Here is a 144,179-nt window from a genome sequence, read left to right on the forward strand (position 1 = left end):
AAAAAGGAGAGGAATTGGGACAGAGGTTTACCTTAGGAGAGAGATGGGAGAATAGAACAAAAGAGGGGGTAGAGAGAGAAAGATAACTAACAAGATATTTGAAAGAAGTCATATACAAACCTACTATTTCATGAGCTACTATGTACGTGTATGTGTGCATAGTGTGTGTACACATATGTATTTGTAGTTCTATCCATATAAAATTGTTCAAGTTATCCTACACAAGGGATAATGCTCTTTCTAGAAGTTAGATGTAGACAAAAATAAATATCAGTGCCAGGTATGGTACGCCTCCTCTCAACATGTTTGTCAGAGGTGTCCCAGTGATTACCAAAAAAAAAACAAAAAAAAAAAAACAAAAAAAACAGGTTTTTGCCAATATTCTTTGTTGCCCAGCAAAATATTATCTTAATAGTAAAACACTATTTCTGAAAACACCACACAGTTTTTGCCATAGGGCATAAATGTAACAGGAAGAGCAGGCTGCTTGTCATGCTGGCCGCCCAGCTATCTTACATCCCAAAATAATCACACGGAAACTGTATTCAATTAAACAATGCCTGGCCTATTAACTCTAACTTCTTATTGGCTAATTCTTAGATTTTAATTTAGTTCATTTCTGTTAATCTGTGTATTGCCACATGACTGTGGCTTACAGGCAGGATTCTAACCACTGTCCATCTCAGGCAGGAGATTCATGGCATCTGACACTCTGCCCTTCTTTGCAGCATTTAGTTCTGTCTACTCCACCTACCTAAGTTTTGTCCTATCAACTAGGCCAAGGCAGTTTCTTTATTCATTATCTAATGAAAGCAACACACAAACAGAAGGAACTACTACACCACATAGAGAAATCAAGTTGGTACCAACCTGAAATTTTTTCCCTAGTGGCTAATTTTTATACTACCAAAATGTGTTATGCAGGTTGTTGAAAGAAAAAGTCAGCAGCGGTTTTACCCAACTGTAAACTCTGTGAGCCACAATAGTGACAGATATGGCATGATATGCCTATGGATGCCATAGTTGCATGAATGTTAGGAGGGTAACCAAGCACCTTCTGATTATATTTAAGATCTACTCCACAAGTGGAAACTCAAGCATGGTTCTATAAATCTGACCAAGAATCTGTATCTGGGAAGCTCGTAGGCCTAAGTTGTGAACCTACTACTATTATTTTGTTAAATAAACTACCAATCAAGCTATTAACTAAACTCATATTCCTCTCTACCCATAGATTAGTGCAGTTCTCAGACCTCATCAGATAATTTGGGGGGAGGACAGTTAGGGGATGGTAGCTAATGCAGAAACTCACAACAGGTCAAAGCGCAGAGAATAAGTCTTTGTGGAGTGTTGAGCCACAAATGGGACATCTATATCACACCCTTCCCCCAGGTCTCAACAACCCTCCCAGAAAGAGATGAAAGTATCATAAGAGCTACAAGTTGCAAGGAACCAGTGTTTTTCTCTAAATGCCCAGGCACACATGAGCTCACAACAGATTTGGTTACAACACAAGAACAAGGCATTCAACATTCCAAAATGAAGTAGGGAGGTGCTCATGAACCCTGACCACTAACTGAGTAGCTATTGACAATTGATTTGTTCTCTGTGGCTGAAGAGTTAGTTTTATTTGAAGATGTGGTCCGCTATTTCTTGAACACACCCAAGTGGATGGTTTTAAACCCATTAGTATATGAATAGCATAAACTGGAATCAGTAGGTATTAAAAATAAATGAAGACAGGAAGTTGGGATGCTGTGGGAGGATAGGGGTAGCTCTAGAAGGAGTTAGGGGAGGAAGGAGTGGGAGATGGGTACGACCAAAATACACTGTATGCATGTGTGAAATTTTCAACAAATTAACAAAAATAGCGTATTAAAAATAAATAATAGAGTAAAATTAATTATAACAACAAAGCTGTGAATTTACAATTCTTATTCCGAAAGCACAAGCATAGAAATGCTGTCACTGAGAGCTGTTTTTCCAGGAATGCCCCACCATTTTCTCTCTGGCCTATAGTTAGATGTGGAAGATTCCTAACCACTAGCCACTGACACTGAACTTGAACAGGTAAGACAACCTGAGGGAGTGCTCAAAAGATTCTAGGAACTGTAAGGTCTCAATAATAGTTTCCTTTGTTTGTTTGTTTGTTTGTTTGTTTCTCATTTAATCTATGGACTTGGTGTAGGAAAAAAAAAAACACTTGAGACTGCAGCCGTAAAAATCCTTTGTGGAGAATTAAAAAAATATTATTTATGTTCTCCTAGAGCATCTCAGTCTTCCTTTTTTTCCTCATTATATATTTTGAATATGGACTTTCTCCTCTTTCTTAGATTAAAAGTCCTCTTCCCCATGCTCTACTTTTTACTTTCTCTTGCTCCACATTGTACCTCTGTCTAGGAGTTCTTGTTATCGGACAAGTGTTTGTCATCCTTGGTCCATTGGGTGGAGCTCATCAACAAAAATCTCCAGTGCAGAGAAAGGGTCAGGTCTGCCTCTTCCCTTCCCCATCAGAGAAGAATGAGATATGAGAGGAATCTGGTCTGGAGACTCAGACTTTACCAGAGTGAGCTATGCTTAGTTATAGTTACGGGAAAATTGGAAGTAACAAGACCATTTGCAATCTTTCTCTAAGAAATTTTTCCTATCAATGACAAGTCTGCTAATTTGCTTTCTTGTATCCCATTTGCTTCAAAACTGTAACAGGGAAGAAGTGAGCTAACTATGGACCCAAGTACACACATGGATTTCTTGACACAATGCCCGCCACTCAGTAAGCAGTCATTGGGGAGTCATGCCATTATCTACCATTTGATGAAGGACTGTCGTGTGATAATCTCTTCTCTCAGCATGTCACAGGCTTTGTTTTCTTGGTTTCTGTTTCATCTCATAAAAACTCTTGGGTACTGACATCAATATTATTATTCTCTCCCATACAGAGGAGGAAAGGAAAGTGCAGGGTTTCTATGGCATGCCTAAAGCCACACCTCAAGGAGAGACTTCTTTCTCACCAGCCTGGCTCCATTAAAGTCATCTCTCACTATTCTAAAGCATTTGGCTTAAGATGACACCCACGCATATCATTTCTTCCGGTTTTAGTGCTCAAAAATAAGTACGTTTATTTTTAAAGAATCACAAACTGGTTGACAGGGATTGAGGGTTAGGAAAAAGTGTTGGTTCATTTAGTATAAATTGTTTCATGTTTAGCGTTGTAAGAGACTTGATAATGGAAAAAATAATCTCTGTTTGAGATTCATTTATTTATAAAAAAGTGTTGGTTCATTTAGTATAAATTGTTTCATGTTTAGCGTTGTAAGAGACTTGATAATGGAAAAAATAATCTCTGTTTGAGATTCATTTATTTATAAGTCATAAGTAAAAATATCAGGAGGTGAGGAAATAACCACATTTCAGAATAAGAGAGATGATAAGACATGGATTGTCCAAGAGCACCATGGGTGATGCTCCTTTTAGGGGCTGCATGCTTGGGATCATACCCAAAGCCTGATCTGTGGATAGAAACATTAATTCTGGAAATAACCCTAAATACAGTCAGCTCATCTCAGACATGGAAACACCATGAGGATCAATCAGCAGTCATAGTTTCTTTCCCTGTTCTCCAGTATTTTTCTCTAAAACTCTCTCATCAAGGGGTTAGAGAGGTGGCTCAGTGGTTAAGAACACTGGTTATTCTTCCAGAGGACCGAGGTTCAATTCCTAGCATCCACATGGCAGCTCACAGTTGTCTGCACCTCTTGTTCCAGAGGATCCAATTCCCACATACATACATGCTTGCAGGCCACACACCAATACATATAAAATAAAAATAAATTAATTTAAAAAGCAACTCTCTCATCAATACCAAACTTTATTTAAATTAATCTTCTGGATAGATCCAAAAGAGTCTGTTTATCTGCTACATTGTAAGATTTTACAAGTTTCTTTAGCAGTAAAACTGAACCTTGACAGGGAAACCACTATGTGCCAGGTGTCTTGAATACATTAGTAATAATATAAATGCCAAGAATAATGGAATTTAGAATCAGAATTCTAATTGAGCAGATGAAGACAGTAAAGTCTTGTGACTATCTGTGTTTTTTCAACAAAGTCAAGAAGATGTGTATCTCTCTACCCTTTAAGAATTGCATGTTCCTTTTGCCGTAAGATTTGTGGTCCAAACAATCAAGGATCTGTGTTCTGATTCACTGATTTTAGTTCACCAAGGATAAACTTGCGGTTGCTAAAACAATAAATGGCTCAATCGTGATGCCTCAGGCAAACTTCATAACCCATAACATTATTTGCTGCCTAGAATCCAGCATATTGGCTAAAAGATCAGTCATAACGCTTCCTGATTAAACCCTCTCTCATGATTCCTGGGCTTCCTATAGGCCGATATCAAGGCTACAGTGAAATCCATTTGATGTTCCAACAGGGCTCTTGATCTTTTTTGACCTTTAAAACATTCTCAGCCAGTGAATATCAGCAAAACAGGAAAACACACTCTTGGCTCACATAGACGTCTGAATAATTAAGCAATATGTCACTGAGTATTGATTAGACTTGATAGACAGAAATCAGGAAGAAACTGCTCCTCTTAAACAGTGCTGGTTACACAGCCAGGGTAGTTCATAACATTTGTCAAAATTATAACTAGATAAGCATTTCAACTCATGGAGTGTGTCTGTGAACAGTTTGTCCTACAGACAACCTCGGCACAGTTGTGGAACTGTGTGTCCTTATAGTCAAGGCAGCATTGCTAGTAAACATAGTAAGATTATTGAACTTCATCGTTAAGTCTCATAATTGGGCCATCCGTGGATTGTTCTTCTGCCATGTTCCCACAAACACAGATAAGTTTTAGCTGGACTGAGATAATTGACCGTGGAGTATTGAAAGGAAAGTAACGTAGCTGTTGTATGCAAAACAGTTACAGCCTTCTGATTAAATACAACTTTTGAAAACCCTATCTATAGATGTTAAACACGTCAAGATTTTCTCTGCTTCTAAAAGACAGAGCAAAGTGGGGCTGTACCATCACATGGCTCCAAATTCCACATTGGTTTCCTATGTGAGGGAAAAGGCAGAGAGATGAACAGCAAACACTGTCTTGGGCAGCTACCGCAGGTAGGTACAAGCTCTGGGCTCTGCTGGGAGGCCAGAGCTGGTTGTGTGCTTTGCTGAGCTCGATTTTGTTTTATCTGCTGTTCCACTCACTCCTTGGTCTTTGCTCTTTTGGCACTCTATGGAATCTGAGAAAATTAGTCCTTTTGCAAAAGAGAATCAGAAAAAACACTCGGAAGGCGATTAAATGACCCCACACTAGCACAGTTCAGTTTTTTACAGAGTCAAGAGCTGACACAACTTGCTGCTGGCATGAGGCCTTGAATTCACTTTATTAAATCAAAAACACCCAACCTACTGTCAGATAAGTGGACAAACTTGACCTCTGGCTTCAGCACACTCCTCCATGAGAAAGGTAAAACCTAGCTCCACACACAATCTATGCTTATGATCCTTGGCAATCATTATCTGGGAAGGACATTCTCATCCAGGGACCTTACAACAAAGGCCATTTTCACCTCTGGAATATCTAGGCATTGGTATCAACAAAGGCACCCCGATATACTTTATTATATAAAAGACTCCTACATTCAATTAGTTGTTGTTATTTCATATAACCAAACAGTATGGATTATGAAAATAATCCCAAATTTATTTAACTATAAATTATAAACTTTCTTCATGTTTAACCTTTATTTCATAGACTTAATATATTTTGTATATGTTTATTTAGACATACAAATTCTGTATGTGTGTGTGTATGCATGTGTTCCAGTGGGCAGGCTAATACTGAAAAATTTTATGAACATTTAACTTACCTTTTGTTCCTTTTTGATTGTCATATTTCCCCGCTTAGGAGCTGCTAGTCTTTGAGATCTAGATTTAAGCCCATAAATTCAAACTCTGGATAGGCTCTCTGCTTATGATGCCCATGGAATGAAATGGTTGGAGCACAGTTACCCTACTTTGTATGTTTCACAGAGAGGTTTTGCTTAGAGTCTTTTGTATAGGCAGGGCTTCCAATGTCAGTGTCTGAAGAGTTAAACAGTCAAAACTTGGCTCCCCTACTTGGTATATTTTACAGACGTGTGTCTTGAAGTCCTCTGTAGAGACAAGACTCCAGTGTTGGTACCATGTGTCTGTGGACGTCGACACACCACCGAACCACCTTTGGTTTTCCCCAGATGGAATGCTATTAAACGGGATGAGTTTTGCCACTTACCTTCTTTCCTCCTTCACACACTGTCATCAGCCTGAACACCACATCATGGTGGTTCTTCTACACGGGGCTGGACTGTGTGGCTGGTGCAGAACTTCTAACTTGCGGAGTTATTTTCTGGGGCTCTCAGGCATGGAATTTTACTCCATGCTGATTTCAGCATGTTAAGTCTGAGCAGATAGGTGATTGTTTCAGGACTTACTTTACTTGAAAACCAGGAACATGTTTAAAACCACTGTTTTACACACGAAAGTATCGAAAGCATTTTCTCACGTGCATCTAGTTTAAACTTGAATTCAATGGAATAATCTAGAATGTTTGATCTAGTTTCCTCTCCCATCAGAAAGAAACCGACTTTGCCAAACAAAGTCTATCTTGCTTAAGCACTTTACTCAGCACTGTTCATACCCAGTCAACCTTCCTTAACCTTGTGATATGCTTCATAATATTGTAAAATTCTGAGAACAGTGGGTAACACAGCTTACATTTTATAGATAAGGAAACTGTACTCGCACAGGTCTTAAAATTTTGACTAGAGGGCTAGAAAGTTAAAAACACGCGTTTTTCTCACAGAGAATCAGGGTTTGATTGCCAGCACCCACATAGCAGAAAAAATTAACTGTAATTCTAGTCCTAGGGCATCCGATTTTCTCTTCTGATCTCTCTGGGTAATAAGCAAGCATGTGGTGCACAGACATACATGCAAGTAAAATACTCATACACATAAAATAAACAAACCTTTAAAACTTGACTAGGTTCAAGTATTAACAATCAGAATAGCTATTGACTACAACTGTATAGACGTTCACTGAGATTAATATAAAGTTTGGGGCTGGGCAACTTTCTGTTTGAGTGGCTATCTCAATCTCCCTGTGTGATACATAATGTTTATATTCATGAATTCATTACAAAAAAAGTAATTCTATGGCAAAATAAAAAAAGAAAGAAAGAAAAGAAGAAAAAAATTAGTGAGAGCCAAAACCACAAACTTCTGCTACCCTTTACTTATATAAAGCTACCCAAGAGCTTATCTAAAAATGCAAGAAAAAAAAAAGATATGTTCTCTGTGTTGCAGCTCCTAACTGGCACACTTCTGGGAGAACTTTCTAGTGCAGAAAACTATTCAAGTACACACTGTAAGACATTTGGAGAGTCAGGTTCTGGTCACTTCAGGGCTCCCACGCACTGAGCAAAAATTTGCTTCTTTGCTCATTTTTGTGGATCGGCTAGCCTCTGAATTTCCCCTCCCTTTTAGTCCCTCTTTGCTGTTGTATTTATAGACTCTCACAAAAGCTCTGTAGTGAGCCTCTCGATCCTAGTACTTTTGTTTTCTCCCTCCTATCTGTCTAGGATAAGAGTGTTGGCTGTCTCTCCTATAGATATTCCACAAAGGTCCCGTGATTTGAACACATGTACTAACCACATGACTCTCAGTGCCTGTGTCCTTGTCAAAGTCCAGGAGTGTGGAGGGCAGAAGTCCGCAGCTGTAGGCCCTTCCAGAGACTCTTCAGCTGCAAAGATACCCCAAGGACACCCAAGGTTTCACTCTTTTCTAGAAAGTCTATACCCAGTGTCTTCATTAGGGTTTCTGTTGCTGAAATGAAACACCATGACCAATCAAACAAGTAGGGGAGGAAAGGGTTTATTTGGCTTACACTTGAGCATTGCTGTTCATTGTTGAAGGAAGTCAGGACAAGAACTCAAATAGGAAAGGATCCCGGAGGCAGATGCTGATGTAAAGGCCATGGAGAAGTACTGTTTTTTTGCTTCTCATGGCCTTTTCTGCCCACCTTCTTATAGAACCCAGGACCACAAGCCCAAGGATGGCACCACCCACCATGGGTTGCCCTCCCATTGGTGACTAAATGAGAAAATGCCTTAAAGCTAGATCTCAAGGAGGCATTTCTTCAACTGAGGCTTTTTCTTCTGATGATTCTAGCTTGTGTCAAATTGATGCACAAAACCACCAGTATACCCACTGATGCAATATTAGATAAAAAATAATCTTAGCTTTCTTGGCCTAATTCAGAACAGCTCTGAAGGTATGGTGTAGCTCTTGAATCCGTATGGGATTGGATAAGACCATCGAGCCTGTATTATAGTCAGTTCCTAGTCAATTTCCCATTGCTAGATATCTCTAGCTCAAGGAAACATCGGTCCGTTAGAGCATTTTTCCAGAGTTGACTTGCTGCGTAATCAATTGTATCTTTAAGAGGAAGGAATGGAGAGAGGGACAGAGGAAGGGATGAGGGAGGAATATGGGGAGAAGGGGATGGAGGGGGAGGGAAGAAAACAGGAACTAGTGAGTGGGAAAAAGAAAAAAGAAGGAATTTGTGGGAAAGGAGGAGACAAGGGGAAAGACAGGATAAGATGGAGGAAGACAGTACTCATCCTAATTGATAGGTGGCTTTCTCCTTCTGTATAAAATAAATAAATACCAAAAAAGAATAAGTCTTTGTGGGTAGTGATGTGAGATTTCCCTCTGTATGCTGTGAATGCTATTGGTTAATAAAGAAACTGTCTTGAGCCCATGATAGAGTAGAATAGAGCTAGGCAGGGAGAACTAAACTGAATGCTGGGAAAAAGGAGGCAGAGTCAGGGAGAAGCCATGAAGCTACTAGCATAGACAGACATGCTGTAACCTTGCTGGTAGGCCATGAGCCTCATAGTGAAATATAAAATAATGGAAATGGGTTAAATTAAGATGTAAAAGCAAGCCAAAAAGAAGTTAGAGCTAGTAAGCCAAGCAGTGATTTAATTAATACAGTTTCTGTGTGATTATTTTGGGAGTCTGGGCAGCCAGGAAATGAACACATGGCCTCCTTACTACAGCATAGTATTTCCAGTGAAATGTGGGCATTTGTCTATGTACCTTTTCCAAGAAAAGGTCCTTAATTGGTTTATAATTATTTACAACAATTTAGTAATATCATATTTTAAAGTAACTCTGGGAAGAATATCCTTAAATATGGTCTGCATGGTTGACTTGACACATACTGCCTATTCTTATGTGGCCAAAGCTACATGGGATCTACCCTGTTCTAAACAAATGCTCTTGTAAGAATTATTCAATCTGTGTCTCAGGTTAGTAGAAATCATCTGAACTCACACTGTAGGATGAAATATTTATAAAAATTATTCCATTAAATGAGTGGCTTTAACAAAATTATATATTTCCAAAATATTAAGCAAGTAAATGTGGTCTACCATTTATTTCTCATTATCACTCATAAAAACATTAGCCGACTTTACAGAGAAGAGTGTGTATCCTGATACAGATTTTATTGTTCTGCCATTTTGGATTGACCAAGACCTACTGATACCTCCTGGCTTGTCTTTCCCTTGTTTTCCAGGCCTTTAAACAGCCTTTGCTATATAGATTCTCCTAGCAGAGCTTACAAAATGTCTTAGACAATCGGGTTAGACACACTAGTCTATTCACTGTGACACAAATCTCATCCACAGTTTATTTTCTCCTGTACTAGTTGGTCTGTCTGGTCTAGGGATTCACTGTATCTGTCTTGCCAATCTAGACATCCTGGCCCCTTATTGCTTTCTGCTTTATGCCATAATTTTGGGTCCTGTGCACATGAGATCTCCACTAATGTGAGTCACTTGGGAGTCACAGTTTGTAACAGCTCTGCTATAGATAGAAAGAACTGCTTATACACTTCCTGAGTGCCATAGTCTTGCTCATGTAGGGAACACCAGTTTATTGTGGCAGGGCCACCCCAGAAAATACTGGATTTTTGTCCCTTTCTTGGCATAATTTTTCTGTTCTTTAGATACTAATTCCTTTTTTCTTGTTTATACCCAACTAAAAGTGATCCTAGGGGGACCTATAAGAGAATGCTATATGTAGTCACCCAATGAAGTTCCAAATCCATAGGAAAAGAAAACAAAAAGTCAGGCACCTTACACAAAGTGTGACCATTGTTAGGGCAGATGTGAGAGAATCTGGCTCAGAGCTAGACACTGAGATCCACAAGCCAACAGAACTAACCACAGTCACAGCAGTTATGATCTGGGGAAAACTGGGTTCTTGGAACACAAATCTCTTCCTGATAGTGCCTATAAGGAAAGAGACCTTCCAGCCACCTTCAAACCATCCAGCAAGAACAAGCTTCTGCCTCAGTAAAGAAGAAGCCAGCAGGTGTTTATGTGGACTATGAGCAGCGACAGTGGCAACCACAAGTACCACGATGTGTTTCCCACACCTCCTGCTTGCCAGATGCTCTTTTAAGATCACTGTGTGTTTTAACCCATTTAGCCCTCATAGCAAACTGATAGAAAAGATACTATCTCTAACAACCATTTTAACAGAGGAGAAAACTAAGGCACAAGAAAGTTGACCAGCTAGCTTGGGATCATTCTGCAAGTGAGGGGTGAAGTCAGTCAAACTTAAGATGGCACCTAGAACCAAGGCCGTTATCCACCAAACTCTATGCTCAGGATCTAACACTGGTGGAGTGCTGTTCTTCTCTCATAGCCCCTTCCTCTTCCTCTGACTCTGCCTGCATTCAAGGCTGGGAAACCTCTGTTCTCAGCACTGTTGCTGTCTTCCTGCTTGTGCGTGAGGGTCGTCTTCTCCTTGTTGAGATAAAAGTATGTGACAAGAATAAATTAGGAGAGGAACGGTTTATTTGGGTTCATGATTTTGGAGATATTCATTTCAGTCCATCAAGATGGGGAAGCAAGACTGAAGGAATTCAGCCTGTGGTGGCAGGAGCACAAGGCAGAAGCTGGTTCAAATCTCAGCTACAGCCACAGAACAGGTAGGATCGTCTGAGGGCCAGAAACTCCACAAGTACCATAACCTGCCCCTAGTGTCCCACTTCACCAGCTAGGACACACATCCTTAAGGGTCCAGAACCACACCAAACAGCTCCAAAACCTGGTACCAAGCATTCAAATACTTGAACCTGGAGGGAACAAATCATACTAAAACCTTAATACCACCAGAGGAGCTTCATGGGTTTCTGTCTCCTGTGAGAGCTGTAAGGCTTCGGATTACATGAATAGCCTTTGGCTATAAACTTCTTTCTCTACACCTCGAACATTAAAGCCTTTATGACAGTGTGGACATAAACTAGGTCTATAGGGTTAAGCCACTGGGCTACTGGGAGCAGAGGTCTGATCATTACAGATCTGGTGTTAGATAACTTTTAGTGAGTGAAATGATGCGAGGGGGAAACGTAGCTAAAATTGCTACTGATTTGCATCTGCAGCCATCAATTACCTACCATCGTGTGGTGTTATTATGAGTGCTTGCTTTGTGTTAGGCACTGTTGGAAGCCGTAGAGACAGAGGGCTGAAAACAAAACAAACAAGCAAACAAACTCCCTTCCCTATTCTCAGTGACCACAGTGCACAGCCTGAAAGCCCAACTGTAGTTCTGTCACTGCACAGGGATGCTACCCCTTACCAGAGGAGATATTTAGAAGCAAACAGAAATGGCCTGTGAATGGAGGACAGAGGGAGCAGTCTTAGCTAGAGTTAAGAATGCCTGGCATGGGGAACCATTCGGTCACAAATCAAAATGATGGGTGGCTACTCACTGCTTAAGGTTTTTTTTTTTTTTTTTATTAAGAAAAGAAGAAAAAAAAAGTTTCCACCTCCTCCCAGCCTCCCATTTCCCTCCCCCTCCTCCCACCCTTCTCCCCCTCCCCCCACTCCTCTCCCCCTCCCTCTCCAGTCCACAGAGCAGTCCAGGTTCCCTGCCCTGTGGTAAGTCCTAGGTCCTCCCCCCTCCGTCCATATCTAGGAAGGTGAACATCCAAACTGGCTAGGCTTCCACAAAGCCAGCACATTAAGTAGGATCAAAACCCCGTGCCATTGTCCTTGGCGTCTCATCAGCCCTCATTGTTCGCCATGTTCAGAGAGTCCGGTTTTATCCCATGCTTTTTCGGTCACAGTCCAGCTGGCCTTGGTGAGCTCCCAGTAGATCAGCTCCACTGTCTCAGTGGGTGGGTGCACGCCTCGTGGTCCCGACTTCTTTGCTCATGTTCTCCCTCCTTCTGCTCCTCATTGGGACCTTGGGAGTTCAGTCCAGTGCTCATGTGTGGGTCTCTGTCTCTATCTCTATCCATCACCAGATGAAGGTTCTATGATGATATGCAAGATATTCATCAGTATTGCTCTAGGATAGGGTCATTTCAGGTTCCCAATCCTCAGCTGCCCAAGGAACTAACTAGGAACCACATCTTGGGCACTTGGGAGCCCCTCTAGGGTCAAATCTCTTGCCCACACTAAAGTGGCTCCCTTAACTAAGAATTGTGGTTCCGTGCTCCCCTATCCACCTTTCCTTTATCCCAATTCTCCTGATTCCCCAAGTCCCCCCTCCTTCCCTTCTACCTTTTCTCTCCCCATCTCACCTTACCCCCATCCCACCCCACCCCCAAGATCCTAATTTTCTCCCCGGCAATTTGGTCTACTTCACTTAGCCAAGAGGATAACTATATGTTTTTCCTTGGGTTCACCTTCTTACTTAGCTTCTTTAGGTTCACCTATTGTAGACTCCGTGGCCCTTATTTATGGCTAGAAACCAATTATGAGCGAGTACATCCCATGTTCATCTTTTTGGGTCTGGGACACCTCACTCAGGATAGTGTTTTCTATTTCCATCCATTTGCATGCAAAATTCGAGAAGTCATTGTTTTTTACCGCAGCGTAGTACTCTAGCGTGTATATATTCCATACTTTCTTCATCCATTCTTCCATTGAAGGGCATCTAGGTTGTTTCCAGGTTCTGGCTATTACCAATAATACTGCTATGAACATAGTTGAACAAATGCTTTTGTCATATGAAATAGCATCTCTTGGGTATATTCCCAGGAGTGGTATTGCTGGGTCCAGGGGTAAGTTGATCCCGAATTTCCTGAGAAACCGAAACACTGACTTCCACAGTGGTTGCACAAGATGGCATTCCCACCAGCAATGGATGAGGGTACGCGTTCCTCCACAGCCTCTCCAGCAAAGGTTATCCTTGGTGTTTTTGACTTTAGCCATTCTGACAGGTGTAAGATGATATCTGGCATAAAAACAGAGAAGTCGACCAATGGAATCGTATAGAAGACCCGGATTTTATCCCACAAACCTATGAACACCTCATTTTTGATAAAGGAGCTAAAAGTATACAATGGAAGAAAGAAAGCATCTTCAACAAATGGTGCTGGCACAACTGGATGTCATCCTGTAGAAGAATGAAAATAGACCCTTATCTATCACCGTGCACAAAACTCAAGTCCAAATGGATTAAAGACCTCAATATCAGCCCGAACACACTGAACCTGATAGAAGAGAAAGTGGGAAGTACCCTACAGGAGATGGGCACAGGAGATCGCTTCCTATGTATAACCCCAGAAGCACAGACATTAAGGACAACATTGAATAAATGGGACCTACTTAAACTGAGAAGCTTCTGTAAAGCAAAGGACATAGTCACTAAGACACAAAGGCAACCTACTGACTGGGAGAAGATCTTCACCAACCCCACAACAGACAAAGGTCTGATCTCCAAAATATATAGAGAACTCAAGAAACTAGACTTTAAAATGCTAATTAACCCAATTAAAAAATGGGGCACTGAACTGAACAGAGAATTCTCAGCAGAGGAAGTTCAAATGGCCAAAAGACACTTAAAGTCGTGCTCAACTTCCTTAGCAATCAGGGAACTGCTTAAGGTTTATCAGAATGGAAGACACGTTTCCGGTGGAGAGGAGAGAATGCACATCGTTTCTGTGCTAGGGAGCGGCTTGGAGTAGATCAACAACTCCTACGACTAGTAACAAGAAGAGATAGAATTAAAACAGCTGACGTAAAATTGGGCCATGTGAGGAGTTGGGATTTATCATAAGCAACGGGAAACTGTCTCAGGAACAATGCATTCACCAGCTCTTGCATGAAACACACATTTTTTCAAAGCCTGCAAGGAGCCAGGTTTCATGTCCCACAAACATAGTAAAGATGCATGGCAATTGGATTGTTTATTTCAACAAATACCTGAGAGAATTTATGAAGAGTACAAGTGATCTCAGGATGCAGCTTAGCAGTGGAGTGCTTAACCAGCATAGAAGGACCTGGGTGAAAAATCTCCAGACCCCCAAAGAAGTATGGATTTATTTTGGTTCATTGTTTGAGAGATTTTGTCCATGATCAATTAGTCCTGTTGCTTTGGGCCTGTGGCAAGGCTGCTGTCATCACAGAATGGCCAAACCGGTCATATTATGGCCAGACAACAAGAGACAGAAAGAGTACTGTTATCCCCTTCAAGGACATAAACCCAATAGCCTAATGTCTTTGCACTAGACCTCAGCTCTTAAAGGGTCTCCCACTTTTCGGGAGCATGAAGTAGAGACAAAACCCTTCACACATAGACCTCTGGAGGATGCTTAAGATCTGAAGAGCCACAGTGTTGCAAGAAGGAAGACGGAATCTCTCTGTCCCTCTTGACTTGCTGAGTGGAAGGCAGAAAGGATAAAGAAGTATTATATTTTATTGTGATGAAACTGGCTCCTGTCAAGTTCTAGTGAAACACAATATGAATATTTCGTCATAATCAGTAGGGATCATGAACTACGGAGGGAAAACACAAACAAATGCAGGCCATTTCTAGGAGAGGGGAGAGTGTGGGACTCACAAAACACAGTGGGTCAGGAATTGCAGCAGGTGCTCAAAACACTGGGGTGTAGAGACCTCGAAATTAAAGGGCTTTCAAAGCTTTATCTCATTGTGTTTGCTGACTTGGGTTAGCATACAAAAATACAACAGGTACCAACAAAAAAAAATATTTCTTCAAGTTCCCGGAGCCTAGAATTATGCAATCTTGGTCTGTCAGAGTTAGTTTCTGGGAAGGCTCTTTTCTTGTTTTATAGACATGAACCTTCTTAGACTAGTAGCTTCATGTAGCAGAAGAAAGGAACTTACTGGTGTCTCTGCCTACAGACCCATCATGTCAGGACCTTGCCCCAATAACCTCATTTAGCCTTAATATGTTCCTAAATACCCATCTCAGAATTCAGTCATTCTGAGATGATTCTGAGTCTCTTATCAGGACACAGTCCAGCCAATGTCTACTGCTCATGGTCAGCAAAAAAGGAACAGAAAGATTTGAAGCCAAAAAGCTACATTAAAATTTTAGAACCATCATGCAACCCCTTGGTAGAAACCATGTTAGAAGAGGGTTGTGAATAAGCAAACAAACAAATAAACAAAGAAATAAATAAAACACTATGGTACCCTCTATTCTCTTATTAATAGAAAGAAAACATAACAGGGATCTGAGCATGAAGTGCAGAGGTCAGTTAGAAAGATGCAAAGGAAATGATGGCCCCTTTGGAATTATTGACTTAAGGTCTCAAGCTTGGCAACTGGGCAAATGTGGATGGTTCGCTGAGACAAGAAGCCAGGAAGAGGTGGGGGTACTAATTATTCAGACCTTGGAATGTTGACCTTGATGCCAACGAGTACACATACAGCATCCACACCTCCACATCATTATCATTGATTCAGAACAGCTCCATAGTCAGCTGACAAGTAAACTCAAGAATAAGCAATAAATGTCTGGCTTACTGAACACTTCAGGCTCTTCTTGGGATTTTATGGATGAAGAAACTGAAAATCAGAATGGTAAAGCCCCCCCCCCCCCACCCCAGGAATCTCAGAATGGAATCTGGACTCAGGTTTGTAAAGCAGATCACTTTGGCCCATGGGCTCTTCTCAGCTTTCCACAGTGACTCCCCTGAGCAGTGGTTCACTTTGTCTTGTTTAAGAAACTATAGCTTGCCTCTGCTCCTGCTTTCGCTGTGTTTCTTCTTGCTTGCTTGCACAAGCCATGCCAGTTGTTTTCACACGATCCACACCCCAGCTCAAGCTCTCTGGATATTCCCACACCCCCACCTCCTTGGGAAATGCCAGCTCAATAGTTTCCTATCACTGACGTGCAAACTGTCACAAGCTTAGTGGCTTTAAACAGAGAGTATATTGTGGTATAGTGCTATGGGTTAGACGTACAACATGGATAAATCTGATAGGTTAAAACCGGGTTTGTCATTTCTGGGATGCTCTGATGGAAACCCTGTGCCCTGGGTGCTATCCTTTCTGCCACAGGGCTTCTACCTCCATCTCTAAGTTCGCAAATATCAGATCCAGATATGTGGTGCTGCTGTCCCTGCTTCTCTGACTTCTGCTAGCTCTTCCCAATACTTCTGCCATAGTATTGGTCCACAGGGACAGTACAAGTTTCTCTCTGTCTTAAAGCCAGTTGACTTGCAGCCAGAATTCTCTCAGAAACCTCACCTCAGAACCCCACTGCCATAGGGCTTCACAGACACATAGGTTCTGAGGATTCAGGTGTAAACATCTTTGAGGAATCTTCATTCTTCCTGGTATCCTAAGAATGTTCAGGGTTGGTTGTTATGATTTTGTTTAGAGGTTCTTTGTTTGTTTGTTTATTCCTCCCAGGAAGGCTAGAGGCCATGCTTGTAGATAGCAGCTATGAGATAACTAAGATTCATTTATTGGAGAGTCAATAAAAAGGAAGCTCCCTTTGATGGATAGAATCAGCAAGGAAAATGAACACTCTAAAAATCACTTCTATGTCCAAATAAAGGTATGGCTGTTCATTCAGGCCAGTTTTGAGTTCCTTCCTCAAATATCTGTGTGATCTCTGCATTTGATTGGGAAATAGCTTAGGAGCACAATTAATCGGATCGTAACAGCCTAACAATGCCCTACACACTCATCAGATGGAGAAAGTAAGACTCAAAGAGGCGAAATACCAAGGTTGCAGTGACAGGAAGGTGAGTGAGAAGTCCTAATCCAGGTGGACAGAACTACTAATGTCTGAGTTAATATTTTCCAAAAATTTACAATATTTTAATATGTGGTCCTCAAAGTCTATGTCAACGTGCAGTTTGCAGGAGTCAGTTCTTGCCTTTCACCATATAGGTCACAGAGAGCAAAGCCATGTTGTCACAAGCTTTGTGGCAGGCACCTTTACCCACTGAGCCATCTTGCCAAAATCTGAGTTCTTAGCTTTGGAAAAATCAGTCTTAAATTCACAACAATGAAATAAAACAAAAAAATTGGTTTACTGATAGATAATTGCAATGTCTTTCAGAGTGCTGAAGACACCTCAGGAGGACTGTAGGTGGATAGACAAACAGATTCCCAGGACTCATATAGAAGATGCAAAGATTCTCATCTATTGCCATAGCACCAACTGTACCCATTACAACTTCATAGAGGATGCTTACCGTGAAATACAGTGCAGGTGCAGCTGTCACCCAGTGACTATGAATGAAGATATGCATGCACACACACATGCAAGCACATGCCCTGAGCTGATCCTCTATGAACTCTTCCTCCTGTCATGGGCTATTTTTGTTCATTTTATCCCACCAGCATTCAGGTAAAGGCACTGTTGATGGCAGGAACACAACTCGATTTTAACTCCTTCCGTGTTCCATGGTGAAATCTTTGGAAAGCTGTCAACATCGCGGGGCACAGTTTCTTCATCTCTAACGCTTAGTGAGGTCCTGATTTTTAGCCCACTTCTGCTGCAAACACGAAGTGAGACGCCGCACGTGCCATTGATCACTAAGGTCTGGTGCAGTAGGTGCTGATGACCTTTAGTTTCTCCTCTTGTCACCTCCAAGGCTCAGATGACAAGAATTAGAGGAAAATCCAGAGATGTCAAACATGGAATAGACACTACCTGCCAGGTAGAATACTCAGCAATTTATAAGCAAAGTTTTATGCAATTGTATCCATTTTATAATAATCTAATGAGTCACGCCCCCTTTTAATAACCACTTAATAGGTGGAGAAACTAAAACTCTTGGAGGTTAAATGAGAAATAATGTGAAGACAAGTGGAAAGAGCCATGAAGTCTTAATTCTTAGGAAGAGTAATAACTGTAATAAAGAAGAGAAAATAAAATAAAAACAAAAGAAATCATGCTTCTGTCACCGTTAAATGGCATAACAGATACTACAAAACAAGATGAGATGAACGATGACAATTTCTTTCAGCTGCTTTTTGAATTCCAGAAGCTCAAGGTCGTTAGTATGACCCTTGTCCTTTATGGACTCTCTTAATACCCTCCCATTAAGAACAGAAAGAGAAGCAGGTTTTCTCATGTCTATTCAAGAGGGATCCGGTTCTCTTCAAAAGGGCTCTGTCTTCACGACCAAATCACCTCCCCAAAAGCTCACTTCCAAATCTCCCCACTGGGAACTAATTCAACTAATTTCAACATGTACAGTTTATGAGAATATAAACATTCAGGACACAGCAGTATTGAACCTAGAGATAAGGTGTACAGCGGACTTGAGACCAGAATAGCAGAACAGGTGCTCCACGGTGATTTTCAACATTAGTCTTTGATGTATATTTGTAATAGAATAATCTAGACAGCAGTTTGTATTAAATAAATAGAAAAACCCAACTCAGAACAACTGAATCAGGATGTCTGGACATCTCCCACACCTTAGCAGTTGTTAAAATCTCCTCAGATGATTCCAGTACATTCTACATTTAAAATCCACTAACGTGTTCTGCTGAAATATTCTTCACAGATGAAGAAGTTAAAGCCTGGAAGAGGAAGTTGTCTTTGTCTAGAAGTAATGATTGCCACTATTTTTAAACAAACCTCATCCCACTAGCTTCAGAGATCAATAAATGATGGTCGGGGGGAAAAAAGGCAAAAAAGAAAAGGAAAAATTGGAAACCAGGGAACCAAGAGAAAATGCATTTCACCAACTTAACAATGCCGAAGGTGGTTGTATTCCATTTTCATTATCTGCCTTTTTTTTTCTGAAATACCCATTGAATTCATGATTTGCTCCCCAATCATCTAATAATCCCTGCTTCTGATATAGTGACTGGCCTGGATTATGGGTTGAGTCATATATGGGTTGAGAATGAATATAAAAGGAATAATGCCACTACAGTCCAACAATAATGGCCACCACCAGAAGATAAAATGAAACCAGAAAAAAAATTTCTAACGAGCCTTCCAGTGAAGCCATAGGACCTACAGGCCCCAAATATTTGTTAGCTGACCCTTTGAAGAAGGGCTGACGACTTCCTCCTACAGAAGAAGCACATATTACTGGTTGCTCTCCCTTCTCTGACTCATTTCTCTGTTTCTTTGTACCACCCCACCCGCCCACCCAGCTAAGAGACTTGCAACCACACTCTGTGTCTGTTTGGCTCTTAGAGGAGCCTCAACTAAAGTCTTTCTAACATTTTCCTGACATTGACACCCAACACAACACCCAGAAAAGAACAGGTTCTCAAATAGTTTTTTTTTTTAATACGCACATAGAAACTTAAAAATAGATGCTAAGTCATCAGATAAAGAACCTTGTTAGACAGGAAAAATCTCAAGGAAGGGTGCTAAGAACAGGTCAATGAATGGACAGATCTGTGAAAGATTCCAGGAGCCTTTCCCGGCCCAATAACACCTCTGGTTTATGAAATCCCAGTATCATGGCATCATGAATAAGCTTCCCCTGCAGGCACTCTCTGTAACAGGGTACAGACTCTTTCCAAGGTTAGATATGTAGTACTAACACCTGAGTACTAACACCTGAATGCTAACCCTTAGGACAGGTGCTTCAGTAAACTCCTAATCTAAGCCAAGGTGACCATTGAAGACAAGAGGAGGAGGGCAGGCCTGGAACGAACGGTCCTCTGTGTCTGGAACTGCCATCTTCCTTTGTTACCAGTTCTGTTCAACAGGTCAAAACAGCTTGGGGTAATTGCTCCAAGATACATAACAGGATGGGTCCTAGGGACCTGGCATATTTTTTCTCTAATAATTGTGTCTTTTCTAATATTACTAGACATTCCCCATAATCCTCTCCTTGTACTTAGCAGCTCTCTTTTTCTATATCAGAATGAAGATCTCTGTGGGGTAACACCTCTGCCTTGAAAGTTTGGGTCGGATATGAACTGTCATTTCAGATTTATGTCATCCACTTATCACTGTGCATGAGGAACCATTTCATATGTGGAAGTGACCTCAAGAATGTCCCTTACAAACCAGAAACAGAGCTGATCTTTGGTGTTAGCTATTGTCCAGACCTGCTACCACATTTATGCCGCCACAGTCCCAGTCTTCCCTCCAACAATGACTTAGTGCAGTGGGACCCTAGGTCACCAGTACCCAGAGACCTAGAACCATAGCTCCTTTGCAGGCCAGCTGAGACTGGAGAGCTTCCCAGGGTCCTGCAACCCCTTCAGTAGACCAAACAGTGGCCTGGGGAGCTTTCACTACATTTCCTTTCCTGTACCTTCCCTGGGCTCAGGTTTTCATTGCCTTCTGATGCCTCCCTGCCCTTCCCAACCCCTGCTGGTTTCCTTTCTCACAGGCACATCCTTAAAAAGAACTTTACACCTCGAATTCCATTTTGCCATCTTCTTTGTCATAAATCTAAATGAGCCCAGGTTGGTTAATTAGAGTCTCACAATTTATACCTTTAGTATTTAAATAAAATCTCAAGGAATTAGCTAGCCTACAGCCAGTGGAAGATCACGAAAGATCTACTGCTTAAACTCGGTGATCTTTTACTCCAGAATGCAGAATGTGTGTTAGGGCTGGGTCTGTAGCTCAGAGGTAAAGCATTTGCCCAAGTATACACAAAAGCCTATGCTGAATCCTCAACAACAAAAAAACAAACCAAAACCAACAAAGTAAAGAAAAAAGGGACATACTTTCTCTGCACTTGCCCAGCTCCTACAATGCCTGTTTGAAGTTGGACAGAAGTTTTCAGGCGTGAAAGAAGATGAGGGGGCTATTTGGAAGGAAGAAATTAAAGTCTTCCTTGAATTTAATGAAAATAAAGGGACAACATACTCAAACCTATGGGACACAATGAAAGCAGTGCTAAGAGGAAAGTTCATAGCACTAAGTGCTCACTTAAAGAAAATGGAGAATGCATACATTGGGGACTTAAAAACACACCTGAAAGCTCTAGAAAAAAAAGAAGCAGACGCGCCCAGGAGAAGTAGAAGACTGGAAATAATAAAACTGAGGGCTGAAATCAACAAAATAGAAACACAGAAAACAGTCCAAAGAATCAAAGAAACAAAAAGCTGGTTCTTGGAGAAAATCAACAAGATCGACAAACCCCTATCCAAACTAATTAAACGACAGAGAGAGAACACGCAAATAAATAAGATCAGAAATGAAAAGGGGGACATAACCACAGACACAGAGGAAATTCAGAGAATCATTAGATCTTACTACAAAAGCCTGTATGCCACAAAACTGGAAAATACAAAAGAAATGGACATTTTTTTAAATAAGTATCATATACCAAAGCTAAAACAAAACCAGGTGAATGATCTAAATAGACCGGTTTCTCGCGAAGAATTAGAAATGGTTATCAAAAATCTCCCTTCGAAAAAAAGCCCAGGACCAGATGGTTTCAATGCAGAATTCTACCAGAACTTCCAAGAAGAATTAATACCTATACTCCTTAAGGTATTTCACAATATAGAATCAGAAGAGTCATTGCCAAATTCCTTTTATGAAGCTACAGTTACCCTGATACCAAAACCACAAAAAGACCCAACCAAGAAAGAGAATTACAGACCGATCTCACTCATGAACATCGACGCAAAAATCTTCAATAAAATACTGGCAAACCGAATCCAAGAACACATAAGAAAAATTATCCATTATGATCAAGTAGGCTTCATCCCAGAGATGCAGGGCTGGTTCAACATACGCAAATCTATCAATGTAATCCACCATATAAATAAACTGAAAGAAAAAAACCATATGATCATTTCACTAGATGCGGAAAAAGCATTCGACAAAATTCAACACCCCTTTATGATAAAGGTCTTGGAGAGAATAGGGATACAAGGGTCCTACCTAAATATAATAAAAGCTATTTACAGCAAGCCAACAGCTAACATTAAATTAAACGGAGAAAAACTCAAAGCCATCCCACTAAAATCAGGAACACGACAAGGATGTCCACTCTCGCCATACCTCTTCAATATAGTGCTTGAAATTCTAGCAATAGCAATAAGACAACATAAGGAGATCAAGGGGATTCGTATTGGAAAGGAAGAAGTTAAGCTTTCGTTATTTGCAGATGATATGATAGTGTACATAAGCGACCCCAAAAATTCTACCAAAGAACTCCTACAGCTGATAAACAGCTTTAGTAACGTGGCAGGATACAAGATCAACTCCAAAAATCAGTTGCCTTCCTATACACCAAGGATAAGGAAGCAGAGAGGGAAATCAGAGAAGCATCACCTTTCACGATAGCCACAAATAGCATAAAATACCTTGGGGTAACCCTGACCAAGGAAGTGAAAGATCTACTTGACAAGAACTATAAGTCTTTGAAGAAAGAAATTGAAGAAGACACCAGAAAATGGAAAGACCTCCCTTGCTCTTGGATTGGGAGGACCAACATAGTAAAAATGGCAATTCTACCAAAAGCAATCTATAGATTCAATGCAATCCCCATCAAAATCCCATCAAAATTCTTCACAGATCTGGAGAAGACAATAATCAACTTTATATGGAAAAACAAAAAACCCAGGATAGCCAAAACAATCTTATACAATAAAGGTTTGTCTGGAGGCATTACCATCCCTGACTTCAAACTCTATTACAGAGCTACAGTATTGAAAACAGCTTGGTATTGGCATAAAAACAGAGAAGTCGACCAATGGAATCGAATAGAAGACCCTGACATTAACCCACAAACCTATGAACACCTGATCTTCGATAAAGGAGCTAAAAGTATACAATGGAAAAAAGAGAGCATCTTCAACAAATGGTGCTGGCAAAACTGGATGTCAATCTGTAGAAGAATGAAAATTGATCCATATCTATCACCATGCACAAAACTCAAATCCAAATGGATTAAAGACCTCAATATCAGTCCGAACACACTGACCCTGATAGAAGAGAAAGTGGGAAGTACTCTACAGCACATGGGCACAGGAGACCACTTCCTATGTATAACCCCAGCAGCACAGACACTAAGGGCATCATTGAATAAATGGGACTTCCTGAGGCTGAGAAGCTTCTGTAAAGCAAAGGACACTGTCACTAAGACAAAAAGACAACCCACTGACTGGGAGAAGATCTTCACCAACCCTGCAACTGACAAAGGTTTGATCTCCAAAATATATAAAGAACTCAAGAAACTACACAGTTAATTTTTAAAAAATCCATATTATAAGGAAGTGTCACACACGTCCTCGATGACTCTTAGAAAATGCAGAACCATACATACATACACACACACACACAGACACACACACACACACAAACAGCATTTGGAGTTAATGTGAATTATAGGTAAAAAGACAAGCTGAGGAGTTCAAAAGAATACTGTGAATAGAGTCCAAGAAGAAAAAGAACGACCACATGCTCAGTGCTGTCATGACTGAGGAGCTTAAGGCCCTTGGTAGTGGACTCTCTTTAACAAAACACTGTCAAACAAAACGAAACAAAACAAACAAACAAGCCCTCAAGAATTCCTAACTCAGGCTGCACAGCTTTCTACCCTAAATTCCAAACAGGGTCTCTTGACTCAAGGCTATGTTTAGTCTTCTCTCTGAGAAGAAGGTAGCCAGGGAGGGCAGCCTACCACCTTCCAAGTTTCCAATGAGGATGCAGAAGTACGAGGATGTCCAGAGTATGCAGAAAGAGGATTCCAGGAATGACTTTCCAAACACAATGGGCCAAGGGCAAAGTGCCGGCAACCTGTTCATAGGAAGGAATGCCTCAGCATGTCACTTTCTAACATGGAAGCATGCATGAATTACAGACTAGAACCATGGCTCCCTGAAGACTAGAACCATGCTGTTTGAATTTTCTATCCTAAGCACCAAGCTCAGGAATTGTCTGCAGACTCACTGCATATCCAAGACAGAGTTTTGCAGCTTGAGGCTTTGAAAGAAAAAAACTGGTATAGGGAAAGTAAGAAAACCAGACCTGTGGGATCTTGAGTGGTCCACAGTGCATACAGTGAGATTTATGAAAGTGAAAAAACTATTAAAGAGCTAAGACATGAATCTTGATTGGCAGACAAAATAGGAAGAGTATGGTAGTCTACAATATCTAAAAGGGGAACACAAGAGCAAGAAGAAGCATTTCTTGGGTTTTAACAAGGTTTATAGCAGTAGTCACTGGGGATAAAAAAAAAAGTCATCTGGAATTAAGTATTCAGAGACAGGTAGATCTGGAGAGGAAGTCTGTGACAGAGAATGTGGAGTTCCCAGGCTCAAGACTCAGCTTTTAGTGACTTGGGGAAATCACTTCCTTCTTGTTCCTAACCCATCTCTGTGCCAGGAACCCCAAACATCCTAGGCAAGCTGTCTGCCCAGGGCAGCTCACTGTCTTCTAAGGAAGAGAGAGGCATAGACCGCACAGTAACAAGGTCATGAGCTTCACAGTGGATACCAGCGGGACTTTGGTGGTTGACATGGTCAACTGAAATACAAGAATGAGGAAATACTTGCCATTGCAAAGAAGCAGAGAAGCCTCCAGGAAGAGGGAGAAAGATGAGAGAGGGGAAGGCAGTAAGAACATCAGGAGTCTCCAGAAAACCAGGAAGAGTTTGGGGCGTAAGGGAGTCTGGCAATTCAGAACCACTCAGCCAAGAGCCAGACAGAACTGCCACACATTTAAAGACCACCTGCAGAGCAACAAGGAGCGACCCCCCACTTGAATAGGATCATGCTTGTCTCCTCCTGCATCTCTGAGAGCAAATTTGGTAGTAAGGAACTGAAATCATTATGCAGTCCCTGAAAATAATGAGTATAGCTTACTTAGGAGATTGGCACAGGAGCTGAGTGTATCCCAGCTCTGCCACAGCCTCACCTCACTGTTAGTTGATGACTCATGGCTTATTCTTAGAAATTAGAAATGACAGACAGCACTGTGTCATGGAGAAAATTGCTAAGTCTTCAGTGTGTTGTCAGAGAAGTACTTGGAGCCACATTATAAAATTTTCTTGAACATCACATGGAATTCTCTCATGGTTTTCTTCTTCAAAGGACTCTAGAGAGGTTAGTTAACCTTGCGCTTTCCAATGAGTGTGAAAAAATGATGCATTCAATGGCTTGTGTTATTTGAAAATCAAGTATTTTATTTTAAAACATAGTCAAGCAATATGGAGGTTCTACCAACCAACTAATTTTTCTGCTTTTCATCTCTCCTTGAACATAAACTGTCTCTTATTGACCACAGCCTTCTTCTTCATTCCCAAACACCACCCAGAGTGGCCAATTCATTTCACTGGCTGAATTATAGTAGCATGACTGTCATGAGGTAACCTTCACCCACTAGGTCCTACTATAGAAGAAACTCTCTTGCATGACCCTCTTATTGCCCCAGATACTCTACGGCTTCACGACCTAGAAGAGTTGTGCAATTTGGTATTGGCCTCCAGTGGGTCTGGGATGGGTCCCAGATGAACACTGTGTGCCTGCCTTCTGCACAGACACTCACCCAAGTTATCTGCCCAATGCTCTGTAGCCCATGGCTTGATCTGTTGACATCAATTGTCAACTAAGTTCATAGCCACAAGTCTAACTGGTAAATCAAGTTACCATGATCAAAGTTTGCATAACCTTGGCTAAGATCCCTGCTCTTCGTCCTGTTTCCTCAACTGTCTTATGGAGTAAGTAATGGCATCTGCTTTGTAGAGTGCTTGTAAGGGTCAAATGAAACAGTACGAGAAGTAGTTAATGAATATTTACTACTGCTACTACAGTAATGATGGGGATAGGTATAGGAGCTACTAACTTGAAGGATTACTTTTACTGCTTTGCAATAAAACTTAATGGTTTGCACCGTGGCCTTTACTTTCTAAAGCTGGGATACCAGTAAAGGCAAACCTATACAAGATCGTCATTTGTGGCAAGTCTTTTCTACCCTGTGGGAAACCTGGGATAGTAGAGCAGAAAGAGTGAATCTGGTCTCCTCTCCTAATGCTAAGGTAAGGATACCCTGGGGAAGCAGTTACCAGCATGAGGCCACAGAGCTAATAGGTGGAAGAGCTAGGTCTACACTCCAGGATTCTTGATAATTGGTTCTGTCCGTCCTGTGTAATGAGGCTACAATGAAGGGAGCCACAAAAAGATCATCAGCCTTTGCTGAGAGCCACCTTGTGCTAAGCCCAAGGAGAGGAACCTTGTATTCATGATGCCACATCACTTTCATCAGAATGGCAGGGAGTGGAGACATTATCCTTACTTTACAAGTGAGAATATGGTGACAACGTTTATAAAGCTCTTATCTTGATTCATTTTCAGCTGCAATAAATAAATACTCTAGACTGGAAAACATAAAGAATAGATTTCCATCTTTAGGTTCACTAGAGGTTTTACTGAATGGATTTCAAGATGGAGGGGTTCTATGAGGACATTGGAATCTGGTAAGCTCCATTGTTGTGTCATAACACGATGAAAGCACTGCATAGGAAGGTCATTCAGCAGGCCAGAGAGAGACGAATATTACAGCAAAGCCATTCCGATAAGAACATGAATCCATTCTACTCCGAATAGAGCACTCTTGGTCCAGTCACTTCCAAGTCTCCTCACTTCTCAAACAGCATTAAAAGATGTCATTGGGGATTTAATTGTCAACATATAAAATTTGCAGGACAGGGACTACATATGCAGGTGTGTGTGTGTGTGTGTGTGTGTGTGTGTGTGTGTGTGTGTGTATCTGTGAAAGCAGGTCAGAGATAATCTCTCATTTGCAGGCTGAGTAAGTCCTGTAGTTCAAGCACAGAGATGCAGGCTTCAAACCAAGCTCTCCTCCCATGCCAAGAACTCTGAAAGCCAAGTTTTTTTTTTTTTCCATCCACATTCATCTCTGGTCTTCCTGGGTGTCTGACTATGTTCCAGTACCCGGTGAAGTGACCAGTTTAGTCGCCTGGTCTTTCTAGGGGCTTTCCTCGGCTTTTGAAGTAGCATAGAGGACCACAATCCTGCCAGGCTACAGACTTCTAAGACCAGTTGTTGATACACTATATATTAAAAAAGAAAGCTTGATTTTTTTTTAATATCTTGCCCTTTGGCCAGGACATTGAGATCAGAAAAGTAATTACCAGGTGTGTCACTGCATCTCTGCCACTCAGCTACCAACATCTAAGAGCCCAGTCCCCATTCGAAATCCAGAGTGTCGCAGCAAATCTGATACAAGAGCAAGAACCCAGTAGGTCACTTCCATTTCTGAGTTGGCACACACATGTGGCCAGCACCATCTTCCTCCCTTATGACCCCCTTTCTTTCCGTGTTTTACAAGCTGAGCTCTGTGAAATGACTGACTGCCCAGGGTCTCAAACACTGGTTTCTGCCAGACAGGAAAAGATGATTCCACTTGCCATTAATGGAGACCACGATGCAGCTGGCATAATGAAATCTGTTTGGAGCTGCACACCAACCCTACAGCTGACAGCTACTTATATGACAGAGTTTGAGTTTTTACTAGTTGCAAAGTACAGCCTATTTTAGGTAGCAGCTGCTTCCCAGAAGCAAGCCCCCTTGGTCCTGTATCCCAGGACCTTCTTCTCTGAGGCATTTGGGCCTGGAAAATAAAGTGAGGTAGTTACAATTTCACTCCATCAACTGCTACGAGCTTATCTCCTGTATCCTCCTTACTCTGGGGGCAGGGGGAGATGTCAGTATAGACATTCATCTGCAAAAGAAGAAATGGGACAAAGGAGAGCTGACAGAAAGACAGACCATACAGAACAGACAGCCTCATTCATGTTTATCTACAGAGAAATAAAAAGGGCAAAACAAGCCATAACCTATCATTATGACCAAAGAGCCTAGTGGGGATGTAAGAAAAGCAAATCTAGTTAAGAACATACTTTTATAAATAAAGTTTTATTGGTGCCAGACATGGCGGTATACACCTGTAGTTGCCACACTCAGGAGACAGAAACAAGAGGGTCTTGTAGCTTGATCTACTTATTGAAACCTCAAAATATCAAAAATCAAAGTTTTTTTTGGAATAGTAAATACAAAAAATACCTTGCTGCTAGTGATTTGATTCTTTTCCATTTTATCCAATAATAGCAAAGCTATGAAAGCATATGCTACCAAAGCAGAAAGCATTTGCTGTCAATTGAGTTGCAGAAAAATGTTGGGAGTGACCCAGTTCCTGCCAAGGTCCTTTGAAGTGCATTACACTTGCGCAGCAACTTTTGTTCTATGGGTATTGATAATGGCTTGCATGTAGAGACTTGGAGAAATAAGGCAACTACTTGTCTGTCACATAGAAGTATTTAGTTGACCCAACAGCACTTCTCTTTCTTTGTTTCTAAATACTGAGACCTGGGTTCAACCCTTGAGTGAGAGACTTCAGCGCATGGTGGACTGCAGGAAGACTGCAGGAAGGAGGCACGGGCCAAATGAAGGAGGAGGGCAGGCGTGAGTGCAGCCAATAGCGTGGGAGAAGAAATGCAGAATTTCAGAGAGCAGAGACCAAGTTTATCGACTAGAACAGAGGGAGTATTGGGTGTACACACAGCTACAAAGACCTCACTGCCAGTCAACCCTGAGGCTTTGTTGAGTCCAGGTGCTTCAGGCCTTGGCAGCCAGCCTCATTCCCTGACCCCAGTGTTTTCTGAGGGCCGATGGTCACAGTCTCCAGGAGCAGTGACTAGAGCCAAGAGTCCCTTCACACTGGAGTCAAAATCAAACCAGCTACAGACCTGATGTTTGTTTTAATAACATACTCACATGTGACCATAGTTTCTGTTTAACCAGGTGCAAAGAAAGGACACAGCACTGGAAACCAGCCCAGTGGCATCCTGTTTGTCAGTGGTTCCACGTGTGACCTTGGATAAGTCACTTAAATGTTCTAACTCCAATCTCTATCACATGTGGGGCTTGGGACAAATGGATCTCTATCAGCACACGCTTATTAAATAGCAATAGATGAATCAACACAGAAACCATTAAGAACTCCAGAAACCACACGTCAGCTGATTAGCTACCTTTGGCTTTTAGTTAGATATGATCCCATAAAGTTAAGAGTGAGGTGGCATTGGTTGATTTTGTAAGAACTTCTGTATCTGTAACTGGCACCTGAGCTACCCTATCATAAAATGAATTAATTGATCTTAATGTTTACCAGCTTTTTACTTGATGCTAACATGTGGCTGTAAATAAAGCAGAAGTAACCAGGCATCACAACAACACAGACTGGCAAATACCAGACCAGGAAACAGCTGAGCACTTCCCAACCACATGGCTCCAGAGCCAATCAGTTTGGGTTCATAGCTGGACTGCAATTAAATATTCATGCACCTTAGCCAACTGTGTAGCTTTTCTGTGTCCGAGGTCTTCATCTGCAAAACTAGGATAAAAATAGTTTGTGTTTCAGGGCTGTGTTGCAGGATCAATTTATCCAACTCTTAGAATGCTATTAGAACTGTGGAGGCACACATGAAGTGTTCTGTGAATATCACTCACGGTGATAATTAAGAAATGTACAGGGTGATAAAGGCTCATGTGTTCTCTAGAGTCACAGTTCTTACAGAATGAATCTATAGATAGATAGATAGATAGATAGATAGATAGATAGATAGATAGATAGGAAGCGAGTTTAGGGAAACCACAGAAGTAGGTCCCCATGCCAGTGAAGGAATGAGATAAAGATGGCAGACAGTAGGACTAAGCTAGAAGCCCAAGTCTGACAATGCAAGCTGAATAAGCACCGTCTCACATTCCCCACCCCCAAAGGAGAGTTGCATAGCCCAGCACATAATTGATATGTAACACACTCTGAGTTAACCACACCCAGCTTAAAACACCACACACACCAGCACGGGACAATGGGACTCACTTGGCACATGGTCCAGAAGGAGTTATCCTAGGGACTCCCAGAACCTAAGGGCCAAGCATGGGTGATGGATTCACATAGTGACATTCACCCACTGAAGTCAAAGATAGCTATAGAAACTGAAAGAGAAAGAGCAGAGTAAAAGTATTCCTGAGTGTCAGAGGTGTGAAAGTAGAATAAAGAGAAATAAGAGAGAGATTAGTGTAGAAGAGAGGCGGCATGGGACCAGTTTGTCAAAACCTGATTACATTGGCCCAATCAGTGTCATTGGGGCCTAGAGTCCTGGGTAGAAATGGGGCACTATGGAACATTAGCAGCCTAGGGTGGAGGAATAGCAGAGAAAAGACCTCTACACGGTGTCATGACTGTGCTCAAGCATTGTCCTCCATGATGGGGTTGCCATGGTTGCTACTGAGTCATTCAGTGAGGCTAGGGGTATAACACAGACACTATTCCTAACATATTAAGTCTACAAGAACCGCTGAACCTCCTACTCATCCTTGTGTAAATGAAGGTCATAATAGTACTATCTCCAAGTGTTCTTAGGAGGACGACATGGCTTAATATACTCAAAGTGCTTTAAATACTACCTGAACTATAGCAAATGTTCTGTATTATTGCTTAATTGCATTTTAATTTACTCACACAAGGAATGCACTGATGCTTTTTCCTCGACTCCACGTTGGTTGCTTAAACTATAAAATGAGTAATGCAGGATTCTCACACTTAGAATGTTGAGTATCTAAGGAGAACATCAGAAAAGGAAAAGGAGGAACAACAGTGTTAAATGTCTGCTAGGGTGGGGAACCGTGATCCCTCATACTTTTTAAGATTTATTCAAGAATGAGGCAGGGACAAACATCAAGAATAGGCACCAAGGACGGTGGATTTAATCATTTAGTTGGTAGATTTGCTTGCCTTGCATACATGAGTCCCTGGGTTCAATTTCTAGAAAACAAAACAAAGTCAAAAGAACAAAAATCAAGCCAATAGAGTCATAAGCATGGCTCAAGCAGATATAGACTGGAGCCCCGCCAGGCCACTAACCACTGACAAGAGAAGACATGGCTTTCATCTGTACGACAGAACATGAGGACACACTCAGCACTTCTGTGCTTTGAAATAAATATGCATTTTAAAGATTTAACCAACAAATCATGACCACGTCTCTTTCCTTTCCTGATACTCAGACTTTTTATTGTCCCCAATCAATATACTGATGGAAAAGAAGAAAAATGACTAAGAGAAGTCATGGTTCTCCCCCGTGTGACAAAACAAAACAAAAAAGCATCAGTGAGTTTCAAATATACTTTCAGTTTCCATTTCAACTTGAAATCTGTCTTTTGGAAATGAGATATATTAAAGAGAGAACACTTGTGCTTCGGAGAGGCCCACACTGACACATTTAAAGAGAAACACGAAGGTCTCCAGCTAGAGTGTAAAGACTGGAGGCAGCTACAGAACAAGCCAAGACCCCTCATAACCATTTATTTTAATTGTTGTTTTCTGTTGTGTCTGAGGAAACTGACTGGTCTAAATTCACCTTTAAGAATCCTCTTTCCCGCTGTTCCCAAAGAGACATGAACACAAATACATGTGCTTATTCGAGGCAATGCCGAACCAAATTATTTTACAGCCATTTTAAAATTTGACATGCTCTTTATAGCAGTGGTTCTCAACCTTCCTAACGCTGTGACCCTTTAATACAGTTCCTCGTGTTGTGGTGAGCCCCAACCACAAAACTATTTTTGTTGCTACTTCATAACTGCAATTTTTCTACTGTTATGAATCATAATGTAAATATCTGTATTTTCCAACGGTCTAAGGCAACCCCTGTAAAAGGTCATTTGAAAGGTCCTTGAGAAAGGTCAAAAGGGGTTGCAACTCACAAGTTGAGAAGCACTGTTTTATAGGAAAACTAGGAAGAACATAAAAATGATGACCCAGAACTCCGATTCTTTGAGGAAAGCTTAGCTTTGGGGTGTTTCCTTGTTGACAGTTTTGTTTTTTTTGCTTCAGGTAGTAGAGTTGCTGCCTCTCCACATCCATAACCCACCCTGCTGCTTGATGGTCAGCTACAGGAGTAGCCGAGAGACAGTATGAAAGACCATGCCTGTGTGCCTACCGTACTACATTTTCTCAGGGCAATCCGGGCCAGAATTTGAGTCAAGGGTTGGGAACTGTACCAGGTGAGGGGCAACAACATGCTTTAAGCTTTACTCTGAAGGACTGGCTGTGGGGAGAAGACACCTTAGAACACCAAAGGCACTGACTCACGGCTGGCGGTGGATCAGGCAGAACCAGAAAAGGCAGTAGGACCAGCTCGAGGAGAGGCCGCAGAAGAGGAACTGAGGCTTATAAAACCTAGAGAAACCCTGAGGTAGGCTTGCATTACCTGGGTGGCAGTTGATGGCAGACACTCGGAGACCATTTCCCATCCAAGCACATCTTTGGCAAGTTCAGCAGGTTTTTCTTTTCTCCCTGACCACTGTGTAGGAATGCCAGGGACCACTCCCAGCCCACTGTGCTGATAATGAAGGAGGCGCGCCTTCTGAAGCCAGTAACTCACCTGGACAAGAGTCAGCAAGTGTTTGCTGTCGAAGACCAGAGAGTAAACGTGTTGGGTTTGTGGGTCACTTAGTGTCTATGTCATGTAGTCTTTATTTTTGTTAATAGACAGGAGATGTGGGGGTGGTGAGGGTGGATGAAACGCCTTCACTCAGGCACATGACAGAAAAGATACATCCCTGAGCAGAAACTTATTTCTCATCTTAATGAAAACTACAGATACCTCTCCTAAGGATTGTGTGAGATTTTCTGACAAATGAATGTGGAACGTAAGCTAGTTTATCTAATTACATGTAAAAGAAGAATGTATTAGCTCAGAAAGAATTAGGTTTCATTTTTTTTTCAAACAAATTTGTTTTTGTAGCTTCTTACTCATCCCCTGCTACTCCCACTTCTCCCCCCCCTGCACCTTTACTCCAGAAGCCTCCTCCCCTCCCCTGTCATCATCACCTGTGACCTTTTACCTACCGGCTCCCTTCTCAGCACCTCTTGTTTCTCTGATAGTCTCCTGTCTCATTCCATAGACCTAGATAAGAAAGAAGTCCAGTCTTAACTGAGGTCCTGGGCAGTCGTCATGGGCACCCCTCCATCTCCACGGGAGCACAGGGAATGCCTGACAGTGTCATTTATAGTCTCCAGGCTCAACGCTCTTCTAATGCTTAGGAAGACAGCCATCCAACCTCAGACAGGGTTAAATATGGTACTCGACAAGTGAGCAGTACTGATGACGTGTAAGAAAGAATCCTCAGGAGAATTCTAGTGTCATCTATTGTCATTTTGAAACTCAACAAAGATCCAGACACATTCCTTTCCCTTCAAGAACTTTAATTGCGTTGACTTAAGAATTTTACCTGACATCTAAGGAAGATAAGACATTGAACATACAAGCTGACAATGACCAGAACATATATGGAAGCAGAGCACAGGCATACAACTTGCAGCAGCCAGCCAAGGAACCCATCATTACCATAACTAGCCCAGGAAGCTTGCCTGCTTCTTATAATCAGATTTATAGAAAGTTGGGCTAGCAGTAATCCATATTCTTTTTTTTTTTTTTCGAGACAGGGTTTCTCTGTAGCTTTGGAGCCTGTCCTGGCACTAGCTCTTGTAGACCAGGCTGGCCTCGAACTCACAGAGATCCGCCTGCCTCTGCCTCCCGAGTGCTGGGATTAAAGGTGTGTGCCACCACCGCCCGGCGTAACCCATATTCTTGAGTAACTAATCCAGGAAGTCAAACAAGAACCACCGTAACAACTGACCCAGCATGGATAGGACTTATTAATTACCCCATCCCTCCTTCTAACAGAGGGAAAACCAAAACAAATATGCACTCTAGCTAATCAAATACAGTGTCCTGGTTAAAGGTAGATAGTCAAGCTTCAGTCTCCTGAAGCCAACACTTCCAACTGGGTAGCATTGACGTTCCTACCAGATCCCTGTCCCTCACTGCACAACATCTGCACTCCTCAGCTGGCCTCTCCATCACACAAATAACAGTAGCCAAGCACACTGCTGTGAAAGCTCATTCTTATCCTTCACTTATTTATACAAAGTCATTGATTATTCCTGTTCTGACTGTTCCCGTGTTATAACTCACCAATCCCAGTATTTCAGGGTTACATAGAAAACAACTGAGCATGCTTTCATTCATTATTAATGCTGTCTGTAAGGGAAGCAAATCCCAGAGCATCCTGAACCAGTGTTCCATTCACGACGCGAGCTGCCTGACTGGAGGCAAAGTTGCTTCATACTAGGCTTTCTGTGAGATGGAACAGAAGCCAGTGAACTGGTTGAACGACGCTGTGTGTACACTGCTGTGGAGGATATGAAGATACCAACGGAAGAGAAATAGGAACTTACAGATGATGCCGTTGCTAGAGTGCAGATTTCAAATATACACTAACTGCTATGTGAGAAGAAGAATGTCATAACAAACTCACTTAGCGGATGCTATGTGGAACCAGTTAAACAGGATTTTTTTTTTTTTTATTGGGCATTTAATTTGCAAAGAGGGAGAAATTTGAAGTGCATTTCCAAGGATAATTGATTCAGGGGCTCACTCTAGGCAAGGCATCTTTTGGCTCCAGGATAGAGAGAACCAATCTTGGAAAATGCAATTGTAGAAGACTAAGATGTTCAGGGAGATTTTAAAATTTTAATTGAACGGAAGTAAACCAAACTAATGCAAAAGAAAATGGTACTTCCTTAGTAGGGCCTAGTGGTTTATTAAAGGCTTAGCACACTTAACATTTATTATCTCATTTCATTCTATCAATATCTCTTGAAGTCCAGTGTTAATTATGATGACTATTTTACAGGTGTGGAAAGAGGCAAAGGAGGGTATAGAATCACTTCTCCAGGAGTCATCTACCCCAGAATGAACTCACCAACTACCCCGCCCCCACTAAACTGCCCATGCGGCTGCAGTTCCTGACCCTGCAGCCCAAGGAAGGACAGGGGTCTTTTTACCTCTGCAGGGCCATCTGAGAACTGACAGCTCCCCATCCCCTAAAGACTTTTCCAAAGCTGTGAGAACAAGCAGGCATCTGTGTTATGATAAACAACACAAACGGGGTCCTGGATTCCCAGTACTCTGGCTTATAAAACGGCTAAAAGCATTGTCTCTGATCCTGTAATGGACTAAATCTCGCTTCTGCTAAATTCATATATTGAAATGCTCACCCCCAACATGACGATTCTTTGAAACTGGAACTAATCAAGGTTGTGAGGCCATAAGGGCGGGGCTCTAATCTAGTATAACAGAAACCATATAGGAGAAAGATTTCTCTGTCTTTATCTGACTCTCTGCTTCTGTCTCTCCCCCACACACCTCACGTCATGTGAAAGACATTAAGAAATACCATCCCCAAGGCAGGAAAGAAGTCCCACTGGAAAGAGAATCAGCTGGAATGTCACTTTGCACTTTCAGCCTTTAGATATAAAAGAAAAGCAAAACAAAACAAAAAAATCTGTTGAATCGCATGGCCTAGGTAATTTTGTGACTATAGACAGATAGGAAAGTAAGACAACCCCGTCATCCTCATTACCTCAAAAATTGACTGTATTGGGAAGTAGAGCCTTTAGAAGGATAACTAAAATAAAGTTGTTAGGGTGGACCCTCGTCCAACCTGACTGGTGTCCTTGTGAGAAGAAGGTAGAACACACAAAAAGCTTGACCAAGGCTAGGCAGCCATAATGAAGAGGTGATAAAAAAAGATGGTCATTTGAAAGAGGCTCCAGATGAAGCAAAAGATACCAGTATATGTTCTACATCCATGATTGATTATCCTGATATCATTTATATACACCTTCCAAGTGACAGGGTGTCGATATCTATCCCTTCTACTGCTTGAGAGGGAACTCCTAGGACCTAGATTCTTCTACTAGAGTCCAGGGAGGGAGAATAAAGGCAAGTCCATCACCCATTATAATAGTCACCCTTTTTCTAGTTTTTGATAAGTACCCACCAGCCCAAGTTGGTGACACGGAGATATTTATCTTTAGAATATGTTTCCTCGGACCTCATAACTCTATGCAATAGCAAGCCTCTTTACTGGCACACTGACTGAGAGCTTGGTCCAAGATACATTTAATCTTCATACTAAAGAGATTCACTTACTGAAGCAGACCATCAAAGAACTGCAAGTTAGCATTTTGCAACATAATTGTGGTATATAGACAACTGTACTCATATCTGCCACAAGTTTCACATGGTAGCCTTTGCCCCAGAAGGAAAATGAGGAAGGTCACATGCCTGGCAGCATCTCTGTGACCTGTTCCAGTTATAACACTCTGTATCTAAGTCCTTTATCTCACATCAGGAAGAGAAGAGGACCTAGACAGATGTCATGTCTTAGTCATATCCAGAAAGTCATACCAGGTCCAGTTCAGAGGGCTGTCTATTTAGTGTCAGAAGGTCTAAACCATCTCATGATATAGAGGACCAGGGTCCTCATGGATATGGTCCAGGAACGTGTGCTCATCTGACTCTCTGCAGTGCCTTTCAAAGGGGGCAAGCATCTTGTTTTGTACAGAGGATTTCATGTATGTGGTAGTGGTGTGTCCCTGGGAGGCCAAAGCACTAATAAAATAATTTTCACCTCTTTCATGATGGCTAATGTTTCTTCATGCACTATATTTGCTAGAGAAGAGCAGCCATTTGTGCACTGAGTGTTTATTGAATATCAATTATTTGCTAAACAACAAAGCTGGCCACTCTGTTTTCATGATATTCACAGTCTAATCAGGAAGTGAGACAATAAATGAGATAAGTGACAAGGAAATTATCATAGCATAATAAAAGCCCAAAATGAATTCATCAATGAGGGGCATAAGGAGATCCAGGTGCAAGCTGGATAGAGGTGCAGTTTAGAAGTCCCGCCAGGATGTCTGTGCTGATGAACTGAGGTGAAACAGAAGGGTAACAGAGAATAAGAGGGCAGTGACTTACAGCTGCCAGGTCATCTGCACACTCCACAATTAGATGTGGTGTCAATATTTAACTCAAGAAGTTCATGGGGAAATGCTCGTGTGATTAGGGAGGCCATGTGTTTCCAGATCTACAGGGTTTGTAGAATGAGTCGGTAAACTGGAGGCCCAGGAGAGCGGATGGTAGTAACAGTTCCAAAGTTGGCTGCTGGCTCAACACCCAGGTAGAGCTTATGCTTCCATCTCATTCTACGGCAAGGATAAATGTCCCTTATCTTGGAAAAGATTAGTTCTTGATTTCGGAGGAGATATCCTCATTATTGCTTATCTTTGAAGAGCGAGGGGTGGAAGCCAGGGCTCTGGGTGTGCTTGTCAAGTGCCTACACCGGGCTCCCCACCAGCCTGCAAGTCAGCCACTGTAACGTGTTTATGCTGATAGCCTAAGGCTCAGCTGTGCTTGGGATAGCAGTTCCTTTAATTCATTCTACCATTTCAAATGTTAATCCCATCCAGAAATGTCTGAGATAGAGCTTGGCCAAAGTTGAACACTGTGTGGCGCAATCAAGTTGTTGAAATTAACCATCGTGATTGTAAACAAACATTGGACAGTGGCTAAAAGTTGAGATTAGGGGGTGTGCTGGCTTTGGTGTGTATGGTATGGAGCAGTACCTAGAGGGTGGGATGGAATGGCAGAGAGCGATGTGGTACAGGATAAAATGGAAGAAGGTGGTATCACTGGAGAAATCTCAATTAGCCACCTGACTCCATCCCTTTCTAGCTTCGTGCTTCACACTTTCTGACCCCCTGGTACCTGGTCTACACTGTAGGGCTAGCAGCGCATGACTCCCATAGCTACAGGGAAAATTAAAAGCTCTTGTGGATAAGAGGCCTAGACATCCAGATCAGAAAAAAAAAAAAAAAATCCAGGAAATTGTTGAGAGTTTCCTCACCAACCCTAAAGAAACTGCCAGGAGCTTCTCTGGCCCTGGGGGCTAGGGATCTTCATTACAAATGCAATTAGTCAGAAAAATTAGCCAAATTCCTAAGATTCCAGACTTCAGGAGTTTTAGTAGGATTACTTTTTACTCTTTGGGGGCCAGTCTGAAGAGCGAAAATGAAAATTCCCAGCCAGTGGGTGGTCTGCAGTAACGAATCAGGACCCCTTATTGAAGGCAAAGTCATCCAAGGCCTAGGCCTGAGACCAGGGCCCAGTCTCAGTCTACCGGTTAAACCAGCTAAGAGCTCTCCTGAGTTCCTCATGTAGACTGGCGGACCCACAGTTGGAGTCTCTCGGCTGTCTGTGGATAGCACATGTACCAATGTGTGTCTCTCTCTTTGTGTCTCCTGACAAACATCAGCAGCATGTACACCCCCCCACACACACACACCACCAGAAGACAGGGACCACCTGCTACCTGTGCTCCCCTTGGAATGGCTGTGGCTTGACTTCAGAGGAACACACAGGTATCATCATGGTCCTGCCGCTAGGCTCTCTGACCTATCTGGAAGTTGGACTTCCAGGTCCTTAGTTCTTCCAATTATAAAACAGCACGATAATATAAACACACCTCTGCAGGCTTTATTTATAAAGAGAATTGGTTGAATCCTCATCACGTGGAAGCACAGTGACCTTGGTGGCGCTAATGAACTGCACAGTAGTACGCTGTGAACTTGTAGCTTGTGCCAGGCAAAGGGCCCTGAGTTCTGGAAGAGCCCCTTGATAGTCTTATTACGTTTTCACCAGTCTCACTTAGCACTTGGTTCTAGAGACTTTGATCCGAAATCCCCTTTTCTTCCTTTCTTTGGAACATGGTAAAAGTGTGGCTCACTGGGGTTTAGTGACTTCTGTAACACTGGTCATCAATGAGTCATTCAACTAGGAAGTGAGCGTCTTTCTGCTCCGTCATTTAAGACAGTTCTGGATCGTGCGTTCTATGAAGTACTGTTTATGAGTGCTTAGTAATCTAAGTGGCCACCATCCTTCATCATCCTTACTTTCTGTCGCCCAGTGGTCTCTGCCCTTGGACCAGTAACCTTCAGCCTAGTGGCTATTCCGAAATGATCCCTAAATGCTGATGCACGTAACTGGGTGAACAGCAGGGCCTTCTTAGACAGGCCTAATAGTCACTGCTCTGTGAACTGGCCAGAGGCAGTGTTTCGTTTGAAGATGACAGGGGTGGGTCAGATACCTGTTATTAGTCAACTGTGAAAGTGGGTGGAGCCTGGGATAGTCTCCCATCCTGGAGAGCCACCCCTCCGCTTCAGGGGGTGGCGATGGACATGAAGAATTTGTGAGTCATTCTCCAGGAAATAGCAAGGCTGGGAGGCCAGGACAGGGAAGCAGCCTGCTGGCCTTGTGTGGGCCACCACACCAGCCCTGGGGAAACGGGGCAAGTGTCCCAAGACAGAATTGGAAGCAAACTTCCGTTTGTGAGTCAAGAGTTCTGCAGCGGTGCAGCACAAGAGGGGCCCTGAACCATGTCTCCGAATTCTCTTCACGTCTGTCTTTCCTTTCCACCTCCCTTTTAGTTCATTTTGTTGTTATAATTTTATTTATTTTTTAGCCAGTGCATTGAACTGCATGTAAAGGAGCCAATGAAATAGAGTCATCACCTTGCTCGGGGCAGGCTTTGAAAAGACACAGAGCTGTATCTATCTGGGTAATTCTGCAGTGCAGAGTGGTGGTAACTGACATAGACCTGAGAGAGACCAAGGAAAACGTAACAGTGAAGAGAAAGAAACTTATCCTTCGGATTACATGTGTGCTCCGGGCACTGTGTATGCTTACATATTTTCAGGAACCTTCGAGACACACAATTGCCAAACTTTCTACTAAGAAGCAGATCTTAACCAGGAGTGGTGCTGGGTGACTTTGCTTCCAGCATCCAGGAGGCTGAGACTGGAGGATTACAAGCTTGCTTGTGGCCAGAGGACGAAGCATGAAAAGGAGAGGAGGAGGCTACTCCCTCCAATCTGGTAAAAAACTAACCAAGGGACACCGTCAGGAATACAAACCACCTTCCTCCAATTAAACAATACATCATAGCATTAATCAGCAAGTCCTTCCTGTGTCCTATATTCTGTTAGGAATTTCCCACAACAAAGGGAGCTGCAGTTTCAGCTCACATGGTAGCTTCGAAATCAGAGTAAAGAGGGTGCAATCCTTGAGATGCTTTCAGAGGCAGTTACAAGAGGACCACATCCTCCTGGGATGAAGGCTGTTTTACTGTGTATTAAGAAAGACTTTTGAAAGCAGATACAAAACTGGGATGGAGGCTTTGTAGTTCCCCCAAAGCTTTCATTGGAGCGCCTGCAAAGATTTTATTGGCCCATAGCTTTAATCTGCATAGGCTCCCGAGGGTGAATGGCAAGCTTCCCTGTCCCCATTTACCAGGTGGAGAAAACAAGGACGGATATGTACTAGATGCATCGATTTTATTTTACAACATAAAACAAGTGGCAAGACTAATTTTTATAAAGATAAAATTAGTGAGATTTTAAGATGAATGAATATGTGCATATATTTAAAGGATACACATACACACACAGAGACATGTAACTATAAAATAGGTAAGTTAGAGTTCCCTTCAAAGGCTCTCGGATGGTTTCCAGAGGAAGCTCTTTCCGCATTTCCCCCACTGTATCACTCCACTTATTTTAAAGTGTGGAGAGAATGTCTGGGCACAGCCATTTGACTCTCAGACCAACTTGATGAGCATTTCTTAGAACTGCTGTGAAGTCACTGCCCACAGCAAGTGAGGAACAGGGAAACAGGTCAGGCCAGTGCAAAGTTGCATGTGCATCCTATGGGATGCAGTGAGGCCCTTTCAGGAAAGTTGTGAACTTCATGGAATACATAAGGAGACTCTAGACACCAGACAGGGAAGAAAGGTCCCCTTGAGCCCAGCCAGTGACACTCTGATTCCCTTCTGTCTAGGACAACAAAGGGAGATGTGAGAATTCTCCAGCCGCCAGGCTATTCCATATGTCTGCATCCATGCTCAGTGGACATAAATACTTTCTGATGAAGCCAGCCCGTCATTTCCTGGAGTCGCATCCTGCTGGAGGTGTTCAGAGGCAGTTCCGATCATGTCCCCCAGAAACAGTTATGCCTTCGAACCAAAGGCCTCTTCTGCCTCAATCTTTTTACCTGCTTGGAAGAGACAAGGTCATAGTAACTAACTGAGTGGATTGTGAGTGCTGAGGCATACAGCACTGTAAGGATCTTCAAGTAATCCAGGTAGGCAGAAAGCACTGCTTGACCGTAGTCACCAGCAACAGCCTCATTGCCCTTCTCCTTGTCCTGGAGCACTGTGGATTAACACCAAGTACTTCCTGAACATTACTGCAAAGGATCCTAACACAGAGTGGATAGCTTTATTCCCCTGTGATCAATAAATGAAGCACTAAGAATATCAGCCATGTGAGAGTTGATCTTTATTGTCAACCTGGCTGCATTTGGAATTACCAAAGACACACAGCTTTGGGTATCTCGATGGGGAGTTTCCAGAAGGGTTCAACTGAGTAGGGGAGACTCACCTTGACTGTATCCCAATGTCTGTTGGACCAGCCATGGACTAGGGTGCCAGAGCAAATAAAAAGAAACAAAGGAGAAGCCCACTGAGGATCAGCAGTCATGCTCTCTGCTCCCTGACTATGGAGACAATGTGATCATTTGCCTCGTGTTTCTGCTGCTGTGAATTTCCCGCAGGATACACTCTGTCTCAATCCATGAGCTAAAGGGAACCCTTGCTTGAGCAGCTTTACTCCAGTGTTTTGTCACAGCATTGAGAAAAATACCTAATGCAAGGAATTGACTACGGTTTGCCAACTAGTGACTGGTATTGCACAGGGATGTTACATAGTGTATTCAGGTCTTGGAATGCCATATTGTAGCTTAAAACTATGTACAATCACTATGAGGATTCAAATATGTCTTCATTAAAAAGGAAATGGAAGGAAACCTCCCTGGTTGGGAGGAAATATCATTTAAGATAAAACCCACGTAATCCCTTGCTTAACTTTGAGTTCCTTTTGCCTGAGTGTGGTGCATAGTGTGTGAAAAATAGCACATGTGTTGAAGGAGCTGCGGGCTGTGTTCCTGCCGCCCGGCTCCTGGCTGCCTGGCTAGCTTATGCCCCGAAATAATTACACGGAAACTGTATTCTTTTAAATACTGCTTGTCCCATTAGTTCTAGCCTCTTAATGGCTAATTCGCACATCTCGCCTAAGTCATATTTAGTAATCTGTGTAGCACCAGTCTTACCAGGAAAGATTCAGCATGTCTGACCTGGCGGCTTGCTTCATCACATCTGCTCTGGAGATGAGCGGCTTGGTGTCTGAGCTCACTTCCCCTTCCTCCCAGCATTCTGTTCTGTTTACTCCACCCACCTATATTCTAACCTATCAGGCCAAGCAGTTTCTGTATTAATTAACCAATGAAAGCAACGGATATATGACACTCCCACATCACACATGCATTGAAGTCAGAACACTCAGCATGGAGACACATGGGAAAAGCTCCAGGCGATGTCCATGGTATCAATCTCTGTCAGGATTATTGTACTGTCTTCAATTTGGTTAGCTCTCTTTTTCTCTCTCTTCTCCTCTTTACTTTAGGGAACCATAGTTAGCTTTTAAATATCAATCTTCCCTAAGTCATACTTCTAACTTTATTTTATGACTACTTATAATTGCATACAATATATACAAGCTGTGTGTGCCTGTGGTTTAACTGAAGCTGTGTCAATAACTTTGGGGGTGACAATGTTCCCATGAAACAAAACTGAAGAGTAGCAACAAGCAAAAACCCCACTCAAAGCAAAGGAGCCCTGTTTTTCAGGAGGGCTAAAAAGATTCCCAAAACATTATAGACTACTTCCATTGCCCCTGGTGCCTTCTAGAAAAGGAGGCAAGACACCACACACTTTGCACACAGGATTTGGAAGAATTGATCTGGCTCTGATAAGGAGGCCTCCTCACTGAAGACTAGCTCACATTGTTTTGCAAGGAGCCATTCAAGTTTCCTGTGGAGAAAATCAATCAAAGCTCCTACCCAGGTATAATAACAACTCATTCCAATGACCAGCATAGCAGGATATTCCACTAGCAGCAATAGTGGAACTTACATCTTTGGGGTAACTGACAGCCATATAATTGGACTTATGGCCCACTCAGTAAGAGGGATTTGTGCCTGAAACTATAAATTTACCCAACTACCTGTGGCTGGTAATACTATGGAGCCTAGAGGAGAACCTACTGTTGTGATTACCATGCGAGGTTGGACCTTTAGTGGGTCCCATGGTGGGTGAAAGATAAATAATTTTTGCAGACAGAGTGGGAGTGCGGAGCTCAATGAGAGAAGGATAAAGGGGAGGGAAGAGAAAAGCAGAGAAGGACAGAGAGAGAGGAAAGAAGGGGGAGAGAGATCTGCTTGTCTCTTAAGAACAGTAGGAAAAGAGCAGGAATAGACAGGGTTGTCTCTTAAAGGGACCTTTGCACCTCATACAATCAGGGTACTTCTTGCCGCATACAGAGGGGTGACTGTACTATGCCAGGTACTCAGGGGGCAGGGCCAAGGTGTGCCTAGATTCTAACATTCCTCCCTTTTTTATTTTTTTTAATTAAAAAAGTGAGGAATTGGCATGACAGGTTAAAGGAATGAGGGCATTGAATTATTGAGATGGCTTCCTGCTGACCTTGGGGCATTGACCATCTTTGGGGGAACCTAACAAAGCTGGGGTGCTGCCACATCCTGGGGTTTCACTTCACTGCCCAGTAGAGCTCTCTGGCACCTCTTGGACCTGACAAGATGTTGGCAGAGCCAAGGACAAGGTTAAGTTTAAAATTTTTTCCTTAGGTCCTGGTGATTGGAAGGGGAGGGTGTCAGGACCAGGGAACAGTAGGGGAAACTTTGGCTATTGATTGACAGTACTTATCTGGAGTGTGTCTGATCTTTTCGAAGTGAATCGAAGTCCACTTCCTACAACTTAAGACTGTAACAGATATTTTTAGCACAGTGAAAAGCACCTTTTAAGTCTGTAGTTAGAAAATGACCAGAGAGATTTGAAATCTTGAGCTTGTGGCTATGAAGATAGTGGTAGTTCTCTGCCAGAGTAAAATAGCTTATTTCCACCCCTTAAGTCGCTTCCTTATACCCTGGAACATTCTATTTATTTATTTATTTATTTTTAGTTTTCTCAGACAAGGTTTCTCTATAGCTTTGGAGCCTGTCCTGACATTCACTCTGTAGACCAGGCTGGCCTTGAACTCACAGAGATCGGCCCGTTTCTGCCTCTTGAATGCTGGGATTAAAGGCTTGAGCCACTGCCTAGTTACCCTGGAACATTCTTATCCTCAGACCTTTATAACTTGTTTAATTGGCATTTGCATACCTCCAAACACATTCTTGACCCTAAAGCATTCTCAGATCCTCACATCTTAAACTTTGTATCTTAAACCTCCTTTTATTTAAAGAAAGGAATAGTAAGAAGTTGTCCTGAAATCTGTTATGTGAGTTTGCCCCTTTTCAACTGGCAAACCTACAAGCCATCAAACTGCATCACAGTTCTAGAGAATGATAAATTTTACCTGAGTAATGGATTAAAAAATAACAGAGACTTATATTGGCTCCCTAGATAGCTACCCCAGGGTCCTCCATGGTCATTGAGGGAAGGTCTTAGGGCAATATCCGTTTTTTGGCTGCCAGCCTGGGGCCTGTTAGGCTTCAAGAGATCCTGCGGATTAGGAGTTTGTAGGAAGACAAGTCCCCCATTGGCCCATATGTCTCAAGAAAGTCCATTCCTCAGTGTTTTTTTGTCCATGTCTGAAGAGGTCTTTGCAGCAGTTGTGAAGAAAGATAGGTTTGGTCAGTGGCTAGTGCTTTCACTTGTGAAATGAGTTACAGGTGGAAATTCTTTTGTACCAATCCATCTTCTTTGGAGAAAGTAGGGGTTGCCCAGGAGTGAACCTGTCCCTCTGGTACAAAAGGCCTTTTTAATTACACATTTTATGCTGTATTCCCCAGATCTCTAGCATTTGAGGGCTATCTATTGGGTATGTGTGAGTTATGACTGCAATATAGGATCTGGCTGGAGAGATGGATCCAAACTCAGAGGTTGTGGAGGAATGTTTTACCCAGAGTCCTCCAGCTTAACTGTAACTTGTTTTAACGTAACAAGACAGATTTATGTTGGAGAATGTTAGCTTTTGTTAATCTGAAATTGATCTTTATAACCTTAAAATTATAGCATTATGTAGAACATATGTTAAAGCAGGGTTGAATCACATAGATAATATGTTGTTACAAATCTAATCATACATTTTTATCATCATTTAAAAGTACATACCAATTTAAAGTATTTGAGACTTGTTTTCTTTGTCAAGAAGGAGGCACAATAAACAGAGCTCATTAAGTCTGTTTAAAACGTTTTTCTTTAACAAGTCCATATTTGCATACATGCAGTTGAATTTAAATTGCATACACACATTCACATACAGAGTTAAAGCTAGCTGATATTCACATACATAGGGTTAAATCAAAAGTCGCATGCATACATACACACACACATATTAAACAGAAGTTGAGTGAAATAAGAAGAAAGGGAAAACCCATGTGTGTTGAGTGAGAGGAAGTTGTCTTTTCCATCTCTAACTCGTATGTTGTAGCAAACAGACAGGGCATTTAAAGAGAGAGAGAGGGACAAAGAAAGTGGAGAGTCAAAGTCACCAGTGAATGGGAAAGGAGATTCCTTACAGGTGGAAGAGAACAGAGCCACTGCAGGTGGAGTGGGCGGGTGGGGGCAAGTTGTTGCCGGCGCTGTTTGGCTAGGGCATAGGTTGTTGAAGGTGCCACGGCTTGGTTAGGGGCAGAGCTGCACAAGTCTGCAGCTTCTCCCTGTCCCAGTCACCATCAGGGGTAGCTGGTCACGTAGCCACCTGTAGAATAGCTGGTGGAGAAATATCCTTTTTAACCTCAAACAAAATGGCTGTGATCACGTAGTCACACCCCTGCTAAAGTTGGTGGTTAGGTCATGTGACCTGCCCTTAACCAAGATGGCACTTTCCCACTTGTTGTAACTCCTCCCGTTTACCCATCAGCTGGCAGAAGTTAGAAAGGTTCCATAAAAGTTTGGGATTTGGTTCTGTCAACCTGTTTTCCACAGATGAGACAGAAAGATAATTGACAGGTTCAGGTCACTCTCCTGCTTGTCAGTCAAAAGAATGAGGACCGGAGCAAAAAGTCCAAAGGTCGCAGAAGGCACAAAGACAAAAGGGCAGGACCCTGAAAGGACCCATAGGTCCAAAAAGTGAAGGTACCACTCAGTGATGGCTTTGCTAGGGCACCAGGTCCAAAAAGACCTGTAGGTCCCAGAAGCGAAGGCACCCCTGTGCTAGGGCACTAAACCCAAAAGTCTCGCTTGTGGGGTGTTTGTTGGAGATGACAGTAGGTGAAAGGAACCAACTGTAGCCCTGAAGGTGGTGGCTGGTGGACCAGGAGTTGGAAAGTAGGCAGTCAGTCTGGTCCAGGATCCCTGCGTGTCTCAGGAACATGGGAGAGACTGGCCGAATCAGGTGCCAAATGTTCATGATTATAGCCCGAGGTGGACAAATATGCCATGCAGTCAGAGCCGGAAGGAGGAATTTATTGAGAGAAGGATAAAGGGGAGGGAAGAGAGAGAGAAATAGAGAGAGAGGCAGAGATCTGCTTGCCTCTTCAGGCGAACAGTGGAAAGAGAGTAGGTGGGGCTTGTCTCTTAGAGGGACCTTTGCACCTGCGTACAGTCAGGGTACAGCTTGTGTGTAGAGCCCTCCCAGCTGCTCCACAAACCCTACACTTAAGACTCAAGGGCCATCGAGAAAGAGGAAACATGAAGATTGTAAGAGCCAGAGGACTAAGACAAATGCCCTGAGATAATTTGTTCTTAAAAAGAAAGATAAAAAGCCTCAAAGGGCAAGGGAGGCTCTTCAGCTGCTCCATTAGGGAGACCCCCTCAGCTACTCCAGTGGGGAGGTCTCTCAGCTGCTTTACTAGGGTGGCCCCTCAGCTGCTCCACTGGGGAGACCCTTCAGCTGCTCCACTGGGGAAACCCTTCAGCTGCTCCACTGGGGAGACCCTTCAGCTGCTCCACTGGGGAGGGTTCTCAGCTGCTTCATTGGGTGGGTGGGTACAGAGAACGGGGAATGCTCACCTATACCACTGGGAAGGGCCATTGGCTGCTTCACTGGAAAAGGCCTTTAGCTACATCAGTGGGGAGACTCCTCAGCTGCAATATGTCATGGCAATAGTGTGTGTGCGTGCGTGTGTGTATGTGTGTGTGTGTATCAATCCTATTTGTTTATGTCTTGTTGATCCAGCTTTAGTTACAGTGGTTTGCCCCCAGAAAGAGCAATAAAGATGGAGGGCAGTTATTTTTGCCCTACAGCTGCGTTTCCTATTCCCTCTTGCTGCTGGCTGTAGCAGAGAGGCTGAGATGATCGTGTTCTGAACAGTTAATGCGGATGAAGTGGTTTGCCCATCCCCTGACCTCATCCTTACACAATGTTCACGTAACTGTTCTCAGTTTCCTTGCCTGGTCTTGATCTTAGTGGCCAGAGGACTCTTACAGCCTCATCTTGCCACTCTCTAACCCAGTCGTCATTGATATCAGGTCTCAAACCTAGGACAAATGCCTGAGGTGCCTGTTTAACATCAAAGCAGCCCTGGTTGCCAGGTTCTCCCAGCATCCCTCTGCCCCTACCTGTTAAAGAGTATGGCTGGCATACACTGCCCCCCTACTCTAAACTTCGTCAGGCCAGGAACTGGGCTGTCCTTCCCCCAGAAGGCCTTCCCTATATAATCCAACCATTTTGGTTACCCGACCCTTTTGTCTACCCTCTACTCTCTTGGCCAGGCTTTTGACCCAAGCCAGCACTCTTGGTCAGTGGCACCTCTCCCCTCATCTCTCTCCCCTCTTCCTCTTCCATCTCCCTTCCCTGCATGGCCTAGCTCAGGGTCAAGTTCACTCTGGGTTCAGAGGTCTCTGCCTCTGGTTATGTTCTGCCTTTATCTACAGTGAACTTTCTCTACTATACCTAGGAGCAGTCATGTCCTTCCTTTTGTATTTTGGTTTTTTTTTCACTCAATTGGCATAAAAATGCCCACTCTCCCTCTGTACCAGTTCAGGCACAGAACTCTGCTGGGCCTTCTAAAACTTGTGTGCTCGACAGTCTGGCATGGCAGGATCCATGAAGCTCCCTCCCTCTGGGAACCCACTTTTCAACTGAAGCGACTCATTGAACATTCCCATAGACATGCCTAAACCCATCCCAGAAGATTCTACCAACTCACTGTGTGAGCTTCTGTCCCCTTTAAGCCTAAAAGAAGCTTGTCTGTTCAGTAGGGCATGATTCGGTAGGTCTGTGCCTTCATGTAATAAACAACAGTATGGGGCTAAGAAGTGCCCAGTTCACTTCCTTTTCCAGCCTTGAAACCCAAAAGGCTATTAGATGCTTTCATTAATAGGAAAAAAAATTCAAATTTCAACATACCAACTACGTAACCTTGCTAGAAGGAGAAATAACTTTCCTCTGCTTCTAATGAATCCACAAGGGAATAAAATGAGACCCAGATAGATTTCTGAATGACTGAACTATGCCGATCATTGTTTTGACCCCCTGCGTATCCCTAGCGCTAATAATCCTGAGGAGATTGCGGCATGGCTGGGACAGGAGATAGGGAAGTACAGAAGTGGAACAGACTAAAGTTCAGGGAAGGTCGGTGTGTCGCAGGTGTCCAGAGCGAGTGGCTACCCCAGCCAATGAGAGGAGCCCAGCAGAGCCCAGCTGCGAGCACCAGGAACAGCTGGAGACAAAAAGGGGGCAGTCGGAGCTGGGGAGAAGAGGTGTGTGCTTCTTGTACTTTTTATTTAATCTATAAACATGTTCTTCCTCTTGTTAAATGGAGGTTAAGGGGAAGTCATTAAAGATCTTAGAGCTCATAGTGACAGGAAGATGACGCAAGCTGGAAGAAAGCCAAGTCAGAGGCCTAGGGACCAGTTCTGAGGTGTGTTCTCCGCCTTCCTCCAGGATGAGCCGAATTCTAATTATAACCTGACCCTGAAACCACAGAGATGACACAGCACAAGGGGTCCCTGTGTCGGCTGGGAAGTCTAAAGCCCTGACCAGACAAGGGAACTGGTGCGCCCTCATTCTGCACTCAAGTGTTTTGCTACTGAGCTCTATCTTCATTGACTCCCTCATTCTATTTCCTACATCCTGACGAATTCACAAGGGAATGAAATGAGATGCATAGTAGCCTTACTGTGTTACCCATTGTTTGGACCCCTACCCAGAATTCACCAGACGTCTCAATCCTAGCATGTTTGTAGGTTGACCTCTTTGGGGTGTGTCAGGATTCAGAGTGAGCCTTAACTCTCTAGGCCTGGAGGGAAGGTTGGTGGGGTGTGAGTCACAGGAGAGAGCAAGGCTCATTAGTATAAGAGATTTCATGAGTGGGCTGAGGGCAGGTGGGGATGGGAACATGAGTGATGACATGGGGGTGTGGACAGGAGGGGGAGAGTCCTGAAAGAGACTACTGGAAATGGGGGAGCATTTGAGGGTCAGGTTAAAAACCTGACACAAGGGAATCTCCCAGGAATCTACAAGGATAACCCCAGCTAAAACTCCTAGCAATGTTTTATGTGTAACCTGAACCGGCCATCTCCTGTGTAGCCCAACTGTCGTCAGAGAGGCTTCATTCAGCAACTTGTGGAAACAGATGCAGACCTACTGCCAAATATTATGTGGAGTCCAGGGAATCCTGCAGAAGGAGGTGAGAAAGGATTGAAGGAGCCAGAAGGGTCAAGGACAAAACAAGAAAACTCATAGAATCAACTAACCAAGGCTTATAGGGGCTCTCAGACACTAAACCAACAACCAGGGATCCTACCTCCGACAGACCTAGGCCCTCTACATATATGTTACTGTTGTGTAACTTGGTCCTCTGTGGGATTCCTAGCAGCCCCACAACAGCTGGAGCTGGAGTGGAGCTGTCTACAACTCTTTTACTGGCTTTTACGACCCTACCCCCCTATACTAGATCACCTTGCCAAGCCTTAAAAATGAGGAGGTGCTTAGTCTTACTGCAACGTGATGTACCATGTTTTGTTGATACTGGGAGACCTGCCCTTTTCTAAACAGAAATAAACAGGGGAGGAGTGGATTAGGGTGACGGGACAGAAGGGGGTTTGGAGGAGAGGAGGGAGGGAAACTGCCACTAGGATATAAAATAATTAATTAATTAATTTAAAAAGATTGATTAGTATAGAGCTTGAGAAAGACCTGAGTCTATGACAATCACTCCTGGCTTCTCACATGCTAATTTAAAACTTGTCAGTTAAGGTGGGGCTTAAACAATGACTATATGGTATGGTGCTCTCCTACTAATGACGTTAGTTGCTTAGACATAAAACAACAGGAAAGGGGGCAGGGAAGCAGAGCTGGTCATGGGGAAATAGAAAGCCAGAATTTTAGAAAAATTAATAAAAAGCTTTATTTTGTCTTTTCTTCTCCAAAAATTCAGAGTTGATAGCAAGAAAGCATCTCAGTGGTGGTAGGGCCAGCTGGATCCCTTCTCTGCCGATCTTTAGCTCTGTAACCACCGGCAAGTCGCTGAATCCTTCGCATGGCTTCCTTATCTGCCAAACCAATGCTAAACAATAATGACTGCCCACACTCCCTTTCTTTGGCTTTTTTTTTCTTTCACATGTATGAATGCATCATTTTCTGCATTAGGGGCACACATATATGAGGATGCATGTCAAGGGGAGCAAGGTTGACAATGGTAACCATCTTCAATCACTCTTGCACCTTATTCATTGAGCCAGAGTCTCGGGATCAGACCCAGAGCTTGCCTGCATGGTTCGTCCTATGAGCTACCTTGATGTTGAACTCCTGATTTTGCTTTTTTAAGGCTGCAGTTATAGGCACACTGCCATACCTACCTGGCATTTACTTGGGTTCTAGGTATCCCAGATCCAGTCCACATACCTGCATAACAAGCACTTTAACCACTTAGCCATCTCTCCAGCTCCTGGCCACTACTCTTGAACAATTGCTCTATGCTAGGCACTGGACTTACAGTGTCTTGTTTATATCATCTCAAAATGATAAATGTAAAGCTCTGTAGTAGTGTGAATGTGTTTTGTTCTAAAAAAAAAAACAAAACCAAAAAAAAAAACTATATGTACTGGAAGCCTGGCCCAAACTGTGGTGACACCAAGGTAGTGGAACATCTTATAGTTGAGGCCTGGTAGGAGATTATTAAGGCATTGTTGCTGAGCCCTTGTGATAGGAGTGACACTAGTCATGGGGAATCAATCAGTGACAAGGGTTTGTAAAGTAAGGTCACCCTTGGTCTTTTCTGCTTATGGCTTTTCCTAGTCTTCTTCTTTAGTCGAGAAGGTTATGATGCAGCCAAACAGCACACTGTTTGCATCTTTCATCTATGAAAATCATGAGGGCCCAGCCATCATAAAGTATGCAGCCTCGGGAATGGAAGACAGCAACACAAAATGGTTAGATGTGATAGGCGAGAACTAACCGTCTCGGCTCAACACCAGTTCTCAGTCTCCTTTCTTCATCTGTGGAATTAGGACTATAATATCTCTGTCCTGGACAGAGTCAGATATTCTCTCTCTCCCCCCTCTCATCTCTCCCCTCTCCTCTCTCTATTCTATTATCTCTTTCCCCCTTGCTTTCTCTTCTATTCATCCTTTCTCTCCCATCCTCCCCTCCTCTGTAAATCTTCACCTCCCTCTTTCTTTCAGAACATTAATAAATGATTGGTATGTTGCTAGGTAGGTAGCTAGATAACTAGATATATTCATCTAAGTATACCCGAACTGATTGGTATGTTGATAGGTAGGTAGCTAGATAACTAGATATATTCATCTAAGTATACCCGAACTGATTGGTATGTTGATAGGTAGGTAGCTAGATAAATAGATATATTCATCTAAGTATACCCGAACTGATTGGTATGTTGATAGGTAGGTAGCTAGATAACTAGATATATTCATCTAAGTAAACCCGAACTGATTGGTATGTTGCTAGAGAAATGGATATATTTGTGTAAGTATACCCAGATTTGTACTTAGTATATCCTAAGTATTCAGTTATTTCTTTGATGGGAAAACTGCCACTCTTCATTTTCTCAGCATCTAACTTTTGTTGTTCTCTGATACCAAGAGCTTCTACTTTATGAGTAATAGGGAAAGAAACTCAAAAAGAAAAAAGGTAAAATGTTATGAGAAGTTTCAGGCTTGCTAATCAAAGAATTTTGTTGTTCTTGTACCTCCTCTTTCTTCTGGGTCCTTTCCCTATTCTGCCCTCACTCTCCCCCTCTTCTTTCACTTTCTCTTTTTCCTTCTCCACCTTCCTCCTCTTCCTTATTATCTCCTCTCCCCTTCTCCTCTTCTTTCTCCATGTATTTATTCGGCAGCTAAGCCTACTTGTAGATATAAGTTGACATAGTGGACAACTCAGTGAGGCAAGATAATGCAGCAGGAAAAACTGGACTCTGGAATGTGGACATGACTTTTGACTCTGCAACATGTTTTGTGACTTCTGGTATATTATTAAGTTCCCCATTCTTGCTTTCATTATCTTGTAAACACATGCTAATAGTATTCAGTAATAGTATTTACTCCCTCACCTTGGTAACAACTGGCACAAGGGAAGCACTTAGCAGAGTATCTGGGAAATAGTAACTGCACCTCGTTGTTATCCCGTATCCTTAGTGTTGACCTCATTTAGTAGATGAATATACAATGTCAGGAGGTTGTGTCTTCCTCAAGATCATATATCAAGGAGCCCTCCACTAGTCTTCAATGGGGAGGGGAAGGCTGTGAAGTCAACCAGCAAAGATAGCCTTGGGAGTCAATGTGAACTCTATGTAGCTCCTAAAATGCTTTGTCTTGAGTCAATCAATCATCTGATAGTCCAGTGCCAACAGTGTGTGGGTCAGAGAGAAAATTCCAAGGGGGTGTTGGAGACTTAAGAGATTCAGAAACTGATAAGAGAATTAGGATCAGGAATCATATGGAATCAGGGCTTTTGTGTGCTAAAGAGTGAATCAGAGCCAGCTCAGTGGGATCAATGGTGGAGGATGAGGGGAAGGACTCACTGACCTCAGGAAAGGCAGCAAAGATGCAGCCTAACAGAAAATGGGACTTGCTGACCCTGAACACAGGTTCCCTGTAGGATGTGTCCTGGGAAGGAGGGGTAGAGAAGGCATAGCTCTGGCAAGGCCTCAGCCTGTCCAATCCACAGTCCACCATCACTCTTCATTTCTCACTGAGAAGAAACAGAAAAAGTCAAGTGACTGTTTAGGAGGAGCAGTTGCCGGGGTTGTCGTGATGGGAAGCAGAGGCTTGTCCTGAGAACAGCCTCAGTTGTCTGTCAGAGGGAGTGTGATGGTCACAGTGTCTGTGGTTCACAAATAGTCTTCCCTGAGATCTCATGGGAGTACTTCCAGACTGCACCAAGGTGAAGAAGGCAGAGTCTCTCATTCCTTTTTCATATATGAAAAATGAGGGCCATGGAGCCAGAGAAACTTGCCCAAAGCCAACCAGGCAGCTAGCATCAGGAGCAGGCCCTGACACAAGAACCAAATCCATGTTCATCCATGCTCTAGATATACGGCAAGCCAGAATACAGCTTCCCGGTAGCTCATATAATTCTTCCCTCTTGCCTCATACCTCCACCCCAAACACACTAGTCAAGCAGGAGGACTAAAACAAGACTCTGGGACTTGGCCAACCACAACTGGGGGTGTCTTTTGAGCCCAACGTAAAAGCTTTCTGTGCTGTTAATCAGTCATAACAGTGATTTGAAGGATACATGGTAACAACCGGTTGGATTCAGATCTAGAGTGAATCCCAAACTGACCCCATTGACTGGGTCCTTTCATCTCTTGCGTTCCTCATTCTTTAAAGGAGAAAATACAGGGAATTATTACAGGGTTTCTCTAAACAGGTTTGCAGTCTCCCATGATGGATGGTGCTTGTCCACAAGGTCACAGACTTACCACTGGACATTTCCAAACCAAAGGGTGGCTCCAAGACTCCACTTTTAAATAGACATATAGACATAGATAGGGCTGACCTGAACCCTGGGTGATGGCATCAAAGAAGGCATTGGTTCCCAAAGGTTTAACTAATCACCCAAAGAACATTCAGAAAATGCAGCCTTGTCATTGCCTCTTCTGTTGGTTCCAATGGGAGTTCAGGCATCTGCTTTGTCCTTAGGAATATTTAGGTGTATTCCCTAATGGGAGCTGTTGCAACAGAGTATCAGAGAGTGGGTGGCTGACATGACAGAAATATGTTTTCCTGCTATTCTGGAGGTGCAGGGTCAGAGATCAAGACACTGCCCAGCATGAGAGAGCATGGTCTCTGTCCCTCTCCCCGCATCTAGTGTTGTCACACAACATGTAGCATTCCTTAGATTCTTTATGCATCACCTTTATCTCCGACCACATCTTTACAAGGCACGCTCCTTGTCTGACTCTGTCTCTAGGTATCTCCTTTTGATGTAGACGTCGTCATACTGGATGAGGGACGACCACCCTACTGACTTTGTTTTAACCTGATATTCTGTAATTTTCAAATAAGTTCACATCCACTAGCACAGGGATTAGGACTTTAACCTATCTTCAGCCACTGTGTTACTTATTTATTTTTTTCAAGTGCTGGTGTGTGTGTGTGTGTGTGTGTGTGTGTGTGTGTGTGTGTAGGGGTGGGTGCTGGAGATTGAACCCAGGACCACGTATATGGTAGGCAAACACTCTGCCACTGAGTTGTACGTCCAGCCTTCTTTTCAACATTTATTTTAAAGAAAGGCACACGAAATTAGACTGGCTTTGACTTTCTGACTTAGCCTTCTCAGTAGGCAGGATTAGGCCTGTGGTACCAGGCCAAGCTTCACCATGATTGGAAAGGTATAAGTGAATCCACAACTGCAGGTCTAAGAACCAGCAACACTGGTCAGAACGCTGCCAGGAACCACCAGAACATCCTGTGAAGCCACAGATTTTGCCTCATTGGTTTAATGGAATTGAGGATTATTTTGTAAACAGGAGATGCTGCTGATGTTAAGTTCAGGGACCCTAATTTTGAATCTTGAGGGGTTTTTTTATTTCCACACAAGTGACTCACAAAAATCCAAACATGATTGCCATATAAAAAGAGGCTTTGTCCCCATCTCAATAGTGGAGTTACTTTTAATATTTTTGTTGGTTATTTTAATGCTATTCTTTATTTTATTATGTTTTATCATTTATTTTTAATTTCCCATCTGCATGCACAGTAAATATCCACAGGATAAATTTGGGAGCCTTCAGACCTGTCCACAGAAAGTAGCCTGGTAGAAGTGTTTGTAGACAGCTTTCCAAAGCCCATGCTATGGGGCACATTCTCATTATTATCTGCAGCCCTGGCCTGTTTAATCTTACATATTCAGGGTTATTTTGTTAGCCTTGTGTTCCACCCCCACTGACTTCCCAGCACCGCCATCTGTCAGCCCAGTCCAGCCCGAGCCCAGCCCGGTGCAGCTGTCTCCCAGGAGGTGACCCCGGGCAAGTCACCTGTGAGGGTCTAGTCAGGGTCTGGGCCTCAAGGCCCACCAAGGCCTACATGTGGCAGAGGAGCCGCACAGCCTCCCTCCATAAGAGAACTTGTCCCAGATGCCTTTGGGAAGAAGGTGTGCCCACACTGCACACACCACCCAGCCACTGGTGGAGGGGCCTTGACAATGGAGCAGGAGAAGCCAGGCACAAAGACGACAGCTGCACAGTAAGGCTGGGGGAGAGACAGCCTCCCTCACTGCACAGCCTGACTTATTTATAGATGCGCTGGCTCTTTCTGCGGCCCAGTTAAGGACGCCTTTCCATAAATACATAGAAACGGATGTTATTCTAGAACCTACCGATAATATACACAGCTGGAGAGGTTGTCACTGGATTAGCAGCCCCACTTTTCCTCTCATCACCCCTCCCCCCAAAATAGAACAGAAAATTAGAACTGCATGTGTTTTGTTTTATGATGTTTACATGCGAGAGAAATTCTATTTAAGAGTGACATAGTTTTTGAGAGTCAAAACATGATTTCTTAGGGAATAGAAAATTAAGAAGCAAGACTACACCTTTGCAAAGCAAAGGCTGGATCCTTTACTTTCCCCCCTTTTCTCTGGGAGCATCTATTTAACCCAAAAACAATTGTCTCCATTTAGAGGCTGCACGTGGTGGTTCATTTCCCTGCAACATGTGCTCTGCCAGACAGAATCCCGGCTCTTTTTGATCCCCTCGCGTCCCGAGCTGAGAACAAGCCCCAGCCCCTAGCCTTTTGTTGTTTCCCCAGTTTGTTCTTCAGACCCTTAATTCTATTATCTGGCTATAATTTGGCTCTGTGTCTCTCCAACATTCTTCCCTTTATTCTATCCCCTTTCTTTTTAATCGATTGATTCATCTGTAATTGGATTTTCTCTGGCTCTTACCAGCTATTAAAAGTAGCTGTGTCTGTGTGTATGTGAATGAGGGTGCTCTCTAACTAGGCCATGCTTTCGGCTGCCTTACAGTCTTCCATCCTGCCTGCCGTTTCCAAGTAGGAATTCAATTCCCTGGGCCCCAGGAAGGCATCAGGGATCAATGGATAAAATATAAACTTTAAAAGCAGACAGAACCACAGCATGTTTTGTTTTGCTGTTTAAAACTGACATTTATTATGCTTGCACTGAACGCCAGACTCTGTTCCAAGCACTCTATGAAACATTAATAATCCTTGCCACACCCTTTTAAGGTAAGCCTGATTATTACTTCTCCATTTTACTAATGAGATTATGAAGGTTGGGATGGTGTGGGGAGGGGCTAAGGAACTTGACCAAGGCCCCAAGTCCCCATAAAACCAGTGGCCAAATTCTTTTTTTTTTCTTTTTTTCTTTTTTTTTTTTTTTTTTTTTTTAGTTTTTCGAGACAAGGTTTCTCTGTAGCTTTGGAGCCTGTCCTGGCACTAGCTCTTGTAGACCAGGCTGGCCTAGAACTCACAGAGATCCACCTGCCTCTGCCTCCCGAGTGCTGGGATTAAAGGCATGCGCCACCACCGCCCGGCTCAGTGGCCAAATTCTTGATGGCGATTCGGTTGAGTTTGTTTTCCTTACCTCTTTTCTATTTGCCAAATTGATAAAAAGCTGGTTTTCCTGGCAAGGCAACTGTATTGAAGTCTCAGTAGGAGATTTGTGGTGCTGGGTTAAGTGTACAGCCTGCCCAAGTATGGGGACATTCTAGGCAATCTAGTGATCCCTGCACTGAGATTTAAGCCAATGACTCAATCAGGCAGCTTGGGGAACACACAAAGAGAAGCTGAGTGGTTGATTCCTGTGCTCACCAGCCCCCGGTAGTGTGTTTTGAAGCGACAGAAACAGAAACCAGCAAGTCCAGAGGGAACACTGTACAGGTTGGGCTGTTGAGCCTCAGTGGTTTCTTAGACACACGAGTTCAGCTCCGCCGTCCTTCCTTCCCCCCAATATAGCACAGCAGCAGACTGTAGCCCCACTAATCACCAAGGCACTTCTGCAACTATTGGGGGAGACGGTCCCCTCTTTTTCCTTATATGCACCAACTCTGCCAGAGTCACCAGGAAGTGCAAAGTGGTTCTCAGCTTCACTTCGCATTCAACACTGACCCTTACCACAAAAGCATGAAACAGATGCTCAGATTTCTATTGTATAGACGAGGAAACTAAGTCATAGACTGCTTCTAATATTCTTTTTTAAAAAATGCTGCAAGATCCCTGCGGCAGTAGGCAGCAGAAATGCTGTAGGTCCCAAATGGTGGTAGCGGGCCATGTGGTGGCAGGCAGCTGGCTCTGGGAGCAGCCAGTCCCAGGCAGAAATGACTGCAGGTCCCAGAGCGGTGGCCTGAGCGGTGGTGGCGGGCCACGTGGTGGCAGACAGCGGGCCCTGGGAGCAGCCAGTCCCAGGCAGAGACGGCTGCTGGTCTCAGAGCAGTGGTGGTGGGCCAAGTGGCAGCAGGCAGTGGGCCCCCGGCAGAGACGGCTGCTGGTCCCTGAGCAATGGCTGGTCCCAGGCAGGGAGACACATGGCCGGCGGGTAGAAAACAGAAACATGGATAGACAAGCAGGGTGAGGTTGAATGTTTATTCAGGGAGTTATGAGGAGGAAGGGTGAAGGGGGGGGGGGGGGGAGAGAGGGAGAGGGAGAGGGAGAGGGAGAGGGAGAGGGAGAGCGAGCGAGAGAGAGAGAGAGAGGAGGAGGAGGAGGAGGAGGAGGAGGAGGAGGAGGAGGAGGAGGAGGAGGAGGAGGAGGAGAAAGAGACAGAGAAGGGGGAAACAGAGAAGTGGGGAGAGAGGCAGAAGCGAATCTGCCTCTACTAGAGGAAGATGGAAAAGAGAGCTATCTCAGGCTGGAAGCTGAAGATCAACAGCAGATGGGGAAGGGAGTGGGCGTGGCTTGTCTCTTAAAGGGACCAAAACCATAACAGCTTCGATGACTTGACCAGGGGGCAGAATCGAGTCTCAGCACACACTCTCTTCACTGAAATTCAGGCTTCCCTAGATGTTGTCAGTGTAAGTACAGGGACTGCAGGCTGAGGAAGTGAGCCAGGCTCTATGAAGCAGAAATTACTAGGCATCAGATGTACCAAATGGATTCTGTGGAATGCTGGTTGCTCAGACATTGCTTACATTGCAAAAAATTCTGAATCCATTTATTTTTATTTATCTATTTATTTTTTCTTTTATTGAAACTACATTTTTTATACAATATATTCTGAGTACAGTTTTCCCTCCCCTTACTCCTCCTAGTTCCTCCTACCTCTCCTCCCATCCAGATCTGCACCCTTCTGTCTCTTGTTAGAAAACAAACAGGCATCTAAGGAATAATAAAATAAGATTTAAAAAATATGAATATGTCAAAACAGCCAAACAAGAAAAATATCCCCCCCCCAAAAGTACAAGAAATGAATGCAGATGCAGAGAAACACACATTTCCACAGTCAGGAATCCCATAGAACTAGAAGCCACAATCTATGATCAAAGGACCTGTAAGGTAGAAAAACAACAACAAAATAACTAAATGACCAGACTTAACAGAAGGAGATAAAGAACCTCTGAAGATGCCATCTACTGCTGCACATGGGGCTTACCCCTAAGAGTGTTTTTTTTCTCCCAATAAGACTCCCTAAGAGAAAACAAAGCTTTTATCTGCAGTGGCTGTCATTGAAGAGTGGCTATCATCCTCTGGTTTAGGGATTGGGGTGCATGTCTATTTGGCTTTTCAGCTCTAGGACCCTGTCTTTGTTGTCTCAGTCTCTGTGAGTCCGTATGTGTGTCGGGTCTGTTGTGTCTCCAAGGCTTTGAGTACGGGGAATACTCAGCATTGCTGATGAAGTGCAAACTCGCACAGCCACTATGGAAATCAGTGTGGCAGTTTGTCAGAGAGATGGAGTTGATCTGCCTCGAGCTATACCAATCACAGGCATATACCCAAAAGATAATTCATCCTAGTATAGAAAAACCTGCTCAACCGTGTACATTGTTGTTCTATTCATGATAGTCAGAAATTGGAAATAACCTAGACATCCATCAGTGGATGAATGGATAAAGAAAATGTGGTTCATTTATACACTGGAAAGACAAATACGATATGTATTCACTTGTATGTGAACGTTAACAATACTGTCATGGATAAATAAGATACCATCTGTAGCATTACAGAGGTTAGGTAGAAATTATCTGACTCAATTCTTGAATGATCCTGTGGACAACTTTGCAAGGCTTTTGATGGTGTGATGCACATGAGACGCTTACAGTATTTCATGACCTGGTGTGTGATAACCTTCTAATCAAGTATGACATAATAATTATTACTGCAGAAAATAATGTTTAAGTATAACATACACTTGCAAAGTTGATGCAGGCGCTTAAATATAGTTACCAGATTTCTTTCATATCGGATTAATATATTTATACATTTTTAATTAAAATAATATGACATCATTTTACCTCCTCCCTTTCCTCCTCTCAACCCCTCCTGTGACCTCCCACTGTGAAACTGATAGCCTTTTTCTTTATTATTGTTCAGGTTATATTTATATATTTGTGCATATATGTATCTATATATGTATATAATAATAATTATCAAAGATTTATTTTTTAAAGTCAAACTTTCCCAGCAGAATCAGTCCCAACACTATTCAGAATGGCACAAAGCACAGCTTGGACTACCACTCAAGGGGTAAGGTCAGGAATTTACCTCTGTTATGAAACTGCAGAGCAATATAATTTTGTACCTTCTAGGGTCGGGCAAACTCCACAGCCAGCATTTGTAAAAAGCAGTATTGTAGCAACCACATTCATTATCAGTTAAGTCCTTTTGAATCTTGTTCTTTCAGGAAATCCCCCAAAGAATGTGTAAAATTCTGCAGATTTGGAGATTTGTTTTAACTTTCCCTCAAGCCATGCAATCTAAAAAATGTAACACTCCTTCTGAAATGAAAATGGCACGTGTGTATTAACTCTACCATGACTAAAAAGAGGACAGTCTGGACAGGCATGATGGTGTACTCTTAATTCCAACAAGTGAAAGATAGAGACAGGCAGAGTTCTGGGGCTGTCTAGACTCTTTTGCCTGCTTTTGGGACCCTTTTCTGCCTGCCTGCTGGGTTGCCTTGTCCAGTCTTGATGTGAGGGAACGTGCCTAGTCTTATGACTTGATAGCTGTGCTTGGTTGATATCCCTGAGAGGCCTGGTCTTTTCTATAGGGTGGAGGGTGGATCTGAGGGAGAGGTGAGGTGAGGTGGGGCCTAGAAGGAGTGGAGGGTGGGGAAACTGCTTTCAGAATGTAATATATGTGAGAAAAATAAACAAATAAATAGACAAACAAATGAACAGCCTTGCCTAAATAATGAGTTCTGGGCCAGTCAGGGTTACTACATCTCAAGAACACCTTGGTTATTATTAACTGGGAGATGCCTGGAGCACGAAATGGGAATGACTGAAGGTAGATATTTGAATTCTGGAATTTAATAATAGTATTGCCTAACCTTTCAAGTATAACAATAAAAAAGCATGAGATACGTGTTAATAAGGGAAATTTTAAGATATTCAGTAAAAACGGGGGGAAGTTATAAAAAGGGTTGACTGCTCTTTAGAAATTAAGTAAATTAACTATGGGAGAAAATCAGAAAAAAAGATATGGGAATATTCCCAAGGAAATAAAATCATATTCAAAATTTGGTGAGGGGTAAATTATGGTATGTTAGCAACTCAGACCTAGTTGATGAAATAAAATGACCATATCTAGAATATTCTAGAACTATATGAACCAAGTTGTAAACTGGTTATTTCTGGGATTATTGTTGGTTTATATTTTCATTTTGCTTCTCTAAGGGAGGAAGAAAAAAGAAATTAGCAAACAGTCTAAGGGCTAGGGAGGGTATTGGACATACAGGGAGGCTTTGGTTTATATTTTCAACTAAGTAGAGGTGAAACTGCCAGGAAAGTTCCCACAGAGACCTGTGTCTGTTGTCTGAAGAGGGTCACCCATGGCAAGCAAGACTGCTCTTGTCCCAGTAGTAAGTGCTCCCTCTTGACTGTCCTCCTTGCTTCCACTTTCACTTAGAAAACACAGGACTAGCTTCCTGATGCAAGCCTCACACAAAGCCTGCCGTGCTGATAACCCTCTGATAAAAGTAAGCCAGGTGCTCCTCCTTGCCTCAAGGTCTTCTCAGATCTTTGACAAGTGAGTTTGGGGTTCATTAGTTTTGTTCACTGATATGTATGAAGTCATGCCAAGCCAATAGGAGGAATCCTTGCAAGAAGGTGAGACCTGCAGACTTCCTGCCATGTGTTAGGTCTGTTTCTGGTGCTATTGATGTGCTACGTAGACTTGAGACCAAGCTAGGTGCATAGGAGCTAAGTTTTGGGATCTCTCTCTGTCAGAAATAGCCAGGTTAGCAGGCCAGATGATGTCACCCGACTGGTGGTCAGTAGGGCCAGGGCATGAGTGTCATTGTGTCAGAAGCCCGAGAACCAAGCTTACTCCCTACAGCTCTCCCCCACCCTTTGTTCCTACAAGATGCTGTAGCCAGCTAATTATCAAACCAAACCATAGGGTTCTGGAACAGCACCTATGAAATCAAATTGATCATCTGCCAAATGACTCCTTCACTAAATTGCCAGTGCTCGGTTCTGACCTTCTCCGCAGAGGAGGAAGCCCCCAGCACGCATTCGCACCGCGGGCGGGAAACTATAATGGGAGTGAGAAAGTGGGAGGGGTGGGAGAGGGAGCAAGCCTTTTTCCCTCCCTGGGCTTCCAACTAGGAATAGCTTCCCAGCCTTCCCCCCTCCCCCAGTCCTGCAGTTGGTCCCATTATCGCTTCCACCCTAGCTAATTATAGTCACTGATTACCTAACATCAAATCCTACTGTCACCTGCTTTGGCCTGACAGATTATGCCATCTGGGCCACGTGGCCAGGGTGCAGGAAGCATGAGAGGTCACAGAGAGGGGTAAACAGCACTAAATGGGAAGAAATGTGTTTATAGCCCCGACAGCTGACTGGGCCATTAGAGGGGCTTTAGCTGCAGTGTTGCCAGCTGAAGCCTCTCTCCAGGGGCCTCACCACCTAGTGCTATTAGCTAATGGGATATGGCTGCATGTTGCTGCTCCTGCTCCAATCTTGGCCATGCGATGGGACTGTACCCGCTCCTAAAAAGGAAGAGAAGAAGGACCCAGGAGAAAGCCAGGGCTTGCAGTTGCACCCACATCAGAATAAATGGCCGGTAGTCTAAGAACGTCCAGATTAGGTCCGTTGGCCACTTCCACTCCTCACTGTGTATTGTTACCAACATACACATGAAGCCCATTTGTGAAACTAAGTAGATTCTAGGTGGCAGCTCCAAATCATGAACAACTTTTGTTTTTTTAACAGCAGCACGTATGTCTGATGTTCGCGTGCACGGTGTGACCTAGAAATCTTATTAAGATGCATGTTTTTATTCTGTAGGTTTGGGGTGGGAAGCGAGGCGGGTTCTCTATTTATAAGAAACTCCCAGAGGAAGCTGCCCTGCTTTGAGGATCCATGAAGTAGTCAGTGAGCAGAATTCAATGACTAAATTAACATTGGACAAAAAAACCTACAGACCAGTATTTCTAAATCTGTGCACAGTAGAACACTCCCAGACAGCCGCTTCTATTCTGCTTTGCACCCCTGGGAACTCGGTGCACAGGATTAGCATAGTGCAGGAGAAAATGCCTCCAGTGGCCAGCTCCAACTGAGATGTGAACAGTTTGCATTCTACCGAAAGTTTGGTGCTCTATGACCTAAATTTTTATGACAACTCTTGCTGAAGACGCTACACTCCCCTGATTGCTTAACCTGCCCATTAACGTCTTGATTTGGAAAATGCATTCTCAGCCAGGTCTATTCACATGAAACACCACACACACACACACACACACACACACACACACAGCAATTTGAGAAAGCCACACACACACACACACACATACCAATTTGAGAAAGCCTTCAAGACTGAAGCAATACCCTTATGATATGTTGTCATAAAACAGGCATGTGGGCACTTGGTTTCTTTTGACAGCTTCTAGCTTTCTCCTCCTCCCAGTTTAAAGAGGAAGTAGAAATAGCTGGGGGAGAAAGAGACAAGAACCCCACCAGGGTGAGGAGCTAAGGACTGAATATGTAGGAAGTCAGAAGGAAGACTTAATGTAAGAGACTGATAGCGTAAAAAAAAGAGATTTTCAAGACTAATCAGTCTTGCTTCAAATGTTACGGAAAGACACAGTTTGCCATCCTGTGATTCAAAAGTGATTTTACACGACAGTAAGAAGTGAACTATGTGAACATTATGTAGAAAGGGAAAATATAAGACAAAGTGACAGATACCATGTGATCACATTTTGTGTTCTTATGTGTATTTATGTGCCTGTGTCTTTACGTATTGGCACATGCCTTTAGGGAACTATAGTGTAGTGATTAAGTATGTAGACATTGGGAACTGGAGGGACAGCTTCATGGAAGACCTCTTGCTTCTTGGGTATGAGAACTGCAATTGGAATCACAGAACCCACAAAAATTTGGCATAGTGTAATCCTAATTCATTTGAGGCAGAACCAGGGCACTCCAGGGGCAAGCTGGATAGCTAGACTAACTGAATCCATGAGTTTCTGGCTCAGTGAGAGAGCTTGACTCAGTGTAGAGGGTGCAGAGTAACCAAGAAAGACACCCAATATTAACCTCCGTGCCTTCACCTACATACAACATCCACAACACACATTCCAACATGCATACGTAAACACACAAAACACACACAGACACACATGCATGAGTGCCAGAACAATCCCTTCTTCAACGTGCATGAGGAATTACATGAGATGATGCTTTGGAAACACCTAGTGCATTGGTTCAAGCAAAGCACTCACTGGTGGGAGCTGTTACAATCCAGGAAAAGAGCCTTGGAGGAATCATAAACGACTCCTTCTTCACAGGCTTGGGTCTTTATGCTGACGTGTCTGATGTTACTTGGTTGTGTGACTCTTTCCCTAAAGGAAAAGTCAGCATTTTGTAATGTGCAGTTTCGTCTAATGAGGCAATACCATAACCAACTGACTACCCTACTTAGTGAACAGTGCCTAATACATTTTTCCTGGAAAACTTGGCACTCAGTACCACTCTGTCAGGCCCATAGTATTCATGGCCACCACACTAACAAAAAGAACATTTGTTGGAAATAGAATATGCATCCCTGCAGCCAACCAATCAGAATGTGTACACACAGTTCTTCGGGTACACAGCTGAGCAAACAGTGGGTGCCTCTGTGTTCATTGGAAGGAGTCGCTGTTTCTCCCAACTGGAGGAGCCCCAAGTAAGCAGAACAGAGGCTGTGTCCCAGCTACCACTTACTCAGCTGGGGGTCCTGTGCTGGGCGCATACTGCACCACGGTTATTGGTAGCCCTGCTAGCAGGCTGATAGACAGGATATGTACCTCTCTGTTCAGCTGTCACACGTAGCATGTAGTGACTTATAAAATGTGGACTGGCTGACTGAATGCATGAATAAATTGATTAATGGATATTACACAATGAATATATTTTCTCAGACTAACTTTGGATTTAGTTAATCCAAAGTCATCCTCTGTGTTTCCTTGATGTTGTTCCTGGTACCCTTTGGATCCTCACAGAAATCAAAGTTCTCCTTTGATTTCTCTGTGGCTGGGGGTTATTGAGGACTGTGGATTGTTTCAGCAAGTTGATTTCCTGATGTGCGGGACTCCAAGGCAGATGAAACTTGGCCCTGGGAGAGCTTTTATGTAAAATCTCTTCTCTGCTTTGGCTGAGAAGCTCCCAGCATGCCTCTGTCTCTTTCTCGTGCTTTTAAGTGAAGTCTGTAATGTACCCTCTACTTCAGGCAGGCAGAAGCAGTGATTACTGACAGCTTCACTTGGGTGTCTCATCAAGAGGCTGTGATGAGCAAGATCTGACCAGTGTTACCCAAAGTACTTCAGTAGGTACTCTGCTATCCTGCTGCACAAGGATTTCTGTAGGGTGGATCAAATACGTCAATCACCTGTCACAATTAGCTGGGAAACTTCATCCAGTTACCCAGGGCCATTCCACCGAGGGCTCTGAAGGCGTAAGTCATAAACAATGCCACACCAGTTTGGAATTATGATTAATAGGGTGGTATTTATTTAAAGGGGAAAACACTTACAGATCACTGTCAGCCCTCTGCGCAACCAGGAAGGGAGTCTAGTCGCCGGCAGAGCAGGAAGTGAAGAGAGAGAGGAGAGGGAAGTGACCTCTTTTTTAAAGGGAGAGAGACCACGCCCCAATGGGCTGGTATCTCATCAGCGATAGGCTGGAGGAGTGGGAGGACCTCCAGTAACAGGGCTCCAGGTTCTTGATCCCAGCCTAGAGATGTTTAAAAGCTACACATGGGCTTCCACATAAAAGACTTCTCTAAAACCCTCTGAGGTCCTCAGTTCCCAGGATTAACAGTATCAGGGCAAGTTGTGATTCTAAATACTGTGGTCCTGTCCTTTTCTTTGCAACTACACAGTATTGTCTCTTGCCTCATGTATCAACTATTAGAAAAATCTTCCTTGCTGGGAATTCTACACTCACTCCCACTGAACCTTTGCTGGATCTCTGCCCCCACCTCCAATAATATTGGAACCAGATCACCTCTCTGCTGGAATGTCATCAGCACCCTCAGACTGTCCTGTCATATCTTCTCAGCTAGACATGAGATCTATCATGAGAAAAGTTGTATTTGTTCATTTTTCCATATAACACAGCAGACAAAAATCTCAGGCTCCGGAGTCACAGGCCTCGTTCTCCTACACTGCCCATAACTGTCTGGACTAAAGTCAGCTTTTCAAATCTTAGTGTTTCTGTCTATAAAAGGTGTGTGTGTGTGCACGCGCACGTGTGTGTGCGTGTGTGGGGGGGTGTTAATATCTATGACCTGTCTCTGTGTGAAATGCATCGATGATCCGGAGCGAGTACTACAAAGTGTCTAGCACACGAAAGCACAGCCCTCTCCAATGTAGTTCTCATGAGAACACAAAGGAAGCATCTAGAAAAGCACAGTGGCTCACTGGCGCTTAAAACTTGGTCTGTGAGGGAGGATAGGTTGAGTCAAGGCTGGAGGGATCATCCGGTCTGAGATAATAAAAAGCTTCCAGTCCCATGACAAGGAGTCTGGGCAGGACTGAGGAAAAGAGCATCCTCCAGGAAGTATTGATCAGGAGAGATTGAGCTGATAGAGATGCTTTAGAGACTTCTCTCCTGCTGTGAGAACACCTGGGGATCATAAGAGGGATGTTGGGGGGTGAATGTAGTCATCTGACCCTGGAAGGTATCAGAAGTAGAGATTTATTCCACAGATGTTTCAAGGTGAACGAGACAGCCCTTGTCCTTGGGAAGTTCGTGCTCTACTGGGGTCCAATTTTTAGATAAGAGAGCTGAGGAGGCACGAGTGTCATGATGGGAAAGATGTGGGTCCCAGAAGCTAAAGAAAGCAGTGGCATCTGGATGTGGTGGGGAAGAGGCCCGGGAAGCACCAGAGAAAACAAGGGCTGTGAAGTTCCCTCCTCCCAGCTGTCCTGAAAATGGCAGTGCCCGGGCATCCTAATGCAGTCCAATGGTGTCATGTGCAATGGGCAAGAGGGATGAGAGATTCCTTCCTGAGGCCAGGACTCCTGATGTCTCACAGCTTCGAATCCCTTCTCACGGAATTGTTGGCCCCCATCACCTCCCTTCCTCTGCACTATCATGGCAGTTCAGGCGATTCCGTGATGAACCATGATCTCCTTTCCTTTGTATCTATCTATGGGTAGATAAAACCTGCCTTAAAAGTTTCTTCGAGCAGCTTTTCTTTTCTTTTTCAGACAATGGGCTCTCTGAAATGAACTGGAATTTAATGTCATTCCATTAACATTTCGGAAAATGCCAGCAAGGAGCTCCAACCGATAATTACGTACAAGAAGCGACAAATAGGACTTGCTTGCCTCGCGCAGGTCCACTGTCCCCCGTCCCCCCAGAAGTGTTTCAGAGTAGATTGTGTCATCAGAAACTACTTGAGATTATTCTGTCCCCACAATTACGGATTCAAATGACATTTACATTTGGCCAAATGGTCTCTAATTGAGCTGCCCATTAAGTGACTGCAAGTAGAATCGGTCATGAGATGAAACCTCATTTGCAAGCTACAGATAGGAAGGCGGTGATTAGTTCTAGAAGGTGAGAAGCTTATGAGTCCTCCTCTAGCTGTTTCAGAAAGGGGCGCGGAGGCCAGCGATGGTCCCCGCCCTTGTTCACAGTGCCAGTGATCCTGGCCCACACAGTGGTTGCAAAAGCCCACCACTCCACGTGACTTCACAGCTCACTGTCTCGGGAGCCACTGTGACCTCTGCGTCACCTGTGAATGGACAGTGCAGGTGCTCCGCTGTGCTCATTCCACAGCTGAGAAAACTGAAGTCATAACTCAGATGACTCACCGAGGTCATGCGACAAGCCGAGGAAAAGGCCACAATCAAGCCAGCACTTCCTATCCCCAGACCTGGGGCACTTACCACACCATGGGACCTGTCTAACACCTTTAGCAATGACAGTACAGAGGGATAGGTTTGGCAATGGAGACAGATGTGTGAATGTGGCCAGACCATCACCAGATATGAAAATGACCAAGAGGAGGTGACCTGTGGCAGATCTCCCACAGGGAGCCCACGAGAAGGCCACAGGGAATGATTACATTCAGAAAATAATGGCAAGAAGAAGGGCAGTACATTGCACCAAGTCACCTTTCCTTTCCCACATTACAGTTTGTCTGACTCCATATGAGCAGTATCAGCAGACATGGAGAGTCAGCTATATTTTTTTTTCTGAAGGAGTTCCTAAGTGGACACAGAGGATGCTCTCATACATAGTTTGTCCTGTCAGATTCAAAGCAAGAATGAGGTGTTTAGCTCAGAGCGGCAGCAAGGCCATATGAAACACACAGACCCAAACCAACCTTGTCCCACCCATGAGTGTGCTGAGGAACGGTCCTGCCAGTGCCATCTGTGAGAGAGATGTGAGAACTGTGGAAGACCCCATTAATGTCTGAGCCCTGCAGACTTCCTCAATTGGACTTGGAATACAATGTAAATGCTTAGAAGGTTTCATGATACCCAGTCACACCCAGTGCTGGCTCCTTCCTCAACCTTATCTGTTATCAACTGTCAGCCCTCCACACAGATCCACAGATATATCTGCCAGGTTGTCGAGATCGTAAACTGCTTCCCCTCTTCCTCTGCTGTGGCTCCTGCTCTTGTTTTTTTTTTTTTTTTTTAATCTGTTCTTTGTGCAGGATTCACTTCCTCCCTTCTACCCCAGCTGTTTACCTCCGCCTGGCCCTTCTAGTACCAGCCCACAGGTCACTTCCTGTGGGACGTAGCTTAGTGCACCTCTGCCCTTCCTTGGCTAGGCTGGCCTGCCATCCTCTCCCACCTCTGTCTGCATTTCCCCAGCTCTCTCTGGAATTGCTTCATTCTCATTCAGTCCTCACCACCTGGCAATTACTGAGTGGAAACAGCAACTGCTTCTCATATTCACTATGGTAACCTCAAGCCAGGCACTGCAGTATTTTGTTGAATGATGGAATAGATTTTTTTTTTAATTAAGTTAGCCAGTGGTAAACCTACTAAGCAAAACAAAACAAGGATGTTTTGTTTAACCTTTAGGTGTTAAGTTCAGTTGGCTTGAGCAGCGCTCAGATCCCGACTGGACAATACCCCTATGTCATATGCCATAATAGCACATTAGAGTCAAGATTCTGCTGAAGAAAAGAAAGCAAGCAGGCACCCTATTTACAGAAGTCCGTCTTAAAGAGGCTTATTTCTATCTGGGTGGGATCCAAGTTACTGAAGGCTTTAAATAATTGGGAAAGACATTATCTCTGGAAGCTAAAATCCAACCCTTGAATACCTTGGTTCTTGCCAAATATCTCCCACAACCCACATTAAGTGGATTATCCTGTCCTTAATCACATGCTAAATGCCTGCATCTGTGGCTGGCATCAGCTGAGTGTGCAGCAGCTGCAGTCACCACTTAACCCCCACCCCCTGCTATCGCAGCAGAAAGCACTGGGCAAGGAGCTCCCGGCAGTGGGTGGGAATCAAGACCGTACAGGTTAAGGTCTTCATGTGGTCATCCGCTCAGCACCAGTTAATGGTCAAGCATATTCTCGGTGCAAAAGAGAGAAGTCCGGCCCATTTCATTTTTTCCAAGGGACTCTATGGAAAAGAAGTACTTACAGGACTAAAATTTCCTTTTGCCGGCACTCAGACTTGATGTAAACTCGAGGTTCTGATTCCGGAGGTCTGGACTAGGGGCTAAGAAACCAATAGTCAGATATTCTGTGGATTAAGATTATTGCTGCTGCTAGTGTTAAGAACCACAGTCTGCGTGCAGAGCATCTTGCTATAACATAAACAGGGATGATGAAATCCTCATCACCTCAACTGATTCTTTCAATGACGGTGGGAGTAGGTGCAGAGGTACTTACTGAGCCTCTACTTACCCGATGGTACCTTCACTGTTAAATTTTCACTTCCTTTACATAAACCCCAAATCCTTAATCCCCAGTTTAATCTTCTTACACTTAGGATCTGATCCCAGAGGCTGACTTCTACACAGACCTGTTGTTCACCAAGTGGTCTCTCAAGCTGAGGGCTGTACACACTGATAGTCAGAACTGCTTCTCTGGCGCTGGTCTCTCTTGATCTTCAAGATCTTTATGACTCCTCTCACCACGGTCTGAGAGGCATACGGAATGTGCGAACCAGGAAGTTTTGAGAAGACCAGAGTGCTTATCACCAGGGACTCTGAGCTAGCCATCCAAGCACTTGTCAGGTGCCACATATCCAGTATGTCCTCACACAAGGTGTGCACAAACAACAGAGCCCTGTGCCGGGGGATAATAGGTGAGAATTGCACTTGGTGAGGATCTGCTGTGGGCGGGACAGTGTCCAAATTGTTTCCTGAGCTCTCACTCAAGAGATGCAGGTTAGGTTAAGGGCTTTGCTGCCTGGGCTGAAAAGACAGCTCAGTGGTTAAGAGCATTTGCTGGACAATCATGAGAACCTGAGTTGGGATCCCCAAACCCAAGTGGGGCACCCAGAAAACACCTGTTACTCCAGTTCGAAGGGATCTGACACCTTCTTTTGGCCTCTGTGTGCACACAGGCGTGAACACCTTCACATCAGAGGTATGGATATACATACATGGACATATGCATAAATAAATATTTGAAAAATATCTCCTGTGTGCTTGTGTTCCTTCATCATTAGTTAAGGACCAGCTGTGCTTTAGGCACTGAGTAGCTATACACATGACCTATATAGTCCTTCACTTTCAGGAGTCCTGATGAACAATAAAGGTCACACCAAAAATTACTCTCCTAGGAAGCACTTTTATGGATAGACATTGTTCTCCCCAGCCTAAATCCCTCCGTTTTTTTTTTTTTTCAGCCTAATGAATCCTTCAGACCATCAATTCATCAACTAGGGAACATGCTAATAATATAAATATCATGACTCACTTGGTCTGTAACAGGTCTAATAGGCAATCTTCCTAACATATTAAGAGAATCTGATAAGAGGAAACATCATATTATACTTGGAGGAAAATGACACCGATAACTATTGGAGACAGACAGGTGAGCATTTCCCATTTAAAGCCACCCTGAGAACCTGCTTGGTACAGAGATACAGAGAGAGCAGACAGGACAGCCTCCCACCTTGGAGAGACTGAGTTAGGTTAGAAAGACCAGTGCAGGTATTGCACCCAGGCAGGTTTGTAAACAACATAACAGGAGTTACGTCTGAGGCCAGGAATGCAGCCTTGCTAGAATGCTGCAGGGCTAGCAGGGTGTGGGTGGGTGGGGTTGCTCCAAAGTACCACCCCATGCTCACATCACACCGTGTTATTATGACCGGTGCTTCTCTGCACTGATATCCTGCCGCATGATTATGGCTTTATAGTTTCAGGCCCACAATCATAAGGGATGGGTCACTTGGGCCCTAAGATAAACAGATGCTCCAGGTAAACACTTCCCCTAGCAACTGCCCAGCTGAGATTAGTCCTGGGTTCTGGAAGCCACCAAACTGCACTCAGAATGGGCATATCATGGACCTATATTGGCAGAAGTGTTAGAGACAACTAAGATCTTAAGGAGGTCACTGGGTAGGGACGTGAGCAGTCCAGTAAGAAATGAGTGCAGTAAAGTTTGGGGGACAGAATTGAATAGCTGGTGACTTAGTTAATGGGAGGAAGGAAATCTTGTCTGGTTGGCAGGCACAGTGATGCATAGCAGAGCTGGAAAATCCAATGATTTGAGGTTGGGGGTGATATTTTGAAGGAAGATAGAGGTAATGTAGGGATCAATATCCCTTTGAATGCTTTGTATCTGAGAACCATTTTAGTTCTCAAAGTGGAAATACTAGGTGGCCAATGGGCATATACACTTTTCTTTGTATCTAGAGCCCTAAAACATGTCTACTATTGGCACTTGATATGTTCACCAAGACAAGAGTCTCCCTGGAAGTAACGAGGATACAGGATCAAACTAGGGGCCCTCTGACATCATGAGATAGATAAAGAAGAGGAAGAAAATTGAATGCGAAGGGCCTGTGAGGTGGGTACAAAAGAGAACCTGGTTTGGGGAAGTCTAGGGCCCAGATGAGAGTCAGCATGGGGGATATGAAAAAGGAGTACACACTTTATTAAAGATGTAGACCTCTGTGAACATAGAGCTTATATCTCTAGCACCTAGAATAATGGATGACATAGAGTAGATTGTAGAATTTGGATTAATTAACTAATTAAGGATGTAGTCCAAGAGTGAGAAATAAAGAGCATTTATTTTTAGAGTAGACCTTCCCATTCTCCTCGCCTGACTCCACAACAATAGACATTCAGCTATCAATAATTAGTTTCTCTCTCTCTCTCTCTCTCTCTCTCTCTCTCTCTCCTTTTCCTCTCATTTTCTCTCTTTCTCTATTTATCTCTCATGCTCTCTCTCTCTCTCTCTCTCCCACACCCTCTCTCCTGAAATAGGTCTCATTATGTATTTTTGACAGGCTTAGAATTCAGTATATTGACCTCAGGCATTCTTCCCACTTCATCCTCCCAGTGGTGGGATGACAGAAGCACACTACACCCTTGTTTACTTCTTCTTCCTCCTCCTCCGCCACTTCATCTCCTCCTCCTTCCTTTTTAAATTCAGTCTCAGCCTCAGAATTCCTCAGCCTAGCACGCTGGCCAGGGATACTAAGTGGCTGGACTTGTCTGGCACAACCAAGCCTGTTCGTTTGGCCTGGGAATGCACTGAGTAAGCAGCACAGGACTTGATGTCAGAGTTGCTCAAAACTGGGGTGTCGCTGAAGTAGCTTCAGGTGGAGACCCAGACACTGTCAAGGTCCTCCAGAGGGAGGGAGTTGCTCCTTAATTAGAGTGTAAGCCAGACAATCTTAAAAACAACCCAGACAGGGGTTCTCCCTCATTCCTAAACTGTACCTGTAACAAGCATAGAGAGGAAACGCCTACCTAGTGTATGATTAACACCGGCAAACGAAGTCCTACCCAAACACTTCCTCCTATGCCTTTCTCCTCCCTCTTATCTTTATTGGCTTCCTAAAATGCCTTTTCTGCAAAGGCAGGCTCTGTTCTAAATCTCTGTCTATGAATACAATTACCATGTCTGCTTCTTCCACAAGGTAAAAATGAATCACAAGACGCAAGATATTAACTTCTCCGCCCTGCCATAGGCATCCTGTCTTCATCTCTAAATGATGCAACCCCCCTCCCATAAACTAGAAGGTGACAGCTTTATTCTTCAGTCCAAGGTACTTAGCATTGTGGAGAGACATCTGCTGCAGATGAAATTAGGGTCTTTGGAACATTAATACTTTGAAATGTCGCCTTCTTCACCACCTGGAGGCCCGTGAGTCCATGTGTGGATGTTTCCACCTTGTTGTGCCTTGCAAGCCAATGAGTGCTCAGTTCACAGTGAAACAGGTTGTAAGTTCTGCTGTCTAGATCCAGACATCCACACTGTGAGGGAAAGGGCTGTGATTTGACTATCCAGAGCCTCTCAGTACCCTCCACATCACCTCCCTGCATCATTGTCCATCCTTTCACAGACATGCCTCGTATGTTAGATCCTACAGTAATCTCTACAATAGAATTCACTAAGGAATAAGAGTTGGGTGTTTTTCTCACCCAGGGCTCATGAAGGTGCTTCAGAAGTTGTGTGCATCCCTCCAAGATCATAAGCAAGATCCTGTGTGTGAAGTTTGTTTTATTCTTTATTTATTTATTTTAGATCCCTAATGCAATTTCCCCTCCCTCTTCTCCCTGACTCCCTGTGTGTGTGAGTTTTGTCATTTTCATCAAACCCTGAATCAAAGAGGTGAAGCATCAATGCAAATCTAATACTGCCATCTCACAGGTCTTCCCATTGTCCATATTCACATGAAAATATCACCAGGAACTGACAGATATTTTGTTTAGTTTTAGTTTTGTCTCCAGCTTTGCTGGTCTCAATCCTAACCCTCCCTGATCAACCTCTGTTCAAGCTACCTTCATCTCAACAGCTAAGTGAGAAGAGTCTCCCGACTGCCTCCCATGGTGTACCCACACTCCTGCAGTCTGCTCCCCACAGAGAGCCAGCTTATTTCTCCAGATCTCTAATCTGATCATTTTGATGCTTTTGCACAAAACCCTTCAATGACTTCCCACAGCTCTGAGTGTAATAGCAAGCCTTGAGTAGTCACGTGAGCGTCTTCAGTCACAATGCGTCACTCTCTACTTCTTTTTGCCTGATGAACCCTGTTATATCTAACTTCTTTTCCAGCTTCAAGTTCTCTATTTCATCTCCCAACCCTGGTTTTGTACACTTTCTGCATTTCCTAGTTTACCAAGCTGTGCTATAATGGTAAATTCAACCTACCCCTTTCCCCAACTTTCCTAACTGGGTCAAATCCTATATCTGTGAAACAGTGCACTTTGTGAGCATCTACATTCTCTGTCCAAGTCAGACATATACATTATGTATGAGTCATTGATTAACACTTATCATTTATCCTTTAGCAAAGCTAATTGTCATTATAACTTTAAGGTTTAACAGAATGGCAGCCACAGGGGCAATCGGGGCTTGATAACTACTCAGTGAACAAATGAATGTTCAAACAGGCAAATAAGTATGCTACCAATGGTGTAACAGAGGAGAAGGTGCAGCTCTCTGAGCGTGTAGAAGGGGTGCGTTTTCTCTGCACACCAGGCAAAAAGGGCTGCACCTCAATCATCTCAAGGGGCCAGTTCAGAGACTATAATGTACTACATGGGAGCAGTGGATGTTGACTAAGTGCATGTCACAGAAGCTCACTCTGCATGGAGAGCAAAGGGAGACCCCAGGAGGACTTGACTCTTGACATCAGTCATAAAGGAAAACTGAAAGTACTCTGATCAAACAGAGAAAGAGACAGGCACAGAATCTTTCAAGTCCAAGGAACGGCAAGTGTCAGGCATGAAGCCACTGGAGAGGAAAAGCTCTGCAGGTTTAAAGGAGGTTCGGAGGAACGGACATCGTGCTATCTGCTTGGATGCTCCTTTTGGGAGCAGAGAGCTGTTTCCCCGGCTGCTGAGCCCACAGAGACAAGCACTCCCAACTATCAGTCCTCAGGAGTCACAGCTGTACATGACTTCACTTGAGGTCATGTTATTCCAAGGGCATCCCCACACACTAGCTGAGATTGGGGTGGTCACTTGGCTATTTTGGGTTTAACAGGGAAATGTTGATGCCTTCTTACTTCAGAGCTCTGGGTGGGCATGGCACAGGCCACCAGGGATCCACCCTCACTGTAGCTTTGCCTCTGTGTCTTCTCAACACTAAAAGTTGTTGACCTCCACAGTAAAGATTCAGTGTCGGTTTCTTAGCGAATCAGACTGTCTACCTGGGACAGGCCACCGAAGAGGATTTAGGCAGAGGTATCCACCCGTGGCATACCGACTAAGGAGACAGAATGAGGGATGGGGATGGTCAGACAGTGTCAAGAGAAACATTTTAACTCCCAGAAATGAAAGGGAGGGAGGGAGGGAGGGAGAGAGAGAGAGAGAGAGAGAGAGAGAGAGATGCTAGTTTAGCTTACAATGAGAACACTGGAAATCAGACCCTTTCATAGGCATCCCCATGGAAGTGAGCATCAGATGATGACTAAAAGGCTCTCGTGGCATCAAAATCGGTAAATAACCAGCAAAGAATCATACCAAAGGAATGGACATCAAATATTAAAACTTAAATTTTTCTGCCTGATATAGCCTTGCCAATAAACATTCTTATGCCAAACACATGAAGCTTCAAAGATGATCAGAAACAAAGGTATACATTTGAAGGAAGGGAAGCAAATTTCATTCAGAAGAATGGAGCTGGAATATAATGCATTTAACAAATGTTTGTTTAATGGAGTCTATTTGTGAGCCCCTAGAGGAGAGGCTGGGAAACATGTAAATAAAGCTTTGCAAATATCATGTTAAGGAGCAAGTACATCCTTGGTGACTTTTACTATAAACAGTGTTGCTGAGTTCAGCACAGTCCTGCACATCAGCCCTACTCCAATGTTATTCAATGGCATCTGATGCTGTGTGTTACTTCTGAACTGGTTATCCTGAGTGGTTATCACCACCCAGGCTTTCATCATTTATTACCACATAATACAGAGTACTGGTGTTGCTCTGACCCCTCACTAATCATGTAACCTTGAGTAAATTACACATCTGTCCAATGGGGACAATTATACCAATGTCTAGGTATGCACTGTGACACTGTGCATCCGCTAGTATACCACAGTGACATATACGCCTTTATTCCATGTGATTTAGTTATACCAAATAAGGATGAGGAGGACTGTAAAGAAGTAATTGTCTAAAGACAAGTGTTGAAATAATTGGAGCGGCGGGGCTGCGTCCCTGGCACCCCCACCGCCTGCATGGCTAGCTTTAGCTTATGCCCCAAAATAATTACACGGAAACTGTATTCTTTTAAACACCGCTTGGCCCCTTAGTTTCAGCCTCTTAACCCATTTCTATTAATCTATGTAGCACCACGAGGTGCGCTTACCAGGGAGATTCTAGCCTACGTCTGTCTGGAGTGGAAGAATCATGGTGACTCCTGACTCAGCTTCTTCCTCCCAGCCTTCTGTTCTGTTTACTCCTCCCACCTATGTTTTAACCTATGAGGACCAAGCAGTTTCTTTATTGCTTAACCAATGAAATCAACAGATTGATATATGACACTCCCACATCAGACAAGACCAGCACTGACTATATCATTTGGGAGACTCAGAAGAAAAGTGCAATTGAGAGGGTCCTCGTTCAAATATTATTAAAATTTTCAAGGTGAATAAGGCAGAGTCCTGGAGCTAGCACAAGAACCCTGAGTATGAGGCCTTTTGCAGCTGCTTAGATTGAACACTAGGATGCTGGTCTTGGATCTGAATTCCCTATTCTCATACCTCAATGGACGTTGGTTCCCCAGTATGTCCAGAGTGATGAATGTGTGCTACGACAAGCCTAGTTGTAGAGCTAAAACAGATGCTTGTTCTTTGGTGGTTTTTTATTATAGACTAGCCACTAATCTTAACAACTTCTTTTTTCTGTGAATAAAATCATATATGTAGTTCTTTGACTTCAGATATTCCAGAGAGAGAGAGAGAGAGAGAGAGAGAGAGAGAGAGGCTCTTTCCATGTACCTGCTTCCTCAACACCAAAGGACATAACTGTATTATCACAGATGTCATTTCTTTTGGGCCTTTGGAAAAGGGAGTCAAGTTTCTGCCAGAGTCTGAACTCCATCCTAGTTATGTCCACATGGCACTGTAGATATTACCACCTGGAGCAAGGAAGAACACATTGTTCGAAATTTCCCAGCAAATAAGTAGCAGGTCCAAGATTCAGACTTTAGCCTTTGGGCTTCAAGGTCCACACTCATCCAATAATGCCTTAATAAATGCGTGTTTCTTCCAGCTCTCTTCTGCTAGACTTGCCCTAACCCTTTGAAATGAATAATTGTTTGGTGAATAGAAAAACCTGCTTTTCTGCACTCCGGTAGGAATGAATGCTCCCTAATTCAGTTCGGGCATGTCAGGCTAGAGGCAGAACAACACAGGAGCTTGCATGTCTGATGTGCGCTCGGAGTTCTGATTGTCATATAGTGAGGTCTCGGGGCTGCCATTGCTAGACTGCAGCTGCCCAGATGTGAGCCTCTGTGGAGGGAGTAAGGGGAAAACAAAGGTCATTTTAGAGTGAGTGATGGACGTAATTAACGTTACTGTCAATGAAAAGCTCAGTTGCTGAGAAACAAACAAACCAGCAGTGGGCTTGGTGTTGAAACTAACTGGTGTTGTGTTGCTCAAATACCTACTTGTTTTGCAAGAAGATAAGACAACTTCTTTATTAATTCATACAAGATGTCACTTGAGAACACTATGCAAAATATATGGGAAATCTCTCTCTCTCTCTCTCTCTCTCACACACACACACACACACACACACACACACACACATATATTTTCTTTTGTATCTAGCTTTTTCATTCCCACTGAAGAGTTTTTGAGGTCTTTCATAGCCCAACCCAAATTTCCCTTCCTATTATCAAACTCTCCATTCTCAACCCAATTATCAAAATCGTAACCCATCATTTCAGAGGCAGCTCTACCTAGGTGACAAGTCTTTCCTGTCTCCAAATCAGAAATCCAGGTCATAAAGGGGCATGGCTCTGGTGATGGATGATGAGAAGCATCATGTGTTGCCAACATTTATCCAGACATGTTGCGCCTAAGTTGCTTCTCACAAATTCATTCCACTTGAATTAATCACTCTTAGTCCCTTCTTCAGGGAGTGAATATGCTCCTGTGTCTAGCTTTGGATTCAACGTCATACAGGACACTATAATTTTCCCAGTCCTGGAAAGTTCAAAGTATCTGATGTACCACAAAATAGACACACAAGCCTATTCACTGCCAAACTCTGGTGTGTATGAAAGTCTCATCTCCATATCGAAACTGTTCAACTCTGACCCTCCTTATGTGCTTGGCATATTGTTTTTAACAAAGTGGGTCCTCAGTGAATACTAGATAATCTGATTTGCATCTACCAGGATTGCTTAGGATGATCACCCATGTGTCAGTTTGCCTGGCAGTTGGTGCTTCTTGGAAACAGAGTCAAGCTGATTATTTGAGAACACAAGCATCTTACCAGACTGCAGAAGGGGTGCAAGAAGAAATATGTTCTGGATTAACACAGATGCTGCTCTGTTAAATTATTTAAGAATTAAAAATTATGTAGGAGGTGTGATTGACGGAGCCTCGAAATGAAAGGACAACTCTGTGGGTCTGTTTCCTGTTGACTGAAATTCATCTGGCCCATTTTGCTGAAGTAGAGCTATTAATCTTGACTTTTGGAAATGTATGCCAATAATAATAAAGTACTGCCTTTTGGTAAATTACAATGTGCTGTGTGTTTGCTGAGCCCTTGCAGATATTATCACATTAAATCATCTCAACAGCTTCAGAAGTAAAAAAAAATTGTCATTGTTGTTATTATAATATTCCCACTCTGTATCCCTCTTTGGAGATGGGGCCTCAGAGAGGCATGATAATTTGCGTAAAGTTGCAAAGCAAGTCATTGGAAGAACTAGATTTAAATCCAGACCTGTAGCTCGCAAACCAATGCTTAAAATAAGCTTAATTCAATAAGGTAAATGGAAGTTACTTGGATTATGGAAGGTTCCCCCCTCCCATTAAATAATATCTACCCTATTCATTCTGTAAATGATGAAAATGGGAGAAGAGAAGATGAAATGTTAGGCCTTAAAATATCATAACTGCAACAGATATGTAAATTCATACAAATTTTTTATATCCAGCTGCTAACAAAGCCATTTTTGTTAATAACAGCATGACTCAGATTTAATTTGTGCACTACCCACTTCACTCAGCCGAAGTTGCAATCCAATGGTTTTTAACATATTCACATGCTACATGTCCATCACCGTAAGTGAATTGAAGAGCACTTCCATCACCTCACAAAGGAGCCCTGTACCCAGATCCATATCGTGGGCACAAAGCATCGCTTACAGCTGCAGCCCAGCAGTCTCACTAACCCCCTGGTCTGACATTGAACTAGGAGGGCCTTGAATTGGCCATCCTCCTGATTCATGCTTTCAAATGTCTGAGATTTCAGTACTGAATCATCAGGCCAGGCCAGATATCTACCAATGGGTCTGTAAAGTTTCTGTTGCTGGCTTCTTTCACTTAGCATCACGTATGGTTTTTGAGTATGTCAAGGTTACCTCACTCAAGGCAGCAACGAGGAATGACTGGGAAGGAGACATTTTCCAGGTTTCCATTAGCCTGAAAACAGGAACTATTCAAAATAAAAATGAAACCTAAGCTAAAGCAAAGTTCTTTGTATGCATTATGGGATAATGTATGCCTTGCCACACACAGGAAAACTCATGCTTTGAGGTCCTGAACCTAATCATTTCAGATGTAAACTTACATGATGATACAGATTTTATAGAAGTAATTAACTTAAAAATAAGACCATTAAAGTGGGTTCTAATTTAATACAACTGGTCTTATAAGAATTGGAAGCTCAGATACACACACACACACACACGGGGTGGGAAGGTACAATGCTGTGTGTGGACTGGTGACTTGCTGCCACAATCCATGGAACTATTGGAAATTAGACAAGAAATGATCCATAAATTCCAACATTTAACCTTCTAGCCTTCATAATTGTAAGATAAATTTCTGTTATTTAAGCCATCCAGGCTGGGGTATTTTTGTCATAGTAACATTAGAAAACTGATACAGTATTGAAATATAGCTTCTATTGTAGTGTTATTTTGTTTGTGTTTTAACAAATAAAGCTTGCCTGAAGAGCAGAGAAGCAGAGCGGCCAGGCACTAGAGAGTTCTTACCTCTACCTATGCTCAAACGAAAGGGGCGACCCTGTTCTCAGACTGCATCCTCAGACTGACTGCCTAGATTGCACCGCACCTCAGACTGACTGACTGTCTCAGGCTGTACTACTCTCTTCAGACTGTGTTGAACGTCTGTCTCCACCTACCTATACTCCTCTCTCTGCCCAGTCTTATCACCCCTGTCTCCACTTCTCTAGTGCTGGGATTAAAGGCATATTTTGTGTGAGCTCTGTTTCTCTTTTAGATTGGGTCAATTTCATGTAGCCCAAGGTGGCCTTGAACTAACAGAGATCTGTCTCTGAGTCCTGAGATTAAAGGCAGTCTTTAGTGACTTGACTCTGCACTCTGACCTTCAGGCAAGCTTTATTTGTTACAACACAAACAAATATCACTACATTCTATACGACTTCCCCAGTCATTCTTTTCCTAGCAAGAATATTGCCACCACTGTGTCCCTTCTCATTGGTTTCTCTAAAATCAAATGTTTATTTTTCTGAGTCCTAGCCTTTCTCTACAGCCTTCTTAGGCAATGGTGTATTATCCAGACAAATGTGCAAAATGTGCAAGCCAGTATTCTAGAAATCATCATGTAGACTTCTTCATAACCACACTTTCCTAAGACACACACACACACACACACACACACACGCACGCACACACACAGGGGCTATTCTGTCTAACAAGCCTTGGAGAAAAGTAATCTTAATACTATTTCATGTGCTCAGATCTTTAAAATTTAAGCATAAAAATTCTTCATGTTGTCACCAAATATTATCAAAACCTGAATAAACAAAATAGAACAATCACAGATTCTAAATGCCCATACCCACTCCAATTACAATATCAGGTTACACGATTCATACTGTTTTAAAGACTAATATGTCATGACAACTCACAACTTAGTATAGAAAGGCAGGGCTGCTTCTTCCCCTTCTGTATTTGCCAGACCGTTGCCATTTGAGGGAACTACAGAAGGCCAGTGTGCCTCACCTATTCACACACTGCACTGCATGTCACTCCGCAGCCGAATCTAGTGCTGGGATTTTTAAGTACCTTTTTATGGTTTTCCAGGAATGTTCTCAAGTCCTTTGGCTCTGAACACCTTATTTTTCCTCCTTTATAAATGTGTTCATGGCTTTGCCAAACATTAATCTCTTGAAATGCCTTTCTATGCAGAGATTTTTGCCAATATACATACAAAAAAAATGTTTCCTACAAACATCTAATGGAAGTGATCAGTTACCTAATAGTCAGAGCCAACCTTTCCCGCATAAGAATTGGAATTTTCAAGCCAAGAATCCGTTTCCTGGAAAAAGAAAATCCTGGAAAAATTCTTAAAGGTTGAAGTTCATCCTAGGTAAACACACCACTATGATTATCTGTTGATGTATAACCCTAAAGCCTGAAAATAACAGTAAGAACAGGAAGAATGACTAAGCTCTTCTTATTCTCCTAGTACTCTGAATAAACTGGGCTCAGATGATGGACTTTTCAAGATGGACTTTCTTGTGAATGTTGACAGTCGATGGTTGGGTAACACTGACTTCAAAGTTGTCTTTGAAGCCCAAGCTGAGTCCCTCACATGGCACTTGATGTCAGCAGCTGAAGGAAAACAAACTATGTATGTATGTGTATACCTATGCTCATCTGTGTGAGTGTGTGTGTGTGTCTGTGAACATAGAGAAAGAACTGGGGGAGACAATATCAAAATTTTAATTGCTCTTATCTTTGGATGACAAAATTAGCTACATATTTATAATTTCTCCTACATTTAAAGATGTTTCTGATGAGAATTATGCTTAGACTCAGACTCCCAGACTCATAAGGGGGAGGAAAAGGAAGAGAAAGAAGTATTTATGTGAATGTCAGACAATTTGATCAAATTCTAAATACAAATAAAGTATGACTGTTTTTGTTGTTATGTTGTTTCTTGATTTGTGTTTGTCTGTTTTTGTTGTTTGTTATATTTGTTTACTATTTTCTAAGCATATAAAGGATGAAATATATTGCATTTCTGAGTTTGAAATGACCATTCATGAGTTTTTTTTTTCATTCACGTACTGTTGACAAGTAGATGTAATGACCAGAGAGGATCTAGGCACCCATCTTTGAGAAACTCCCTCCCTGTAAACCTCCCTTAAGCCCTCATATTTTTCTTCCTGATTTCTCACAGTATAGTACATCTCTAGTCATTCTTTCACTCTCTCCCCACTTACGTCAATGTATTTTTATCTTCAGCATACCACATGTTCCTTTGAAGCAATACTCACACTTGTCTGTGTCTTGGTCCTATTCTGAGTCATTGAATACAAATACTTGTTGCTGTCTGTTGACTCCACAGCATCTCCATTATATTATCACTGCCAGATAGACCTCAAACCTGGCTAGTGTCAAATGTTGAACTTCTTTCCAGAGTGTCTCCATAGCTTCTGGCAAATGCCATGATGCGCCATGCTTCATGGAACATGTAGACAGCCAGTCATGAGGAGCAAATGCATCTGTCTGCCCATGGGATCATACATAAGGTTCACTGAAGAGCCTTTTCTGTAACTGCATTTCCACAAGAAGCCCTTCTCAGTACTATGGCCTCAAACATAAGGGCATGACCTACATACAGGAGGTGGTTATCAGCTGAAAATGGTAACAGTATGAACACAGCTTGGAAACAGCAGAGAAGAAGGTTCTACACTCTGAGTTAAGCAGGGCTGAGTCTAAATTTCTACTTATGAAATGTCTTGCATGTCATGTGGAGTGACATGCAGTGCAGTGTGTGAATAGGTGAAGCACACTGGCCTTCTGTAGTTCCCTCAAATGGCAACGGTCAGGGCAAATACAGAAGGGGAAGCAGCGCTGCATTTCCCTTTGCTGAGCTGCAATTTCTTATCTGTTAAATGAGCAATTTCTACATCTATGTAGAAGTAGCAAACTAGACCACCTCTTAAGAATATGGCTGTATTTAACTGATATTTTAGTGGTGACATAGTCTCTGGTTGTCCACAAATCCAAGGTCACTGCTCCAATTTTCATCTATCAAAACTGAATTGCCTATCCCCTGTTTCCTTTTAGAAACAGTCTTCTCCTGGAGTTCTTAGGGAGCCACCTTTAGAGAGTCTGTAAGGTTCTGTGGTGGGGAACTCTCCACCTTATAGATTCTTGCCTACTTGTGACCCACATATACATTCTCTTCCCCCTTTGTGAAATCCATCTCTGCTAAATTTTCCTGAAGGAGGCTCTCAAATAGAACACTATTTCAAGAGATGGCACCTTAATCATGGTGTCAATTAGTACTTGTTGTAGCTACCCAACAAAAGGCACCATTGACAAGACTTAGATGTGTTTAGTATTGACTTTTTTTTAGAGACATAATACTTGGGCTGACATTAAAGGAAGGGTCTAGGTCTAGATTCTAGGTATCTGTTAACCTACACAATGAGTCCTAGTTTAGATTCTGCAGAAAGACAGAATTCTGGAGTAAAAAGGGTAGGCACGATGACAATCAAGGTCTACTGATTTGCAATGGTGGCCTATGACTCTCTTGACCCAGTACCTACTTTTTTGCCATGCAGCTTTGAAGTGCCTTCTTACAGTGAGCCAGCAAGTTGAAATGGTGATAACAGAGGCACGAGGCAACAAATGTCAGAGTACTAAGTCATGCAAGACTCCATTCGCATCATGTTTGCCAGCATTCCAATGGCCAAAGACAACTGAATGGTCAAGTCCACTCTCAAAGAGATGAATATAAAACCAGCATGGGTACAGCTGCTCCTAAGAGCCAGCAGATTTGTGTGCAGTGACCCAGAGAAGGAGATCAAAGCCATAGTAGTGCTATATCCTACCAGGTCCTGTTTTCTTTCCCAGCCAACTTCTTCCTTCCTGAATAATAGCAACGGAATAAAGCGCCTGGATGAGGATGCCCTTCATTTCTGTCTGTCAATCACTGTGATTTGAACAGATCACTGCTTCCTCTTGGCCCTCTAATATTTTTCCTGGGGAGCTGTGGATACACAGATACTTGCTTTGAAATCACTGTAGTGTCATTAAGAAGAAAGTTTTGATGAACACAGGGCCCTTACCAATGTTTTCAGTGGCTCCCATGACTCACCAATAAATCCCCAACTCTGTCTAATCTACCTAGGCACTTTCTAACCCCCAAAGTATATTCTGTCATATAGTGGGGTGAGTTTTTTCAGGAACATTTTCTGGACTAGTCAGTTCTAAACTTCAGATGCGGGACTGTAGTTATCCATGGTCTTTCAGACAGGAAAGCTTTTAGTGTGTATTTGACTTGGTTTTCAGATAAGACTTCAAACAGCTCTAGGATATAAGGAAGGGAATCCTCTTTAGAGAAGAATGCTCACTGCACAGGAGACCGAATCTGCTTCTTGCCACGACAGGACACTGGATCCATTATTACATTTTCCTCCTGAGTACTGATGGTCATAATTCCATTGATCACTGGGGAAAATGAAATTCAAAATAGGAAGGAAAAAAGCAGTGGTAAAACTCACAAGGAAATGACATTAAAATTATTTAAATTAGAATCTTTGAATGTTCCATAACTGCCATGACCAGACCTATGGCAATAGAATTTAATAGGGTTTCCTCCATATTAAAGTTAATGAAGTAAAATTTTTCTTTGTAAAATTACATTCAAGTCACAACCGTATTTAAATTGCCTGCAAGTATTTAAAGTAGAAGCAATGCTGTTGAGTAGAAATGCTTCAGATGAGACTAATGAATGTATGAGTCATAGAAATTAGCCTTAGAAATAAAATGTCAAAGGTACGAAGGCATCGCCATACCCATTTTACAGCATGCATTGTGGAGACCAAATAACTTATACAAACTAGACAGTTATGAATCAAATACTTTAAACACAAGTGAAGCAAAAATATATCTATATGATTTGCACAACATCCTGTCTGGTTACTCACGGAGCAAGCTAGCGGTTTCATTGACTGCCCCAGGCTCTGCAGATATGAATATCTCAAGGAACAGTATTGAAGGGAGGGAGCTTTCGCCAAAGGCAAAACTAGACAAGATTTTCCTATATAAAAAATTTGTCAGTTACCAATATAATCTGGCACCATTACAGAAATGCTGATTTCTGTCTTCTGTCACAGAATCAAGATTATCAGCCCCACAAACCTGTTGCTCTATCAGAGACTGAAAGCTCATGTGACCCAGCAAAGGAGACGCATAACTTACAAAGTAAGTATTTCACTGTTTGAAGAAAAAATGAAAATACTGGTAGAGGAGGCCAAAGACCAAGGGGTAGATTAGCCATGCAGCCTTCTACAAAGGGGCAGGTGGTCCTCTCCCAGCCAGTGTCTGGAGGTATCTCACTGAATACAATTCTATTTCCCATTCAGTCTTCTGCCTAACTTTCCCTGAGACCCCTGTCATACATCAACAATGATCCTAAGCAAATTAGCAGATGTTCTGAAGATCAACTCAGTTTAACAATGTAACTCTAGGATCTGTAGAGTTATGGTTCCAGCCGGCCTTCCTAGACAGGGACATTGGGAAACTTGGGAAAGAAAAAAAATAGGCTTTGACTTAAATCTGTCTTAATTCCTTGTGCTGGCTAATTTTATGTCAATTTAGCACAAGCTATACTCATCTGAGAAGAAGGTATCACAATCAAGAACATGCCTCCATATGACTAGACTATAGGAAGCCTGGAGGGCATCTTTTAATTAGTGAGTGACAGGAAAGAGTCTAGTCCACTGTGAGTGGTACTGTCCTTGGGGATGGGCCTGGGGTCTGTAGGCAAACAGGCTGAGTAAGCCATGGAACAAGCAAGTGAGCAGCACTCCTTCTAGGCATCTCTGTCAGCTCCTGCCTCCAGGTTCCTGTCTGACTTCCACTGATGATGAACAGTATGGTGGTTTGAAAGGAAATGACTCCACAAAGAGAATGGCACTATTAGGGGTTATGGCCTTGTCAGGGTAAGTATAGACCTGTCAGAGGAAGTGTGGTGTGGTTGGAGGAAGTGTGTCACTGTGGGGGGTAGGCTTTGTGGTCTCTTCTCAAGTTTCACTGAGTGTGACAGTCAGTGTGTCAGTCAGTAGGCTTCCCGCTGTCTTCTGGCCAAGATATAGCCAGCATCACATCTGCCTGTACACCTCCACGCTCCGTGTCATGATGATAATGGACTGAACTTCTGAAATTGTAAGCCACAACCTCAATTAAATGTTTTCTTTGTAGGAGTTTCTGTGGTCATGGTGTCTCTTCACAACAGTAAGAACCTAGCCGGGCGTTGGTGGCGCACGCCTTTAATCCCAGCACTCGGGAGGCAGAGGCAAGCGGATCTCCGAGTTCGAGGCCAGCCTGGTCTACAAGAGTTAGTTCTAGGACAGGCTCCAAAGCTACAGAGAAACCCTGTCTCCAAAGGGGAAAAAAATAGTAAGAACCTAACTGAGGTTGAATAGTGATGTCTAAGCCAAACAAACCCCAGTCTCTCTGAGTTACTTAGGTCATGATGTTTTATCACAGCAATAGAAATCCTGACCAAGACATTCTTCCATCTAATATTTATAATTTGATTTGGGATTGTTTGGAGAATACTACAAAAGAAAAGACTATCTTTACCTGGGCATGATGACACATTCCTGAAATCTAAGTGCTCAGGAGACAGAAGCAGGCAGATCATCCAAGAGTTCAAAGCCAGCCTTGTCTGGACAATGAGTTCCAGGCTAGCTACAATATAAAGTAACGAAATGAGACCCTAGCTAGAGAAGCACAAAAAGGGAAAAAAATATTCTTGAGAGAAGATGCCCTTGAATGGCATTGAGTCATCTCTGGAAAGCATCTGACCAACCTCAGCACTTTACAGATAAGAAGGCAAAGGCCCAGAGAGATGAAGCAACCTGACGAAAATTTCCCAGCAAATCACCACCAGAATAAACGCAAGAAGTAAGTTCTCACCATCTCTAACCCTTTCCTTCTCACTGGTCCACACACAGGTCCTCAGTGGCATTTTTACAGGGAATGTTGGCTTTATAAGCCACCTCCTTGACCTTGACACCAGAGAGAAAGAAAACAAGAACATCCACCACGAATGCCCTCTCAGTCTAAACCAAAAGACATTCCTGAAAACAAAGACAAAAATGTAATCCAATGGGGCAAAGGCCTCAGTAGAGGCTTCTTCCAGGAGACAGAGGAGAAGAGCAGAAGCCCTTTAGAGGGTATAGGACTTTGGGATCCCCAAAAGATGATAAATGCATAACTTCGAAAGCCAAAGCATCCAATAGAAGGAGCAAGACAAAGAAAATGTCCAATAGGTAGCAACATGCTCTGAGCCCTAAGGAGGTTCCAGATGCTATGTGCTGTCTCTAGATAGTATTATGCTGAGAGATGTAAGAAAATGTCTATCTTGGATGAGCTACAAGTCCACGGTCAAGGTATCATCAGTATTAGTTTCCTCTGAATACTGGGGGAAAAAATTCTCTTTGACGTATATCTCTTCTAGTTTCTGATGGCAACGGACCTGATCTGTGCATACATTTCACGCATTCTCTGTGCATATCAGTACTCAACCCCCTTCTCTCCCTCCCTTTCCCCCCTATACCTGTTTGTTATAGTGTGTGGCATATGTGCATATGTGTATTGGTATGCATACCTGTGTGAATGTATAAAGGCAGGTGTCCTGCTCCATCATACTATACCACATTCCCTAGAAAAATGGTCATCCCTCGCTGAAATTTCAGCTAGGCTGGCAGCCAGAAAGCCCTCATTATTTTTCTGTCTCTGTCCACCCTAGTCCTACCATCCCAGGAATGTTTGTGGTCATATGTTTTGGGGATTGAAACTCTGTCTTTATGTTTATATAGCAAGCACTCTTACCTAATGAACAATACTCTGACCTCCCAGAGTTACTACATAATTCTTTTCTATAAGAACACCAGCTGTATTATACGATACCGATGGCACTAATATCTATAGGTATTTCAAATGAAGCACATATATTTAAATATGTAGAATTAATATACACATGTAATATTTATCTTTCTAATCGATAATCTTTGCAAATTCCACATTTCTAAGTAAGGTTACATATTATAAATTTATTGGGGGATATGTTGTTGGAAAGACACAGCACTACTCACAAGAGGAGACTTAAAAGTTAAGTTAACAGGGGCTGAATCAGTTACATATTTCTCAGAAAAGATTGTATTGAACACACTGAATTAGACTGATTGAAAGGGGAGAATTTTAGTGATGCACAATTAATAAAAACTCAGGAAAAACAAGAGGTTCAACCTTAGATCAGAAAAACAAAACAGCCAGCCACTGGTTCTTACCTTCACCTCAGTCAGAAATGGGAATTCTGCCTCCAGGAATCTCAGAATGAGACCATGTCTGAGAGCTGTTTCCTCCCATTTTATAACCATTTTTAGGGCTGGATTAAAGGCATGCACCACTGGAATTAAAGGCATGCACTGCCTGGTTTCTATGGCAACTAGTATGGCTACTTGGATTAAAGGTGTGTGTTACCACTGCCTGGTCTGTAAGGCTGATCAGTGGGGCTGTTTTGCTCTCTGATCTTCAGACAAGCTTTAATTATTAAAATACAAATGAAATGTCACTACATTTTAGACCGGGAGACCAGATGTAATATCTACACAAAAAAAGCATAAGAATTAGTCTCTGCAACAATTATAAAATTCAGAGAAAGGCAGAAAGTCAAGGGATAGTTTGATGCTGGAAAGAAGAATATCTAGAAACCCAATTGAACATTTAGATTGAGGAGAAGGCATGATGATACCTACAGAAAAAGAAGCAGATGCAACAAGAGCAAATTGGGGAGCAGGGAGACTAACTGTTTAATATTAGGCTCAGGCTTCTCAAGTTGACATCATCTATTGTCTGAGAGCATCCAAGTAGAGATAGTGAGAAGGTGCTGCAAAGTATAAGAACAGAACGAGTTTGATTGCCACAGCTAGAGAAGTGCATAAAGCAGATGAGAACCTGATTTACAACAGTGAATTCAGCATACATTCTGGGTTAATGTATGCTGAACACACACATGTATGCACACACACACACACACACACACACACACACAATCCAGCGTGTGTGTAGCTAAGCATACCCTTGGTATCAGGCAACACAATGAACCCAAACTGTGTTCCTGTCCTGAGCCATGATGGAGAATGTTGTAGAATGAAACTGGGTGTCTCCTGTACGTGTGTCTGGGGCTCTTGCTGGGCTCTCCCCACCTTAGCATTCCTTACTGCACATTTCACTCCATAAAATACACTGACTCTTCTTAGCTGCTTCGTTTGATAGTTCATTCACTAATGAGCCTATTGGGCTTGCATTGGCTGTCACATATCGTGATGCTCATCAGAAGCGCCTTGTGGAAGAAGACGACTATTTTCCCAGCACTCATACTTCACAACAGGGAGAGAAGAAGAAATCGGCAAGAAAAGTATCAGCTAGAAATGAAAGCAGGGGTGAAGGCAGCAGATGAAATGATGGAAAACAATAGGGACCTATATTCATCTTAGATGCCTCTAGGTGCCCCCTAAAGAGACAATATTTTAGGAGAGACCTGAGTGATGACTAGGACTGGGCCTACAAAGGTCTTAAGATGGTTTTTAAAGTAATAGTATCTATTCTTTGAGAATATCATACACATATACAATGGATTTCAATCATTTTCACAGCCATGCCCTCCCTTCCTCCAACTCTTTCAGCTCCTCCCTCACATCCTCATGCCAATTTCATGTCTTTTTCCCCTTTTAAAAATAGTATGTCAACAATTGTGAAAAACTCTGCACATGTCATTAGCATGTAGTGAGTAGTGATTAACCTTTGCTCTTTCAGCATTTGGGATAGGCCCTAATGCCTCAGAACTGGGATGAGTTACAAAAGGAAAAAAAATCATTTCTTAGTTATTCTGTATGTTTATCTGATAGTGGGGGTCGGTTGAGAGGTTGTTGTCATTGAGAGGTTGCCTCCAGTCATAGACACAGAAAGAAAAGCAGGCTGGCAGTGAACACTAGCAATTACACATGTACTTTAACTCCTGTGTCATTGATCAATGAGAGTCATGTGTGTGTGCCTAACTCGTAAACAGGAAAAATGTTTCCCTTTCAAAACTCCAGAAGGAATTCTAAAAAACACTGGGAACTGCTAATGGTAGGATGGCTAAGACTGCATCACTTACGTAGTTATATATCATAATAGTTACTTTATTTACCAGTATGCTCTCCTAGAACCAAAAAGCACAGATGGCAGTCTCTCCCATATAAAAGTGCTATTTATGTTCCTGCTGGATATATGAAACCACACAGAGTATTAACACTGTATATGCAGCTTTTGTCTTTACATACACTTACACAAATTTAAAGCCTTTTTCAAATTCACTCAGAGGTTAAAACAGACAGTGGCTGTTGCTTTGTCTGATTGAAGTGCAGCAATGAAACTAACATAAATTTATTCTTTATATTCAGTTCCATAGATGGAACACTCATTCTCAGAATAACTTAGTAACCTATACATAGAATTATTTTCTTCTTAAGTTGTTAAATTGCATTTCACTTTTAGCTTTTTTCACATATGTCCAAATTACCAGAATCATTACAAATGCACTCTGGAGACGTTATTAAGTAACATGGCAGGTAGTTAAACATAAGCACTATACTGCTGTAATAGCCAATATGATACTACACTAGTTACTAACTACCAGTTGGGCATTGTGTACAGCGTGGATGTCCTAAACAAAGAGATGATTGACAACCTGGGCATGACAAAGAGGGGCAACTCGAGACATAATCATGCTTCTCAAAAAGCCACATAATTTAAATATTTATTTATTTATATTTTTGTATATGCGTTTGTGCCTATGTGAGTTTATATGCAGTGTGTGTATTCAGGTTCCCATGGAAACCACAAGGTGTTACATCTCCTAGAACTGGAGTTCAGACAGTTGTGAGCTGTCTGATGGTGATGCTGTAAATAGAAACCCAAGTCTTCTGTAAAAGCAGGATAGTGATATAAATAAAAATACCCATCGTAGTCTCATATACATGAATGCTGAAGAAAGGAGTGGAACCCTTTGCTAAGATTAGAAGGATTAGGAGATAGGGCCTTGTTGTAGAAAGTGTGTCATTAAGAGTTGGTTTTGAGGTTTCAAAAACCCATGCCAGGCACATTCTCTGTCACTCTGCCTATGAATTAGGATATAAAACTTCTCTAACACAATTTCTGCCTACATACTGCCGTGGTCTCTATCATGATAATGATAGACTAACTTCTGAAACTGTAAGTAAGCCCTTAATGAAATGCTTTCTTTTATAAGAGTTTGTCATGCTATCTCTTTACTGCAATAAAACACTGGCTAAGACAGAAGTTGGTATTAGGGACTGGGGTATTTTTGTGACAGGCCTGATCATAATTTTATTCCAGGGATATAGAAGATTTTGGGATTTTGAACTTGAAAAGTAGTTGAACACTTTAAACTTACTGGAGCATCCTAATAGGAACATGAAAGACAGTCCTGAGGGGTAATCTGAATGATGGGGCCCAGCTCAAGAAATTTCATAGGGAAAGAATATTAGGAAGTGGTCTTGAGATATTTTGTCAAACAATGTGGCTGCTTTTCCTCTTGTCCTCAAAATCTGCCTGGGACTAAATTGAAGAATTTTGAATTAATGGTTTTGTCAAAAATTGCAAGGCAGCCTAGTATTGACTTTGTTGTGCGGTTATTAGTAATCACTCTCACGTAAATCTATAATGAGAAAGAGAGAGCTGGGCAAAGAGAAATACAAAATGTTCAGTGTGAAGAGAGAAAGAGCACCAGGAAAAGTGGTGTTAGAGTCAAGTCCTGTGCTCAAGGAGACAAAAAAACTTAAAAAAAAAAAATACTTGCTGCTAAATGGAATAAAGGGAGTGGTGACCTCAGGGCAAGACCCCACCAAGTTTAGCTTCCAACTTGTAAAGAGGAATTAAAGGAGAGCTTATGCAGAAAAGGAGCCGTCAACAGTAGAAAGCTGATGAAGATGCAAATTAAAGAGGGGTCGAGTTCCAGCACTATTAAGCAGCAGAACTTGGCAGCCTCAGCCACGTGGTTCTGGTTTGGAGTCAATTTTACAATGGAGGGATTGTGGAGTCTCCCTCTGTAGTTAAGGAAATCCGCGGAGGCCAGAAGTGTATCAGGGGAGTCTGCGCATGGAGACCATTTCTTGAAGCTGCGAAGGTGAAACCTGGATTGTGTTGGAGACACCAAGATCTTAGAGATACCAGAGTCATCAGATACTTGCCAAGGAAAGCTAAAGACTTTGTGTGGAACCAATCCAACACAGAAAAGTGTGTTGTAGTCAACAAAGATGAAACGATTGGAGATCTGAAAAGTCCTTTGACACCAGGCATGGGGATGAAGAACATGGGCTTTGCCTTGCTGTGTTTTGGTCTTGCGTTGTTATACTATATATCCTCACCATGTTCCCTCTCCTATCTTTTGGAATGAAAATGTATATTCTGTGCCATTGTGTGTTTGAAGTATGTGATCTGCTTTTTAATTTTGATTTTATAGGGGGTTAAAGTTAAGAGAGTGCCACTTTGGACTTAAAACAGTGTTGAGACTGATCGATGCTGGGGACTTCTGAAGTTGGACTGAATATGTTTTTGCAATATGCGGCTTCAAACCAGTGGGACCAGGAAATGGAATGTGATGTTTTGAATAAGAATGACCCCCATAGGCTCATATATTTGAATGCTTAGTCACCAGGGAGTGGAACTCTTTGATAGGATTAGAAAGATTAGGAGGTATGGTCTTGTTGAAGGAAGTGTGTCACTGGGGCGGGGGAGGGGGGTGAGGTTTCTGAATTCTTTGCTAGACCCAGTCTATTTATCTCTCTGTCAGTGGATCCAGATGTAGAACTCTCAACTACTTCTTCAGGATCACATCTGCCTGCATGCTGCCATGCTTCCCACCATGATGGTAATGGACTAAACCTCTGAAACTGTAAGCAAGCCCCTATTAAATACTTTCTTTTATAAGAGTTGCCTTGTGCACGATGTCCTTCTCAGAGGCACCCGATATCCTGTCCTGGAACTCAGCTGTAGGGACCACAGGGATAGTTCTACCATGCTTTCCAAATTTCCTCTCTAAACTCTCTAGAACAGACATGAGCAGGTGGTAGTTAGAATCCCTTTCATATTTGAAGGTCAATCAGCCATAGCTGACATGATTGAGATTCTTCAGCCACTCAAAGTAAGACACTGTCACTCCTCCAGCATTTAAGTAGAGATTCGGAATAACCATGATGTTCCTTTCCAGGAAGATCTTATCGGCCTCTGGAGTGGTCGGTTCATTGGCTCCTTCAGCAATGATCTTGGCTTTGACTCGGGGAGCATTGGACTTGGTCAACTGCTTCTCACTGGCTGCAGGGATCAGGATGTCACAGGCAGCCTCCAAGATGCTTCCCTCATAGACCTTCATGTTCCTAGAGAAGCTAAATAAGAAGGTGAATCCAAAGACAAACACATAGGCATCCTCATGAATATTAACCTTCATCAGGCGGTGAAAGGAGACAGAGACAGAGACCCACATGGGAGCACCGGACAGAAATCTCAAGGTCCAAATCAGGAGCAGAAGGAGACGGAGCATGAGCAAGGAACTCAGGACCGCCAGGGGTGCACCCACACACTGAGACAATGGGGATGTTCTATCAGGAACTCACCAAGGCCAGCTGGCCTAGGTCTGAAAAAGCATGGGATAAATCCGGACTAGCTGAACATAGCGGACAATGAGAAATACTGAGATCTCAAGAACAATCGCAGTGGGTTTTTGATCCTACTGCACATACTGGCTTTGTGGGAGCCTAGGCAGTTTGGATGCTCACCTTATGAGACCTGGATAGAGGTGGGCGGTCCTTGGGCTTCCCACAGGTCAGGGAACCCTGATTGCTCTTCGAGCAGATGAGGGAGGGGGACTTGATCGGGGGAGGGGGAGGGAAATGGGAAGCGGTTGCGGGGAGGAGGCAGAAATCCTTAATAAATAAATTAAAAAAAAAAGAGTTGCCTTGTTCATGGTGTCTTCTCACAGAAACAGAACAGTGACTTGAAGACAAGCAGTAAGTATAATCTTAACTGCTGAGACATCTCTCTAGCCCCTGACTTGGTTGAAAATGGATTGCTGAAACTGTAGAAAGAAAGACTGTGCACACAGAAAGAGTGTTATGTTTTTTATCACCTCACTAAGAAAAGCCATTCTTTCTTAGCACTGGTTGGTAAAGAACACAGCTTGGATGATACCCTTCTCTGAAACCACTCTGAATACTTCTTGCTTCATTCTTCCCCTTCAATAGCTTTCTTAGATTCCTAGTCCTGACATCACTTCCACAGTGCCCCTACCTTAGACCTTCTTACTCGCATCTATCTAGCTATTCTTGGTCCTTTGCCAGACTGAAGTTTCAACATGCTTTTGTTTTTTCTCAGTACTCACCCTGCTCTCTCATCTTCTGTTGTCACCATCCACCCCACTTCACATATGCACCCCAAACTTGGCAAGAGCTGTTTCTTACAAGTGAAAAGCAAACAGAGAGACATTTGGACAATAGGATAGCAGCATGGAATCATGTTGCTGTGTACTACCTGGAGATCACAAACAGAACCCGACGTATCTTCAAAACAATGCCAGCTTCCAGCAATTTTCTAGAATAATCATTAGGTCTCCACAGGGTAGAGGGTGGGGAGAGTTTTTGCTTTTCCTTTCTCCCTTTGCAACTGGCTATTCTAGGTGGGGAAGCAGGATAAAATGACTGAAGCGGCATGATGTTGGCCCATTTTAAAGCTTCTATTATGAAACCCAGTTGCATAAGCTATAAGAGCAAATAACATATTCTCGGGAACAAATTCTAGTGAATCAGCTCATTTTAGATTCACATCTTCATCTGTCTCTGAAGTGGCTTATTTAAATTTTAATAGAAAATGTTGGATGTAGCGCTCCAGTGGAAGCAATGAAAATAACACTGTTTATCCCCAAGATAAAATTGTGTTGGGAGCTGAAAAAAAAAAAAAACAGAAAGAAAAAATATGATGCTAATTTCTTGAAAACAAACCTTCTATGTCCCACTTCATAGAAACTGGACAAAGCAATATAAACTCTCTACTGTGCTGCACCAAGGGACAATGGATTCTTTAGTGACTCACTCTCCTTTCATGTGTGGATTTTTAAAAGCAATAAGCTGAAATAGGAAAAATAACTTCCTTTTGGAGAAGTGAAAAAATCTTACAAAACAAATGTTTGCCATTTTCTAGAAGTAGTTGGGGTGGGGGTAGATAGAAGGCAGCATGGGGTAGCAGGAAGGTCTTGTAAATTAAAAATCAGGAATTAATACTAGCATTTTCCCTTCTTAAGGGTATAATCACGGGAGGAGGAATTCATGGTGCTGGGACACAAACGAGCCTCCACAGTGAAGAAACTGCATGGTGGTGTCACGAAGAGAAAACCTAGAATGTGGCAAGTCACTTGCTCAGTACAGTCTTACCAAAGATCAGTGATTTTCACTTATTTTTATTTATTTATTTATGGTTTATCAAAACAGGGTTTTTCTGTGTTGGCTTAATGATCCTTGGCTGTCCTGGAACTTACTCTGTAGACCATTCTGGCCTCAAACTCAGAGATTCAACTGCCTCTGCCTCCTGAGATTAAAGGCATGTGCCACCACCACCCAGCTGATCTTCATACTTTCTAGACTAAGAGTTAGCTAACCAGGGCCCATGGGCCACATTTGGCCAGTTTCATGTGTTTGAAGACAGTTTCACTGGAGCACAGCCATGTCCTTTGCGCTACAGATATCCGTGGTTTATTTGGCACCATCATCGTATGATCCTGTGATTGCAAGAGACCATTTGGTTGGAGCCCAGAATATTTACTCCTTAAATTTTCCTGAAAAAGTTTGCCAACTTTTGCTTCAGACAGTTTTGAAATTTAGGGTTCATATCAGGTAAACCCAACTTCCGCATCCTGTGAACGATCAGTTGCCAGATCCTGTGGATTCTGCTTCCAAATCACCTGTTAAGTCTGTATCTCACAATCCATTTCTGTAGCCACCGCTGTAGCTGTAGTCACTATTACTGAAGTCATTTATACACACATACTCACACACATATACCCTGCACATGCTATTCAAGTGAGGTTTCTAAAATGCAAAACATGGCAACTTTCTACTTAGGACAACTCGCAGGGGTTCTGTTGCTTTTAGAACAGAATGAACAATCTTGACCTTGGCCCTGTTGAACCAGTCTTCATTTAATATTCATTGTCCTGCTTAACTTTGGGGTTACCAACCTTCTTTCAGCTTTTCATTGAAGGAAGGCAGCTTTCTTGGGTCCAAAAAAAAAAAAATACTCATGGAAAGACCTCTGCTCTGAGATGGAATTCCCCTTAGTCTTTACCCTCTCCAACTCATTCCACAAGCCAGATAATAACTGTCATCTGCTCAAGTAAACTAGCCTGGTTTTCCATTTCTCCCCTTCTCCTAGATCATGCTCTGACATAGGCTCTGATAATAATCATATCAACTGATGCTCATATTGTTCATAGCTTTGCTTCTTTGACATTTTCCTCAAGAACTTCAGTGTTTTTGTGGTTTGCTTACTGTAGGCAGAGTTTTTGTTCCCACCTACCAGTTCCCAAATAATGGACACAGAGTGTTAATATAAATTATAAATGCTTGGGCAGTAGCTCAGGCTTGTTACTAGATAATTCTTATATTTTATGTTAACCCATATTTCTTTTCTATGCTCCGTCACGTGACTTGATACCCTTTCTCTGTATGGCATGCCCATCTTGCTTCTCTTTGCATCTGCTGGGGATTCCTCTGACTCTGCCCTTCTTCTTCACAGAATTCTCAGTTCCGCTCTTCTGCCTAACCTTACCCTGTCCCACTACTGGTCCATCAGCTTCTTTTTCAAACCAATCACAGTGACATACATTCACACAGTGTGAAGGAATCTCTTGCAGTTTGTTCTGTTTTGTGTGTGTCTTTTGGTGGGAGGATAGAATGAAACTATACTGTTGGCAAGTTCTGTGTTCCAATACATGGGCCATCCCTTTGCTGCTGCAGCAAGCAGTAGCTAAGAGAGACAAAGCCCTGTAACTTCTTTTTTTACTTACAAATTTTTAGCAAACCTTTCAAGACTATAGCTCCTTCTCAATTTATAACTATGTAAAATTTAATTGTGCAATAGCACATCACAGTCATACTATGCTGTGAGCACAAGATTGTGCAATACATGGGAAACATTTTGAGTGTTACATGAGGGCTTGCTATTTTGACTATGCAACGTTGTCAAGAAATTTAGAATAGAGGACTAGAGATGTAGCTCTGTGGTAGAGCAGAACACTCACTTGTCATATATGAGGCCTTAAGTTTGATTCCCAGCACAACAGAAAAATCACTTCTTCCCTTCAGTCTCCAACTGAGCATTTTGTGGGTGTATAATTATCCGAAGTTTATAACCATATGCCAATAACTCTAGACTGCTTGAATTTTCCTCCAAAACCACCTATATCGTATGTCTCTTTAATTTTGCAGTTGATGTTCATAATTCCTGGTCTCTACAGTGAATCCTCGTAGTTAATTAGAAGAATCTCTTTCCAAAGGAAATATGCACCCCAAAGCCAACTGCTCCTGTTCCTTTCCTTTCTCCAAAACAACCAAATCAAAACCAACTGCTCTTTTCTATGCACAATAATAGGACTGGGCAGATAGATAGATAGATAGATAGATAGATAGATAGATGATAGATAGATAGAAGATAGACAGATAGATAGATAGACAGACAGATAGATACGGGTGGTTATAATTCTAAATAGTACTTACATATGCAATGCTTTGTATATATAAGTCACTGCCTCAATATTCCTCAACATGTTGTTTACACTTTGGTGTGATGCTTGTATCAACTTTGTTTTGATATTTTTAGTAATTATTCATATCTTCTAAAAATTATCTTATCTATTAGAGATCAGCAAGGATACCTTACTCACTTTGGAATGACCTAAATGCTTTGTCTTCTCTACAGGCAGTAGGTACTCATGAGACGCTTATTAATTTGCTCCCTGTGGTTAAAACATTTTTGTGTCATCAGCACCTACTGCAACTCAGTAGGCTTTGGGGCAAATGTTTGTGGAACTGTGCCAAGATGAAACTTCATCTTTGGTATCAGTTCCTTGTCTTTTAGAATTACACTTGAAGAGCCAGCGGCAGTGCAATACAATGTGAAAGGGACAAGGATTTGCCTCTTCTTAGGTCAGAGAGGAGGGCAAGGAGCTTGGTTCTGAATACCAATGTGGGAATGAGTCAAGCAGCCACTGTGGGAAGTGGCCAGTTTGTGACAGCTAGAGAGGAAACTAAATTACTTCTTAGTCCTCCCAGGGCCCGATGGAGGACCTCTGATTCCTAGCACATTGGCCCTTGCCCTCAGCAAGGTAGCATTACAGCTCACTGCCATGCCACCCACTGCACTATTGCTTTCTTGTAAAAGTGTGGTCTTTCTGACACCCTGGGCACACATAGTACACAGGAGTGCCCTGTGTGAGGCAGTGGCTAAGTGGTAAAGATACAACTAGAATGAACTATCTGTCGGGAGTGCATAGCCTAAGTGGCAAGGAGAGAGGTCCATAAAGAATGGGAGCCACAGATAACAAAATAATAGAGGTCAATGACTATGAAAAGTTGTTTATATAATACAAATGCTGCAAAAATATTTCTTGCAGTAGAAATTTTTGTGTATTTATCTATAAAAAGTCACATTATAGGAACCTAAATGTATTATGTTTGTATGTGCATTAAAATGTGGCTCAGAGTTGGGTTTGAGTTCCTCTGATTAAAAAAAAACTTTCTATATATGTTTTAACAATGAGTTTATTTCTTCGCATTTTAAGAATACAATACATTGATATTAGCAATAGTCAACATGTTGATGAAGGAACTATTGATATCTACATCTAGAAGCCAAAAGATATTCTCTATATTCTAATAGCAAGGAAATTGGCATGTGACCTACACATGATTAGGTGGGAGCTCCTACGACCCATGGAACTTTTAACCTTCAAGAAGTAACTGACAGTCTCAGAGAAGTGGAGATGATTTGTCCAAAGGTATGGTTCATGAAGCTACTGATGGTAAATATCCACAGACGGCAACGAAAGCTTCTTTTCAGCCGGATCTATGATATGGCAGTGGGTAGGCGGGACTTTCTCGGATTGTTTCCCTCTCTAGGGCTGTTTTGTTGGCCTTCCTTCAATTCTGTGAGCCTTTCCATTTTACCTCCCACTTAATTAATCTTATTTTTAAATAAGCCAGAGACTGTTTCTGTGGCCTTCAAATATTGACAATGGTAAGTAACTACTACATGTAACTAGCACTTTTTGTTAATGTTTTTTTTTTTCAGAAAAATTCAATTTAATGGCAAGATTCCAGCATGGAATTGTTTTTCTGAGATCTGAAACTCTAAGAGGACCTAAATGATAGTTATTCGAACCAAATGGACATTTTGATGATAGCTATTATCAAATCAACCTCTAATAACGTCTTAATTTGTCATGACTTAATGGAAACAACATGACCCAACGGACAAAAAACATTGGGTGTATGATGTCTCAGAAACAAGTTCTTCTTAAACTATGATAGTTCTTGGTCATTTGTGTGAATCAAGAAGACAAAATGTCGTTAAACGTGGTTTTGAAGCCTCGAAGTATAATTGTACTTGTTTTCACAATTATATGCATTCACTTTCTAAATCTACAGAAAAATGGAATTTTATAAAGCCAGGGAAAATATCTAAAAAGTTAGATGAAAAAATGTTTAGGATAAATCAAACCAATCCCATTTTCTTCCTTCATTATCATTTTAACTGTTGAATGACCAAAACCATGAAAATGTGCTACAATAAAATCTACCCAGTTGCTGGGAGGTGGTGGCACACGCCTTTAATCCTAGCACTCGGGAGGCAGAGGCAGGCGGAACTCTGGGAGTTCGAGGCCAGCCTGGTCTACAAGAGCTCGTTCCGGGACAGGCACCAAAGCTACAGAAAAATCCTGTCTCAAAAAAACCAAAAAAATCTACCCAATCAACTCTTCTATGTGTCTAGCTCAAAAGTAAGTAAGCAGAGGTTCGTGAAGACTACCCACAACATGGATAGGATGCTACGCCTTCCCTGTTACGCAGTTCTTCTCCGGTTTCAGCTTAGTCTGTTTGCTTAGAGTCACAGTCTTTACTCAAGTCCTCATTTCCATGCGGATTCAGAAATCCATGGGTGAGTTGTGAACCATTCAGCACATTGATATCCTACAGTGCAAGAGCTTCTCAAGCAAGCTTGTCCTCAAAAGTCTGAAAGATGAGGGCCATAGAAAATATCACAGACTGCCGCCACAAGTGAAAGGACTGTGTCTTAAGTGACAGCAGTATGGGACAAAATTCAGGTACAAATGTTCAGCCATGTGTCTTCAATGGAGAGTCCCCCCAGGCCTTAGGAGATATCATATAAGTGCCCTGAAATTTGCATAACTAAAAACTTTTTGATTAATTTTGTTGGCAATTCTATACACGCTTACAGTATATTAGGGATCCTTTCTCCCACAATGCCCTCTTTTATTTCATTCCCGTCAGTCCGTCCATTCCTAATAGCTCCTTTCCCAAATCCATTACTCTTTGTTGCTGTTTTGTGACCCATTTAATTAGCCAGAGCCATCTGTGTGAGCATGAGATTGAACTATCTATTGGTGTATGGTGGGGTAGCAAATGGATACACAACTTAAAATAATGATCCCGTCCTCCTTACATCTATCAGTAGCAAAATGTTCAGCAGTGAACCAAAAAGTTCAGTAGATCCCTAAGCCCCTCCCTCTTCTATGCCTGACTATTGATGGGCCCATCCTTGTGTTATTCAATTTTTATCTTTCTCTGAATGTCAGGGTACTACAACTCCTGTTTACCTAAATGATTATCTTGTCCCTATAGTTCAACAAGGACATCTGTACATCCTGCTGATGCTGCTACTGCAGCTACTGCTGCCCAAGGCCCAAACACTGACTTTATGATAGAATGCTAATATCAGGAATCCCAGCACCATGCCCACATGCCCACATCAGCCCTTGACAACGGCCACTGTTCTAATGCCGATCTTTGATCTCTGCCCAGTTTCTTTGCAATATTGTTTCATTCATACCCATGACAATACTATAGTTGCTAATTAGGATCTGCCAACCAGATAACTGCATCTCACTTTCTTTAAATAGTCCCCTGAACAACATTGACATGAATTGGAAACATACTGTGTAGGTTTAAATCCTTTCTTTGTTATTTATTAGATGTATTTATTACTTTGTCCTTTGTCCCAGGGTATTTTCCTATTTATAAGAGCTACCTCAGGGAACAGAAGAAAAAAAAGAGTAACTATGAAGTGTTATTTTGTCCCTGACATATTGTAAAGTGTCAAGTAAGTCTTAGTGTTTTGCTATTACAGCATGCATCAGTTTAACAGGTGGTAAAGTTAGATTTTGCCCATTGTGACTCTTTATTGAATATATACAAAAGATATAATTAGTGTGATGATGCCAACATTGAACGGAAGACTATAGATTGAGAAATATCATGAAGTGTTGGTTCAGTCTGCACATCTCTGTGCAACCCTATTGGGATTTTGTAAGGGTTAAAGGTCAAAAGAAAATGAAATGAAATAAGCATAAATTCATATGCTTCAGACTCATCTGAAAAGTTCAAGGATCTGGGAGGAAAGATTCTGGAATAACAGTAGCTATGTGACAGGACAGGTTGTAGCACTGAGCCATACCTATCATCATGTTCCTTATCAAGGGCTTAGTAGGTCACACTTGCCCAGTAGTTAGGTTTCTGGAATTGTTGGGAGGGATTCTAATGAAAAGCCTTCATAAGCTTAGAATCCCATGATGGGTTACAAGAGAATAACCCCTAGCAATCTCTTCCTGCTCCTGGTTGTACAAATAGAACCTACCAAAACGACATATTATAAAGCATCAGGAAAGTGAACAAAGAGCACAGATTTGAACATGCACCAGTAACACACACAGACACACACACATGCACACACACACACATACATGCACACACACTTGGCTCTTTGTTTCTTGAAACTTTGTATCTTCATTTATACTCATTGATATTAATGAGAATTTTACAAAAAGAAAAAAGGGAAATACGGTAAAGAGAAAGAAAACATATAAAGAAGTGTTTTCTTTAATGAGCGAGATGGCAAAGTCAGATGAACTCAAGCCATGTTTTTGGCTGTAAACCAATTAGCTGTTCACTAAAGATTATGCTCAGCCTTCTCTGGTTTCCACCAGGTCAGGGAACACTCTTCAGTGGCATGTATTGATATTCAATTCAGTAAGCCTACTTTGAGAGCACTTACTGGACAGAAAGTACATTTCTTTCTTTTTGCTCCATCACTCTTGCTAACATAATCACCCTGTGTCTCCTATGGTATTTGTGCTCAATCTATAATAATTAGTCAATAAATATATGCTTGGTGAATATATAGGTGTGTTTATTCGAACATAGAGGCATACCATGTGAGCAGCAGTTGGGTTGACCTCTTTCCTTCCAAACATTACAAACAACACACACCAGTGAAACTCTGGCCATAATTTCAAAGACCATTAGTATACAATCGTGTGTTTCCTCCAGGCATGTGTCCAACCTTTCGACATTGCAACAAGATGCTGTCATCCACAAAGTTCATGCTTCTGGACCTCACATTCCACTTACAGAAAAGAAAGCAATGTTTTAAGTTGATGATTTTGTGCTGGGCTGCGTTCATAGCTGCCCTGGGGCAATGGCAGTCCTAGGAAGTTCTCATTTGTTTCAATAGTTGCTTTATCTTCACCTCGGTTCACCTCGTTCAGTTCTGGAACCTTCCCATTGGTGCGTCCTATTAGCACATCTACTGAAATATTTGCCAGTTGGTTTTGACTCTGCCAAAATTCTTCCTGCTAGACCTTTTTGGACAAGGTTTGTTTTTCAGAAAGGAGCCTCCAGTACATAGTGGGTTTCAGGCTTGGTTCACCTCTACCATCCCTTTCTGTCTTACTGGTTTAAATGGAGTGTTGCCGTGGTCAGAGCTTTGCGCCTTTGGGATGATTTCTCGGAAGAAAATTAGACCACTGGAAGAAAGTTATGAAAATCTCTGATCATCCAAGTGAGAAGAAATGAATGGCTGAACGAAGTTAGTAATGGGGAGACAGAAGGAGAAAGAAATGAGAAGGATATTAAAGGAAGCAAATGGCCTGGAAAAGCGACTGTGTGAGATTCAAATTCAACCGGCTGGAGTAGCCTGGTGATCCGTAAAGCACTGCGCTGTATCAGAGAAAAAATGGCCTTTATGGATCAGAGCCACCTCAAAAGATGCCAGTGGGAGGATGAGGTGGAATCTGAGTCCCCAGTAGCAAAGAGTGGACAGGAGGAGAGTCAAGTGGGGTGATGTGTGTGGGAAGCCTACTATGAACTCTGTAAACAGCGTGGGTTCTGGAGTCTCCCTCATGCTAGACTGAGAAGGGGGAAAGAGCTCCTGCTGCTCCTCTTTACAGGGCACCTACTCCCTTCTAAAACCCTATCTGTGCTCTAAGTGTTCAAGTAATTGTGGTGGATCAGTAACAGTGCTGCACCCTTAGGCCTTACCCTAACATGAGCGTGGCCTCAGTGGTTGGTTCAAATCTGGAAAAGTCTAGCAAAAAGATCCCGTTAGAATCTTCTAAATTATTGTGCTAATCTACTTAGAAGCATGATGACGAAGTCTCTTCTTGTTGAGCTGGAGTGAATGCACCAGGTTCCCTCCCCCTTCCAGCCTACCCCACTCCCACACACTGAAGGGTTCCCAGGGTTCTTACAGCTGTATGCAATAAAACTCAGTGCCAACTAGCTTAAGAGCTTAAGACGAAAAAGGGTTTAACCTGATTCCCAGGGTAGTCTTCGTCCCACTGTACCCCACTAACTCTGTCACCCTTGTAGAGACTTCAGCAGGGTTGTGAAATGGAGGCAGCAACTCCCCTCTGAGAAAAGACATTTGTTCTGTGAATTACACAACTCTCTTTGCACCACTCCTCCGTTTCTGCTTTGCCACCGCTTTGTACATCCTTTTAAGAGACAAGATCCAAGATGGTGTTACTTTGCGTTGCATACATATGCCCCATTCTGTGAGGAGTGCTGCTGATTTCAGCCTGGGTTTGTTTCCTGTTCTCTTCCTATCTGAGCTTTCTCAAGGGGAGAGTGTAGTTCTATGATTGGACAGAGCTTAGGAATGAACCAAGGGCACTCTATTGAAAGGCTGAGAGATAGCCACATTTTTTTGCCCCAAAGACATTGCTGGGCTAGATTCCGGGGTTAACAGGATGAGCCACCCCTCCATACCTAGGTACTGAACTGTAACATGAACCAAAATCTAGGCACAAAGATGGGATGTCCCAAGCTTCTTCTAATATCAGAACTCAGTTTAGGGTAACATGTCTATCTTCAAATACCTTCTGTGAGGTAAATGCCTGGGGTCACAAAGACAATAAAATGCCATTGTCAATGGAGTGAGTTTTCTGTAAAACCATAGAAAAGCATATTTGGTAACTTGCTGAAGTGATTTAGATATGAATATTTAATTTTTTTGCCTTGATATGGTGGCACACATCTAAAATTCCAGCAATTGAGAGGTCAAGGCAAGAGGATCAGGAAGGCTTTCATGTCCAGCCTAGGCGGACATGAGACCTTACACAGGAAAACACAGAAAGTAGAAATGTTCATTTTAAAAAAAATTTATTGAATCACATTAGTCACACATAATAATATTTGTATTGTAGTGTTTGTATCTTTAATTACCCCATGATTCTATCTTATCCCCTCTCCCTACTCTTCTTTCTTACCACCACTCTCCTCTTTCCCTTAGCAGAACCTTCCTCCCTCTCTAGCTAGAAAGAAATATTTAAACTTTTAAATCTACATTTGCTAGAGAACTCATGTTATAGACATATGTTAGGGGAAATCAGGAAACCACAGGAAAACTTTCTGAATGAACCCAGGGACTAGTTCAATAAACACAATTGCAGGGGAAAATCTGGGCTTGTCATAAAAATAATTACTCACATTTTCTAAAACTTTTCCAGTTGCAAAGATTTTCCTCACAGGCTCTTGTCTGAGTTAATGAGAGCAGGCACTGTAATTTTCATCTCCTTTTGACAGCTGCTGAAATTAAAGTACAGAGCGGTTAAGCAAATTTCCAAAGGTCAGATGGCTAATAAATGAAAAAGGTCAGGTACAAAAAGATAGCATGCTGTTTGTCCAGGAAGCAGTGAGAAGAAAGCTAGAATCTGAGGTCAGAGGTTATAAGACATTGACCTTGAGACATTCAGTTATCAAATTATCCTAACATGGCTGCCCCACTTAGAAATATGAAGAGATACCCAGTCTGCAGCACAGAGGTGGGTTAGTCACCCTCTTTCTTCTCTTGGCAAGCATAGTATGCAGCTCAATGGCTTACAGGCTTGAATTCACAAGCCAAAATTAACATGTAAATAAATGTTAAAACATTCAGAGCAAAAATCTTACAAAATTATCAGTCATTAGTGGAATATTTATTTACACATACCATCACCAACCATACCCCAACCTGGTTCTCTGAACCTGAAGTCTAAAAGGCAGCCCATGCCCCTCCTTCTCTTTTCCCTGGATATCCGTAGTGACTGAATTGCTCGGATTACATCCTTAAAGTGTCTCTCAAATCTGCTTTCTTCTGTGTGCTGGCATGCTTATGCTGATAAGCACATCACAGTCATGACTCTAGGGAGTCTGCCCCTGGTTTCTACACACTAACCTAGCCTCCAAGGTGTTTTCCACAGCAAACCTTTAAGAGAGCTCTCTGATCTTGGGATCAGACTGTGCCAGCTCTTCAAAAGTCTGACCAGTACACTATGTCTTCTCTGGCACAGAAAGTCTACCACCAGCTTGTTCACCTTCCATTTCCCTTCCAGAAATTTCCCGACCCATGCCTGTCTACTTCAATTCTCTAAAGGCTCATGGTTTTATCCTTTACCTCTCTGGTGTCTTGCTCTACTTAGAAAGTTTTCCTCAAAAGCAGTGTAGCGGTTTCTCAGGAAATTCGGATCAACCTACCCCTGGACCCAGCAATACCACTCTTGGGAATATACACAAGAGATGCCCTATCATACAACAAAAATATATGCTCAACTATGTTCATAGCAGCATTGTTTGTAATAGCCAGAACCTGGAAACAACCGAGATGCCCTTCAATGGAAGAATGGATGAAGAAAATATGGAATATATACATATTAGAGTACTACTCAGCAGTAAAAAATAATGACTTCTTGAATTTTGCATACAAATGGATGGAAATAGAAAACATTATCCTGAGTGAGGTAAGCCAGACCCAAAAAGAGGAACATGGGATGTACTCAGTCATATTTGGTTTATAACTATAAATAAAGGACATTGAGCCTATAATTCGTGATCCTAGAGAAGCTAAATAAGGTGAACCCAAAGAAAAACACATAGGCATCCTCCTGAATATTAACCTTCATCAGGTGGTGAAGGAGACAGAGACCCACATTGGAGCGCTGGACTGAAATCTCAAGGTCCAAATCAAAAACAGATGGAGAGAGAGCACAAGCAAGGAACTCAGGACCGCCAGGGGTGCACCCACACACTGAGACAATGGGGATGTTCTATCGGGAACTCACCAAGGCCAGCTGGCCCGGGTCTGAAAAAGCATGGGATAAAACTGGACTCGCTGAACATAGCAGACAATGAGGACTACTGAGAACTCAAAAACAATGGCAATGGGTTTTTGATCCTACTGCACGTACTGGCTTTCTCGGAGCCTAGGCAGTTTGGATGCTCACCTTACTAGACCTGGAAGGAGGTGGGTGGTCCTTGGACTTCCCACAGGTCAGGGAACCCTGATTGCTCTTTGGGCTGACTAGGGAGGGGGACTTGATCAGGGGAGGGGGAGGGAAATGGGAGGCGGTGGCAGGGAGGAGGCAGAAATCTTTAATAAATAAATTAAAAAATAAAAGGAAAGAAAAGAAAGTTTTCCTCACTTTACTCTCTAGAAACAAGTTTTTATCATTCAAACTCAGAACAGAATCATTAGCTCTTCTAGAATACCGTCCCTGGTTTTTACCCAGAATCTAGGCTCCATGCCCCACCTGCATTTCTTTGTGTCTGTCTATGGAGGTACAGCCAGAACATGATGGAGTATTTTACTGGGGTTAAAAGAAAAATTTAAGGATACCAGCGATATATTTTTTCCCCTTTGGACTTCTGACAGAGGTTAGTTAATTGATTTTTCTATGCCGTATTCCTACATATGCAAGAAGAATATGTATTAGCTGCTTCTGGGTATGTATCAAAATACCAAAAGCTAGTTCACTTTATTCAGCAGAAATGTATGTTGCCAAAATTCTGGATGCCAAAGTCTTGTACTGAGATGCTAGGAGGGCCATACCTCCTCTAAACCCTGTCACCAGCCATGTGTAAGACTGCTCCCAGCTTCATGTGGCTCTGGGAATTCCTCTGTGGCTGTATCATCCCACTATCCTCTGTAATCGTAACACGTCATCCTCTTTGTGTCTTTTATAAGGATGGTTTTCATTGGCTATCGGGGCCACTTTGATAATCTGAATAATTACTCATCTTAACATCTTTAACTTAATTACATTTGCAAAGACTCTTTGATCCAAGTAAGCACACGTTCCCAGGTTCCAAGGATTAGGAATCAACATCTTGTTTGGAGGGTTAACCACACATATACCCTCTAGGTCCCAATTGCCTACTTAGCTTTTGTTGGTTTTGTTAAACTTTGAGTAGGATGATACATGTAAAACTTTCAGGAAAGTATCTGGCAGCAATAAATATTCAAATAAGTGATAGCTGTTATTGGCATCACAGTGCCCAATGACAACATCACAGAGGTTTATACACATATGGCACTTAGATCTTATTTTCCTATTTTAGGACTTAAATTTCTTACATGAAAAATGTTCTACATACCTGACATGTGTTGCTAACAGCAAGGGTTTAAATAGGTCATATGCTAATTAATCTTCACTCTAACAAGAAAATTCAATTAACCAGAGTTCTCATCCCTCGTAACACATGAATTTAGGCAGTGCTTCCAGCTGAGGCTTTTTCATAAGGAAGATTATCGACCCCAGCAGCATAAAATGCCAGTCAGTCCTCAAATAATGAACGATTTCATTTGAAATGAAGCCGAAGAGGTCAAGTGTGTGTGTGTGATTATAGACTCAGAAAGCCTGGCAAAGCAGCCATCAAATAACTAGCTACCCTGCAAGATTACAGACGTGAGGACAGGTCCAAGGGTGACAAAGAAAATGACTTGCCCCAGGTCTTTCCTTAAAGAAAGGAAGAATTCATCCAGCCATTCCAGCCTTATTCTTATCAATGATCTGCTTCATCTTGTTGACATTATTCAATGCAAAATCAATACTAATAGCATCAACATCTGTTTCTAAGAAGTCAAGAACCAAGAACCCATTCAGTTGACTTAGGAAATCTTACTTTACTCCAATGTGTTTTCAATATTTTATTCCAACAGACCCATGTACCAGCCTTATCATTAATATTTCACTTATATTTACACCAAGAAAGAGCAGTGTGGTTTTATCTACCATTTTATTTGATGTCCTACTTCCCTTGAGCACTCTTCCTCCCTGTTCACATCTCTTCTGCTCTAACAAAATGAAAAATTATTCCTTTTCTGTAGTTATTCCTTAATTCCGCCAGTCTAAACCTCCTTTCACACTTCTTTTCTTCGTTTCGTAGACACCTTCCCTATTTCAACATCTCCAAATCCTGTCTTCCTTGCAGACTCAATTCAATTTGTGTTATTTGTGCCATAAAGCCTTTTTGGCTCCCTACTGGATGTGACATTTCCTGCCTTTGAAATCCAATTTCACATTTTCTACACCTCTCTTGTGTCACCAACCACTTCCTGGATTGTATTTATTTATATTCCGTTTATTTCATTCCCCCCTCGTGTATTAGAAGGCCAAGGACATTTATAAAATGAGGGGTAAACAAATGGTACTTGCTAGGAGTTTTGTTACAAACTGGAGACTTCTCTGTGTCAGTAGGACTTTCTGAGGAAGTTAAATATTACACACTGGCCAACAGCCCACCTCTACCAACCCATAACTAAGTTCTGTCAGCCTAAGAATGGAGAACACAAAGAAAGTCAGTGACCAGAAACAGAAATGAAGACAAAATTAACTAACAGAGTGAGAAGCTAGTAGGTAAGAAGTACAAAATGTATGCGGTAGCAATAGCACAAGTGGATGGATGGGGATAGAAACAGAAATGAGTAACAGCAGGTTCAAGGCGAGCAGAGCCAATGGCAGAGACAAGAAGATTGTGTCCTGGTGTGTCTCAGCAAAGAACCCCCACCTCCCACTCCCCAGTGCAAATGTTCTTGTGTTTTGGTACTCCAGATGATCCTTCTACTTCCTGTTCACCTGAGGCTGAACCTGGAGAACCCGGCAGTGCTTTAGGAGGCCCCTTTGCTATCAAATGCTTGTAACTCCCACTTCCTAGTGAATTTTAATCATCATAAGTACCTCTGCAGACAAGTAGCTCTCCACCCTTTTAGAATCAACTAGCCAAGGGGAGAAGTCTGAGACTCAGAGAAGCTCAGAGACTTACCCAAGAAATGTGGTCAGTAAAGAGAGACCCAGGTCTTCTGGCAGCAGGATCCAGTGCTCAGCCCACTGTCAGGCTGTGAGCCCTCAAGTTCATGTAACACAGAGATGCAATGGCATTTGTTCCAGACCACGTTCCATGAGCAACAGCAAGGTTAGTCAATCAGCAGATGAAGAAAAAGCCTTAGAGATAGGAAAAATGAACAACAGCAGATGTGGGCAGGGAAAGGGGAAACGGTAATGTCTTATAGTTTACAACTAGTAGCTTTGCACACAGAAACAGCTTCTTCCCAATGTAGAGGGGTTTAGCTTTTATAAACCCATCCTAAGTTGAAAATACCATTAAAAATATATTTGAGGGGTTAGAGAGATAGATGAATGAATGCCTGGCATGTGCCAGAACTGCCACACACATAAAAATACATGAAATACCTTTAACCTCCGAACACCAGAGTTCAGCCTAGTCTATCTTAATAATAACCAAAACACTTAGATGGATCTACGCAACAGTCATCTAACACAAAGCCTAGCTTATGAAAACAAAGACGTGTGACTATCTCATACAAAGTATTGAACTTTATACTGAAAGCAGAGAAGAGAACTGTTGTTCTACAGTGCTAGCCTGGGAATGAGAAAATGTGTGATTCCCTGTACAGTTTCTACTGGATGTGTACCAGCTTTTTACCATCATAAAACTAGACTGTCATAACATGGGGGGGGCATCTGCACATATAATATTGTGAGTAGGGAAAAAAGGCTTTAGTTAGTTACCCCAGCTAATTCTCATTATCAAGAAAATTCAATGAACCAGAATTCCCTTCCCCAATGACACAACCTGCCATCAAAAGTTGGGGACCCCCTATACTTGTAGTACCACACAAATGGCATTCAGATATATTATGAGGAGTCAAGCATACCTGATTAAAATTTGAGCTTAGCTGTTCATTGGTCATAAACCCTTGAGCAAGTCTCTCACCTTCCCCCACCAAGACTATCTATAAAGAGATATAAATCCCCTGTCTGCTTCATAAGAATTTAGTAAAGCCAATAAAGAATATACAAACCGTGCAACAAAAGCTTGCCACAAAATAATAATTATGTGGCATTTGTTGTGTGGATGTTATTGTTTTCAATAATAATATTAAAACAATAACAGTTTAACTTATCAAATAATGTCAAAAACAAAATCATAAATAAAAATCCTATAGGCAATGAAATGATCATTTTGTATAAATTGAGGATACTTTATATATGTGCACAGCTTGCTCTACCAAGAAAAAGAAATCATTGGAAACATAAGAGACTCAAAATTAAATGTTTTTAAATAAAACATAAAGCAAAACAGCTGCTGCTGGAACTCGGTTCCTGGGCATATTAGATTGTTGAAAATGACAAAGAGACCAAATTGTCCTCCAATTCCCAGGCTGCATGAGAGTGAGGGACATGATTGCCTCGCTGACAGCCTACTGGAAGGACGGATGCAGATGCACAGAAACAAAGGATGTTGTACGCTGGACACACAGCTTTCTGGAACCCTCAGCCAACAGGGAATTCTGCTGCCACATCACAGACAATATTGCTGAGTTTCCTTTCCTTTTCTAAACAGCAAAGCATGAGCCATAAACACCCAAAAGGAAAATGTTTTAGGCTGATAAAGGACAATACCTCTTGCCACAACAGAAAAATCACTGAGGTCCGAGACCTCAGTACATGGCATTACTGTTCCCTGTTAGAGTCTCTATAATGAGTCACAAACCAACTGAACCCTTACTTGTGGAGAAGTGACTTATGGAGAGATCTAGACATGAAACCCAGGATCCCTTCTCTAGATAACCTTTTAAAACTTAAGCAAAATGTAATATTTTTCAATGTAATTTAAAGTTAACAAAATAAGACCAAAATGGACATTAAACAGCCAAGAAGAATTAAATCAATCACCACAAAACACAGTCCCCTGACACAATGGCTACCTTTCACATACGTGCTATTGGTCACTTTTGTTCCTCACACGTGTTTGCTTGCAGTTTAACTACCCATAAGGTTTTGCAATGCAAATTTTCCGGAGCTGGCTTATTATTTGACCTCAGTCAAAAGGGGAAGTGGTTTGGAGGGTTTCCAGCATACAGTCCACCTGCCTGGGAACCTGGAGGTCCTACCAGAAAGGAAGTCTCAGTCTTTGAGGAAGTGGTGGTAGTTTGGGTGCCTGTGTTTACGGGAGTGGAAATACTGAAGGATGAGAAACATCTTTAGCTTACCTTTCGACCCTCTCTATGCTATGCTCTCCATCCTACCCAACATGCTGGACTAATTCTCTGAGTTTTGTACCCCAAATGTTCTATGACTGACTATCACAACATTTGATATTCCCTCTGCTCAAAACATTCCTCCCCACCCCTCCGTACCTGTTGGCCCCTCTTAAGCACCCAACACTCGGGCTACACACTTGTCTATCAGGAAGTGTGCCCTAAGCCTGACTCAGTCCTCAGTGCAGGCTTGAGAGGCTAAGATGAACACGGCAGCTGACCCATCATGACACCGACTTTGCCATGTTATGTCAGTTTGCATGTTAATCTCAATGTCTTTTCCAAAGGGGAGGCAGGAAATCATATTCTGAAAGAAAGATAAAGAACAAGGTTTGTGTCACTGCCTACAAGGGCTAGTGGACATAGTGGCATAGAGATTGTTCCAAGAACAGGTGGAGGAGCAGGTAGCACGCTTGGGTTTGTGGACTGTAGGTGTATCCGTCAGAATGCCTGGATCCCTGAAGTGTCTGTGAGCTTCCAGGATAGTGTCAGACCTCAAGAGAGCCTTCCCTGAAGAAAAGGAATCTTCAACCGCTTGGATAAATAGTCGTGATTAGATTAAGCTTGGGTAGGAGATAAATCAGCATCTATTTCCTCTGACAGATATGACTCCAGGAATGAATGGGAAGAGGAGAAAAATCATCAAAGGGAGATATCTAAGTTCCAAGGCCTTGAAAGGATGGAATGGGATGGCATATGGCCAAGGATGGCAAGAGTGGCCGGCCACAAGGGTGCTGATCACATGACCAAGTGAAAAGGTCAGCATGAACAGATACAATTACAAGACTGAAGCTTTCTGGAGAAAGGATTAGGACTTCCCATTACAGTTCTCACAGGTAGGATTCTACCCTGGCCACAGACCTCAGTGTGTGCATTGATGTGCCCTCTCTTGGCATCACCCATGACAAGACCTGGTAGATGTTGGTGCTGGGTGTTTATTGGTGGATAGATGGGTGGGTGAATGGATAGGTGGGCTGTTGGATTGTTGGTTAATTGTTGCTACAGAATTACTTATAGACACCATGTTTCAAAAGACAACACAAACCCATCAGGCAGTCGATCACCTTAGCCAGGAGTCCAGATGGAAGAACCAGAAGCAGAAAGGCAGACTGATGTGATCTCTGGAGCCACAGCCGCAGAGGTGCAGCTCATCAGTGCAAAGCTTAGCCTCATCCTCTGACTTCGCTCTTCTTCCTTACCTTGTACTTCACGTTGTCTCCAAGGATGACTCCTTTGAGCATATGAGGAGTCTCAAGAGAAACTGTCTCAATGGTTCATATACAGACATCCATATATATATATATATATATATATATATATATATATATATATATATCTATGGAGGATGGATTTAAGCAATTGGCTTTTACCAGTATGGGGTTGCTGAGTTCAAAATCTATGGCCAGCAGGCATCCTGGAGATTCAGTAAGAGCTGATGTTTCAGCTTCAGTCTGAGGGATGGAAATTTAGGAAGGACTTCTTTTTTTATTTTTTATTCATTTTACATACCAACCACAGTTTCCCCTCCCTCCCTTCTTCCTGCTCCTTTCCACTTTTCACCCCCACTCCCCACCCACTCCTCAGAAAGGGTAAGGTCTCCCATGAGGAGTCAACGAAATCAGACGGGATTTCTATGTTGCTCTCTGAAGGTAAAATCCCTCACAGGAGACCTTAACCTTTGCTGCCAAGGGCTTCAGCTGCTTAGCTGAGGCTCCCCTATCACACTGCACAGCACAGTACATCTCCGTGTTCCAAACAAACTAACCACACACGAGTATAAGTATGCATGTACATTTTACATGTGGTTTACAAAAATACATTGACTGAAAGACCTAAGTGACTCTTTGCCCAAATAATTGATTGTTACAGTCTCATAGGGTTGTACAAAAACTTAACTGACACGGGCTCCCTTCTACTCTCTTGTAGAAAGTTCTTATAGTAGACTAAGTGCAAGGTGACTTAGCTTTAAATTGCCAACTTCTCTGTCCCCCTTCCCAGATTTTGCCAGGGGAACATTCATTCTTGGTAAGATAATTGCTGATGTGCAAAGTGGTAATGGGGTCCAAGCCAGCCAGCCACTAATGGCTTTCTGCTCTATCCTTGCTGGTAGGAGTAACGCATCTGAATTAGTGCAATTCTGCATCCAGTCCTGCACTAACTGCTCACGCACCCTGTACCTCCTTAGGATCCCAAGACTACCTAACCACATATAAAGAAAACTGGCTGCTTCTTTCTTGGATGAGGATCTTGTCCTAGCATGCCATTCCTGGCTGAACTGGGCCATTCTACTGCCAGGTTGCTGTAAATCTCTTTCCAGCCCCAAGCCACGTGCTTAACTGTATTTGTGTGTCATGGGAAAGCATTCAGACATCACTTCCCTATGTGGGCCAAGGGGAAGCTCCCAGCCTAGGCTGTGGGAAAGTCATCTGGGACGGATCCATCTTACAGCTTGCCACTGACAGATACTCTAGAGACATTGCTGTTTGACTCATTGAGTCACTCTTGTCTAAACATAAAAAAAAAGTTTTCTTTATATTGTCTTAGATTTTTTTTTTTAAATGAGGAACCTATTGTCTTCTCCAAAGGTCAAGCATTCTTCGTCTTTGGGGCTTAGGTAAGAGACAGACAGAGCAGGCTGTTATTATAGTCTTTGTTCCTTCATGTGTGAAACAGAAATTCTAGTATCTGCATAAGTATTCCGTAATATACTGGTGGATAAGAAGGAGCTGGGCATGAAAGACTACACTGGCCATACATACTTCCTTGACATCTCTCCTCTGTCACCTTTTCTGGTTCTAACATGAATTCTTACATGAGATTTGCTGAACAACAAGGCTACCCTTCCCTTGACACAATCATTAGTTCAGACCACTTATCAGGCAAGTACTCTTGACTTTAAGGTGGGTGGGAGAGGGACTCATTCTATTCCCAAACTCATACATTTGCTAGTACCCAGATCTTTGGTCTCATGACCTATAACATATTAGAAAAATAGGTGTCTGGGAATAGAGAAACACCAGCCTCGACAGGCAGGCAAGAAAGAGCTGTAGGGGTACCAAGGGTGCAGTTTAAACACAAAGGAGGCCACAGAAGGAGCAGAGGTAGGAAGTTTGTAGAGAAGCCTGGGGTGGATGTAAAACACCTGAGAACCAGCTGGGCAGAGGGGAGAAAGAAAGGGCTCTTGCACATGAGAAGACAAATACCTGAGGGTCTACAGTACTCCAAGGAGACATGATGGCATGTGGTCGGAGAAAGAGAGAAGCAAATGAGATCTGAGGGAAGAGGTAGCTGCTCTGCGGCAAGCACATTTTCTAGGGAGTCAGCCCCTCCTTCCTGGAGTACTGCTGCTTGGTTTTGGCCTTTACCCCTCCAGTCTAGTCTCCTCTGAGCAGCCAGAGAACGGGGAACAGCATGAGTCATCTCACACCAGCCCTCTGTTCCAAATCCTTCTGCAGTTCTAGCTTCACTCAGAGGCAAGCCAAAGTCCCACTGGGCTCTTAGAGTGTCCTCTCCGAGCCTCTGTGATCTGCCCTGCTAAATGTTCTCACTGTTCCAGTCATACCAATTTCCTGGGCCATATACTCATACTCATCAGGTGCCTGTCTGCTGTGGAACCCTTTTCCTGGATGCCCATCTACCTGGAATATTCTTTTCCCCAAAACCTACTCTCTACTGCCTCTTTTAACCCTGGGCAAACACAGTAGTCTCCATGAATTCTGCCCCACATAAATTTGCTATTTTCTTATTTATTATTAGTGGTAATATTAGGCCCTATTTTATTTATTACCTATATTGGTTTCATCACTAGAAGGATGACTCTGAGAACAGTTCCTGACAGTTAGTAGTTGATAAATGAATAAATAAATAAATTTAAATAGTCTAAATCTCAGCTTAAACTCCAGCTACCCAAGACCTTTATGCTCTCCCTCTTGAGTATACAGATCAAGCACTTGCAGCGCTTGTGTTTCTCATACTAAATAGGCAATTTTTGTTTGTGCCTCATAAAATTGCTCTGAGGCTTAACTAAGAGAATTGTATATGAAAATGTCGGGTATAAAAGAGAATTTTTAAAATGTGAATTTTGTTGTGAGATTTCCACAGCTGGTACTAGAATATCTAAGAAAAGAAATCTGCCTGTTTTGATAATTTCAGCAGAAAGAACCAACAAATGTTTGTAAACACCAGCTCGTCATTGGGCCAAGAAGCAGACACTGACAGAGGATACCTGACCTCAACAAGCACCAAATCCTTAAGAGAAACAGATCCAACAGTTATGGGTTGCAATTCCCAGTAAAAGTATTTAGGAGGGTTTAAAGGAAGAACAAACCAACACATACACTTCTCTAACGTGTATTTGACCTAACTTCAGACAGAGGAGACGCTGCCAACAAGGCAGAGTACCTAGGCAGTCTTCTCCCAGCTTCCCCCTACACACACACACACACACACACACACACACACACACACCATACATCATCAGAACCAGGGACTGCCTTTGTTTGAATGGTAATGACTTGCAGCTGTCCACTTGCCTGGGTTAAGAGCTAGGCTAGCTGGAGTGCTCGTGAAGTCTATTTGGGGGCACTTGTAGGAGTGTCTGTAGACATGATTGGCATGAGAATCAGCGGAACGAAGAAGGCAGGGATCTGACCTTGGTGTGAATCAGTATCTGGGAACTATCCAGTTGGCTGGAGCATGAATGCAACTTAATACTCTCTCCTCTCTTCTCAAATTCTCTCTGTCTCTCTGCCCTCTCTGTCTCTCTCTGCTGTCTGTCTCTGTCTATCTTGCCTACCCGCTAAAGCTGATCACACTCATGGACATTGGTTCTCCAGGCTCTGTAGCCTTTAAACTCCAGTTCTTGAGGTCTCTGGGTTGTCAGGCCTTTGCTCACTAACAGAATTGCATCACCAGCTTCCCTGATGCAGAGGTCTTTGGACTGGCATGGAGCCAGGTTGCTAGCCCCAGCTGGTCTCTGGTTTTCAAATGTACTATTATGGTACTTGTCTGTATCCATTATTGAATTTCATTAATAAATTCTCACTCATATATCTATGTTTTCTTTCTGTATCTATATTTTCTGCTGCTTCAAACTACAGCTCTTATTCAGATTTCATCTGTTTTACATGCATTGTGTGTGTGTGTGTTTGCACACCTGCCTACATAGTACTGAGATTTTTATAACATAAAATTTAATTGTAAAAGACAATCAAAAAAGTTCAAAAAGCTGACAAAATGTGTGTTTATTCCTCATATCAGTATGAAGGAAAGGTTTTAATGTAATGTTACAAATAATATTCTGAAACTCAGACAAAAAGCCGTGAAACTTAGCTAAGGGGATGCAGCTCTTTGGTGTGATACTGGAACCACGGGTTTCTGATACGCACCTTGTGCTGTCTGAAGGGCCCCAACTTAAGGATGGAAGCCGAGTGGGGTGCCATGAGGGAGGCTGTCTGGGGAGTCAGCGGGCCTTTTTCCTTACACTTAATTGACTACAAGTTTGTTGTTATTTTCCGGCAACTGATAGCTGTTTTCTTAACTTTGTCCCGACATCTGAGTCCTAGGATATCTCTTTTTAAAGGGAGAAAAAAAAAAAAGAGTCCTGTTCACCCCAGGAAGCTCTGCTGTTCTTACACTGCCGGCCCACAGCCATCTCTTTGGGCTGCCAGCTAGAGTCCTGCAGAGCAAAGCAAGCAAAAAAGCTTTAAAAATGGGGGCACGGAGACGCCTAAGCAGCCTGGGAAGAATCATGAGGAAGAAAGTGACTGTTGTCCTTCTCGCTGAAGCTCCTTTTTGTTGCCCCGTCTCACTGAAAGCAGTGGGATCTGAACCTCAGCCAAGAGACAAAGGGCTTTTCTGGCTATGAGAAGCAATTGTGGCCACTACGGGCCAAAACCGGAGGGAAGCATTTTATGTGTATGGGGGGGGGCAGCGTTGGTGAGTGCAGGATGTAATTTAATTCTAGGATGCACCTGTTCTATTTCAGGGACACCGGTGTGATGCAGAGACAATCCAGCCCCCACGAACTCCAAAATGAGAGAAGCATCACTCATTCTGTTCATTCATTGACTTAATCTCTTGCTTCTTTGGCTGTATAATTTAGTAATTAAGAATATAGCCTTGAGCTAAATATGGTGTGCACACCTGCAATCCTATCCAGCAGGAGGTTGGGAGAAGAGGTCCCCAAACTGGAGGCACCTGGGGTACTATAGCCAGACCCTGCCTGAATACAAAACCAAAACAAAGATAGCCTTGAAATGAGAGACAGTTTCGTTAATGCATTTAACTATCTGGCGCTGCTCAAAGAATCAGGGCAATAGAGAGTCAAAGCCCTAGCCTCAAGGTCACCAGTGGCTTGAGAGGTGAATGGGGAGTGGGGAGCATTGAACAATAACCATGACAAGTAAATTATATGGTGTGCTGGAGTGTCAAGTACTATGAGGGAATAAAAGGTGTGTAGCAGAAAAAGGGGTCTGGCGAGGGCTGCACAGGGGCTTTTGGATATAGTACAGCATTGATGCATGGTTATCAAGGTAGACCTCACTGAGAAAGCCACATAAAGGCAGTGGGAACACGGGTAGGCCATCTAGATATGGCGAAGGAGGGGAAGACAACATGGTGAATGAATAGCTAGGGAGAAGGTTAAAAGGAAGGAGCCACTCCTGCTCTGTCCAGAATCAGTAGCAAAGCCCAGGAGATAGATATAGAGAGAGGAAAGTGGGGGTGGGGGAGTAAGTTTAGGGACAGAACCTCCAGAAGAATAGTACGGCCATGGCATGTTACCACCCTTACTGAATGACGTGAGTAGCCACAGCAGGGCTTAGAAGAAGTATCATGATATCTCTAGTATGTGGACAGATACACTCAAGCCATGACCCAACCACAGAGCAGACTTTAGATGTGTGAACATCAACCAGGGGAAGACACGGAGATGACTATCACAGCTATCTTGAGGAGAGGTGACCTAGGACAGCAATACCTCAGGCCAAGACAGTGAAAGTGGGCAATGATAAGTAGGTGGACTCAGTACATGTTTTAAAAGCAGAGTCCAGTTTCTAATGGGCTAACTAGAGAGTCTAGGACAAAGGGGAAAGTCCATGTTGATTCTAGTCTTAGCCAATAGGGACTCTTGGGGAGATAATTAAAATGTGATCTTGAGGTTGATGTGGTAGCTCAGTCAGTAGAGTGTTTGCCTAAATTAGATCTCCCAGAAAATATATAAGAAATAACTGAGCATGGGAGCATAAGATGGTCAACCCAGTGGTGTAGAATGGACAGAGAGACCGCTAGAGATCACTGGCCAAAAGAGAAATATAACCCCAGTTTCCTTCGCCATTCTTGTTCCACCTCTCCTTTTTTCTATTAATATTACCATCATGCTCCCAAAACCTGCTAACAAACCCAAGATTCTATTTTGTGTTTGGTTCTCTTTACCCTTCAGATCCTAGCAATCAACATCACAGAGTCCACATTTGATAGCAGCTGTTTTTCGTTGCTAGGTATCGATGCTGTTCTCTACCTTTAATTCTAGCGACCTCTCCTCTATACTATTGCATAAGTCTCATTCCCACTCCAGTGTCTGGGTACTCCAACCTTGAGTCCCTCTTTCATAATGCTTGCATACAAATCTTGGGAGCAAGTTTGATCTCCCTCACTGTTCCTCAAAAGACATTAGTTCTCCATCGTCGGTGGAATGCAATCATACACTTGTTTCTCATTTCAGTTCTCCCATAAACTGGATTCTATTTACCCTCTATCTCTGGTTATCACCATTCTTGTTTATAGATCCAACATGTGTGTTTAAGAAGATCAGCCATTCTTGGAGGTACACTGTCCCCTTTGCCTCTGACTTCTTCTATCTATGATAGTACCCCTCACTTTTCTTTCAAGGTTTGTGCCAAACTCTTCTTTTTTTGGTAACCCTGCTAGAACCTTCTCCCTCTCTTTTAAATATAGTCAGCACTGAGAACTGGACTTTCATAAGGGCTTTATTTTGACATGTTTTAAATTTTCTTTGTCTATTGTTCATCCCTGATAATTGTGGCATTTATTCCACTTGTTTGGATAATAGTACTTTCTCTAACAAATTGTCCCCATATTTCAGTGGCTTAACACAATAAAAGTTTTTTTTCTCATATGAGAATGTAGTAGAAAACTTTTCCCCATGGATGAGTTTCAGGCTCCCATGTCTCTACAACTTGTATCTATGTCATTTTCCAAGATTTTAGAATCCTCTACTTCCAGGAAGAGAAGGAAAAACATGGCGCAACGAATTGAATGTGTATATTTCATTTTTATTTTCCATTCTGAAAATCAGCCAACCAGTCTCTTTCTGCCCCAAAACAGCAAGAAGAGATAATTCCAAGCTGGACTGTTCCTTCATGAAGACAGCTGTATGATGCTACAGAAAGAAAAACAAAATGGTACATGAATGGAGAGAGGGATGATAACATTTAAACATTGACTATTCATTATTTATAATAGCCCTTTTGTGCTGGGAATTACAAATGGATATAGTAGATATGGCTAAAGATAAAATTTCCAACAAGGTAAATATATATATATATATATGCAACAAAAGGTAAAGATATATATATTAATATAGGCTATAAATATAATTTTTTGTTTGGACAGGATTTCTCTCTATACTCCCTGGCTGGCCATTGTATATAGGCCAGTATAGCCTTGAACTTGTAGGCTTTTTCCTTCTAATTCCTGAGTGCTGAGATTGAAGGTGTTTGCTATACTCACATGTTACAGCACCTACGATAAAAATTCTTGTTTTTCCTTTTTTTTATTAGCTTTATTTTATGAGTTTGTTTTGCCTATACGTATGTCTGTGAACCATGTGCATGTTTAGTGTTCATGGAAGACAGAATAGGGAATCGCATCTCCTGGAATTCAAGTTATTCTTATGTGCCTCTATATGGGTTTAGAGAGCCTAACCCAGGTCCTCTGTAAGAGCAGCATCTACTCTTAACTACTAAACCATCTCTCCAGCCTCTTATTTTTTTGCTTTTGAGAAGGGAAAACTTAGCTTTAAAGTCATTAAAGAATAATAAAAAGTAAAACTTGATGAACATCGATTATAAAATGAACTGATGACTTTACAATCAACATTATACAAGTTGATAAAGATGTTGACCAAGGCTTGAATCTGTCTAGATCTCTCTGATTCTAAGACTCCTGTTCCATCTGTTACTACTTGAATATTTCCTTCATCTTACATGGGAATCTTACAGGATAATAGATGCTAATATTTAAGAAGAGCTTCTTCATGGGGAACTCCCATGGAAAAGAGGGAAGAATTGTAGGAACCAGACGGGTCAAGAACGCCAGGATAACACAGCCCACAAAATCAACAGGGCTCATAGAGACTCACAGAGTCTGAAGTGGCAACCATGGAGACTTCATGGATTTGTGTGTGCTAGGTCCTCTGCAAATGTTATGGTTCTTAGCTATGTAAGTTTTTATGGTACTGTTAATAGTAGAAGTGGGGCTGTCTCTGATTCTTTTGCCTGCTCTTGGGACCTTTTCCTCTTATTGGGTTGCCTCACTCAGCCCTGATATAAGGGTTTGTGCCTAAGTCTTATTGTAACTTGTTACACTATGTTCAGTTGATATCTCTGGGAGGTCTGCTCTTTACTGAAGGGAATTGGAGGAGGAATGGATCTGGGGAAGAGGGGAGACAGAGGGTGGAACTTGGAGGAGTGGAGAGAGGGAAAACTGCTGTCAGGGTGTATTGAATGAGAGAAGAATTTTTAAAAAGAAATGCTTCTAATTTTTTATCCCTAATAATATAAATATATAATATAATACATATATTATAATTTATATATTATATAATATATCACAGTGCTTAACACACCATATAATGGTGTGTATCTATGTGTATACATATGAAATTTCATACATATATATGTAGACATAGAGACAAAAATTTTGTACAATATATAAAGAGTACAGAAAATATATATACATGTGTAAATATATATCCTTTTATCTGTATATGTGGTTTACATATTATGTGTGTTTATATGTATATTTAAAGATCCATACACATAAACCCATAGATATATGCCTATCTATAGTATATATGTGGATATAAAGCATATGTGCAAATATTTAATATATTTTATTTATTTAAATTATATATTCATATATTTAAGATATATTAATATATTTAAAATTTATATTTAGTTTATATTTAACCATAACTATCATGGTTAAATACACACACACACACACACACACACACACACACACACATACACAGAGTATCATTATTACATTCTTTTTACAATTCAGAAAGCTGAGGGAAGAAGAAGTATAATACGCTGCTTAAGGCTTGTAGGGAGCAATGTCCTAAGTGTGACAGCTGAAGCAACCAGAGCTTGAAGCATGGCTTGCCACCTGTGCTAAATCTCCAGGTTGGTTGGATTCTTTGTCTCTGCTGGCATGAAATAGTGAGCTCATTAAGGCCAGAAGTCTGCTGTATTCATCCCTGTCCCTAGCTTCGCCTGATAAACTCTGATAAATATTTATTGAATCGGAATGACAAGTTCAGAACGAAATTATTAGCAAGAAAAGGCATGCAATTTAGAGTCTGAGAGGTTAGAGGAGTAGTGACAATTTCTGCCAGAGAAAGGCAGCATTTCAAGAAGCAAATTAAAGTCCAAGTATTTGGTAAACTCTCACTGTTTGTCTTTCTGGGAAATTTCTGCAGTTTTGGCTGTGGTCCAGTGCCAGAGAGCCACATGCTGTAAAAAGACCATTCTGCTTCACCTAGCCCATTGAGAATGACCTTCTAACCCTTTTCTGGTGTGCTTCTCAGCCAAACATTGCTCAAAAACCCCAGAGACAGGGAAATGTTCTTCTGTTTGCATTGGAAGCTTGGGGAAGACATCTGAGGCAGAAGGAAAACTCAGGTATTTACAAGTTCCTTTATGACTGGGACATCATCAAAAATGGAGCCTACTTGAGAAAGCCTTGGGATTTCCTGATGGGGTGATGCTGATTCATGACAAGTAATTAATATTTATGAGAGGTGGTGGATAACAGAAACACAGGCAATCCGACCACACTGGTTAATCCAGCCAATTGGAGGCAGCCAAATTTTACTCATTTTCTTCCACATAAAAGGAAGTGGGCTTCATGCAGTGTTGGCTTTTCTTTGTACTCTTAAAATGAACTGGTATTTAGACTTTCTATGAAGATGACATATTCCATTTCTATTTTGTTCTTCTATTTCAAACACACAAACAGAAAGGGAAAGATACATAGATGTATGTTGTGTATGTGTGTGTGTCTGTGTATGTATGTGTACAACCAAGGATAAAGAGGGGGGAAATGACCTCTATCAGAGAACAAATAAAAGAGACAGGAATGAGTATGAGTGAGGAGAGACTGTAGAAAGAGTCTCAGGCTCTGAGTCTGGAGTCCATCTGCTTCTTATGACATTTTAGGCCTTCCGTTGTGTGACTATCATAAGGGTTACATCATCCATGATGGAGAATCAGGAGCAGACCCTGCTCAGAGCCAGGGCATTTTCTCATTTAAGCAGAGGGAAAACAGTACTGTATATCTTATCTGCCTCCATGGGCTTTACCAGCCTCAAACTTGAGAGGGCTAGAAGGCACAGATAACCAGCTCATAACCAGGAATGTAACCAAACCATAGCTAACTTGAGGACTGTGTCTATAATATTATTGATGCATGAGAAAAGGATTCTTGAATACTGTGGAAAAGGCAGAAGTCCAATACTTAGGCCCAAAGTAAGAGCATGGCTGATGTCAAATCATTCATTACAGCAGAATAAATATACACGAAGCCTTTATTAACTCATTCACTCATAACCTACCCTTAATGGGATAAAAACCAGGAATCAGAAGTTCTAGATGAGTCTGGCATTGTAGGCATAGTGAAATAAGTATCAAAGAAGAGGTTAAATGTGCAGGGAGCTGTACTCCAAGACACTTTTCATTGCCCGCGTTACATAGGTGTTCTCTGGTTTCTATTAATGCCTGGAACATTGATAGAACCCTTGAGACAGAAGACTCTGGAGTCAATAAAACCCAGGACATCTTAGAGGAAGATACAAACTCAAATGCTCAGAAAGAAGGCCCAGATTCCATTGTCCATTTCACCATTAGGAGGTCCAAGCAGGAGACTAAAGAACTTTGGAACTCCTGCAGAGAATGATAAGATTGGAACAAGGACATGCAGAGACTAGGCAATTAGAGAGTCAGTTCTGTAAGGAAACTGTTACTTGTTTAATTAAAGTTGCTGCATTCAGGAAACAAGGACAAAATCTATTTCAAAGGAACGTATTGGAAACAACAACAAAGAAATTTGGAAAAAAATAAAATTATAAGACCAGAAGAATAAATGTTTAAAATTCATCATAACATGTGGACAATAAAGTGAAAGAAACCTTCTGAGACCAAAGTTCAAGAAGCTAAAAGTAAGAATTTAATATAAAATAGAGGATTTTGTAGGAGAGGAGATAGCTAAGTATTAAGAATTCCAGAAAGAAAAGATAGAGAAAACACAGCAAAAGCAAATCTTTTCATAAGTTCCCAGAATTTACAGTCTAGAAACTGAAAAAACCCACTGGGGATGTAACACATTTGACTCTAAGAAACTAACACAGGTTCTCCTCAAGGCATATCAGCATAAAATTTTAGAACACTCAAAAAGAAAAAGAAAAAATCATATGTACACGTTCCTCAGAGCTATATGAACTTTGTGTGAGACTTGAGTCTAGGATATCATGCAGAGAACTGGCAGTTAGGAGTCCATACCTAGGCCAATCAAGTGAGAAAGAACAAAGAGTTTCCAACCCAACATCTTAAGAATTACTGTCCAGTGAGTTCTCATTCTGAGAGATGTGTAGTATGTTTGCCCTCAAACGGCACAATAAATCTGAAAGAGAAAACAGAAGAGCTGCCAACACCATGACTCTGCGTAGACGAAGATGATGGTAGATGTGCACATAAGCAGATGCTCTGCAGATATCCAGACAGCAAATGATGCAGGGACCTCCCACTGTGCTCCCCTTCATCAGCTGCATCATCTCTCAACAGGACCAAGATAGGCACTAAGTCTTTTTAACTCATCGGTCTTTGGAGATATATTTAAGATTCAAACTACAGCACACAAAAATGCAATCCTTACTTAAACAGAAAGTGAGATGTAACTCTTTGGGGAGTCTAAGAGAAAATTAGCCTGATTTCAGAGAAAGAAGTGAAGAGATAGTACGTAAAAACACAGAAAAACCAAAATATAGCAATATATTCACTCTGGCTGGAAATGCAGAATACATACCTCAAATGAAACAGAGCTAGGGGCGCTCAACTACTGTTGTAAAAGGAAAATCAGTTTCCTCCGAAGACAGGAACCATGATAGGTTGTCCAATCTCAAGCAGTTGGTCCTAAACATATGTCCATATGAGCAATGCTAAATGGACTAAGAAAGATGTGATTTATTTCAATTTCAGTAATACATTCTTTGTTGGAATTCTGTACTTTAAGTTTAGGTTTAACTAATAGATAAGAACAGGGAGGAAAAAACAAATAAGACACTCTGTTTTTCTCTTATAAGGAAGATTCTGCAGAGAAATTGACCATCCAAGGCTGTTCTATTAGATTGCCAAGGTATTAGGATCTGTCTAGATTTTGTTCTGCCCATCCCAGAGAATATGGTTTATCCTAGGTCTCAAGATGCATTTTGTAATATCAAACATCATATCCAAGATCCATTAGCAGATAGAAACAGGGAAAAGATGCCTTTTTTTCTTATTTTTCTTTTTAAAACAGTTTATTGTTCACAGATGTCTGTACCTAAATAAGTTTTTGTGCACCACGTGTGTACATGTGCCCATAGTGTCAAGAATGCCCTGCACAGATCCTCTAGAACTGGAATTACACCTGACAGTGTCTAAACATGGCTCCTCTCCAAGATCAGTATGAACTCGTAATCTCTGACCCATCTTTCCTGTCCATTTTCTTTATTATTCTGGAATTTTTTTATTAGTAGTTAGACACTGTGCTACAGTTACTAAATCTTAATGACCAAAACATGCTGAGGATATATTTGTTACATGGACACCTAGATAAGACATTCATGCCTGTAAAAATCAGACTACAAGTCTTGAGATCTAAGTGTGTGGCTCTCATATCTCATCAGAGAAGCTTCCCTTGCAGCAGACAGAGACCACAACTGGTCATAATGCAGAGATCAATTGGTCATGGGTGCCCAGCCCCAACTAATGTGTGTAAAACTAAATTCTTGCACCTAAGCCTCAGGGAATAATGAGTAAGAGGGGGCAGAAAGATTTTAAGAACCAGAGGACCAGACAGTCACTCTGCTGTAAGACTGTGACCCCCGGAAATTACAGGGAACACTATGACTGCCAAAGAAAGACCTGAACAATGACAACACCAAAAGCCGTGCTAGCATGCAGAGGAAATCTCAACAGGCCCCACATCAAGACAAAGAACTAAGCAGAATGCTAAGAGAGGCCAAATTAAGTCTTCCCCAAGGAGAACCCTCCTAGTTAGTTATCCAATAATGCAAATAATCAGTCCCAATCATATAAATACAAAAAATGCTATATTTTAACTTAAATTGAAAACATCAAACTTATCTGCTCCAAGGGAAAGACATGGATTATAGTAAGCAGTTATGTGATATGGACGCCACGCTTATAATAACATCCTTAGGCTACTTAAAGACTATCGTTAATGAATGGGGAAAGGAAACAAGATAAATCAAAGTCATTGGAAAGAGGTCTTTAAAAAATATGATTTGACATAAAGGACGCACACATTCCTTTAAACTTATTATATCTGATAAATACGAAGACAGTGACGTAAATGCATGTAGTTCATCATCTCCTTTGTAAAACAGAGAACCTTGAACTTTTAGCAGTATGATTCTGAGTAGGAGCCAAAAAGAGCTAATGAACCGTGTATCCTAAGATCCTTCAGATTCTAACTTTATAAGCAATGATAGCCATGTGTTACTTTAAGAACCAGAGTTTTGAGTGGGCCCACTGGAACATCCACCCCATCTATCATCTGTTGGAACACGAAAAGGGACCAGTGCTGCAGGATCTTGAGGACACAGAGCAACAGCAGGATATCCTCAGGGAGTCTCAGAAAGGGCCCAGCATCAATAGTGTAGCAGAAACCATTGACCTTAAACCAGACCAAGGACCCTTTGCAATGAACACTTGCGAGTAGAGATATATGGATAAAAGGGTCCACTGCATGACTCACTGTGTCATACTACAGCTTCTATGATGAGATTGGTTTTTTTCCTTTATTCCTCTTAAATTTTATTTTATTTTTAGAGGGAAGTTGCAAGGACAGAGGGCAGATACAAAGGATGAAGAAATAAAAGGGATTTAGATGTATGCTGTAAAATGAACAAAGAATAAATAAAAAAAATAAAAAAGAACAGGTCTGCAATCTGAAAAGGAGTTGCAAGGTCATTTCATAATGGCATATATCACAGAATATACTCAAAGTGATCTAGGTAGGTACTGTGGTCCAGTCCACGTGATATATATCATCATTATATATGCTCCATTATTGGTTGAGAGGCTATACAGCTTGTGTTGTATGTTAAAAATGATAAGATTTGGCAAGGCTAGATGGGTCATTGGTAGAAATTTATTATAGTATTCATTTCTGTTTTCTCTACTTTTAAAAAACTTCACACAATTAATAAGTAAGATAATTCCTTATTTCTCTTTTTTTTCTTTGATATTATCATTCTAGGTACCCAAGGGAGGCTCAACAATATTATATGGAGCAAATTGACATTGAGTTCACAGCAATTCTCTTGTTTCAGCTTCTTGGGTAATGGGATAGCAAGCATGTGCTACTCAGGACTAGCATATAGTTTGTTTTCAAACTGTCAGATTTTGTACAATCTTTCTTTAATTAATACAAGGATGTAATCTAAACCAACATACAATCACAAGCTACTTAGCAGCAATAACTTCACTCCTCATTGTTTCCTCTTTGACAATGCAGTTTTGCATCTTCAGAATAAACTCCCAGATTCATCAAAGACTTAAGGTTTTTTTTTAATTTGAAATGAAAACATCAGTTTGAAGGAAAGTCAATAATATAAATATTATCTCAAATGAATCACCTTTTAAAACCTTGTGAGGCATTTCCTTATCCTGTAATATTTCTTGAAATAATAGGTTATTTTTTGTTTTTGTTTTGTTCTCCAAGGGGTTCATGTACAAGACAAAGGCAAGAATACATTTTATTCAATGTTTCCTTCTATTTCCAACCTGATCTTCTTAGAAAACATCTCCTGACACCAAAGGGCTAGAAAGGTATCTAACACTCAGACAGTTCCCCCAATTAACACACTGGGAGTGCATTGCAGGCTTCTCTTCCACATGCTTCTGTCCCTTCCTATGGCATCACAGTTTTAGGGAGCTCTGGAGTATAGGGAATGTATCCCAGCTAGAACTCACTTCAATTAAACTTCTTCATGGTGTCTTGCTCCTTAGAAATACGGTTGATGTGCTAGTTTATTTTCACAATTCTGTTAACAAGAAATAAGCAGGAGTCAGCATGCAAGCTGTGAAATTCAAATATAGCCTGGCTTCTATTTTAGGGTTTCCTTTTCTTTTTTAATAATAAAGTAAAATAAAACAAACTTTGGTATGTATTGAGAAAATTAACTATTACTGTTGGATTTTCTAATTAAGTGGAGTACAGGTTTTTAAAGTATGTCCTTATGGTTCTCTGGATTTCCTCCGTGTTTCCTGTTAGGTCCTCTTCTCATTTACGGTTTTGTTAATTTGAATATTCTCTCTCTCCCTTTCAGCTAACTTGAATTAGGGGTTTGTCAAGTTTATTGATTTTTCTCAAAGAACTAACTCTTTGTTTAATTGATTCTTTGAATTGTTTTTTGTTTGTTTGTTTTTATTTAGCCAATTTCAGTCCTGAACGTAATTATTTCTTGAAAACTACTCCTTTTGGGTATAATTTCTTTGTTTTGTTCTAGAGCCTTCATGTTTGCTGTTAAGTTGCTAATATGAGATCTCTCCAATTTTTTTTTATGTAGACAATTAGTGCTATGAACTTGCTGCTTAGAACCACCTTATGACCCTTAACTTTGGGTATGTTACGTAGTCATTTTCATTCAATTCTAGAAAAATTTCTTTTCCTTCCTCTCTTCCTATTGTTCTTAGATTTGGTCTTTTCATGATGTTCCAGATTTCCTGGAGGTTTTGTTCCAGGAGTTTCTTTTAGCTTTAGCATTTTCTTTTACCAAGTTATCTATTTCTTCTATCATATCTTCAATGCCTGAGATTCTCTCTTCCATCTCTTGTAGTCCATTGGTGAAGCTTGCCTCTCAGGTTCCTGTTCAGTTCCTAAATTTCTCATTTCTAGATTTCCCTCAGCTTAGGTTGTCTTTACTGATTCTCTTTCTACTTTTAGGTCTTGAACTTATTTATTCATTTCCTTCCACTGTTTTGTTTGTGTTTATATAGATTTCTTTAAGGAATTTCTCAATCTCCCTTTTAAAAACATCTATCATATTCACAAAGGCTAATTTAAGGTCTTTTCCTTGGGCTTCATCTATGCTGTAATACTCAGAGCCTGCTGGGGTAGGATTGTCGGGCTCTAGTGGGGACAAAATGTCCTGGCTGGGATTGATTGTGCCTTTACACTGGCATCTGGGCATCTGGGCTTAAGAAGCTTGCAATTCTAGCTGCAGGTATTTGCTCTTGTTTTTGTTGGGTGGGTATTTTGTTTCTTGGCTTCTGTTGCCTTCTCTGGTTCTTAGGAATGTGTGCTGCATGTAGGAAACTCTTCTGGAATCCTGATAGGTGTAGCCAGAAGGGGCTTACGAGTAAAATATGTTTTGAGGTGTTTAGAAGCTGACACTTAGGAATGGGGATCAACTGAGGGAGGCTGGGGGCCATCCCATGGAGGGAGAAGAGCAGGTATTCCACCAATATCCACTTGGTCCCCTGGGAATAGAGACAGAACGTGAGGAGAGGCCACTGCAGATGGTCTGCTACAGAGCTGGGGATGCGACTGGGGGATTGGACTTAGAGGAACAGAGGGAGAGGTGATGATTTGTAGTAAATCTATTTGTTTCCCTGGCTGGAGTGGTCTGTGAGCTCCCAGGTAAAACCTGCTAGAGTTGGGAGCTAGGATAAAGCAATGTGGGGGAGCAAAGCTAGGAGGAAGTCTATGTGATCAGCTAGAGATGGGGGAGGAGAGGAAGGGGCGGGAGAAGGGGACTGAAGCAACAGCAGGTAGCTTGCTACAGAACTAAGGATAAAACTGGGGGATTGGATTTTAAATTTAGGGAGAGCTGAAGCTCTTCAGCTAGTCTGGCTGCTTCCCTGACCAGTTTGTTAAAATCTAAACATTTTACTGGCTTAAAAAAAAAGTATGTTGCTAAAAACTAACATTGGGTGAAGCCCTATTATGTGGAGATGATTGATCACAAAACTTTATTCTAAACAGCACATTATAGGATATGTTTTATGTCACTGTACTGGTTGTTGCTTGAACCTGTGGATCCTGGAAGATTTCATAACTTTCTGATTGCCTATGCAAAGGCTAATGTGTTCTCCTATTGAGTCACACTGCAATTAAATGAAGAAAACTCAAAATGCTTTTCTCATTTGTGCAGGAGGCAGTAAAAGCATTGACTTCCTTGTTGGCAAAGATCTGTTCATTGAGTAACCATCACCGAGTCCACCAGCCCCACAGATTTCTGCTTAGTCACCATTTCTATCAAGACTGTTACAACATCGCTTATACTACCACCATTTTATGTGAAACTAGGCATGGCTTGTCTTAGGTTGCTATGGTAGTCTATGCTTCCTTTTTTTTTTTTTAAAAAAAAAAAAAGGAGGTTTATTGTTATTATAACTAGTTATGTATATGTGTTTTCAAAGGCATGTAAATTTGAGTGGATGCTCATGGAGGCCCCCGGGTATTGTATTGAATGATCTGGGCCCTTGTATCAACTAAAAATCAAGAAAATGTCCCCATGGATATGCCCACAGGCTAATCTGAGGAAGTGAATTCTATCAAATTTGCTCTTCCCCTGTGAGTGATTCTGAAAACAAAACTAACCAGGCCAACATCTAATTTACAAAATCATAAAGTTCTGCAGAAAGGCCATCAATTAGATGTGTGATAATTTCACAGTAACTGCATCTGGAATTTCCCTCCTCAGTGATATCAGATTCAGAGGTTCCAATCCCTGGGGAAACTATTCCTTCTAAAAACAGAAGTCGCAAGATATAGCAGTTCTCACTGGCAGGATGAGGAGCAACTGTGAGTGGTGTATTGCCGGAGATCTTACATGACCAAGAGAAATAGCACCAAGACCAAAATTTATTTCCAGTGTTTAAGCTTCACCCATTTCCTGCTCTTCCAGTGAATTCAGTTAGGCACAACCCCTAACCTTTGCAGAGCTCAGTTCTTGAAAAGATATAAGTTTCCCCAAAGATTACACATCAGAACCTGAAACATTTTAGAATACATGATTCTTTAACCTTTTCCAGATCACGCTGGAAAACTATCAAAGTTTCTCAAAATGAAACCATTAATAATTGTGGTTCGGTGTACATCTTACACAGAACCTGACGTAATACGTGTATTCAAAACTATATAGTTATCTGGCTGTTTGAGGACTTAAACGGTTGTGAGACAAGTGCTGTTAATGATATCATCATTACTAAGTATATGAATTAAATGGTGACTACCCCCAAAAATTCTTGACAACCGAGAACATCATAAAGTGACTTTATTTGTACCTAGAGACATTGGCATCCTTAGAAGGCATAGGGAGGCAAGATCATGAGGAACCATGGATCAGGGACAGAATCAGGATGGCAGAAGCTCAACTCCCTTGGAGTCACCAGGAGCTAGAAGGAAAGAAAGTGTCATCATCTGTGCCCTTTTACAGGAAATATGGCTCAGAAGATACCATGAATTCAAACTTCTAGCCTCAACAGCTGTGAAGTGCTGTACTTCTGTCTTCTGTTTGAAACCACTCATCTGTTGTATTTTGTTATGAGAATCTTACGGGACTCACACACCATTGACTTTTAAAGCTCCAAAACCGATCATTGTATCATTTGGTGAAAATTTTAGAAATGTTATTTGAAAAACATAATGGTAAATAACTTTAGCATTAGGAAACATATAAGAGAAAGGAAATTAGAATAATAATTTAAAAAAAACTATGCCAGCTGGAAAGACATCCCAGTGAATAAAGTGTTTGCCTTAAAAACACAAGAACTAAGTTTGATCTCTAGAACCCACGTATTTTATTTTAAGCAAACATAACTGCTTGCCCCACCATGCTCTGCTACCTGTCCCAGGACCTTGTCCAAACAGGTATGTAATAGCCACCTGTATACTAAGAACCCTAAGTCCTGCACTGAAACTAGCCCTGGAGACTCAAACAGCTTCATATTAGGTCACTCATGGAAAGGCCTCTCAGTCCTACCTCATCCATATCTACTAAATGTGTGTATACAACCACCAACACATATCCAGATATAAAAACCGAGGGAAATAAAGAACAAGTCTATTGATCGTTGTTTTATGTGTAATATTCAAACACAGGAATAGTTCCAGATGTCTGTCATCAGGAGAATGGGTAAATTACAGTATGTATATAATGAATACTACAGAGAGGAATAGAAAGAAATGGTCCATTATGACATGCAGCAACATGGATGTCTCTCCTCCCAGACACTACAGCACATGAAGAAAGAAAGTCGGGTACACAAAATAAAACAACATTTAATTCCATTATCTCTGAACATTGAGTTCTAGCATGTGTAATCAATGAAAAGTTGAAGACCATTACAGAAAACAACTAGTCAGTCCTAGCTGATAGATTTATAATACAATTCCTGTACCTATGTGTCAGGGAACACCTAAAGAGAGAGCGTAAAGATTGTAAGAGTCAAAGAACCAGGGTTCTGATGTGAGATTGTGTATCCTATACGTGACAGGAAAGCTACACCCATGATACCTCAACAACATGGTTTCCTAAATGAGGCCTGAGGAAGTACATCAATAAGCAGGCTAACATGGAAGAGGGAGATCTCACAAGGCCCCAAACCTAGACAAAGAACTATAGGCATAAAGAACATTAAGAGGAATGAACTCCCTTAATTCATTGCCCAATTCCAAATGATCAGCCCTAAAATGTGTGTGTGTGTGTCTGTGTGTGTGTGTGTCTGTGTGTGTGTGTGTGTGTGTGTGTGTGTGTGTAAAACAATAAGAACTAAAGAAAATAAAACTATGGTTTTGCAAGGGAACAAGGGAATTGCGTGGAAGAGATTAGAAGGAAGAAATGAGAGGATGAAATGACGCAATTCAACTTCAACTGAAAAATAATCTGTGGACCACAAGGGAAGAATTTAATAATATTGAGCTGAATCACATTGCTAATATTTTTTTTGTCAGTGAGATACTAAATTCATTAGGTTAAGAAATCAATGAAAACTATGCTGAGGATAATGGTGGACTGAAGACACAGCTGTGGGTACAGTCAGGTGTGGAAGTAGCATCTGGCATTGGAAAATTTCTCTATCTTGATCTGTGAAAATGGGTATATTAAGGGAGTGAAAATTTCACTGGGTTCAAAATCCATCCAGTTTTTCATATTAATATTATGCCTCTAAGGAAGAGTGAAAATTATAGAAGTTAAAAGGCAGCAAAGCACACAGTCTGAAGGACTCTGGAAGGAACTGGGCCCCCTTGTAAAGGTCCTTTAGGGTAAATGGTTCATTGCTCCATTTTATGAGGAGAGGTGGATTCTGGGTGATGCCAGGCTTTGCTGTTCAGGGAGTTAGGTAATAAATGCATTGAACTATTTACACATATGCTTGAAGGTTACAGAAAACGGGAATGATGCCCTGAAGACTTAAAGAGTAAAGAAAGTCATCTTAGCAATTACCATCTGGCAAATCCAAGACTTCAATTATTTAAGCAACACTTTGGGAAACAAAAAGAGTGATGATCTTGAACAAAAGAGAAGCATCACCAAAATCTTCCATAGCAGCGAGGGAGGCAAAAATAGGAGTCAGAACCATGAACTTTCCTTGTGTTTCTGCAGCAGATGTTGGTGCTACCATTTTTTCCTGGGGTTCTTTTTATAATTTTTTTTTGTTTGTCAGTTTCCTTTGGTACCACCCCATCTCCCACTTTTCTTCTTAACATTGACATGCATCAGACCATGACCTCTCCGGACAGTTGCATATAATCTTGTGACTCTAAGTGCCATCTGTAAGCCATTGCCTCTCAAACCAGCATCCGACCTGAGCTCCCAACTAATCTTCAGACTCACAATATATCTGCTTGGTGTCTCCGTTATGTATTTAAAAAGCATCTCCACCCTACAGTTTTGAATTTTCTATTCACACTCTACACTTGTATCTTTGATTTAGAACAATCTAATCACACTGTTTAAAGCCCAAATCTCCAAAATCGAGAATGATCACAAATTAGGAAAGCTATGCTGCACTTCTGAGTTAACTCAATGGATTTATCTTCACAATCTGTGTTTCATGCACTACACCTACTGTCTATGTCTCCAAATAACAAGGAAAAATTCACGAACACAGGTAATTTGCTCTGTTGTTGATATATCATTGTTGTCTAGGGCAGTGTCTGGAAGGTTTCATAAACCAGGAACACTGGATAAATAGATAAATGATACACAGAATCATATATATATATATATATATATATATATATGGATATATGTCTCATTGACATGATTTAGGTGATAATATAAAAGGTCATTAGCAATTGTGGCATCCTGTGCTCACTGTGTTGCAGCCAAATTACTACAGATCAGATGTGAGAGAGCTGAGTAGTTAAAGAGAACTGTGGATGCAACACAGGAGCAAAAGAAAGTTGGGTAAGTGGGGCAGAAAATGGCAAAGGTGAATGAGTAGGAGGATTTACAATCAGGTATGGGGAATATTTCAGTTGGAAGATTGCTCAAAGGTCAACTTGTCTGTGATTAGCATTCTCAAATATTTAAAAGGCTGTCATGTGGAAGAAGAGAACACATTTGTTTTGCACGGTACCTCGGGGCAGAGTAAGGGCCAATAGAGTGAAGTAAATAATGCATTTGAGACTCAAAGCACAGGTGTTATGATTTCAGTGTGAAATGTCACCTATGAGCTCGTGTGTTTGAACATTTGGTCCCATTTGTGATGCTGTTTTAGAAGGTTATGAGACCTCTAGGAGCAGAGCCTCAGTGGAGTAAATGGGTCCCCCAAGAGCAGGTCTTGAGATTTAAATATAGCTCAGACACGATTCCTGTCTCATATTTGCTTCCTGGTTGTCCAAGATAAGAGCAAGTAGTTTCATGAGCCTCCTGCCACAGATGAGCTACCCTACCAAGCTTTTTCTACCCTGATGAATTTGCTTCCTCTCAACCTGTGAGCCTGTGAGCCTTGTCAGTATCTGGACACAGTAGTGAGGGAAGTAACCAGTACAAAGGGATTTTAGAAAAGTTGCTTATCAAACTATTTGATGAACTTCTATATGAGAGAGTCGGGATACGAAAAGGTTATAAGAGTACATACACAAACGTATACATACATACACACATATTTTTAAGATTATTTGAATTTAAGATTTGATTTTTTTCTTTCATTTAAAATTCTAAAGCTCAAAAGAACCAATTCCTGTTGCTGTGATAAAATATCATAACCAAAAGTAACTTAGAGAAGGAAGAGTTTATTTGAGATTTGAGCTGATGGTTCCAGAGAAGGAGCCCATAATGTCAAGATAAGCATGACACAGCAGGCAGTTTGGACAGTGAGATAACATTTTGTTACATAGGATCCACTGAGCAAACTGGAAGTGGAGCAAGGCTGAAGTCTCAAAACATGTCCCCAATGACATACTCCCTCCAGCAAGATTCCATGTCCTAATAGTTCCATGACCTCCCCAAACAACATGACCAACTGAGGAGCAGGTGTACAAATATGTGAGTCTACGGGGAGCAGTTTTAATTCAGACAACTACTATAACCAATCTAGCATCTACTAGGAAAGGAATTTAGACAGACAATCAAAAAGAATAATGAAGAGCCACATGTCATGGTACCAACTGTTCAGTAAGAAAGATTCGATCAATGTGGCCATTTAGAGGATGATGGAAAGGAAAGCTCATGAAATACTATACAGCTGCTTAGAATAACCATTATTAAGACCATCTGTGCACAAAGGAAAAGGTGTCAGAGTGTTGAATGGGTGAGCGAATCGCAAAAAAAAAAAAAAAGTATCTTCACCGATGATAGAGAACATACCATGTCTGCATATAGCCAAAGAGCAGATAAGAACAGGAAAATGAGAAAAGGTCATTTGTTGAGTAGCAGAATTCTTGGTTGGTATTTTTCCTTTTAAAATTTCAATCTCAGTGTTAGCATGATTAGCTGCTTAAGTGATGTCTTTCTTTTAAGTTGAGAGAGCTGGTATTTTTCTTGAGGTACACAAACTAGGGATTCTCCACTGTGAATTCTGTGTATGATAAGTCCATGGTGCTCCTTCATGGAGTACCAAAGCTGCTCTCAAAGAGTTAATTGTCCAATATCAAACTGAATGAGTGACTCTAACATAATATACCACATGATCTAGATGATAGCGATAGGGGAGAAGAAACTGGGATGGGAGAAGGAGACAAGACAAGCACCTTATTACTGACAAGAAACAACTTAATGGGCGAAATGTTTTGGCTCATAGTTTGAGTCATAGTCCACCATGGAGGGGAAGACAGGAGAGTAGGAGAGTCACACAGCTGTGATGGTGACAGCAGGAGGGTCACACAGCTGGGATGGTGACATCAGGAGAGTCTCACAGCTGTGATGGGGACAGCAGGAGAGTCACACAGCTGTGATAGTGACAGCAGGGGGGTCTCACAGCTGTGATGGTGACATGGGTTTCTCACAGCTCTGTTGGTGACATCTTGACACACAGCTGTGATGGTGACAGCAGGAGAGTCTCACAGCTGTGATGGGGACAGCAGGAGAGTCTCACAGCTGTGATGGGGACAGCAGGAGAGTCTCACAGCTGTGATGGGGACAGCAGGAGGGTCTCACAGCTGTGATGGGGACAACTTGACACACAGCTGCGATGGTGACAGCAGGAGGGTCTCACAGCTCTGTTGGTGACAACTTGACACACAGCTGTAATGGTGATAGATGGCCACACAGCTGTGATGGTGACAGCAGGAGAGTCTCACAGTTGTGATGGTGACAACTTGACACACAGCTGTAATGGGGACAGCAGGAGAGTCTCACAGCTATGATGGTGACAACTTGACACACAGCTGTAATGGTGATAGATGGCCACACAGCTGTGATGGTGACAGCAGGAGAGTCTCACAGTTGTGATGGTGACAACTTGACACACAGCTGTGATGGTGACAGCAGGAGAGTCTCACAGCTCTGTTGGTGACAACTTGACTCACAGCTGTAATGATGATAGATGGCCACACAGCTGTAATGGGGACAGCAGGAGAGTCTCACAGTTGTGATGGTGACAGCTTGCTTGCATGTGGGTAGATTAGAAGACATCAAAGTGAAAGTGATAGCTCTTAGGGGGAGCTGGTCTCCCCATCTTTTTATTCAATGATAGACTCCATACCTTGGGATGGTGCCACCCTCTTTCAGGGAATGTCTTGCTCCCTTAGTTAAAGTTCCCCAAAAATATCCGCAAATGTCCTCACTGCCAGTGGTGGGTCTCTTCTAACCTGGTTAAGTTGGCGATGATAATTAGCATCACAGGTGACTGAGAGTCGATGAGGGACAGCAAGTAAAGCTACCCAGGAAGCAGAATCTTAAAGCTGAATGTGTTACTTTAAATTAAAAATGTTCATTTTAAAAAATCAAGGAATTTGGCTTATACTAAAAGATCGTGATAGTCTGCTCCTCAGTCATACTTCTAGTGATTAACTTCTTGTCCACAAATGTGATTCTTACACTAGTAAATCTTCTAGAAATTGTACACCTTACTTATTTTCTACCTGCTATTCAAGATACGGAGTTAGCTATCATCCACTATCATCATCCCTCATTCCCTGAATTTAATTACGCATAAAATGTTGGGTTAATCAATAACCTCTGTTTGCATCATTCTGACCACATAAACATTGTTGATTCCTCAGCAAGAAGTCCACTGGGTTTACACATCTTTCCTCATAGAACATACTGTTTGCTGTTTTTCCTGTAGTTGCTAATAAACCCTTGTTTTTTATTTCCCAATTTTTTAATGCGTTTATTACTACTTTGTTCTCGAGTCTTCTTAAAGCCTATGGGTTATTTTTGCAAATGCTCTACTACAATTTAAAATGCTTTATTGAATCTTGTGGTCTTCTCTCCCAATTCTCCTCCCATTTTGTATCTTATGCCTTGTAGCCAACACCTTGATGTCATTTGAATACTGACTCTCGAATTTGCCACATAGACTCCATTTTATTCTTATTTTTTCTGTTGTTTGTTTGTTTTTGTTTTTTGAGACAGTGAGATTCTCACTATGTAGCTCTTAAGGCCCTGGAACTCACTATATAGACCAGGCTGGCCTCAAACTCACTACGATCCTCCCACCTCTGCTTCCTAAGTACTGGGATTAAAGATGTGAGCCACCCTGTCCAGATGTACTCCATTTTATAAAGCCCATTTTTCAGAAGGTTCCTAAAATTTCTAGTAGAAAAGATTCTCCACCCTTTATGTGAAAAAATGGCTATGTACTGCCTTATATACTCAATGGTTGCTAACTTGAGTACAGAACGTAAGATTACGATGCCTCAAAAGTTGAATATATTGCTGTTTTCCCATCTCCTGCTGCTGAATTGACTGAAATCATTCGAAATCCTCCAGCCATACCTTTACTTTTAATATTCTAAAGTTGAAAATTCACATACCTTGATGTAAAACCCTGTATACTGTGTAAACTAACATAGAGCTTGTCAGTGTACAATCTCGCATACGTGAATATGAGAGACATTCCTACATTTTTCTTGGTATCTATTGTTTCCATTACCTAATATCCAATCCTTTGGTGTACGAGTATGTATGTGATGTGTGTGTGTGTATGTGTTATATACTTTTAGATGGGGACATACAAATACCCACATGCATAATGAGGCTAGACAAGAATATCTGATGTTCTGGTCTATCACTGAATGCCTTGTTCCTTTGAGACACAGTCTTCAGACACTGTATCTGGAGCTAGGCTGGTGACCACCAACCACCACTGATCCATCTGCTACTATTGCCCTGCCCTGATGTGGGAGTCCCCTCTGTGTGCTGTGATTACTATTAATAAATAAAGAAACTATGGAAGGTTGGGAGAGACCTGAGTCAGAAGTCTGCCAATCCCTGCGCTAACTGGTGCCTGTGGCTATCCACTGCTCCTAGTATTTCCCTGCAGAGTCTCCCAGAGGTGCTATGTGCACATAATTTGCAGGAATCTATGTGGCCACCTTCTCCGTTCTGCCAACTTGTTAGTCCTACCTGCACCACTTCTTCTCTTTGGAAAAGTGCTTGAGCCATTTCACCTCAATTTTAACTCTCCCACTGCTAGTTTTGTTACTGCAGACTGCAATTTCTCCTCTGTTAACATCACGTTTAAAGGGACGGAGAGGAAGACGAGATTGGTCTAAGTCAGTGGTCGTCAGCCTTCTAATGCTGCAAACTTACAGTTTTTCATGTTGTGGTGACCCCCAACCATAAATTTTTTTGCTACCTCATTTGGTTACTCTGATGAATCATAATGTAAATATCTGATATGCAGGATATTTGATATGTGGATGCTATGAAACAGTTGTTTGACACACCCCCCCCCCTCCAAAGAGGTCATGGTCCACAGATTTAGAATTGCTGGTCTAAGTGGATAACACACTGTGATTTACTAGAAGCCTAAGGGCAATTTAAAGAACCAATGAAATTAAGTAGTAAAGAGAGAACTGAATTCTAGGCAGATTTCCCTAGAAATAAGCATGGGAAAATCCCCAGATAGGATTCTCTGATTCCTGGAAGCCATCTTAAATAGTACAGCACTCCACTCATAAGCACAAGATGGTGAAGAACTCAGAACATATTCGTCAGAAATGTGTACTGTCTGAGCCTTGCTTCCTCGTCTGTAAAGTAAAAGAATAACTGGAACTACCTCAGATGTCTTCAGAACCATGGAAGTCAGAGGATGATTTGTGAAGAGCTAGCTCCTTGTCTAGCAAAACAGTTGGCAACACCGAATACATGCTCATGTCACTGTTAGGACTACATAACCAAAAGACATGCATTGGTAGGGAAATCTTGACTTTCATGACTGCTAAAAATAAACGAAAGTGGCAAAAGCAAACAGCAAATGAAGAATCAATTTTAAAGCAAAACCTGTCTTGGAGTAAGGAATCATGCCTTTAGTCCTGACACAGGAAGGCAGAGGCACGTGGCTCTCCATGAGTTTGAGACCAGCCTGGTCTACATAGTGAGTTCCAGGTCAGCCAAAACTACTTGATGAGACCTTGTCTAGAAAAAATGAAAAATGAAATTAAAATAGAGTTTAGTTCCCAACAGACACTAACATTGTTGAAAGGATGAATAACTTTCATCAGTATTGGGTGCTACCTAGAACCTGACACTTGGTACCTAGTACATCTAGTACAGGGCAGCTGTTGAGTTATCACTATTACAAAACATGATGAGGAAGGAAAAAATGCCACCTTGGAAATTTGAAGTAGGAAGTTGGAAACTAGCTGTTGTACTCTAAAGTAGCCTAGAGGTACACTGATATTTCCGCCAAACTCATGATAATGAGATCACATTCTATCAGGCTATGGAGCCTGGGACTTACCTTCATCTACCTCACCACCTACACAGTTCCTTCCCTCCTTTCCTCAAAAGATCACAGCTGTGTGGTTCTCCTCTGTTCCCCAGTGCCTAACACAGTACTTAAGACATAACAGTTTTGATAAAAAAGTAAGACTTGATTAAATTCTTCAATAATTATTTTTTAGCAATAGCTCAATATGGTAGAAGAGAAAATAGCTAGTTTTCTGTTTTCATTTAATTCAGATGCCTGACTCAGTCCAAATTAATTTGCATTCTAGACTGTTTTTCTTCCTTCCCTCCTTCCATCCTTCCTTCCTTTCATTTATTCTCCTCTTTTTATTTTGTATTTTTTGAGACAGGTCTCTCTATTAGTTCAGGCAGGCCCCAGTTCATTCGTATTCCTCTTGTTTGCTTCAGCCTCCCAGGTACTGGGATTACAAGACTGCATCTGGCTTCCAGTCTATCTGTCTGTCTGTCTATCTATCTATCCACCATCTATCTTTCTATAAATTTATTATGCATAAACTAATACATTGAAGCAAAAAATCCCTTTCTGTGAATTTCTAAGGCCAGCAAAGCCTCTATATGCCACCCAGTAGTACCCAACGACACAAGCAAGGGTGTTACTCTACTACTGACAAAGGTGGATTGCTTCTGCCAATATTTTAAAGTGTTTTTACCATTTTTTCCTCTCTAAAAGTCTCAGGTTTTACATTAAGATAAATGGAGATAATCATATTAAGTGAATGAAGTTGGCCTCATGAGGAAGACAAGTATGCTTCTTTTCATTTGTGGCTGCTAGCTCTTACATAAATGCATACAATCAAGAACGTACGCATGGCATAAAACTAGAAGTTACGTAGTCTAGTCACAAAGGTGAGTACAGGAAGGATCAGAGAGGCAACGTGCTCAATATGCCATGGACATATGTAAAATATTTAAAAGGAAACCTATAAATTGAAAGGGTAGATAGTCGAGTGTTTCAGGGGAGGGTTCTAGTGCTGACCGCATTTCGATAGGGCCAAATGTATTTACCAGGTGTTTCTTGTTAGCTAGACATCTTGTCACAGATTATTAAAATGAAACAATGCTTGTTAAAACAAATGGGGAAAAGATGTTCTCAATAATGCCTAGGATTTTACTCTTTGTGGGCTTGCCAAATTGCAGGGTTTCACAGTGTTTTCTGTCATTGTAGGAAGTGAGTGACTTTTCCTGCATAGTACCCAGGCTTGGAAAACAGCCTAAAATGCAATGTCCTATTCTAATGGTGCCCAGGGTGCTGTCATGTGTTAAGATTATGTGCTTTCTACCAAAAAGTTCAATGAGAACCATTCCATTCTTGCAACAGAGAAGCAGGAATTCAGAGAAATACTCCAGCTGGGGTCATGCCAAGAGTCAGGTGCACACAAGAAGCAGAGCAGGAAATGGTGAGGACAGGGTTGAGGGTAAGGAAAGACAGGGTTTCCATTCCTGATTTCAAGTCTAATCTATGTAGTTTGGGACAAGTCACCTCATTGCTTTGGGTTACTTAGGAAACAAAAAGGTCAAACCAAGGGTCGTTCCATTTTGAGTATTCAGGGTATAGAAACACAGACAGATTTTCTGAGTTTTTGTCAAAGAAACACAAAACTCAACTGTTGTCTGGGATTAAACTTTTGTCACCAAAGAACCTAATGCATACTTACTTCTCAGTTTTCAGTTCCTCCCTTAAAATAACAGTTATCTACATGGTTGGATTGATACCTGTTACTTGACAGAATCTATACTAAGAAATAAGAATAAAAAATCCCAGTGCCAGCCCTCAGGGAATATACTGACGCCCGCCCCCCAAAAAGGCATATGACCAACAACACATCTTTGTTCTGGCTGTAAAACTGGAGGAGAATATCCAAAGTACAGAGAAAGCAGTAACTGATTGGATAATTGAGTCATACAATTAAAATTCATTAGAGAGAGATGTTTGGGCTGACCCTTGTGAATGGATTGGAATGGACTCCAATTATGAGTGGCTTATTGTTTTTTATTTGGATTTTATATTGCTCCCCAAAATATTTCAGGTAGTTTATTTAAATGATAATAAAAGCAACAAAATAATAAAAATTTAGACTGGCTTAAATAATAAGGAAATAGTTCTGTTTAGGAAAGAAGTCTGGAGATCACCTTAACTTCAGAAGTCATCAACACATAGTTTCCAACTCGCTTTCCCTGTGTTTCCATGACGGACTTTTTCTCAGTGCCCTATTTTTCCCAATATCCAGTGCTTTCCTCTTCAGATGGAGAGAATGTCTGACTCACTGCCCAAAGAAACTTCCCCACTTGTCTCTCTGGCCTAAGCTGTGCCATGTAGCCATCCACAAATCAGCCCCTAAGTCAAGAACCTACAAGATGCTCACCAAACTAGATCTGGGCTCCTGGAGCACCATAGCAGCAGGGGTTATCTCCTAACTTCTTACACCACACTGAGAGCTAAAGATGGTGCTAGCCTCCCTGACCAAGAGCTGTGATGGTAAATACCTCAGTGAAGGAACACCAAGCAGTGTGTGGAGGGTGAAGAGA

The 144,179-nt window shown here is 42.0% G+C and overlaps 1 pseudogene; it reads right to left on the minus strand.

Moving 5' to 3' along the window:
• Positions 1-27,887: 27,887 nt before the first annotated feature.
• LOC121436422 lies at positions 27,888-94,187 on the minus strand (annotated as a pseudogene).
• Between the last annotated feature and the right edge of the window lie 49,992 nt (positions 94,188-144,179).

Source organism: Microtus oregoni, unplaced genomic scaffold (assembly GCF_018167655.1).
Source record: "Microtus oregoni isolate MIOR12 unplaced genomic scaffold, Mior012 000049F_ref0000343, whole genome shotgun sequence".
Taxonomy (NCBI): Eukaryota; Metazoa; Chordata; class Mammalia; order Rodentia; family Cricetidae; genus Microtus; species Microtus oregoni.